Raw genomic sequence first — 144,179 nt, 5'->3', positions numbered from 1 at the left:
TGGGTTTATCTTGTGTGGGGCTCTCTGTGCTTCCTTTACCTGGATGTCTGTTTCCTTCCTTAGGTTAGGGAAGTTTTCATCTATTATTTCTTGAAATAGATTCTCTGCCCCCTTGTCTCGCTCTTCTCCTTCCGGGACACCTATAACACGGATGTTAGTGTGCTTGATGTTGTCCCAGAGGTCCCTTAGACTGTCCTCACTCTTTTTAATTCTTTTCTCTTTTACCTGTTCACCTTGGGTAATTTCTTCTAGTCTTTCATCCAGCTCACAGATCCATTCTTCTGTATCCTCTACTCTGCTTTTGAGTCCCTCTAATGAATTTTTCATTTCCAGTATTGTATTCTTCATTTCTGATTGGTTCTTTTTTATATCTTCCATTTCTTTGTTGACATTCTCACTGAGTTCATCTATTCTTCTCCCCAGATCAGTGAGCATCCTTAACACTCTTTGTTTGTACTCTCTGTTGGGTAGGTTGCTCATTTCTGTTTCATTTAGTTCCTTTTCTGGGGTTTTGCCCTGTTCCCTTACTTGGAATGTATTCTTTTGCCTCCTCATTTTGCCTCTTTCCCTGTGCTTGCGTCTACATATTAGGTAGGTCAGCTACGTCTCCTGCTCTTGGATAGGTGACCTTATGTAAGTGATGGCTTAGGAGGCTTCCAGTGTGCTTCCCTCAGTTCTCAGTGTTCCAGGGGTGCCCCCTATGTGGGCTATGTGTGTCCTTCTGTTGTGGCCTGTTTGCTCTCCCTGTAGGCACCCAGGGAGGCCGAGTTATGCTCCTGGCCAGCTGTTGTAATGCTCAGCTGCTTGTAGTTGTTGTGGGCCCTTCAGTCTCTTTATCAGGTGTGGGGAGCCCCAGCACAGTTGGCTGCAAGTTCTAATACCACATTTGTGTTGCAGTATTTCTTTTAACTGAGTAGGCCCCCAGCGTGGCAGGTTGTTAGGCTCAGGGCCTTACAATTGCTGTAAGCCTCTAGCCTATTAGGTCTCTTGTCAGCTCTCTGAGGATTGCAGCTGGGTGGGTCTGGCCTCAGGCACAGGAGCACCCAATTGTTTCAGGCTTTGGAAGGTGAGGCAAACCCCCATGTGGGTCTTTGAGAAGCACAAGTCTTCTGCAGCTGACAAGCCCTGCCGCCCACAGGTCCACACACACAGTCAATACAGTCCTGCACCGTGTGAGCGCCCCGACCTCCCCAGCAGACCCAGTCTCTCCACGGCGGGAGCCCCACACACTCCACCACCGCCCCACACTCTCCACCCGCTCCTTGTGCATTCCCTGCCCCACTGAAGTCGGCTCAGTTGCCTAGCTGCAGAGAATCCAGTCACCAATCTATGCAGGCCCACAAGTTGCCTGAGGGCTGGTTGTTGGGTGGGGCCAGTCTCTAGGGTGGGCTGCCTGCCCTGGCTGAGCTGGATTAAATCGGTTCTCTAGCGGGTGGGGCAGACCCTGGGCTAGCAGGCCTCAGGGAGAACTCCAATGGCGTCTGTGTCAGCACGCCCACACCAGGCCACAACAGTGGCCGCCGCCAATGTCCCAGTCCCTGGAGAGGTCTCACCCCTCACTGAGATGCACTCAGGGCCTATTAGGTGAGTCTCTTTTCACCACAGCACTGTCCACCTTTCTTTCTGGTGATTTTAGGTTGCTTTCCTAAACGGGTGAGTTTGCACGTGGGCCGTTTAAGAGCCGGTTTTAGTTTCTTTGTGAACCGGGTTTTCTGGGGGTACTCCCCAATGTTTTAGTAGCAGGCAAAGTCAGATATTATGCCACTCGTCTCGGTTCTGCTGGGTCCACAAAATGCCCACAGTGGGGGCGCTCCCCGGCTCAGGGCCCCGGGCCTCCAGGGAGGGCTGCGTACCTGTGAGCCGCTCCCGGGAGCCGTGAAGCTGGCGGCTTGCAAAGGCGGCGTCCTTCCTCTCCAGAAGGAAGTTTCTGCCTCTTCCACCTCAATTAGGATTGTCCGGTGTTGCAGGAGTTCCTCTTATCCAGTTTTCAGTTCTGTCTCAGGGGTAATTTTTCCACGAGTAGTTGTAAATTGGCTGTGTCCGCGGGAGGAGGTGAGTTCAGAGTCCGCTTACGCCGCCATCTTGACTTCTCTCCAAGCAATGTTTTTTTAATATCTTTTTTTTAATTGTGAAATTTTGTTGTACGTTATTGTTTGTCAGTCACCATATGAGGGCATCCCTCCACCCCTTGTGCCCATCCCCCACCCCGTAGCCCCTGGTAACCACTGAACGGTTCTATCTATCTGTGTGTTGGTTTATCTTCCACATATCAGTGAAATCGTGCACTGTTTGTCTTTCTCTTTCTGGCTTATTTCACTTAACGTAACACCCTTCAGGTCCACCCATGTTGTTGCAAATGGGACGATTTTGTCTTTTTTTATGGCTGAGTAGTATACCATTGTATATATACACCACATCTTCTTGATCCAGTCATCAGTCGAGGGACACTTGGGTGGCTTCCATGTCTTGGCTATAGTGAATAATGCTGTGATGAACATAGGGGTGCATAACCCTCTTAGGATTGTTGATTTCGGGTTTGTGGAGTAGATACCCAGTAGTGGGATAGCTGGATCATAAGGTATTTCTATTTTTAATTTTTTGAGGAATATCCATACTGATTTCCATAGAGGCTGCACCAGTTTGCATTCCTACCAGCAGTGAATTAGGGTTCCCATTTCTCCACAGCCTCTCCAGCATTTGTTGCTTTTCGTCTTGGTGATTATAGCCATTCTAACGAGTGTAAGATGATATCTTAGTGTAGTTTTGATTTGCATTTCCTTGATGATTAGTGATGTTGAGCATCTTTTCATGTGCCTATTGGCCATCTGTATATCTTCTTTGGAGAAGTGTCTGTTCATTTCCTCTGCCCATTTTTTTATCTGGTTGTTTTGTTTTTTTGTTATTCAGTTGTGTGAGTTCTTTATATATTATGGAGATTAATCCCTTGTCAGATATATGGTTTGCAAATATTTTTTCCCAGCTGGTGGGTTCCCTATTCATTTTGATCCGGTTTCATTTGCCTTGTAGAAGGTCTTGAATCTGATGAAGTCCCACTTGTGTATTTTTTCTTCTGTTTCCCTTGTCTGAGTAGACATGGAATTCAAAAAGATCCCTTTATGGCTGATGACGAGTAGGGTACTGCCTATATTTTCCTCCAGGAGTTTTATAGTTTCAGGTCTCACCTTCAGGTCTTTGATCCATTTTGAGTTAATTTTTGTGTATGGCGAGAGAAGATGGTCTACTTTCATTTTTTTGCAAGTGGCTGTCCAGTTTTTCCAGCACTATTTATTGAAGAGACTTTCCTTTCTCCAGTGTATGTCCTTAGCTCCTTTGTCAAAGATTAGCTGCTCGTAGATATAAGGTTTTATTTCTGGGCTTTCAATTCTGTTCCATTGATCTGTGTGTCTGTTTTTGTACCAGTACCAGGCTGTTTTGATTACTATCGCTTTGTAGTATGTTTTGAAGTCAGGGATTGTGATGCCTCCAGCCTTGTTCTTCTTTTTCAGTGTTGCTTTAGCTATGTGGAGTCTTTTGTTGCCCCATATGATGTTAGTATTCTTTGTTCTGTTTCTGTGAACAATGTCCTTGGGATTCTGATTGGGATGGTATTGAATCTGTAGATTGCTTTAGGTAGTATGGACATTTTAACTATGTTTATTCTTCCAATCCAAGTGCATGGAATATTTTTCCATTTCTTTATGTCATCACTGATTTCACTCAATAATGTCTTATAGTTTTCATTGTATAGGTCTTTCACTTCCTTGGTTAAATTTACTCCTAGATATTTTATTCTTTTTGTTGCAATTGTAAATGGGATTGTCTTCTTGAGTTCTCTTTCTGTTAGTTCATTGTTGGTATATAGAAATGCAACTTATTTCTGTAAGTTCATTTTGTACCCTGCCACTTGGCTGTAGTTGTTGATTATTTCTAATAGTTTTCCAATGGATTCTTTAGGGTTTTCTATTTATAAGTTCATGTCATCTGCAAACAGCAAGAGTTTCACTTCTTCGTTGCCTATTTGGATTCCTTTTATTCCTTTTTCTTGCCTAATTGCTCTGGCCAGAACCTCCAGTACTGTGTTGAATAAGAGTGGCGAGAGTGGGCACCCTTGTCCCTGTTTTCGGAGGGATGGCTTTCAGTTTTTCCCCATTGAGTATGATGTTGGCTGTGGGTTTGTCATATATGGCCTTTATTATGTTAAGGTGCTTTCCTTCTGTACCCATTTTGTTGAGAGTTTTTATCATAAATGATGCTGGATCTTGTCAAAAGCCTCCTTTGCATCTATTGAGATGTTCATATGGTTTTTATTCCTTGTTTTGTTAAGATGGTCTGTCACATTGATTGATTTGCTGATGTTGAACCATCCCTGTGTCCCTGGTATAAATCCCACTTGATCATGGTGTATGATCTTTTTAATATATTGCTGTATTCGGTTTGCTGATATTTTGTTGAGAATTTTTGCATCTATGTTCGTCAGAGTTATTGGTCTGTAGTTTTCCTTCTTGGTATTGTCTTTGTCTGGCTTTGGTATCAGGGTGATGTTGGCCTTGTAGTATGTGTTTAGAAGTGTTCCATCTTCCTCTATTTTTTGGAATAGTTTGAGAAGGATAGGTATTAAGTATTATTTGAATGTTTGGTAAAATTCTTCAGAGAAGCCATCTGGTCCTGGACTTTTATTTTTTGAGAGGTTTTTGATTACTGTTTCAATCTCTTTACTTGTGATTGGTCTATTCAGGTTCTCTATTTCATTTTGATTCTGTTTTGGGAGGTTGTATGAGTCTAGAAATTTATCCATTTCTTCTAGATTGTCCAATTTGTTAGCATATAGTTTTTCATAGTAGTCTCTTATAATCTTCTGTATTTCTGTGGTATCTGTTATAATTTCTCCTTTTTCATTTCTAATTTTATTTATTTGAGCCTTCTCTCTTTTTTTCTTGGTGAGTCTGGCTAAGGGTTTGTCAATTTTGTTTATCTTCTCAAAGAACCAGCTCTTTGTTTCGTTGATCCTTTCTACAATTTTTTGAATTTCAATTTCATTTATTTCTGCTCTGATTTTTATTATTTCTCTCCTTCTGCTGACTTTAGGCTTTGTTTTTTCTTCTTTTTCTAATTCTGTTAGGCATAGTTTGAGGTTGCTTATTTGGACTTTTTCTTGTTTGTTAAGGTGGGCCTGTATTGCTATGAGTTTCCCTCTCAGGACTGCTTTTGCTGCATCCCATATGAGTTGGTATGGTGTATTTTCATTTTCATTTGTCTCCAGATATGTTTTGATTTCTCCTTTAATTTCATAAATGATCCATTGGTTGTTGAGTAGGATGTTGTTGAGTCTCCACAGCTTTGTCACTTTCCCGGTTTTTTCCTTGTAGTTGATTTCTGACTTCATGGCATTATGGTCTGAAAAGATGCTTGTTATGATTTCAATCTTCTTAAATTTATATAAGCATGCCTTGTTTCCCAACATATGGTCTGTTCTTGAGAATGTTCCATGTGTGCTTGATAAGAATGTGTAATCTGCTATGTTTGGATGGAGTGCTCTGTATATGTCTGTTAATTCCATCTCATCTAGTTTTTCGTTTAGGTCCATTATTTCCTTATTTATTTTCTGTCTGGATGATCTGTCCATTGATGAGAGTGGGGTGTTAAGATCCCCTACTATTGTTGTTTTGTTGTTAATATTCCTTTTAAGTTTGTTAATAGTTGCTTTATGTACCTTGGTGCTCCTGTATTGGGTGCATATATATTTAAAAGTGATATGTCTTCTTGGTGAAGTGAGCCTTTTATCATTATATATTGCCTGTCTTTGTCTCTCATTACCTGTTTTATCTTGAAGTCAACTTTGTCTGATGTAAGTATGACAACACCTGCTTTCTTTTGTTTGCCATTAGCTTGGAGTATTGTCTTCCATCCTTTCACTCTGTTCTTGTGTTTGTCTTTAGAGCTGAGATGTGTTTCCTGGAGGCTGCATGTTGTTGGATCTTGTTTTTTAATCCATCCCACCACTCTGTGTCTTTTGATTGGAGAGTTCAGTCCATTTACATTTAGGGTAATTATTGATATATGGGGGCTTGTTGTTATTTTATTGCTCTTTTTCCGGTTCTTTTGCATTTCTTTTATTTCTCGTCCTGTGTGTTTCAGACTACCGATTAAGTTTGGTATTTCTGTAGGGGCTTCTCTTAGTTTTCTCTTTCTTTATCCTGTGTGATTCTGTTCTGATTATTTGTTTAGTGGTTACCATGAGGTTTGTATAAAAAATCTTGTGGATGTGATAGTCCATTTTTTGATGGCCTCTTATTCCCTTAGACTAAGTCGATTAGATCTCTTTCCTCTTCCCCTTCTAAGTTATTGTTGTCACATCTTATTCCTTCTTGTGTTGTGAGTTCGTGTTTAACATGATGAGGTTATATTTATGCTTAGTGCTTACCTTCCCTTGATCTTTGGTTTTATAATTAAGTGTTTGCTAATCTATTTTGATAGAGGACTGCAATTTTTCTGGTTTTGTTGACCTGTTTTCCTCCTTGTTCAACACTTTGAGTCCCCTTTGTCTTTTTTTTCTCAGAGATGAGGGCCTTCTTGAGCACTTCTTGTAGTGGGGGTCTTGTGGCAATGAACTCCCTTAGCTTTTGTGTATCTGGGATAGTTATTATTTCTCCATTATATCTGAAGGATATTTTTGCTAGATAGAGTATTCTTTGCTGAAAGTTTTTGTCCTTCAGAATTTTGAATACATTGTTCCACTCTCTCCTAGCCTGTAAGGTTTCTGTTGAGAAATCGGCTGAGAGCCTGATAGGAAATCCTTTGTATTTTTTTTTTTTTTTTGTCTAGCTGCCTTTAATATTTTTTCTTTGTCATTGACTTTTGCCAGCTTTACTATTATGTGTCTTGGACAGGGGCTTGTCGTGTTGGTATATTTAGGAGATCTGTTTATTTCATTCACTGGTATTTCCAGCTCCTTCCCCAGGTTTGGGAAGTTCTCAGATATTATTTCTTTGAACAAGTTCTCTGCTCCTTTTTCCCTCTCTTCTCCCTCTGGAATACCTATAATCCTTATGTTGGATTTCCTAATTGAGTTGGATATTTCTCAGAGGGTTTCTTCATTTCTTTTTAGTCTTAGTTCTCTTTCCTCCTCCATGTGGAGCATTTCTGCATTGCTGTCCTCAATATTGCTAATTCTTTCCTCCATATTGTCAGCTCTGATGCTTAAGGCTTCCAGATTTGTCTTTATCTCCTCTATTGTGTTTTTCATCTCTAAGATTTCTGATTGGTTTTTTTTTTTACAGTTTCAATCTCTTTTGTGAAGAAACTCCTGATTTCATTGAATTGTCTGTCTGTGTTTTCTTGTATTTCATTAAGCTTTTTTATAATGGCTATTTTGAATTCTCTGTCATTAAGGTTATACTTTTCTGTGCTTTCCGGGTTGACTTCTGGGTGCTTGTCATTTTCCTTTTGGTCTAGAGATTTAATATATTTTTGCACGGTGCCTGTCGGTGTTGGCTTACTTTTCCTCATAGTGAAAATATATGGTCACAGTTTCCTCTTGCTGCCACTGGGTGGGAGTCAGGGACTATGTATTCTGGCCCGCCTCAATCTGAGGGCACTCTCGTTGGCACCTGGCTGATCTGAAGTGTGGCTGAGTTGAGGCTGCTCGGGGGGAAGCGTGGGACCAGCTTGAGCTGGAGTGTGGGAACAGCTGGGACTGGAGCGCAGCTAGGCCAAAGAAGCTGGGGCTTGGGTGCTCGTGGGTTGAAGCAGCTGCAGGTGAAGTGCTGCTGGGCCAAAGAAACAGGAGCTGGAGCACTGCTGGGCTGAAGAAGCTGGAACTGGAGTGCACTGGGCCAAAGAAGGAAGAGCTGGAGCACTGCTAGGCCAAAGAAGCAGGAGCTGGAGCGCCATTGGGCCGAAGAAGCTGGAATTGGAGTGGGGTGAGCCAAAGAAGCTGGAACTGGAGTGCAGTGGGCCGGAGAAGCTGGAACTGGAGTGCAGTGGGCCGGGGAAGCTGGAACTGGAGTGCGGTGGGCTGACCTTGCTGGCGCCAAGTCAGCTTGAGCCTTAGCACAGGCCAAGCCGAAGCACCTGGAGCCAGGGGGAGGGGGACCGTCAGGCCGAAGGAGCTGGGGCCGTGGCATGGGGAAGCTGGGGCCATGGCTTGGTCCAGCTGGAGCAGCTGGGGCTGTGGTATGGTGGGGCCTGAGCTGCCGCTGCCTCTGATGCGGGGGTGCAGGCTCACTCTGCTGTTGGTTGGGCCTGGGCACCTGGGGGCCACTGCCTGTGGGGATGGGGCTGAGCTGAAGCACCACGGTGCTGAAGCACCAGTTGGTTGGGCCGGGTGGGGGAGGGGCGCTTACTTTCGCCTCCCTGATCTCAGAGGTTTCTCGCCTCGCTGTTGCTCTCCGCTCTCGTGAGGGGCTAGCTTGTTGAAGCTACCCTCGCAATAGTTCCACTCTCTCTGTAGGGGGATCCCCTTGGGCTGTGAGGCGTCTTGGAGAGTGCCGGTTTTCATGTGGCAGGCTGCCCCTCCCCCTCCTCTGAGAGCCGCGTGGTCTCAGTCTCTGGGTTGCAGTCCTTGGGGAAGGAAGGGAGCTCCTCTTAGCTCCTTCCACTTACTCTGGGGATTCCAACACCTCAACCCTCAGGTGTATGGCTGCCTGGCTGTCTGAGACATCCCCTGTGTTGTGTGAATAGCTTCTATTGGAATGTGAATGTCCTTTTTGTTCTCTTAGAGGGGGAGAGTTCAATGGGAGAAGCTCCCTCCGCCATGATGCTGACATCACTCTGATACAATTTAAATCTTGACACAACCTGTGTTAGTCTCTGAATAACTTTTCCTTAAAGTCAGAAGCAAAATTTAGGGCCAACTTTGGAACACTAATTTGAAGGTCCTATAAAATATAATTGTTAGTCATATCTATTTTCAATTTGAAATAACCACTATTTATAAGAAATAAATAAAAGTCCAAGAAAAATGAGTTTATTTTAATTCTCTAATATTAATTAGGCCCTTCATTGTGTGAGGCATTGTACTAGGCACCATTAATACCACAGTGAATGAAACAGACATATTCCCCGATCTTATGAGTGTGCATAATATATGCTGACAATTAGAGTACTTGGTGGAAGTGTTTTGATAAGAGAAGTACAGAATAAACTGTGGAACCTCTTTTAGGGCCCCAAACTCATACTTAATTTTCAGGGAAGACTTTGTATAGGAAATGATGTCTAAGTAATGATCTAAAAAATGAGTGAGAGTTAGATGAAAGTGAAGGGTAGGGGTTTGGAGAGGATTCCAGGTAGAGGGAAGAGAAAAGTCTAGAGGCAAGTGAAATCCTGGTAAGAGTCTAGACATGAAAATTGTTCAGCGTGGTTTGAGTTTAGATTGCAAAGAGATGGAAGAGGAGGAGGGAAGAGAACTAAAGAAAAGTCAAATTATTCAGCATCATATAAGCCAAGATAATATATTTGGACCGTATACTAAAACAGGGGTTCTAAAGCTGGGTTCCTTGGCCTTGAAGGGAGTCATGGATGAGCTTCAGGGAATTGCTTGTGAAAATTTTGTGCATAAACAAATTCTCAAAGGGTTTGGAAAAGTGACTCTCCTTAAGAACAAAAATCTGTTCTTTGATGTCCATCCTCCACCAACATACTATAACTGTTTGTGAAATGTTACAAGTTGAACCTTGGCAACTTTATTCATTCATAAATTCATATATTTAACAAATATTTATTGAATTTTTCATAAGCAAGGGATACAGTGGTGAATAGAGAAGACAGACTTCTAAAAGGGGAGGACAGAAAATAAATAAGCAACAAATGACTGAGATTTCATAGTAATAAGCACTATAAAGAAACTAAAGTAAGGGTCTTGATAGAGAGGAAGGCTTCCCTGAGGAAGTAACATTTGAGCTAAATCTTGAATTGGCAAGAAACTGAAATAGCTAGTGCAAAGGCCCTGAGACAGAATTGATTTGATGTATTTGTTAAATAGAAGGAAGGCCAGTGTGGCTGCAGTATAAATAGTTGGTGGGAGAGTAGAACAAATTAGGATGTGACATTGGAGAAATGGGCCAGGAATCAGGTCATGTAGGTCATGGTCAGGAATTTGGATTTTATTCTCAGTGTCATGGGAAATTGTTGAATGAATTTAGCAGTAACATTACACGATCTGATTTATGTTAAGGAAGAAAAAATTGTAGGGAAGGGAATTGTGAAATAGGGAGACTGGTTAGCAACCTGTTGCAGTAGTTCAAGTGAGAGATGATTTTGTCTTAAACTAGGATGGTAATAATGGAAATGGAGATTAGTATATAAATTTGAGATGTATTTTGGGGCAATATGCAGCTGCCTGTGTGTGTGGGCATGGAAAGATACTGATCTGCAGTGGATAAGATTCTCCAAATACAAATACCTCTAAAAGGAAAATACCAAAGATATTTCAACAGAATTACTTGAGGAATCTGTCTGGCAGACAAAACCAAGTCAGGATATGTGAGTTTAAACCTTAACCCTGTCATTTGTGAACTTGGGCCAACCTGTGATTCACCTTCTTTGGGTCAATTTTCTCATCTAAAACATGAAGTTAATAAAATGTGAAAGCAACTGACACTCCTGGTACCAAGTAAATTTTGTTTAGTTTTAAATGAACAGTAAATTCAGTAACAACCAAATGATCTTTGAGAATGGGTAGCTGAAAGGGGAGGTGAGAAGAGAATTTACAGGAAAAAATATCATTTTCACCAAAAGCAAAATTGCTACCTTTCTTATCATGGGTGCTCCACATTGAAAATTTGCTTTCAGGACCCCATTAAACATGGTCTTGACTGTTCCTTTTGTTTCTATATTCAGAACTGCACATACACAAGCTAGTCGGTGAGGAGATTTCCAATGCTGTGTAAACAATGTAGTCTGGCTTCTGAAAACTCATTCGGCATATATTACATGTATTGATATTCAAATATTCACGTGAACTTCCCAGCAAGCTCACAGTGATTATGACCTTCACAATCACCTTAATTGGCCCAGCCCCTCTCCAAGAGTGTGCCCAGGAGTCACTGAGGATGAGCTCAGACCTTTGTGGCTGTGTGTTTACAAATCCTCTCTTCTTCTCCCTTTTCTATTTGCTGTGAAGGCTTTCCAGTTAAAAGTAACTCTAAGAAGCAGGTTTGGGGCGGTTGTGTAGAACAGGGACTGAAAAAGCTTTAATTAGATACCTACTTTGTAAAAACTAGGGCCTAGCATTGTTTATGTATTTCTTTAAAAAATTATTTGAGTTATCTTTTGCTCTCTTATCTTAAGCAATTAGTCAGTGTTAAGTAAAATTGTGGCTTAGTTAATGTTTTAGAAATAGGGGTTCTTTGTCATACTGCCATACTGGTATAAAATCAAAGAAACACCACATGCCTTTGTTACTCCCTTGGTATAGAAACAAGGCTCTTGAATTGGATGAGAGGTGGCGTGGGTGGAGAGTGTGGGAGAAAGGTATTTGATGGCATACATAAACTTTCCCAGTTGGAAAGTCTGGTATTCTCAGCTTGCTCCCAGAATCCTGTAAATGGACTTAAAGCTGCATGGCCAAAGCTGATCTGGAAGGAACCTGCTAGAAATAAGCAAATGTTTCAAAAATCTTAAAGGAAAATAAATGCTTTTAAGATTTCAGAAACCTTAAAAGAAAACATGCTTTTAGCTTGTGCCTGTGAATATTACCTAACTAGTATTTGGATAAACTGGGCAGTGCTCCTGTGGACAAGGTTTTGAATCTTAATTTTGATCATTCTCCAGATTGCTGCTCAGATATCTCTCCCTTCATCCATGTTGATATATTTTAAGGAAAAAAACCCTTGAATCTGGTCACCTGAGCTTTCCACACTGCTGGAATATTCCTTTGAATAACAGGACAGGAAATCTTCCTATAAAGTAAGGTATTTGGATAAGTGAAGTTTGCCCTAACAGGGGTGTCTCTCATGCTCTTTTGACATATCCCCTTTCATTCTTTTACCCTACAGTGTGATAAAAGATAATTAAAAAAAAAAAAGTAAAATCATGCCTCTCATACAGATATAAAATGAACATGTGTTAAAGATTTTGTTTAAGTGGTTCAATGAGGAAACCAGGCAGATGTTATAACAGTCGAAAGAGAATCTGTAAAACAGATGGATTTATAGATCAGGAGTATTGAAACAAACATGCAAATGAAGGCAAAGCTGGTTTTTCCAGAGTTGGGGAGGGAAGTCCAATAAATCTCTATCTGACAGGACAGAATTTGCATCTTTATCAGTTACCTACGTTTTACAGAGTTGTAAAATAGCTTAAAGACACTGAAAGACTAAAATCAGATAACCCAAAGTGGTATCTTCTAGATAATGCATAGTTTTCCAGTGAAGGTCAAAATTTCTTCTACATTTTTTCTTTCATTTCTTCTTCAAATTTATTCATAATTTAGAGCAGAGTAAGTATTACCTAAGTATGGCAAGTATCGTCTGGAGTGCAATCTTTGATCAATTGACAATGGCTGCCTCAACCTTCTTTTGAGGTTTATAGGTTTAACAGGGAAGAGTGCCACAAAGATGAGCAATGTCTGTCAAGGGCAATGGTATAGTAAATAGTGTCATTTGTTTAGGTATTTGCCACTCTGTTATAGAAGAATGTCATCTGTAAACTAATTTACCCTGGAATATTATGGATTCATTGTGGTATTCCTCCCAGAGTATTTACATGTAAAAAGAAGAAAGGCAGTTTGGAGGAAAATATTTAATTCCTTTTTTCTTTTGCATATATGAAATTGCATACTTTGGAAAAGTTTAAATGGTAAAAAATTCAAGCATTACAAAGTGGAACCCAGTGAAAAGTTAAGTCTCCCACACCTGCTTACTGGTTCCTCTGTTTCTCTTAAAACAACTGCTGGTTGCCAGTTTCTTGTGTATCCTTCAAGAGATATTACATACAAAGGTTGGACACAAAATCCATTGCATATTAGTAGAAATTATTTTATTTAGATTTATGTTGTTTGTTTCTTTCTAGTCTGTATAGATTTTAACTTTTCTCCGTGTTCTGCTTGACAAGTTTTTCCATGTTGATTTAATTCTAAGTAATTAGAGTGGTCCCATAGTTGTTTTCAAGGTCTTCAACTGTTAAGTGGAATTCCTATGAATGAGACTGTGAAAGAGAAATTTCTTAAGTGTGCCTTTGTTTTTTCTTAAAGTGTTCTTTTTTTTTGAATCATGAAATATTCTAAATATATAGAAGTTCAGAAAATAATGTATAGACATTCAAGTACCCACCACAGATTATGGATTTAGAAATTTTAGCAGATCCCTCTTAAAAATAAATAAATCTTAGTGAGATAAAGTTTCACTCTCGTAGCACATCCTTTTCTCTCTTGCACCAAAGGAAACTACAGTAGTATTCTGGGGTGAAGATTTATCATTTCTATGCATATTTTTTACTGCATATGTATATATCCTGAAAATACATGCATATATTATGCATGCATATATATATATATACACACACAAGCACTGATATGTGCTCAGAATTTTATATTATCCAGCTCTATGTATCCTTTTGAAACTTTATTAATATTATTTTTTGAAATTTATCTGTAGTGATACACTAGATACAGTTAATTTATTTTAATTACTGTATAGTGTTAGAAGATAAACTGAGGTATATTAAAAATTGTAAGAATTTTTTTGAGCAAAAGTTGATTCAAATTGGGCAGTGCCAAACCAGAAGTAGTTAGGAGTGCTCTACCAACAGGAACTAGGGGAAAGACTTGTATAGAGAAGAGGCAGAAGCAAAGCAAGGAAATTATTTGATTGGCTATAGCTTAAGGAGTTGCCTTATTTGGAAAATAGTTGGCTGTTTGTGATTGATTGTCCTTAGGTTTTGAGGCATTTCAGGCTTAGGTTTTGGTTTGCTTACGCAGTCTGCTAAGGCATTAGAACCACCTCAGTCTAATGGCCTCCTTGCTTAATTAATTTAACAATAGATTTTATTGTATGAATAAACACAGTTTATTTTCTATCCCGAACTGGGGGACTATTAGGTTAATGTCACTTTTTTGTTGTCAAAAGTATTCCAATAAACATCTCTTTTCATGTCTCCTTGTATATATGTGCAGTTTCTTTTTTAGAAACCTAGAAGTGAAATTGCTGTGTTCTATAATATATACATCTTCACATATAGTACATATTGTTAAATTACCTCTTCAAAGTGGTTGTACCAGTATATACTTGAACAGCAACTTATAACTATACTTTCCCTAAATCCTCACTAATTCTTAGTGTTTTCGGATTTACTACGTTTTGCCAATCTGGAGACTATTGTTATTTAATTTTTATTTTCTAGTTTATTAATGAGGTTGATCATCTCATTGTCCATTATAGATTTTTCTTCCCTGAATTGTCTTTTTAACTATTGAGTTGCTTGACTTTTTCTTATTGATTTGAAGGAACTTGTAAAATATTCTGGATATGAATACTTTTGTGATTAAAAAGATTTCAAATTTCTGGGGTCGGCCCCGTGGTGCAAGCAGTTAAGTGCATGCGCTCTGCTTCAGCGGCCCGGGGTTCACAGGTTTGGATCCTGGGCGTGCACTGATGCACCGCTTGTTAAGCCATGCTGTGGCAGCATCCCATATAAAGTAGAGGAAGATGGGCACAGATGTTAGATCAGGGCCTATCTTCCTCAAGAAAAAAGGGGAGGATTGGCATCGGATGTTAGCTCAGGGTTAGTCCCCCCTCACAAAAAAAAAAAAAAAAAAGATTTAAAATTTCTTTTACCAGTGTGAGGACTATCTTTTAATTTTGTTTATTGTACTTTTTGACATACAGGAGCTTATAATTTTAATTTTGGTTTATCTTTTCTTCTATGATTTGTGCCCTGTTGGGGTGGTTATAAGAAATTCTTTCCTAATTATTGTGGCTTTATAATGTGTCAGTTTTGCTAGGCTGAACTGCATTTCCCAGAATTTCCTTCTGTGTGTTTCCAGGTAGGTAGGCCAAAAGAGAGATTCTTGTGTGAGATTTGGAGGGCTGAAGTTAAGCAATAGGCATTTTATATAGGTCATACACTTTTATCATATATTTGATAGACCACCTCAGCAGCAGGAAGCAGCAGTCAGGCTATATCTGCTTTATTTTTTCCTGGATCCTCCTTGAGCTTCTCTAACACCTCAGTCAGATGTGTGTGTTTTAGCTCCGTGAAGAAGAGCCTCAGTTTCTATAGGACACCTATACCATCAAGGTCAGAGGCAACAAGAACTGACAGAGATTTTAGCCTGTCCTCGTTGGTTCTAACTCATGCTTATAAGTTCCCCACTTCACATTTATTTTCCTTCTCGACTTTCTGCTCTGTGGACTTCAAGCTCCAACATAACCTGGGAAGACAATAGGCTTACAGAAACTGGTTAACCAGCTTCCACAATCACATAAGGTCAAATCCCTGTAACAAATCTTTGTATATATGTGTATGTATCTTCTACTGCTTCTCTGATTGAAACCCTGACTGATACAGTATTTTTATGTCATAAAGTCTTCTACAGTTTTTTTGTAATAGTTTTATTTTTCACACGTATTTAGTCCATCCAAAATTTACCTTTTTGTACAGTAAGTTACACATACAAAAATTTTCTCTTTTTTTAATATGGGTAGCTATTTGTCCATCCTTTTCCCACTGATTTGTAATGTCACCTCTGTCTTAAACAAAATACCCATATGTATGCACATGGACTTTTTAATTCATTCTGTTTCATTAGTCCACTTACCTGTACATAGCACATTGTCAGAATTATTTTGCCTTATAGGTAGTCTTGAAACCAGGTGGATAAGTCCTCATTTTATCCTTTCTCTGCAAAATTATAGTTATTTTTGGCTCTCTGTACTAACATAGGAATTTTAGTGTAAACTTGTCACGTTCCATGAAAAAATTGAATTTGTCTGTAGTAATGCTTACTATATAGATCAAATTAGGGAGAATTATGCTGTTAACTCCAAGACCTCCTTCTATATATTTTGTTAGATTTACGCCCAGGTATTTCTTCTTTTTTTTTTTTTTGGTTCTAAGGTAAATGGTACTGTGGTTTTTATTTTGTTTTGGTGAGGAAGATTGGCCCTGAGCTAACATCTGTTGCCAATCTTCCTCTTTTTGCTGAGGAAGATTAGCCCTGAGCTAACATCTGTGCCTATCTCCTCTATTTTGCATATGGGACACTACCACAGCATGGCTTAATGAGCAGTGCATAGGTCCACGCCTGGGATCCAAACCTGCCAACCCCGGGCTGCTGAAGCAGAGCGCACGAACTTAACCAGTATGCCACTGGGGCAGCCCCTGAGGGTATTGTGTTTTTAATGTCAAAATCCAATTGTTTATTGCTGGTATGAAAGAAAGCAATTCACTTTTTGAACCATTTTATATTAATCTTGCATCCTACAATCTTGCTATAATCGCATATTAGTTCCAGGAGTTTTTTTGTTGTTCATTTTTTAAGGTTTTTCTGTATAGACAGTTATGTCATCTGTGAACAAAGATAGTTTTATTTCTTCCTTCCCAATCTGTATACCTTTTATTTCCTGTTCTTATTACATTAGCTAGGACTTCCAGTATGATGTTGAAAGGAATGAGAAGAGTGAGAGGGGATATCCTCGCCTTGTTCCTGGTCTTAGTGAAAGCATCTAGTCCTTTCTAAGGACCTTTTTCATTTCCATAGCCAGACATGATGTACTAGGCCTATAAATAGGGCTGTAGGAATGTGCTGGTAAGGTGTGGGGGAGGGGCACATTCTTTAGTCCTGTGATATAGGTCTCAGTTTTTTAGTGAGTCTGTGCCTTTGGACTGTGAACTTCACATGTGCTCCTGAGTTTTTTTCCTACTCCCTTAAGTGGCATAGGATGGCTAGAGTGGGCTGCACTTGGGTATTTCCCTTCCCCCACATCAGTTAGGTTTTGATAATACCCCAGCAGGTTAGGCTCTAGTTAACTAGTTTCCCCTGAAGGCAGGCCTTGTTGAGAACAGAGTGCTCTGGTACATTTCAAAATACCCGAGAGTCTGATGCTTAAAGCAAACGCAGCTGGTGCTTATGTGGAGGGAAAGAGCGTCAGCTACCCGTGGAAGGCTTTTATTGATGTACCTATGGAATGAGCAAGCTTAAAATAAAACCACATTGCTTAAACCTCAAAAAAAAAAAAAAAAAAAATGCTTCCCTTTCCCATCCCTGTGCTGGAAGCCTGAGGGAATTTTTTTTTTGTGATATTAGCTATGGGAAACTGGTCTAGCTCCTAGAGGTAAATCTCACAATATCCTGAGGCCCCCTCTGTGACTGGGTCTCCCTGGAGTTTCTAACTCTCAGAGTTGTCTGCAGTGAGTCTCCAGGAATTCATTAATTATAGTTCAGGTTTTCATAACCTGGCACTGGTTGCCATAGTGGTTTCTGCTTGTGAGTTTCTGCTCTGGTAACTGTGACTGCCTCTATTTGCCTATCTGTCTCTCTAATCTTGGGGCACAGTGGTTTGTCCTATGTCCTCCCCTCTCTTAGAGATCCAAAAAGTGCTGTTGATTTTTGTTGTTCAGCTTTTACTTTTTGTTAGGATTGAGTGGCTACTTTCAAGCTCGTTACGTGTGGAAGCAAAAACCGAAAGTCTTATACCTCTCATTTTTATCCTCGTTTTTGAACAGGACTGTCTCTTGTGGTTGACCTCTCTCTGTCTCTCTATTGTATATGAGTGTATACATATATATAAGGAAACATATACATTTGTACATATAAGGAAACATATACATTTGTACAAGGGAAGATAATTTGTCTACTTAGTTCCTAGGTCTTCAGATTGAAAGAAGAATCGTATGTGAGACTCCTCATGCACACCTGGACCTTATTTAAGTGATGATATCCTGTACTTCAAACCAGAGCCTAATTCTGTAACAGGATGAGATTTTGGAGGTAATGGGAATGACTGAGTGTATTTTACTTATGGGAAGAACATGAATCATTAGGGAACAGAGGGTAAATTAGTAGTCTGTTATGTTGTTCATCGCCAATGGACCATGCCATCTGGTATTCACACTCTTGTGTAGCTCTTTCCCTTGACTATGGGCAGGCTTAAAGACTGCTTTGAACACTATAATGTAGGTTAGAGACCTAGGACTTCTGAATTCAGGCATTAAGAAAATTTGGCAGCCCCCATTTTTTACCTTTTGGGAGCCCTGAACTGCTACAGAAGAACTCCAGCTGCCGTGTTGGAGAGGTCACATGGAGAGGAAGAGGCCTTAAGACTATTTAGAGGAAAATTGAGGAACCTAGATGATTGTGAGAACCATGGCCCCAGACAAAAGATCTCACTTGAGTCTACTTACTCTACTTACTCTCCAGCTATTTGATCCATTCTAGCTGAGGTACTAGTTATGTGAGTGAAGAAGCCAACTTGGACATGCCAATACCAGCATTCATAAAGTAGGGTAGAAATGAGCCATTCTGGTTGTGCCCTATTCAAATTCCTGACTCACAAGCCTGAGGAATAATAAAGGATATGTATACCTATCTAACACAGATACTTCAAATACCACTGAATTTGTTGAGTCACAAAGTCCAAATGGCAGAGAAGCTTGCACTCAGCCTGGATTTGTTAAGGAATCCACTCAAAACTGGCAATCTTATGGGCTACTTAGTGACTGGTTAGAAAATCACAACAAATGTGGCACATATTACCTCCAAAACCTAAGAACACCCACCAAATGTTGTGCCTCTTCTTCACTGTGAGCAGTGTAAGGTTAAAAATTAATCCCATCTTGCGGGTTTATCTCCTGGACCTCTTGTTATTTCAGCTCTGTATCAGGCAGTGTCCAATCAGGAGACCAAAACCACATGGTAATTTGAACAGAAGTTTAATATAAGCAGTTATTAACTCTAATAGGCAATTGGAGTAATGACTAGAATTGGGTTAGAAGAACTCTAAAGAGTACTGAAATAGCAGGCATGGGGAGCAGCTACTATCCCTAGGGCTAAGATGGAGCATCCAAAGAAGAGCTTCTCTACCACTCTGGGCTGAGATCCAGATCTTCTTGGAGAGGATGCAGTTCACTGGATGGTGGAGGAGTTTCCTGAGGTGATGTGCCAGTAGGACTCACTGAGAATATGCTTTCTCGGAGCTGGAGAAAGCTGTCCATGGAGAGATGGTTCACCTCAGAACCTACTGCAAAGCTTCCCAAGGGCTGCTACAGGAAGTCTTCCAAAGGGAGGTGCCATATTTCAGAAACCATTGCAAAGACGTCCTAGGAGGAGCCATTCATGGATGGTGCCAGATGCTGTTAACTCCAGGTACTGCTGAGCCTCATGTCCTTCAGCAGCTGAGCACTGCAGAAGTCACCTTAGAGGGCACTGAGGGAAGCCATTCACAGGGGTGTGTCATACATTATTGGCCTATAGAAATATACTACATATAGTACTATACTATAGCAGCTGTTCACACTGCAGAGCCTTCCAAGAGGAGCATACTGGGACTAGGTACAGAGCCCCTTCCTCCTCTAGTGCCTTCTGCTGACAAAGTTTAACACAGTGCCAGCTTGCAAAGGAGAAATATTTACAGGTTGCATAGCAGGCAGTGAAGGGTGGATTTGTATCTAAGAGGCACTAAATTAGTAACTGGAGCACCAACCATTACATATTTATTTCTATTAATTCTATATAAAGGAAGTAACCTAAATTAGAACCTAAATTAGTAACCTAAATTAGTAACCAAAATTAGAAATTTTGTGGATATCTTGTTTCACATCTGCATACTGATTACAATAAATATTTTCATTTTAATATCATTTTTATCAATGATTCAGGGGTATATAAATCAAATTTATGTGTGACTCAAAGCTGGAAGAGCTAGCTAACAAACTGGGTAGTGGCACACAGTGGGTATTCCAATAAATATTTGTTAGATAAATGGTTAAGTGAATGGATAACTGTATTATCATTTAAAAAGATTTCAAAAGACTCAAAGCCAACTTGATATTTTAATAAGTGTTCAAAAATTAATTGCAAGTAATAGGATGGAGGACGAGTATAGGGGTCTATATGACAATCGTTGAAAAAGACAGAAGGGTTTTAGGTGACTATAAGCTCAAAATGAGCTAAATGAAAGAAAGGGAAAAAAAATCTAGGCGGATTCCAGATTCCAGATGTCAGGTTAGTTTCTCTTTTAGAGATTCCTCTGGTAAAATGGTAGTATCTGCCCATAGCTATCTTTTGAGAAGCGTGAATCTGCTTTGGGGCTCAGTGGAAAATAGTGATTGATTAGCATTATATGAGTGTGGGAGGGAGCAGTATCAAGTGAGATCATGGCTTTAATCTTGCCCACTGGTAGGTCAACTTCTGCAATATTGTGTTCTATGCTGGATATCACATTTAAGGGTTACATTGAAGCAAATGTTTTTACTATTTTTAGAATTTGATGAATGTTATGAACTTTGTCTCAGAAGAATGCACATTGCATACATATGTAAAATTTTGTATGCAATTGAAAAAGGTTCATGGAATCTAGATTAAGAATTCCTGAGTTGGAGGATATGGGAAAATATATCTTAAATAATAATTAATAGGAGCTACATTTAATGAACAGTTCTATGGGTCAGTGCCTCTACTAGGCAATATCATATATAGTATCTCCTGTAAGATGCAACAACAATCTTGCAAAATGGGTAGTATTACTTCCATTTTGCAATAGATACATTTTGTAATTCACTCAGAGTCACACAATGGCACATCTGGAATTCCAACTCAGCTGCCTCTCACTCAAAGCTCATTGTTTCCATTTTCTATAAAGGAACATATTTTGCATATAATGCTTAATAAATGTTTGAACAGTAAGTAAATGAAAAGCTGCCATGTGCAAGATATCTTATTTTGTATTGCTCTGGAAGGAATGCATGGGTAGAACTTATATGGAGTGATATTTGATATTTGAAATTTATTTTTTTAAAACCCTACAATACTAGTCCTTTGCATTTACCTATGGGTTTGTCTCTTTTAAGACCTTGCTTTCACATATAATCTCACATGACTTTCACCCTTACTCTGTGAGGCAGATAAGGCAGATATAATTACTACAGTTTTATGGATAATGACACTCAAAGGGATTAAGTGATTTGCCCAAGGTCGGACAGCAAATTATGATCAGTTCATTTCTTTGTTGTATTATTATTTTTATAATAGCTTTATTAAAAATAATTCACAACCTATAAAATTCACCCTCTTAAAGTGTACAATTCAGTGGTTTTTAGTATATTCCCAGAGTTGTATAACCATTTAATTTTAGAATATTTTCATCAGACCAAAAAGAAACCAGCGCCCATTAGCTGCCACTTCTCATACCCCTCCTCCAGTTCCTGGCAACCACTAATCTACTTTTGTCTTGATAGATTTACCTATTCTGGACATTTCATATAAATGGATTATATACTATGTAGTCTTTTGTGACTGGCTTCTTTCACTTGGCATAATATTTTCAAAGTTCATCCACGTTGTAGCATGCATGTTTCATGTTGTAACGTGTATGTTGTAGCATGTATTATAACATGTACTCATTTGTTTTTATTGCTAAATAATATTCTATTTTGTATGGGTATACCAAATTTTGTCTCTCCATTTATCAGTTGATGGCCATTTATGAATATTTTTACTGTGAACATTTATGTACAAGTTTTTGTGTGGACATATGTTTTTATTTCTCTTGGGTATATACCTAGAAGTAGAATTGCTGGGTCATATGCTAACTCTGTGTTTAACATTTTGAGGAATTGTCAATCTGTTTTTCAAAGACGCTGGACCATTTTACAATCCCACTAGCAATGCACAAGTGTTTCAGTTTCTCTACAATCATCCTAAGCACTTGTTGTATGTCTTTTTTATTTTTTATTTCAGTCATCCTAGTTGGTGTAAAGTGCTTTCTCATTGTGGTTTTGACTTTCATTTCCCTAATGACTAATGATGTTGAGCATCATTTCATGTGCTTCTGGGCATTTGCATGGCTTCGTTAGAGAAATGTCTATTCAAATCCTTTGTTCATTTTTTTTTTTTTTTTTTGGTGAGGAACATTGGTCCTGAGCTAACATCTGTGCCAATCCTCCTCTGTTTTATATGTGGGACACTGCTACAGCATGGCTTGATGAGCAGGTAATGTAGGTCCATGCGTGGGATCTGAACCTGTGAACCCTGGGCTGCCAAAGCAGAGTGTGGGAACTTAACCACTATGCCACCAGGCTGGCCCCTGTTTATTTTTGACTTGGGTGTTTATATTATTGGTTTGTAAGAGTTCTTTACATATTCTCAATACAATTACTTTATCAGATATGTGATTTGCAAATATTTTCTCCCAGTCTGTGGGTTATCTTTTTGTTTTCTTGGGAGTGTTCTTTGAAGAAAAGTGTTTGATTTTTTGTGAGTCTAGTTTATCTATGTTTTCTTGTTGAGAAACCATTGCCTAACAAAAAATCATGAAGAAACACTTCTATGTTTTCTTCCAAGAATTTTATAGTTTTAGCTCTTACATTTAGGTCTGTGATCCATCTTGAGTTAGTTTTTATATATGGTGTCTGGTAGGAGTTCAACTTTGTTCTTTGGTATGTAGATAACCAGTTGCCCCAGCACCATTTGTTGAAAAGACTATTCTTTCCCCACTGAATATTCTTAGCATCTTGTCGAAAATCAATTGGGTTTATTTCTGAACTCTCAATTCTATTCCACTGATTTATTTCTTGTCTTTTGCCAGTACTATGCTATCTTGATTTCTCTGGCTTGGTAATAAGTTTTGAAGTTAAGAAGTATAAATTTTCCAACTTGGTTCTTATTTAAGATTATTTTGGCTGTTTTGAGTCCCTTGCATTTCCATATGAATTTTAGGATCAGTTTGTTAATTTCTGCAAAAAGGGAACTGGGGTTGTGATAGAGATTGCTCTGAATTTGTAGATCAATTTTATGAGTCTTACCATCACGACATATTAAATCTTCAGATCCATGAACATAGATGACTTTCCGTTTATTTAGATTTTCTTTGATTTCTTTGAACAGGCTTTTACAGTTTTCAGTAAACAAGTCTTGCACTTCTTGTGTTAAATCTCTTCCTAAGTATTTAATTCTTTTTGATGCTATTGTAAATGGAATTGTTTTCTTAATTTCATTTTTGGATTCTTCATTGCTGGTGTCTAGAAATACAGTTGAGTTTTACATATTACTCTTGTATCTAGTACTTTATGGAAATTTTTTATTTGTTCTAATAGGTTTTTTTTTGGTGCATTCATGAGGATTTTTTAATATTAAAAATATGCAAATGGAGATAGTTTAAATTCTTCCTTTTCAATATGCATGCCTTTTATTTCTTTTTCTTGCCTAATTGCCCTGCCTAGAACCTCCAGTACAATGGTGAACAGAAGTGGCAACCGTACACATCCTTGTCTTATTCCTGATCTTTGATGGAAAGTATTCTGTTTTTCAGTATTAACTATGATGTTAGCTGTGGGTTTTTCATAGATGCCCTTTGACGTTGAAGAAGTTCCCATCTACTCCTAGTCTTTTGAGTATTTTACTGTGAGAAAGTGTTGGATTTTGATAAATATTTTTTCTGCATATATTGAGGTGATCATGCAATTTTTGTCCTTTATTCTGTTAATATGATACATTACCTTGATTGATTTTTAGATGTTAAACCAACACGCATTCCTGGAATAAATCTCACTTGGTCATGGTATATAATGCTTTTTATATGTCGCTGGATTTGGCTTGCTGGTATTTTGTTTACTCTTTATTCGTAAGGGATATTGGCCTATAGTTTTCTTTTCTTGTAATGTCTTTTGTCTGGTTTTGGTATCAAGGTAATACTGACTTCATAAAATGACTTGGAAACTGTTCCCTCTGCTTTGTTTTTTTGAAGAATTTTTGAAGGATTGGTACTAATTTTCCTTGAAATAGTTACTAGTAAATAGAATTTACTAGTAAAACCACCTGGGCATGGGCTTTATTTTATGGGAAATTTTTAATTTATGAATTCAATGTCTTTACTTGCTATAGGTTTACTCAGATTTTTCATTTATTCCTGAGTCAGTTTCAGCAGTTTGTGTCTTTCTAGGAAATTTTCCATTTTATCTAGGTTATCTGATTTTTTGGTATATAGTTTTTCCTGGTATTTCCTTTTAATCCTTCTTATTTCTCTAAGGTTGGAAGTAATATCTCCTTTTTCATTCCTAATTTTTATAATTTGATTCTTCTTTTTTTCTCGGTTAGTCTAGCTAAAGGTTTGTTAATTTTGTTTATCTTTCAAAGAACCAATTTTTGGTTTTGTTGATTTTTTTTGTTGCTTTTTCATTCTTTATTTCATTTGTTTTCCTCTGATCTTTATTATTTCCTTCTCCTTGCTTTGGGTTTAATATGCTCTCGTTTTCTAGTTTTTTAAAGAGGAACTGCAGGTTCCTGATTGTAGATCTTTCTTCCTTTTTAATATAGATGTTTACAGTTTTAAATCATCCTCTTAACCACTGCTTAGGTGCATTCCATAAGTTTGGTATATTCATTCACCTCAAAACATTTTCTAATTTGTCTTCTGATTTCTTCTTTGACTCATTGGATATTTAGAAAGGTGTGTTTAAATCCTACATATTTGTGAATTTCCCCAGTTTCCTTTAGTTAATGATTTCTAACTTCATTCTCTTGTCACTGGAGAACATGGTTTACTGTGGTGAATGTTCCACGTGCACTTGATAAAAATGTGTATTCTGCTGTTGTTGCATAGCATGTTCTATAGATGTCTTTTAGATCTAGTTGGTTTATCGTATTGTTTAGGTGTTCTATATCCTTGCCGATCTTCTGTCTAGTTGTTCTATTATTCTTTTTTTCCTTCTTCTTCTTCTTTTTTTTTTTTTGGCGAGGAAGATTGGCCCTGAGCTAACTTCTGTTGCCAATCTTCCTCTTTTTTCTTGAAGAAGATTCACCATGAGCTAACATCTGTGCCAGTCTTCCTCTGTTTTGTATGTGGGACACTGCCACAGCATGGCTTGATGAGCGGTGTGTGGGTCTGCGCCTGGGATCCAAACCCGCGAACTCCGGGCTGCCAAAGCAGAGCTCGCGAACTTAACCACTATGCCACGGGGCTGGCCCCAGTTCCATCTATTACTGAAAGTGGGATGTTGAAGTCCTTAACTGTTATTGTTGATGTGTCTATTTCTCCCACCAATTCTGTGAGTTTTGCTTCATATATTTTGAGGTTCTGTTGCTAGGTACATATGTGTTTTTAATTATTATGTCTTCCTGATGAATTGATCCTTTTATTATTATTAAATGCCCTTCTTTGTATCTAGCAAACATTTTTATCTTAAAGTTTGTTTTGTCTGATTTAGTTTAGTCATTCCAGCTCTGTTTTGGTTACTATTTGCATGGTATGTAATTTTCAGTCCTTTTATATGCAACTTGTGTCTGTGAATTTCAAGTGTCTCTTCTAAATGGCATATATTTGGATCATTTTTAGAAAACAATTATGCCATTCTCTGCCTTTTGATTGGAGTGTTTAATTCAATTATATTTAATGTAATTTATCGTAAGGTAGGATTTATGCCTGACATTTTGCTATTTGTGTTCTATATGTCTTGTGTCTTCTTTATTCCCATATTTTTCTGTTTTTCCTTCCTTTTGTGTTAGACATTTTCTAGTATACCAATTTAGTTTACTTGTTTCTTTGACTACATATTTTTTTGAGTTATTTTCTTAGTTGTTGCCCTGAGGATTACAATTCTCATTTTAACTTAAAACAATCTAGTTCAGATTAATACCAACTTAATTTCAATAGTATATAAAAAATTTGCTCTAATATTACTCCATTCCCTACTTCTCCTTTGTGCTATTATTATTGTACAGATTACATTTTATATATTCCAAGCTCATCAACACATAATTATTGCTTCATGCTGTTGTCTTTTTTTTTTTTTTTTGTGAGGAAGATCAGCCCTGAGCTAACATCCATGCTAATCCCCCTCTTTTTGCTGAGGGAGACTGGCTCTGAGCTAACATCTATTGCCAATCCTCCTCGTTTTTTTTTCCCCAAAGCCCCAGTAGATAGTTGTATGTCATAGTTGTACATCCTTCTAGTTGCTGTATGTGGGACGCAGCCTCAGCATGGCTGGAGAAGCGGTGTGTCGGTGCGCGCCCGGGATCCGAACCCAGGCCACAAGTAGCAGAGCGTGCGCACTTAACCGCTAAGCCATGGGGCCAGCCCCATGCTATTGTCTTTTAAATAAGAGAAGAAAAGAGTTACAAATAAAAATACATTTTTATGGTCTTTTATGTCTACTTATGTAGTTGCCTTTATTGATGCTCTTTATTTCTTTGTGTGGATCTGAGTTACTCTCTAGTGTCCATTTATTTTAGACTAGAGGACTCCTTTTAATATTTCTTGTCTGGCTAGTGACAAAAATATCTGTTTTTTTTGTTTTAATTTGAAATGTCATAATTTCTCCTTCATTTTTGAATGACAGTTTTGATGTTTATAGAATTTTGGGTTGGCATCCTTCTTCTTTCAGCACTTTGAATATGTCCTGCTGCTGCCTGCTGGGCTCCGTAGTTACTGCTGAGAAATCAGCTGTTAATTTTATTGAGGATCCCTTGAATGTGCTGAGTTGTTTTTTACTTAATGCTTTCATTAGTCTCTCTTTGTCTTTGATTTTTGACATTTTGACTATGATATGTTTAAGTGTGGATCTCTTTGAGTTTATCTTCTGGAGTTTGTCGATCTTCTTGGTTGTGTAGGTTAATGTTTTTCATCAAATTGGGAACCTTAGGCCATTTTTTCTTCAAATACTCTTTCTGTCACTTTCTATCTCCTTTCCCATATGCATATGTTGATATGCTTGATGCTGTGCTATAAGTCTTTGAGGCTCTGTACATTTTTCCTCATTCTTTTTCTTTCTGTTGTTCAGACTGGATAGTCTGCTCTTTCTTCTATTGAGACCCTCTAGTGGGTTTTTTAATTTCAGTTATTATGCTTTTCAACTCCAGCATTTCTGTTAGCTTTTTAAAAAATAATTTCTGTTTCTTTACTGATATTCTCTATTTGGTGAGGGATTGTTCTCATATTTTTCTTTAATTCTTTAGACACCATTCCTTTAGTTATTTGAACATATTTACGGTAGATTATTTAAAGTTTTGTTCAGTAAGTCTAACATCTGGACTTTCTCAGGCATAGTTTCTATTGATTGCCTTTTTTCCCCTCTGTGTATGGTCCATACTTTCCTGTTTCTTTGCATGTCTCATAATTTTTTGTTCAAAACTAGACATTTAAAATAATATAATGTGACAGCTCTTGAAATTAGATCTTTCCCTCTCATGGGTTTGTTGTTGTTTCTGTTTGTTTGTTAAGTGACTTTCTGAGATTAATTCTGTAAAACCTGTATTCTTTACTGTGTGTGGCCACTTAAGTCTCTGTTCAGTCGGTTGAGTGGTCAGTGAAAATCAGTCTTTTTTTTTTTTTTTTAATAAACTCTCCTTGGATTGTTGCAAACCTTCAGTTAATTTCCAGAGTTCTGAAAAAGTTGATTTTGGCAATTTATAGAGGAATGGATTTTCTGAGGTCTTTACTTCACCATACCAGAAGTGCTTGCTTTTGCATTAATCGCTATTCACTTTTACCATGGCTCATGGAAAAATGTACTCCCCTGAAGATGTGTAGCCCTACTTGCCTCACATTATTTTTTCTGCAATGCTGTTGAAGTATGTGAAGCTGAACATCAGATTGTCTTCTTTTGAGCATAAAATTTTATTTTGAATTCATTTTTATACGACATTATTCAAGAGTACTGACTGTATATCATTGGAAACAACATTAGGCCTGGTGACTAAATCCTATTTCTCCCATCAATTTTACTTCTCACTAATGTAAATATGCCTTCCTCAACCCTCCTGGGTCATCTTACAGTGATAGTAATAAAATCTAAATGTAGTCACTATTTACTACTTGTCACCAATTTTATTAAGTGCTTTACTTGCATTATCTCATTTGATGTTCACAATAACTTTACATGGTCAGTCCTTTATTTAGCCCCATTTTACAGCAGAGGAAACTGAAATTGGAAAGGTCAAGCAACTTGTCCAAGGTCACCTTGCTAGTAAGTAACAAAGCTGTTATTCAAATCCAGGAAGTCTCATTGCAGAGACAACATGTGCAGTGACTGCATTCTGCTGATCTCTACCTCACAGAGATATGAGGAAATAGGAGGGTCTGGAAAGCAGAGGAAGATCAATCACTAAATTGATCTCGAAGGACTCTCCTGGTGGAGACATTTTTGGCACTATAAATGTATATTCTTCTTCATCTTTGCAGATCTTTCTTTCAGTACCGCTATGAGAAACCTTTGGAGCTCCTTTGTTAATTAATCTGACCAGTTTCAGAGGGAAATCATAGACATTCTGGGCACATGGCTCGAATATCATAATTAAATTATTTTTGAGATTTAAATGTAAATATGGAAGTAAGGGATTTGTAGACTCAGAGTATTTCTGTTGGGTAGAATAATTATAATGAGTTTTGGATAAAGAGAATTAAAATACCAAGTATATACCTTTTACATAATAGATAATACACTAGATGAATGAATGAGAAATGTTTTATAGGGAATTTATAGGAAATATTTAAAGAAATCAATTAAGAAATCAGGGTAAGTATATTTATCTTGATTTTGTGATGTAATGGTTATAAAAAAATAGTTTATTTTTCCTAAGAAAATTATGATTTTCTTAGTGATGTTTATAATCACAAATTTCTCAACTTGGAATTATAGTATTAAATGTAACCATATTTAAATTTTTGAGGAAAAAATGCTACACTCTAGGAGCCATATAAAAATATTCATGTACCTGTGATATTCTTTTCATTCATTTTAAGGAAATAAGGGTAATTTATATAGTTCAGAGAATCAATGAATTGGAACCTATTTGCCAAGCTCAAGAAAGTAAAAAATATCTATGCAAATTTTATTTCTAATTATATAATATGCATACATTGATATTATTTAAACATACATATTTTATTCATTAATGAGTGCATTGATGTCATGTAGTAGTATTTAATGTTTCAAAGAGTGGCATTCTGATTTGAATTTTTTCTCCTATTGTTGTTCTTATTTTTCCTTCCACTTGAAGGAAAAATCACAGTCATTTTATAGCAATTTCAAGGTCACTTTCAGTTTACCATGGATGAATATATTAATAACATTTTATTTAAGGTATCTGTTGGGGTTTAGCTAAGAAGCTCCTAAATAACTAATGGAAAAGGACCACAGAGTGAAAGAAATGTTCTGAAATATTTCATCAGATTAGAGTCACTGAACATTTCACCTCTGGTAGCTGGTTTTTTGTTGGCAGCCATGCTCTTCTGCCCGGCCACCAGGCAGAGCAGAGGAAGGCAATCCTTGTAGTCTGGCTGTGTGCTAGCACATCTCTTTTGTTAGTCTGGTGGATGTGGTTCTTGCAAGCAACACGCTCCAGCTTTTAAGTGTATGCTCAAGTTGCTTAGTTTGCTCTCTTAGTCATGTATTCCCAGCCAGTTGGCCTGGAAGTGGCTAGAAAGGCCTGTGAGAACTGCTGCTGACCTTAGGGCAAGGGGCAGGTTACAACGTCCCTTCATAAAAGGGAAATAATAGAAATCTGGCTACCCAGAAGCAACCTTGCACAGCTGCCTCCCATCAGAGTTGCAGTCAGCTAATCCTGCTGGAAGATTAGCTGCTATACACAGTTAGGCAGGTTATTGGATCAACATTTTCTGGCTTGCAACCCTGCCACATGCTTCAGGCTTTGCCTCATTTGGCCAGATTTAACCAGAGATTTTTTCCTCTGGGTATTCCACCAGCCTTTGAACCCTGGGGCCATGGACTTTGGAACTACAAAGATCACTCCCTCAGCATTCTGTCAATTGCAGGTGTTTTTCTGCTGTGCATTTCAAACCATGATAATTGATATTCAGAGATACAGGTCCTTGAAGGGGGAAGGTTATAGTGTAGTAGTTAGGAGTATCAGCTGTGGAGTTAGGCTAATCTGGGTTTGAATCCTGATTTCAACACCTACAAGCCCTGTGACTAGTTTTCTCATCCGTAAAGTGGGATAATAATACCTTCCTCACAGATCATAAAAAGGTTTAAGCTAGTTAATACATATAAAGGGTTTAGCATAGTATCTGACAAATAAAATTCCGATTTGTTCTGGAAAGTTCTAAAATGTTCTAATAATTTGACAAATGGTACTAACTATATGGGATACATATCACTTTTTATCCAACCTGTTGATTAATCAGAATACTGCATTTCAGATGATATTAAGTCTAATATATATATATAAATTCCAGTTTCTGAAATCTTGCTTATGGTATCCTTTATTCAGCCAATAACTGTCTTAGTCCATTTGAGCTGCTATAACAAAATATCACAGACTAGGAAGTTTATAAACAACATAAATTTATCTCTTATAGTTTTGGAGCCTGGAAGTGTGAGATCTGGGTGCCAGCATGGTCAAATGAGGACCCCTCTTCTGGGTCCTAGACTTCTCATGGTATTTTCACATGGTGGAAGGGGTTAGAGAGCTCTGTGGGGTCTCTTTTATAATCCTGTTTATGAGGGCTCCACCCTCATGACCTAATTACCTCCCAAAGGCCCCACCTCCTAACACCATCTCATTAGGCATTAGGATTCCAATATGTGAGTTTTGGGGGGACACAAGCATTCAGACCACAACCATAACCATTTAGTAAATTTGTAATATATGTCCAGATTACGTATTAGGAGGTATACAAAAGAAACAGAAGACTGCTGCTGTTCCTAGAAGAGGTTGTAATCTCTTTTTAGCTTTGTAAGAAAAGCTAGTTAGCTTACTTCTAGCATTCCTTTTTTTTGTTTTTTCGGGGGGGGGAAAGGTTGGATCTGAGTTAACATCTGTTGTCAATCTTCCTCTTTTTCTTTTTCCTCCCCAAAGCCCCAGTACATAGTTGTATATCCTAGTTGTAGGTCCGTGTAGTTCTTCTACGTGGGATGCCGCCTCAGCATGGCTTGATGAGTGGTGAGTAGGTCCTAGCCCAGAATCCAAACTGGCGAATCCTGAGCTGCCAAAGCAGAATGCGTGAACTTAACTGCTATATCACCAGGCTGGCCACTCTAGCATTCTTTTAGCCTTAGAATTTGGAACAGTACTTTGATATTACACTGGGCTTGAGGCATCGTAGTTCTCTTGGGGTTTTAATCATATATAGAGGTTCCACTGAATATCTAGCAGTAATTTTATATACATACCTAATAATATGGGGCTATCACTGTGGTTTACTCTGCAGTGAAGAGCACTTAAGTACCTTCTGGGATATCAAAATGTTTCCCGTTTCTGATAAGATATTCTGGCCAGTTACAACCTCTTAATTTTCCTTCCTATTGTATTTCTTTCTTTCTTTTTTTTTTTTTTTTTGAGGAAGATCAGCCCTGAGCTAACATCCATACTAATCCTCCTCTTTTTGCTGAGGAAGACTGGCTCTGAGCTAACATCCATTGCCAATCCTCCTCCTTTTTTTTTCTTTTTCCCCAAAGCCCCAGTAGATAGTTGTATGTCACAGCTGCACATCCTTCCAGTTGCTGTACATGGGATGCGGCCTCAGCATGGCCGAAGAAGCAGTGCATCGGTGCGTGCCTGGGATCCGAACCCGGGCCGTCAGTAGCGGAGCACGCTCACTTAACCGCTAGGCCACGGGGCTGGCCCCCTATTGTATTTCTAAAGCCATAGCAGATGTTTTCTCTGCGGGGTAGGTTGGATGATGGAATATGACCAGACACTGAATCCTTTAAAAACTGGCTAGCACATGATATTAGGAATAAGAAGAAGAGGGGATGACATCTTCAGATATGTCTCTTCTGAGAAATTGCTCAGTTTATAAAAATTCTGACTTTCAGTTTTTTCTTTTCTTTTGACCTCAGTTTAGTTGGAAGGTGCTATGGTCTACATGTTTGCATCCTCCCCAAATTCATATGTTGAAATTCTAATGCCCTCTCTAATAGTATTAGGAAGTAGGGGCTTTGAGAAGTGATTAGGTCATGAGGGTGGAGCCCTCATGAATTGGGTTAGTGTTCTTATAAAAGAGACCCCACAGAGCTGTCTAGCTCCTTCCACCATGAGAGGACACAGAGAGAAGTCGGTAGTGTGCAACCTGGAAGAGGGCTTTCACTAGGACCTGACCATGCTGGCATTCTGATCTTGGACTTCCAGCCTCCAAAACTGTGAGAAATAAATTTTTGTTGTTTATAAGCCACTCAGTCTGTGGTATTTTGTTATAGCAGTTCAAATAGACTAAGACAATAGCCAAGTTTTTCAGTAATGAATGCGTCAAGGTGAGAATTACCAGAACAATGATGCCCAGGTTTCCTAAACTATTGGGACATTTGAAGCAATGATCAAGAAACTTCAGATTATAGAGAGGTTGTTAATTGACAGTGAGATTTTCTAGCCTGGCTTGAGTTGACCATCAAGAGATTTTCATGTACAAATGCTCCACCCTGCTTTGTGCTTCTCTTGGGGGTATAGAGTGGTATTGGAAGAGGCAAAGTCTGCAATTATCCATATGATTCTTTTTTTTCCCCCCACAAAGCCCCAGTAGATAGTTGGATGTCATAGCTGCACATCCTTCTAGTTGCTGTATGTGGGACGCGGCCTCAGCATGGCCGGAGAAGCGGTGAGTCGGTGCACGCCCGGGATCCGAACCTGGGCCGCCAGCAGCGGAGCGCGCGCACTTAACCGCTAAGCCACGGGGCCGGCCCCTATCCATATGATTCTAAACCCCAAACCCTAAATTGAGCAAATCATGGAATTGTCTATAAATATGTATATAGCCAATAGGTACAACACAAGCTAAGAATCCTTTTCTTGAAATGCCTGGATAATAACAATAGTAATTATCTGTGTTAATATGGAGCATCCAAATTTTCCAAATGCTCTCCACCTACCTTATTTGTAAATTAGCTTCATTTGATCATGAGAAAACATGGGAAATTGGGATGCACAGTTTAAGTGACTTGCTTTAGGCCACACAGCACATCAATGGAGAAGGACTCAAACCTAATTATTTTGTCTGCAGGACCAGCCCAATAAAGTCTAATAGCCGTGTCACTCTCTGTGAGTTAAACTCCATTTAGAATATGACTGATAAACACATGCATTGGTAGCAGACTTTTAAAAGTTGAACTATTCTCTCAATTAGTCTTTTGGTTGGCAGATGCAAAATTCACAGTGGAGTCAGCTTGCCTGTCATGTGGAATGTAATGGTGACAAATCACATTCCACATTGCTAGGGTTTTTACAGTATACTTAAACTTCATTGGCTGTAGATCTTTCTTTGAGAAATGGAAATGTGAACAATACACTGGCAGAACACAAAACATCTGTTAAATTTTCTTGTCCTAAACAAGCGATGTTTAGCAAGAATTTCAAGATAGGAAATAGCATGCCAGCAACAAGTTATGGAAGCTGGAGAAGTAGTAATTACATAAGTTAGCTTCTGAAGGATGGTTGTTTTTGTATACTTAAGCTTCTAGATGACCCTTGCATAAAGTATATCCCAACTTGATCTAACTTGACTGTGGCTTTTAATACCATGTACAAAGAAAAGTTTAGGCTAAAAATGAATGATTGTAACTTACAAACAGTGTAATGGGGAAACACACAGAGCCAACATACTAAAGTGTTTTCTATTATTTATACTAAACAGTTATAGAAATTATATAGATGTAGGATATAATGACTCTAAATTATATACCTTCTATAATAGTCTTATTCAGTAACCTTTATCCTCCACTATGAATAGACCCTTTTCCAGAAGTGGGACGGGAATAGGAAAAAGAACCAAAAAGTTCAGATAGCCCGGAATTAGATAGTACTGGGTATAGGTGACTACTTCCCATTATTTTGAGGAAATATTCATTTTTTTCCCTTTGTGCTAATAGAGGACGTTTGCATGCCTTATTTTCTCCCAGCCACCTTTCACCATTATTGATAATGCGGCTTGTATTTTAATAAGTAATTGAATACCAGATTTTTTTCCCCTCAGTTAATTCCTTTCTATGAATAACTGCCTGCCAAACTGGTGGGATGCTTGGAGACAATTGGGGTATGGTAAGCAGCTATCATTCCCTATAAAATAAACCAGGGGCACTTTATTATAACTCTTGAATACCATTTGATGTATGCAATTGTGAAAGAACATTTGAAAACATGCAACAGGAGAATAAAAATATTTTATGGTCCTTTGCATCCCTTTTGAAATATACAAATTTTCATATTCCTTGTACCAGGGTATTTGTAAATAGTTATTCTAAAATAATTCTTGAGATAAGTAAAAGGTAGATATTCAAGTTTTCAGGCCCTTCTTATAGAAAGATGGAAGGAGAACCATTGACCAATTTGAGCACAAGTTTTTCCTTTCTTTTTTTCCAATCATGAATCTACACTGTCCTTAAATAAATTTATCATGCAAAAATCAGCAGACTTATGTGTACGTTTTTAGCTAAATATTTATGACATGGAGTGAATTGTACAGTTAGCAAGTATCTATAAATTTGGGTTTTGCAGACAACCAAAATCAATGTAGGCCAAGATCCAAACAAAAAGAAAAACACTTGAGCATTCAAATAAGCAAAAAAGTACACACTTGATTTAGCCTTAACTAACTTAAAATTCTAGAGTTCTTTTACCTGATTTCCTCAGTTCTCTTTGCAAAATCAAAATAAGCCTTTTCTTATTTTCATTAAAGACTGTGCTTAAAGAAGTTAATTAAAGTAAGATTTTAAGAAAAATATTTTGCATATTCAGAAAGGAAAGTTTAAAGACAAAATAAAAAACATTCTTGGTTCATAATAATTCCCTAAGAGTACCATGGGTATGTTTTCACTCAGCCAATATGATCATCAAAGAAGCCTGGATTTTAATGAGATAGATATCTCAGAGATCAAATGATTGGCAGAAGCAGTCTTTCTTCCTTGTGTGTCAGGTTTCAAAATCCAGTGGCTCCTGCACTTTTCTGTGCTTTAAAACTGTACGAACATTGCATGGAAAATGCTTTCATTGCCCATTGTGTCATGTCAGTTACAGGTCAAGGCATTATTTGTGCCATTTGCTATACTGCCTAGACCATGTTTAGGATCTATAAAAAATGTAAAATAACTTGAAGACAGTACTTATCATCAGCATTAACAAAGATTGATAATTGGTAATTTCTTATCAGTATTATGTAACCTAATTTCTCAGGAAACCAAGGGATACGTGACAGAGGAAAGAAAGAGTTCAGAGTAGACAAGATGTCTCTGTGAGTGGACTATAACAAGATTATAGGAAGAGAAAGGCCTGGCCAACCCTTGGGAGAAAGGGGAGCAGTGCTGTCGCTGCTCTGAAGATAATTATCATTCTGTGCCAAAGACTTCTAGAGGGATTTTTTTGGTGCTTGGTTCTGGGTTTATGAAATGGGAATAAGAGATCTTAGTTTTGGCTCAGCTCTGTTAGCTGTGTGATCCTGGACAAATAGATCACTGAAGCTCTTTGGGCTTTGATTATCTCACCTATAAAATTAGAGATTTGGATTGGGATCTCTATGGCCCTTTCCATCCTTAAAATTCTAGGATTCTAGAAGAGAATAAAGACGAGAAAAGCATGTGAGGATTATAATCAGTTTTTAAGCAACTCTTTTCCTACCTCCCTGAAAGAACCTTTTGGAAGTAGTGGTCTTTAGGTTTTCAAGGTCCTGTCTATAAATATGTGTGTAAGGAGGAGGGAACACCTATTGAGCACTTGCAAATGTTAGATGTCACTTTCTCCACGAAGTTTTTCCTAAACACGTACCCTCCTGCACACCTTTTTTTTTTTTGAATTTTTATTTATTTATTTTTACATTTTCAAGTTTCCTGGTTATATTAAACAGTTTGTTGTATCTACTGGGAAGTAGGTTTTTTTTTTTTTAATTTTTTGTTTATTGCAGTAACATTGGTTTATAACATTGTAAAAATTTCAGGTGTACATTATTGTACTTCTATTTCTGCATAGATTACATCATGTTCACCACCAAAATACTAATTACAACCCATCACCACACACATGGACCAAATTATCCCTTTCACCCTCCTCCCTACCCCCTTCCCCTCTGGTAACCACCAATCCAATCTCTGTCCCTATGTGTTTGTTTATTGTTGTTATTATCTACTACTTAATGAAGGAAATCATATGGTATTTGACCTTCTCCCTCTGACTTATTTCACTTTGCATTATGCCCTCAATGTCCATCCATGTTGTCACAAATGGCTGGATTTCATCGTTTCTTATGGCTGAGTAGTATTCCATTGTGTATATATACCACAGCTTCTTTATCCATTCGTCCCTTGATGAGCACTTAGGTTGCTTCCAAGTCTTGCCTATTGTGAATAACGCTGCAATGAACACAGGGGTGCATGTACCTTTGCAAATTGGTGTTTTCAAGTTCTTTGGATAAATACCCAGCAGTGGAATAGCTGGATCATATGGTAGTTCTATCCTTGATTTTTTGAGGAATCTCCATACTGTTTTCCATAGAGGCTGGACCAGTTTGCACTCCCACCAGCAGTGTATGAGAGTTCCCTTCTCTCCACATCCTCTCCAACACATGTTGTTTCCTGTCTTGTTAATTATAGCCATTCTGACGGGCGTGAGGTGATATCTCATTGTAGTTTTGATTTGCATTTCCCTGATAGTTAGTGATTTTGAACATCTTTTCATGTGTCTGTTGGCCATCTGTATATTTTCTTTGGAGAAATGTCTGTTCAGATCTTTTGCCCATTTTTTAATTGGGTTGTTAGTTTTCTTGTTGTTGAGATGCATGAGTTCTTTATATATTTTGGAGATTAAGCCCTTATCAGATGTATGGTTTGCAAATATCTTCTCCCAATTGTTAGGTTGTCTTTTCGTTTTGTTGATGGTTTCCTTTGCTGTGCAGAAGCTTTTTAGTTTGATGTAGTCCCATTTGTTTATTTTTTCTATTGTTTCTCTTGCCCGGTCAGATGTGGTGTTTGAAAAGATGTTGCTAAGACCGATGTCGAAGAGCGTACTGCCTATGTTTTCTTCTAGAAGTTTCATAGTTTCAGGTCTTACATTCAAGTCTCTAATCCATTTGGAGTTAATTTTTGTGTATGGTGTAAGGTAAGGGTCTACTTTCATTTTTTTGCATGTGGCTATCCAGTTTTCCCAACACCATTTGTTGAAGAGACCTTCTTTTCCCCATTGGATGTTCTTGGCTCTTTTGTCAAAGATTAGCTGTCCATAGACGTGTGGGTTTATTTCTGGGCTTTCGATTCTATTCCATTGATCTGTGTGTCTGTTTTTGTGCCAGTACCATGCTGTTTTGGTTACTATAGCTTTGTAGTATATTTTGAAATCAGGGAGTGTGATACCTCCAGCTTTGTTCTTTTTTCTCAGGATTCCTTTAGCTATTCGGGGTCTTTTGTTGTTCCATATAAATTTTAGGATTCTTTGTTCTATTTCTGTGAAAAATGTTGTTGGAACTTTGATAGGGATTGCATTGAATCTATAGATGGCTTTAGGAAGTATGGACATCTTAACTATGTTAATTCTTCCAATCCAAGAGCACGGAATATCTTTCCATTTTTTTGTGTCTTCTTCAATTTCTTTCAGAAATGTTTTATAGTTTTCGGTGTACAGATCTTTCACCTCTTTGGTTAAGTTTATTCCTAGGTATTTTATTCTTTTTGTTGCAATTGTAAATGGGATGGTATTCTTAATTTCTCTTTCTGCTACTTCGTTGTTAGTGTACAGAAATGCAACTGATTTTTGTATGTTGATTTTGTATCCTGCAACTTTATTTGTTTATTACTTCTAAAAGTTTTCTGGTGGATTCTTTAGGGTTTTCTGTATATAAAATCATGTCATCTGCAAATAGTGACAGTTTCACTTCTTCCTTTCCAATTTGGATCCCTTTTATTTCTTTCTCTTGCCTGATTGCTCTGGCTAGGACTTCCAGTACTATGTTAAACAGGAGTGGTGACAGTGGGCATCCTTGTCTGGTTCCTGTTCTTAGAGGGATAGCTTTGAGTTTTTCACCATTGAGGATGATATTAGCTGTGGGTTTCTCATATATGGTCTTTATTATGTTGAGGTACTTTCCTTCTATACCCATTTTATTCAGAGTTTTTATCATAAATGGATGCTGTATCTTGTCAAATGCTTTCTCTGCATCTATTGAGATGATCGTGTGATTTTTGTTCTTCATTTTATTAATGTGGTGTATTATGTTGATTGATTTGCGAATGTTAAACCATCCCTGCATCCCTGGAATAAATACCACTTGATCATGGTGTATAATCTTTTTAACGTATTGTTGTATGCTATTTGCTAGTATTTTGTTGAGGATTTTCGCATTGATGTTCATCAGTGATATCGGCCTGTAATTTTCTTTTTTTTGTGTGTGTTGTCCTTGTCTGGTTTTGGTATCAGGGTAATGTCAGCTTCGTAGAATGAGTTAGGGAGCTTCCCCCCCTCCTCAATTTGTTGCAAGAGTTTGAGAAGGATAGGTATTAAGTCTTCTTTGAATGTTTGGTAGAATTCACCAGGGAAGCCGTCTGGTCCTGGACTTTTATTTTTGGGGAGGTTTGTGATTACTGTTTCGATCTCCTTACTGGTGATTGGTCTATTCAAATTCTCTACTTCTTCTTGATCCAGTTTTGGAAGGTTGTATGATTCTAAGAATTTATCCATTTCTTCCAGATTGTCGAATTGGTTGGCATATAGCTTTTCATAGTATTCTCTTATAATCTTTTGTATTTCTGAGGTGTCTGTTGTAACCTCTCCTCTTTCATTTCTGATTTTACTTATTTGTGCCTTCTCTCTTTTGTTCTTGGTGAGTCTAGCTAAAGGTTTGTCAATTTTGTTGATCTATTCAAAGAACCAGCTCTTGGTTTTATTAAATTTTTCTATTGTTTTTTTGGTCTCTATTTCATTTATTTCTGCTCTGATTTTTATTATTTCCCTTCTTCTACTGATTTTGGGCTTGGTTTGTTCTTCTTTTTCCAGTTCCTTCAGATGCATTGTTAGATTGTTTATTTGAGATTTTTCTTGTTTGTTGAGATAGGCCTGTATTGCTATAAACTTCCCTCTTAGAACCGCTTTTGCTGTATCCCATAAATTCTGGCATGTCGTATTTTCATTTTCATTTGTCTCCAGGTATTTTTTGATTTCTTCTTTGATTTCTTCGTTAACCCAGTCGTTGTTCAGTAGCATTTTGTTTAATCTCCACGTATTTGTGGCTTTTCTGATTTTCTTCCTATAGTTGATTTCTAGTTTCATACCGTTGTGGTCAGAAAAGATGCTTGGTATTATTTCAATCTTCTTAAATTTATGGAGACTTGTTTTGTGGCCTAATATGTGATCAATCCTGGAGAATGTTCCATGTGCATTTGAAAAGAACGTGTATTCTTCAGTTTTTGGATGGAATGCTCTGTATATATCTACTAGGTCCATCTGTTCTAGTGTGTCATTTAAGGCCAATGTTTCCTTATAGATCTTCTGTTTGGATGATCTATCCGTTGGTGTAAGTGGAGTTTTAAAGTCCCCTACTATTATTGTGTTACAGTCTATTTCTGTTTTTATGTCTGTTAATAATTGCTTTATATATTTAGGTGCACCTACATTGGGTGCGTAGATATTTACAAGTGTTACATCCTCTTGTTGGATTGTTCCCTTGATCATTATGTAATGCCCTTCTTTGTCTCTTTTTACAGTTTTTGTTTTAAAGTCTATTTTGTCTGATATGAGTACTGCTACCCCAGCTTTCTTTTCATTGCCATTTGCGTGGAGTATCTTTTTCCATCCCTTCACTTTCAGTTTGTGATTGTCTTTAGGTCTGAAGTGTGTCTCTTGTATGCAGCATATATATGGGTCTTGTTTTTTTATCCAATCAGCCACCCTATGCCTTTTAATGGGAGCATTTAGTCCATTGAGGTTTAAAGTAGCTATTGATAAGTATGTACTTACTGCCATTTTTTAACTTTTTTTTTTTTTTTCCCTCAGTGTTTTAGTAGTCCTTCTCTGTTCCTTACTGCTTCTATACAGAATTGATGGTCACTTTAGTTTGACCTCTGTCTGAAAGCTGTACTCTTTAACTCCCCTCCTCCCTCCTTTTATGTTTTTAATATCATATCTAACCTCTTTTTTGTGCATTTGTATCCATTACGTTCTAATCATGGAAATAGATAATTTTTCCTATTTGTGGTCTTCTCTTTTCCCCTTACATCAGTCCCTTTAACATTTCTTGTAGCACTGGTTTCTTGGTGACAAACTCCTTTAATTTTTGCTTATCTGGGAAAATTTTGATCTCTCCTTCCATTTTGAATGATAACCTTGCTGGGTAGAGTATTCTTGGCTGTAAGTTTTTTCCTTTTAGCACTTTAAATATATCGTGCCATTCTCTTCTAGCCTGTAAGGTTTCTGCTGAGAAGTCCGCTGATAGCCTTATGGGGTTTCCTTTATATGTAACTTGACATTCTCTTGTGGCTTTTAGGATTCTCTCTTTATCTTTAATTCTGGACATTTTGATTATGATGTGTCTTGGTGTGGGCCTCTTTGGGTTTATCTTGTTTGGGGCTCTCTGTGCTTCCTGTACCTGGATGTCTGTGTCCTTCCTCAGGTTAGGGAAGTTTTCATCTATTATTTCTTGAAATAGATTCTCTGCCCCCTTGTCTCGCTCTTCTCCTTCCGGGACACCTATAACACGGATGTTAGTGTGCTTGATGTTGTCCCAGAGGTCCCTTAGACTGTCCTCACTCTTTTTAATTCTTTTCTCTTTTACCTGTTCACCTTGGGTGATTTCTTCTAGTCTTTCTTCTAGCTCACAGATCCGTTCTTCTGTATCCTCTACTCTGCTTTTGAGTCCCTCTAATGAATTTTTCATTTCCAGTATTGTATTCTTCATTTCTGATTGGTTCTTTTTTATATCTTCCATTTCTTTGTTGACATTCTCACTGAGTTCATCTATTCTTCTCCCCAGATCAGTGAGCATCCTTAACACTCTTTGTTTGAACTCTCTGTCAGGTAGGTTGCTCATTTCTGTTTAACTTAGTTCCTTTTCTGGGGTTTTGTCCTGTTCCCTTACTTGGAATGTATTCCTTTGCCTCCTCATTTTGCCTCTTTCCCTGTGCTTGTGAGTACGTATTAGGTAGGTCAGCTACGTCTCCTGCTCTTGGATAGGTGACCTTATGTAAGTGATGGCTTAGGAGGCCTGCCGTGTGCTTCCCTAGTTCTCAATGTTCCAGGGGTGACCCCTATGTGGGCTACGTGTGTCCTTCTGTTGTGGCCTGTTTGCTCTCCCCGTAGGCGCCCAGGGAGGCCAAGTTATGCTCCTGGCCAGCTGTCGTAATGCTCAGCTGCTTGCAGTCGTTGTGGGCCCTTCAGTCTCTTTATCAGGTGTGGGGAGCCCCAGCACAGTTGGCTGCAAGTTCTAATACCACATTTGTGTTGCAGTATTTCTTTTAACTGAGTAGGCCCCCAGCGTGGCAGGTTGTTAGGCTCAGGGCCTTACAATTGCTATAAGCCTCTAGCATATTAGGTCTCTTGTCAGCTCTCTGAAGATTGCAGCTGGGTGGGGCTGGCCTCAGGCACAGGAGCACCCAATTGTTTCAGGCTTTGGAAGGTGGGGCAAACCTCCTATGTGGGTCTTTGAGAAGCACAAGTCTTCTGCAGCTGACAAGCCCTGCCGCCCACAGGTCCACACACACAGTCAACACAGTCCTGCCCCGTGTGAGCGCCCCGACCTCCCCAAGCGGACCCAGTCTCTCCACGGCGGGAGCCCCACACACTCTGCCACCACCCCACACTCTCCACCTACTCCTTGTCCACACCCTGCCCCGCTCAAGTCGGCTCAGTTGCCAGGCTGCAGAGAATCCAGTCACCAATCTATGCAGGCCCACACGTTGCCTGAGGGCTTGTTGTTGGGTGTGGCCAGTCTCTAGGGTGGGCTGCCTGCCCTGGCTGAGCTGGATTAAATCGGTTCTCTAGCGGGTGGGGCAGACCCTGGGCTAGCAGGCCTCAGGGAGAACTCCAATGGCGTCTGTGTCAGCACGCTCGCACCAGGCCACAACAATGGCCGCCGCCAATGTCCCAGTCCCTGGAGAGGTCTCACCCCTCACCGAGATGCACTCAGGGCCTATTAGGTGAGTCTCTTGTCACCAAAGCACTGTGCACCTTTCTTTCTGGTGATTTTAGGATGCTTTCTGAAACGGGTGAGTTTGCGTGCGGGCCCTTTAAGAGCCAGTTTTAGTTTCTTTGTGAACCGGGTTTTCTGGAGGTGCTCCTCAATGCTTTAGTAGCAGGCAAAGTCAGATATTCTGCCCCTGGTGTCGATTGTGCTGGGTCCACCAAATGCCCACAGTGGGGGCGCTCCCCGGCTCAGGGCCCCGCGCATCCAGGGAGGGTGCTACCTGTGAGCTGCTCCCGGCGCCCGTGAAGCTGGCGTCTTGTGAAGGTGGCGTTTTTCCTCTCCAGAAGGGAGTGTCTGCCTCTTCTACCCCAGTTAGGATTGTCCGTTGTTGCAGGAGTTCCTCTTATCCAGTTTTCAGTTCTGTCTCAGGGGTAATTTTTCCACGAGTAGTTGTAAATTGGCTGTGTCCATGGGAGGAGGTGAGTTCAGAGTCTGCCTACGCCGCCATCTTGACTCCGCCTCCACACCTTTTAAAATAGATATTCACTCCCACCTCTGTGTTCCATCTGCATCTTCTGCGTTCTGTCATTATTATTGCATTGTACTTATTTAAATGTCTGTTATTTCTACTAGACTGTTAGTTCCTTGGGTATGGAACTGCTTTTTAGTGTTTTATTCAACTTTTTAATCCCAGTTTCTCACATAGACCCTGGCATATTTAAGGCACTTAACTATCTTTGGAATAAATAAATATTTTTTGATTTACATATGCTATCTCACTGAACCCACATAATAATCCTATCTCTAAGAAAATGAACTCAGAGTGGAAACATAACTTCCTCATGTCACACTGCTGATAAATGATAAAGCAAAGATTCTATTTTGGATCGCTCTGATTCCAAATTTGAGTTCTTTCTACGTGATCAAACTGTTTTCCATACAGAGTAATGAGAAGACCAGTAGAACTTACAGAAAGTCAGAATTTGGCTCATAGCTTAGAGGGGAAATTTGTTCAAATTCAGCATTGTTGAACAATGTACATATACTTATGTCTTTCAGTGTGGCTGATGTACCTGTTTTCCCTAGGGAAACAAAGTTGGTTTGGATGCTTATTTTGAATTTTTAAATTTTGAGTACTATTGATCTTTGCATTTAAAAAAATCATTTCAGCCACAATTGGGATTGTCAGAGACAATGGGGAAAGCAGAAATCACTTGCTCTCTTCTCTGTCTGGGCTCCCTGATTGGTTCCACAACCCTCTATTCTCCTTTCCCCTCAACTTATTATTTCACTGCCTGTTTCGTTATGTTCATAGGCTATCATTGTTCCTAGAGAAAGTCACAATATTCTTCTCTCTGACTCCTCCAGAAATCCTTGCTCTGATCTTAGCTGGACCTCATTGCTGCTTTTGACAATACTTTCATTCCTGTCAGATTGATTCCTTGTTGCTTTCCCCACAACATCTTTTCCAACTCTTCGGCATTTTTCTCAATCTCCTTATTCCACTCGCATCTTCCTTCATTCCCTTCATCTTCATCTCCAACTTTGTGGATAGATTTGAGGTTATTATATAACGGGAATTTGAGCTTTGCTATCCTCCACCTTAATCTTTCTTTTCACTTTTTCTCTGCTTCACTGGCATGCCTTCTTCCTCTTGCCTCCTAAATGGTGGTGTTTCCCAAGGTTGTACCTTCTGCTGTCTTCTCTTAGTTTGCTCTTTTGTCATCCTGTGTTTCCCATGACTTAAACTATCATCTCTGTAGGTATGACTTTCAAATCTACATCTAGCTCTAACCTCTTAAATCAATTCCATCCTTACCTTTAAAATTGCTATTTGGAAATCTCCACTTAGCTGTGTTTTACTCACTTCAAACTCAGCATGTCGTTATCCTGATCCTAAATCATCTTTTCCTCATTTCTGATAATAAATGAGATTCTTCCTAATGTTTACTAGACTCATCTCCTGGAACATAGTTATGATCATGTCGTTCCCATTGCTGATTCTGTGTTTAACCTTTCTAAGCCTCAATTTTCGCATCTTAGTGTGTTGTGAATGTTTGGATTGTGGTGATTAAAGTATAAACTTGTATGTAATAGGCCAGACTTGGTGCCTGGCATATAGTAGGCATTCAGTGTTAGACTTCCCCTTATTTAAACGCCTCTGCTGGGTCTGTATTGTTTACAAAATAGAGCCAGTGCTTCTCAGCCTGACATGCAAACTCTCATCAAGTTGTCTCCTGAAAATGCTTCACTTTTTCTTATTTTTCTCATGTTTTTTTCTCTTCATCTGAAAGTTGGCCCTTTATCATCTGTACCAGTTGAAATCCTAACCACCTTTCAAGGTCCAATTTAAGTATTTTCTCTCCCATGAAAGTCTCCCTAATGCTCACAATTAGATATGAGTCTCTCCTTTCCCTTCTTGACTCTTTCTGTACAAATTACAAATTCTGCCTGGAATTATAACTATATTATAGTTATAGGTAAGGATGACATCTTTCTGTTAGGGTTTTACATTCATTTTGAGAGTTAGTCTTATTCTTAACAATTTTTATAACATTCGCAGGCTAATAGAGGGCTTTCTCCATAATAGACCCTCAAAAATATTTATCGAATAAATGTGTTTTGTTTATACTTTCAGATTTCCAGATGCTTCAGTGGGAAGAACTGATTGTGAAATATGATAGAGTTATGGGTCATGACATTGTCCAAGTGGGCTAAAACTACATTTGATTAGATCATGGAATAGTCTGTTAGAGAAGATGTATATGGTTTGTTCACTTTATGTTGCATTAGGAGAATGGGACCAGGCCTAGACTAAACATTTTCATAATCTTTCCTTGTTCTTCCTGAAGAGAGTCTGCTCAGTCTTTGCCGTCTCTAATTATTGTAATTTTGTACTTAGAACACATGTGTTATATGGAAATCTCCCTTGCCTGCACTGCCTCCCCATGCCTTGGTGGCAAGCACTGTAGGTAGTTGTTGAAGTTCCATTTTGCAAAGGCTGCAGTTAAACTCAAAGCCATTTTGAAGAGAATTCATGGGCACGGTTCAGTCAAAGTGAAGGGGGAATTAAAGCAATGAAAATATCTTATTCATGAAAACAGATTTTAAAAACCAATTAAACCTATAATATAACACCATCATTATTGAGGAGAAGAAGAGGACAATGTAGGGAAATGAAACATGTGAAGAAATGAAGCACTTCCTACCGGAAGAACTCTCTACCCTGATTATAATTTCCCAACTCTTAATCTGCCTTTCTCTCTGTAGATATGGCCTTATGATTCCTGGAGTCCTTTGTACAAAATTGGAATGTTCTTCGTTAGGAGGAAACTTTGGTATAATGGAAAGAATGTTGGCTTTGGCATCAGAGGAACTGGGTGCAAGTTTTGGCTCTTGTGTTACTATATGACCTTAGACTACTCACTTAACATTCTCGTGCCATGGTTTCCATCTGTAAAATGAAGCTGTTAATATCTGCCTTGTGTGGTTGTTATGATGATTAATTGAGAATAATTTTGTACAACACTTTCCAAATTATAAAGTGTTCTGTGAGTAATCGCTCAATGAAGGGGCTATGATGGCTTCTGAAACCAGAAGATGTTTGAAGCTTTTAATTCTCACCTCAGGGGCTCTTGCTTTTTCCTCTCTCTGGAACTCTTCTATTTCATTCCGCAAGTTCTCTCTCTCTCTCTTTTTTCAATTTGTGTGTTTTTTTTTTTTTCTGGGAAGGCTTCGCCCTGAGCTAACATCTGTTGCCAATCTTCCTCTCTCTCTCTCTCTCGTGTTTTTCCTCCCCAAAGTCCCAGTACGTAGTTGTATATTCTAGTTGTAGGTCCTTCTAGTTCTTCCATGTGAGCTGCCACCACAGCATGGCTACTGACGGACGAGTGCTGTGGTTCCACACCAGGGAACCAAACCTGGGCTGCCAAAGCAGAGCGCTCCGAACTTTTAACCACTAGGCCACCAGAGCTGGCTCTGCAAGTTCTAATTTTAAATTTGCTCACTTCAAAGAGAGGCCTCCTTTGACCATTGTATTAGTTTTCTCGGGCTGCTATAACCAAGTACTACAGATTGGTTGACTTAAACAACAGAAATTTATTATCTCACAGTTCTGGAGCTGGAAGTCGGAGATCAAGGTGTCAGTAGGGTTGTTTTCTGTTAAAGTCCTCTCTCCTTGGTTTGTAGATGGCTGTCTTCTTCAGGCATCTTCACATGGTCTTCTCTTGGTGTCTGATTGTGTCCTAATCTCTTTCCTTATGAGGACACCAGTCATATAGGATACAGCCCCACCCATATGACCTCATGTTACCTTAAGTTACTTCTTTAAAGGCCATATCTCCAAATACAGTCACGTTTGGAAGTACTGGGGGTTAGAACTCCAACGTATGAAGTTTGGGGCCCAAAACAACAATCTTACCAAAAGTAATTCCCCCAATATTCTGTATCTCATTTTCTATTCCTTTTATAGTGCTATTTGAAATTATTTGTTTATTCTTTTTGTCTGACTTTTTCACTTGAATGTAAACTTCCTGAAGACAGGGACTAGATATTATTATTTTTGTATCCTCAGCCTCTGGCAAAGTACCTTCTTGCAAATGATACCTTCTGGTTTCGTCACTTACTAGCCATGTGATTTTGGGCAAATTCTTTAACCCCCCTGTGCCTCAGTTTACTTAGTAAGGTGGAGATCTTACAATTATCCACTTCTTTTGAGGATTATCATTTTTCAGTGGTTAGAACAGTATCTGGCACATAGAAAATGCTCAATAAATGTTAGCCATTATTCTTACTTCTCCACACACTTATTGAAAAAGTGAATGAATGAATCAAGTGCCTTTTTAAAAATTTTTAGGACTTAAATATTTCTGAATTGATTTTCATGGAGTGATCTATTCACAAAGCAGACTTTTTTCATTTCAGAATGTCATATCCTTCACTGAACACAGGAACAACTTATAAAACCCCTTTGGTGCTGGAAGTGTTGTGATTCTAACTGCATCTTTAGTGACTTCTCTCCAGTTGCTTTGACTGCATGCATTGGGTCTCTTTGGTGTGTCTTTGTGTCCTTGTGTTGAATGAGGGTTTTTGTGTGTCTGTAGTTTTTTATTCAGAGTTAACTGGAAATAGGAAAACAAGCATGTCTACAAGATAAAATGACTCTGGATTCCAGGAGAACTAAAGATGGAACAGACATGGGTTCATGGAAATTGGGATCCAGAGAGCTGTTGAGCAAAGAGCCAAAGGAACTGGCCTAGCTGGGACCAAGAGTACAAAGAGGGCCAGATAAGAGCTACTTCTCCTTTGGATGTCTAGTCTGTTCCAGGGGCAGGCACAGCTGGAAACTTAGAAAGCCTGTGGGCTTCTCAATAGGACTTGGAACAGGAATGTCTGTGTACATCCATGTCAGGATGGATGTATCTGGACTGAGAGATCTTAAAATGATCTAATCAGGTCAGAGATGCTTCCTACTTACTTTAGGGCTCTATAATTCTCTACTTATATATTGAGGATCCCATGTCAGTCTCCATTCTTACAGGAAAATAAATGAACTTATTTCTCAGAAGATTTTCCTGAAAGTATGCTAAAATATGTTATTTACACATGCATTCAAGAAGTAATGAATTAATAATAATGGCTAATGTATAAACATGTCAGGCACTGTGGTAAGCACTGTAAATGTATTATCACATTTAACTATCACACATCTATGAGATAGGTAATATATCGTTACAGTTTAAAGAGAAAGAAACAGAGGCTCGGAGAACTTAAGCTGACCAAGGTTATATAGTTTGTAAGTGGTAGAGCAGGATGGAAATTAGGTTGTTTGCTTGCAAACCTCTGTACTCTAGTTCCCTTTCAATTAGCACTTATTGATTATGTCCCCTGTGCTGTATGTGCTAAATGGTATATGAAGGTTATAGCTTTAAATCTTGGCAACATTTTTTTTTTGGTGGTGGTGGTAGATATTGTAATTCCTAATTTCCCAATCTGGATCCTGAGGCTTAGAGAGGTTTGCCCAAGGGGTTCACTTTGTGAGACAGAATCTAGGCCTTTGAGTGAAAGTAGTAATGGCAAGGATTTTGTCTTATTGTCACCACTCTACTTATAACTAATGTATTTTTTATATTTGCAGTCCAGATGTAGTTAAAAAAAAACAACACAGTGCAGTTACCATAAATAGAAGGAGGAGGGGTCTCTGGATTAAGTGGTGGTAAATTATACAGTTTTATTCAGTGTAAAGCACAGAGGCTTCCACACAGAAATTCTTCCAACACTAATATAGCATCTGTGCCTCTGAAGCCGGTTCTTTCTTACACTGAATAGCCTCTTATTTGGACAGTGCTGGCACTAGACACCGTGACAGGAATGACTCTTGACAACATGTTTTTGAGAGGAATAAGATGGCAAAAAAAGTGCATATGTAAAACAGAGATTTGGCAAATGGACTATCCAATTCTTGACATCCCTGCAAATTCACCCTCATTGAAAATAAAGTTGAGAAGTATAATTTTCCCCTTCATTTTTCCTAGGATAATGTCTGAATTCCCATGTTGAATAGAAAATACTAAAATATCAACATCCCTATGAATCACTCCCTTACCCCAATAAATCCTGAAATTCAACCTCAGAATTCTGTAGTTACAGGCCCACTGCAAGTGTGTTTCTTTTAACAGATGATAGTATCCATGCACACTAATGCTGCATGTTCATTATCTCCAGAGGTTGTAAATAATCCTACACAATGTATGTGGCTTTTTTTCTTTTGTGTAACTGCAGAAATAGACCAAAAACTCGGGAAAAAAAAGGTATCTGCTTTTCCCCCACTTAATGAACTCTTTAGTCTGATTGTTGGACCCAAGATAAGTAAAACCCAAGTGTGTTTGCTCTTAATTAAAGCTCTTTTCATGGTGTACCCAGAGGCACCACTTATGAGTGTGCAAACCAGATGAGATGAATAGTAAGTACTCTGGTTTACTCCCCCCAAAGATTATCTATACCTTTTTGTTTTGAGAAATTGATGTTAGGAATTTAAACAAGAATCCTTAACACTTAGGGGAAAAGTATGTATGTTTGTCCACCATTCTTATGTATTTGTGTTTCCATAGCAAGTGCTTTACAAAGAAACTGCTATATGGGTTGAGAGTAAAGAGAAGGAACAGGAGAGTGTTCTCACCTACAAAGAAATAAAGGTATGACTCTCGCCCCTGAATTTCCTCAGCACTCTTTCAGTTCTCCTAATTTTCTTGTAATTAAAACACTTGGCTTCTTTTCCAAGGATGATGATAAATTCCTAGTTATGTGTTTGTTGTGTGAATAAATGAAAATAGAAAAATGATAGTACTCATTCCAGAAAACTGGACATCTCAATAGGATCTCATAAAACTTGAAAACAAGGCTTTACTTTGCTTTTTAGATATAGGAACAAAAGGAGGGAGGAAAGCTGCTTGTCTAGATTTAGTTTCAAGAACTATCCGTCAAATACAAATAAATTGTCCAGCATTTGAGGTCTAGATTCTGTATCCATCCTACCCTCCATTTCTATGACCTGTCTGTTTGACTTTGGGTTTTTAACGTTTCTGATTCTTAGTTTTCTTATCTGTATTAATGTTAAGCAACTTCTAGGCATTGTGCAAAGCTCTTTTGTGCATTAGCCCTTTTAATCTTTACAATAATACCATGAAATAGATATTTCCTATTATATACAGATGAGGAAACAGATCTAGAGAGGGTAAGTAACTTGTCCAACTTGATACAACTAGTAGAAGAGTTAGTATCAGGCTCAAGACATTCTGACACCAACGCCCAAGTGTTTAACCCCAGGTGGTTGTAGGATTGACTAAGATAGTGGTTACATAGTAGGGACTTAACAAATGGTTTATCAATTTGACAAATAGTTATGAATGCTTCCACTATGTGCCATGTACTATTCTATGCAGTTAGGCTATAGTAACTAATAATAACGACAAAATTAGTGGACTTATGAAACTTACATTATAATGAAGAAGACAGATAATAAAAAATTTTTAATATTTCAGGTAGTGATGAATGCTATGAAGAAAAATGAGGCAAGGTAAGGAATAGAGAGTGATGGAGATGGGATGACTATTTCAAGGTTTCTCTGATAAAGTGACATTTGAACAGACCCTTGAATAAAGTGAGGGAGCAAGGTACTTATAAATAAGTGGGAAGAATGTTTAAATTAGAGGGACAAGTAAGTGCAAAGCCTTGAAGTATTCAAGGAAGACTAAGGAGTTCTGTCTGGCTAGAGTGGAGTGAGCTAGGGGAAAAATACTGGGCGATGAAATCAGAGAACTGGGGGCAACATCATGAAGTGCCTTGTAGACCATATTAAGACCTTTGGATTTCATTCTGAGTGAGAGGGGAAGTTTATTATAGAATTTCTAATCAGAGGAGTGACACTATCTGGTATAAATTTTAAAATGTGTTAAAAAACAAAATTCAGTCAAGTAAATTTGAAGATCTAGTTGGCTTTACTAAACGATTCATGAATCCAGCAGCATCCCATCCAGCAAATAGAAGGGTGCTCCAAGGAATTGTACAAAACGGTAGGTTTTTATAGGCAGAAGGAGGATGGGGTAAGGATACTATCAAAAGAAAAGAAAGTATTGGGCCAGGACATCTTCTCTTTGGGAGGAAGGGCACAAGCAAGTGTTTTATCATGCAGATTGCCTCTTCTTTCTCTGGGAGATAGAGAGGACCCAGGTGACAGATTACCTCATTGGTACTGACCAGAAGATTCCAGACTGATTGATTAAGATTATATTTCTGGGGAAGGTCCAAACTGCTATTAGGTTAGGTATTAAATTTAGGTTTGGTATCATGGGCTTTAGCATAAGTGACGCCATTTTGAGTTTTGTGGTTTTTCTCTTTAACATAAGGAATACCTTGGCTGCTTATTAGATTGTAGGGTAAGTTATTAGACCAAAGCCAGATTGAAGGTAGAGCTAATAGGACTTGCTTATGGATTGGATGCAGCTGGGAGCGGTGGGGGAGGGTGTCAAAGAAGTTATTCACCTGAGCAACTGAAAAAAATGGAGTTGCCATGTATAGAGTTAAGGAAGGGTGGAGGCTAGAAATAAGAAAACAGGAGTTCAGGTTGGGAAATGTTATATATGAGATATCTACTAGGCATCTAAATGGAGATGTCTAGTGGGAAATTGGATATACAATCTGGAATTCAAGGGAGAGGTTGGAGCTGGAGATATCCATTTAGGAGCTGTTAGTCTGTATATGGTATTTAATGCATGGAATTGGATAAGATCACTCACTAGAGTGGGGTTAGCTAAAGGACAGAGAGATTTGAGGCCCAGGGCATTCTAGTAAAAGTTCTGGAGGATGAGTAGGAACCAGTGGAGGAGATAGAAAAGGAGAACTGAGAGAGTGCGGAGAGAACTGAGAGAACAGGAGGAAAGCTGAGAGAGTAAGTGCTGTTATGGTTGCCAAGTGAAGAAATGATTCAAAAAGGAAAAGATGATTAACTGTGTCAAATGATGCTTACAGGACAAGTAAGCTGAAGATTGGATTTGGCAATGAGGTGGTCATTGGTCATCTTGACAAAAGCGGTTTTCAAAGATGTGTTGGGAAGAAAACTTCATTAGTGTGGTTTCAAGAGAGAATGGGAGGAGAGGAAGTTTGGACGGTGAGTATAAACAGGATTTTGAAGATTTTTGTTTTAGTGGGGAGAATAAAAATTGGATGACAGCTAGAGGGAAACGTGCACAGGAGAGTTGTTTTTTAAGATGAAGCATATTATCCTGATGCTGATGGGATCATTTCTGTAGAGGGAACAATAGATGATTAGGAAAGAGAAGGAACAGTTATTATTGTTATTTGACTGATTGATTATTATTGCTACTAATTTTTACTGCTACTGTACAATGAGAACTGATATTGAAAATTTATATCCACCAACTTTAAAATTCTCTCAATTATACTAAGCCAATATTTATTGAGTGCTTACTGTATGACTGGGACTATTGTAAACACTTCCAGTTGTCATTATCTCGCTTAATCCTCTCAATGCCTCTGTTATCACCCGCATTTAATGTATAAGAACACATAAACCTCGTAGGGTTAAGAATTTGCCCAAGGTGACACAGCTGGGTTCAAAGCCAAACCCAGGTGTGACTGCCCTCAGAGTAGGCTATTAATCTTTGCTACACTGCCTCTGGTCAGCTGCTTACTATTCTCCACTCAGGAAGCATTTGAGACATTCTGTGGAGATTTCAACAAATAACTTTCTGCTTATTCCAAAGTCAACCAGAAATTTTATATCTTAGTGAAGGTGTGTTCTTTACCCAGATTACCCACTCCATATAGTTTACTTTTCACTTAAACATAACTATGAATCTGAAATCTCTGAATGAGACTGAACATTACATAAGTGAAAGGGTCATTTTAGGACAGCAAGATAACTGGTCCCCTATTTTTATAGGTGTCTTCGAGACCAGCATATGGGGGGAAATACTAAAAGATCTCTTACCAAATTTTGTGGCCTTGGGCAGATTATGTAATATTTATTAGTCTCAGTTTTCTCATCAGTAAAATGGAGATACTGTGTACTTTGCAGGATTATGGCAAGGATTGCATACACATGAGGGACAATGTGTGTAAATTGCTTAGCACTGTGCCTGGCACAAAGTAAGCACTTAATAATGCTCACTACTGTTTTTCTTCTCTCAGTAGCTTGGAAAAGGCAATTCTTTATTTCCAACTGAATTCCAAGGAGCTTTGAAACTTACAGGGCCAAGAGAATTGCTTAATTGGAAGAAAATATTTGGGGGATTGAACAGGCAACTATATTTAGAATGCTGAGTTGTAAAGAAACTATCTCATGCTCCAGTTCTACTCAACCCAGTTTCAGCTGGGCACCACATGAAGCACGTCCTTCTCATTACAGAGGTAACTCACCTAGACAGCTGGTTCAGTTTATCTTATAAAATCAACATCTCAATGAAGCAAACATTTTGAAATTGTGCTATATTGTCAGTGACCTAATCCCAGTGTTTTTTAAGCTTCGTGTAACAGTAGAAAGCCTTCTTATAAATAAAATTTTACACAAGATCTCAAAATATAAAATAGATAAAGGCAAACTGCTTTGATTGAAGCTAGGCTAGAAGTGGGGGCCCAACTCATCCTTTTCTTCAGCAGTTTCCCCTCCCCACCTCAAGTGGTCCCTAAGGCACCGCAATGGCACTTTAAGATTCTGTAGGATCTAGTTTGAAAATCCCTGGCCTAAACTATTTGGGCACTAAGAGCAGCAATAACTATGTCTTTTAATAGTATTTATCATATATATACTATACTCCAGGCACTGTGCTGAGTGGTGATAGGGAGACTATGGTGAATAAATCAGGCCCAGCCTCGAATTATGTAGGCTTTAATCATAGGGAAATTTATTGTATCAAATGACTATGAGTCCAGAACTAGAGTGGCTGTGAAAGGTAGTATAATGGCTCCCCAAAGGGGTCCATGTCCTCATTCCTGAAACCTGTGAATATGTTATATTACATGTGTTGATGCAAATAATCCATAATCAATATATAAATCAAAATTGGGGTGAGTTTATTATGAGCAAAATTTGAGAACCATATAGCCCAGGGCCCTCCTTCCCCAAGGAAGGAAGGGCACCAAAGAAGTGGGGTGTACAGAGTGGTTATATACCATCAAAGAGCATGTATCACATATGATTGCAATGTCCCTTTTACAACAGTCACGAGATTGCCTAGACTGCCTAGCTGGCACAGTGATTAACACTGCAGTTGATGAACACAGCAGGTAGCAGGTCTATGATGTCCAGCTGGGTGGTCACAGCAGGTCAGCAATCAATCCCTATCCTAGAGAGAGAGAGATGCTTATCCTTAAGGAAATGCTGAGGTGGGGGAAGTTACTTTATCTTAAGGGCATTTTTTCCTGTCTTTTTGACATAGTAAATGCTTAAAGCAGATATACAATGCATGTTCAAAGGCCACATCTGGCCCTTTTGGAAAAACAAGGTCAGGCTGAATTAGTTTTACACCAAATTGCTTCCTCATATACTCCAATATGTCCTATTGCTTGCCATTTATTTATCACATGACAAGGGGGAATTAAAGTTGCTAATCAGTTGACCTGAAAATAGGGAGATTATCCTGGGTTATCTGGATGAATCCAATGTAATCACAAGAGTCTTCAAAAGTAGAAGAGGGAGGCAAAAGAGAGGTCAGAGTCAGAGAAAGAGACATGATGATGGAGTGAAAGTCAGTGTGAATCAATGTGAGAAGGACTCCACCTACCATTGCTGGTTTTGAGGATGGAAGAAGACCATAAGCCAAGGAATGTGGGTGGCCTCTAGAATCTGGAAAAGATAAAGAAATAGATTCTGGGGGCTGGCCCGGTGGCGCAAGCGGTTAAGTGCGCGCGCTCCGCTGCGGCGGCCCGGGGTTCGCTGGTTCGGATCCCGGGCGCGCACCGACGCACTGCTTGGTAAGCCATGCTGTGGCGGCGTCCCATATAAAGTGGAGGAAGATAGGCACAGATGTTAGCCCAGGGCCGTCTTCCTCAGCAAAAAAAGAGGAGGATTGGCGGATGTTAGCTCAGGGCTGATCTCCTCACAAAAAAAAAAAAAAAAAAAAAAAGAAATAGATTCTTTCCTAGAGTTGCCAGAAAGGGATGCAGCCCTGCTGACACCTTGGTTTTTCCTCAGTGAAACCCATTTTGGACTTCTGTCCTCTAGAACTGTAAGATAATAAATTTGTTTTTGTTTAAGCCACCAAGTTTGTAGTAATTTGTTATAGCAGCAATAGAAAATGAATACGGTAGCCTTCAGGATTTGTTAATTCAGCAACTCAAAAAGTCATCAAGGGCAAAAAGATAGACATATAGACCAATAAAATGGAATTGAGATTCCAGAAGTAAACCCATATATTTATGGCCAATTGATTTCTGACATGGATGCCAAGTCCATTCAATGGAGAAAGAATACTCTCTTCAACAGAGGTGCTGGGACAACTGGATTTCCACATGCAAAGGAATGTAATGGGACTGCCACCTCAAGCCATATACAAAAATTAACTTAAATTGGGTCAATAACCTAAATATAAGAGCTAAAGCCATAAAACTCATAGAAGAAAACATAGGGATAATCTTCATGGCCTTGGATTTGGCCTTAGAGTCTTAGATATGATACCAAAAGCAAGAGTAACAAAAGAAAAAATAGATAAATTAGACCTCATCAAAATTAAAAACTTTTGTACATCAAAGGACATTGTCAAGAAAGTGAAAAGACAACCTACAAAATATTTGTAAGTCATATCTGTGATAAAAGTCTATATCCAGAATATGTAAAGAACGCCTAGAACTCAATAACAAAAAGACAAACTATCTAGTTAAAATATGGGCAAGGCCTTGAATAGACATTTCTCTAAAGAAAAGATACAAGTAACCAATGAGCACATGCAAAGATGTTCAACATCATTAGGCATTAGGGAAGTATAAACCAAAATTACAATGAAATACCACTTCTCACCTACTAGGATGACTATAATAATGTTGTTGTTTTTTTTTTGAATGAAAATAATATTGACAAAGATGTGAAGAAATTGAAACCCTCATATGTTGCTGGTGGAGTGTAAAATGCAGCTGCTGTGGAAAACAGTTTGGTGGTTCCTCAAAAAGCTAGACATAGAATTAATGTGAGCCAGCAATTCCACTCCTAGTTGTATCATCAAAGGAACGGAAATCAGGGACTCAGATACTTGTACATCAATGTTTGTTGCAGCATTATTCACAAAAGCCAAAATGTGCAAATAATCCAAGTATGTATTAACAGATGAATGGATAAACAAATGTTTACACGTATGTATACTTGTACAATGGAATATTATTCAGCAATAAAAGAATGAAATTCTAAAGTTTCTTTTACAATGAACATTTATTAAGCTGTAATTTTCACAATATTTTAATTCTGTTCTGAAATAGATCTACAAATATTTCTACATAATACCAAAACCAGTGATTTAATAAATAAGAGGAATGTATGTGTCACTTTGCCAAAAATATAAGCCCTATACATTTATGTTTATATATGTTATTTGTAGAATCAGTTTCGCAAGGCTCATGGAACTAAAGTGTACACACATCACACACACACACACCCCCAATATATTCAAATCAAGTGGATTTATATTGTGTCAAATAAAATGCTATATAAAATTTATAACCAGATACACAAAATATGAATTGAATCACTGTTGATAATGGTTACCATACCTCAGAAACCTTGAACCTTGAAAACATTATGCTAAGTGAAATAAGCCAGACACAAAAGGACAAATATTGTTTGATTCCACTATATGAAATATCTAGAATAGGCAAATTTATAGAGACAGAAAGTAGATTAGAGGTCACTAGGGACTGGGGAGAAGGGGGAATGGGAGCTGTTGCTGAATGGTTACAATGTTTCTGTTTGAGGTGATGAAAAAGTTTTGGAAATAGATAGTCGTAATGGTGGCACAACATTATGAATGCAATTAATGCAACTGAGTTGTCTCCTTAAAAATGGTTAAAACGTCAAATTTTGTGTTATATGTATTTTACAACAATAAAAGAAAAGTCATCAAGGACCCAGGTTTCTTCCTTTTCTCTTTGCCGCCTACAGTATCAACTTATCCTAAGGCTAGTTCTTTCTTCCTCATCCTCCTCCCTCAGACAACAAAAACTGTAACTGAGTTATGAGATCATTAGAACCATAGGAGAGCAAGATGAATGATATTAACATGCAGATCACAGGAATGATGAAGGCAAAAACAGTGATGTCAAGAAAAGTAAGTGATGTCTGTGGATTTCAATCTCCAAAGACGTATCAACATCAGCCTAGTTCCATTTGGAAAGACAGCAGGGCTACAGTGGCAGGAAAACTCAGGCTTTCCTGGGTCCTACAGAGTAGTGCAAGACTAAGTTGTAATATGCATTCCATGAATGTCATTCATCATCTCTAGAAAACTCTTAGTTTGTTAAAGGGTCCTGGAAAAATCTTGTAGAAATTTTAGATCCTGATCCTAAATAAAATAAATGATTCTGAGTCCTAAAGAAGAGAGTCAGTTTAAAGACAATACAGAAACCAAATGTGGAATTTCTGGGAGAATCAGGAGAGATGTTGTGGGTGAGGCAAGATGTGCAGACAGTAAAGAGGAGATTGGGTTGATTTTAGGAGTCAACTAAGGGAGGAAGAGGATTCAGCAACAGGACCAGCCTTAGGAAAACCTGATGACTAAAGAATTAGTCTGCTGTCCTGATCCCAATAGGTACCTTGAATCCTAGGCCTGCTCTCTCAGCCTAGGCTTGCTGCCCTCCTGCAGTTCCTCTGGCATGCTGGTTATGGCCAGAATCTCCCCCAATGAGAGCTGTTCTGGATGTGATACAATATTTATGGGGCAATGTTCAAGGATAGGGCCTGGGTTTCACGAGTTTTTGTTCTCTAGAACTTAGCTCTACGGATTTCAAAGGGTGGATATTTGTTATTGTTTTTATTGTTGTTAATAAAGATGAGGAGGAGGCTGCTGGGAAGATGGCGGCATGGGAGGATTCTGAATTTACCTTGTTCTATGGACACAACCAATTTACAACTACCCTTGGGAAAATTAACCCTGAGAGAGAACCAGAAACTGGATAAAAAGAACCCCCACGACAAGGGACAGTGCTGACTAAGGTGGAAGAGGGAGAAATTCCTTTTTGGAGGGGAAAAAGCCACCTTCTAGCTGCGGCACATCATAGCTGGGAGCAATCTTAAGGTACGAAGCTTTCCCCGGAGGAGTGGGGGATCTAAGTGGGAATGCTTTGCCATAATAAGCAGCTTTTGAACTCATCACAACTGAGACAAGTGTCATAATATCTGGCTTTGCTGGCTATTAAATACAATGGGAAGTACCCCCAGAAAAGCTATTGAAAATAAGAGAAAGAAAAGCCTGTTCTTAAAGGACCCATACACAAATTCACATGTTTCGGAAAGCAACGTAAAGTCACTAGAAAGAAAGGTACACAGTCCTTTGGTGAAAAGAGACTCACTTGATAGGGTCTGGGCGCATCTTGGTGAGGCAAGAGGCAGCTGGGACCACCTCCCCAGGGACCGAGACATTGGCAGCAGCCATTATTGTGACCTAGTACAAGCGTGCTGACACAGACACTAGCAATCGCTATGGGAGTTCTTCCCCTGGCCTGTTAGCGTGGTGTCTGCCCCATCCACTAGAGCACTGATTTAATCCAGCTTAGCCAGGGTGGGCAGCCCACCCTAGGGACTGGTTCTACCCAACAGCTAGCCCTCTGGCAACTTGTGGGCCCGTGTAGGCAGGGTACGTGGGACCTCTGCAGCTGGGTGAGTGGGTCCACCTCTGTGGGGCAGGGCATGCATGAGGGGTGGGCCTGCATTGGCAGAGTGTATGGGGCCTCTGCAGCAGGTAGTCTGGGTTTGCTTCAGTGGGTGCGATGTGCACACAGGGCAGGACTGTGTTGATGGTGTGTGTGGCCCTGTGGGTGGTGGGGCTTGTCAACTGTAGCAGACTTGTGCTTCTGAAACAGCCACATAGGACATTGGCCCCACCTTCCAATGCTTGAAAGAATTGCATGCGGCCATGCCTGGGGCTGGCCCCACCCATTTGCATTCCTGAGAGAGCTGACAACAGCTTTGAAGGCTGGAGGCCTACAGCAATTGTAAGCCCCTGAGCCTAGAAACCAGCCACTCTCAGGGCCTACTCAGTTAACAGAAAAACTACAGCAAGAATGTGCCATTAGATCTTAGATTAGCCAACTGAGCTGAGGCTCCTCCAACCCGATAAAGTGACTGAAGGGACCATAGCAGCTGCATGTAGCTAAGCATTACAACCAGCTGGCCAGGGGAACAGCCTACCCTCCCTATGCACCTGCAAGTGCAACCCTGCCACAACAGAAGGACACACGTAGCCCACACAGGGGACACTCCTGGAACATTTGGAACTAGTGACGAGAGGGAAGCACACTGCTGGGCCTAATAAGGCATCTCTTACATAAGGCCACTTTTCCAAGATCAGGAGACGTAGCTGATTTACCTAATACACAGATATGAACACAGAGAAAGAGGCAAAATGACAAGACAAAGGAATATGTTCCAAATAAGACAACAGGACAAATCTTCAGAAAAAGAACTAAATGAAACAGAGAAAAACAATGCACCTGATAAAGAGTACAAACTAATAGTCTAAAGGATGCTCACTGATCTTGGAAGAATGGATGAATACAGTGAGAACTTCAACAAAGAATTGGAAAATATAAAAAAGAACCAATCAGAACTGAAGAATACAATAGTGCAAATGAAAAATTCACTAGAGGGACTCAGTAGCAGAGTAGATGATACAGAAGAATGGATCATTGAGCTGGATGAAAGACTAGAGGAAATCATCCAAGCTGAACAGAAAAAAGAAAAAAGAATTAAAAAGAATGAGGATGGTCTAAGGGACCTCTGGGACAACATCAAGCACACTAACATCTGTGTTATAGGTGTCCCAGAAGGAGAAGAGAGAGACAAAGGGGGAGAGAATCTGTTTGAAGAAATAATATCTGAAAACTTTCCTAACCTAAGGAAGGAAACAGACATCCAGGTACAGGAAGCACAGAGAGACCAAATAAGATGAACCCAAAGAGGCCCACACCAAGACACATTATAATGAAGATGTCAAGAATTAAAGATAAAGAGAGAATCCTAAAAGCTGCAAAAGAAAGGCAACAAGTTACTTACAACGAAATCCCATAAGGTTATCAGCTGACTTCTCAGCAAAAACCTTACAGGCTAGAAGAGAGTGGCACGATATATTTAAAGTGCTGAAAGGGAAAAAACTACAGCCAACAATACTCTACCCAGCAAGGTTATCATTCAGAATAGAAGGAGAGATAAAGAGTTTCCCAGACAAGCAAAAACTAAAGGAGTTTATCACCAAGAAACCAACCTTACAAGAAATGCTAAAGAGACTTATTTAAGTGGAAAAGAAAAGGCCACAAATAGGAATAAGAAAATTATCAAAAAAACAAAAAACAAAACAATAAAATCACTGGTACAGGCAAATATGCAGTAAAGGTAGCACATCAGCCACCTATGAAGCTACTATGAAGGTCAAAAGACAAAAGCACTAGGATTATGTATTTCCATGATAAGAGGGTAATGGATACACATGCACAAAAAAGAGGTTAAATAAGATATCAAAAACATAAACTGTGGGAAGAGGGAAGTAAAAGAGTAGAGTTTTTAGCAAGAGGTCAAACAAGAGACCATCAACTTCGTATAGACTGCTATACACATAGGTTATTATATATGAACCTAATGGTAATCACAAACTAGAAACCTGTAATAAATATACAAAAAAGTAAGAGAAAGAAACCCAAACATAATACTAAAGAAAGTCACCAAACCACAAGGAAAGAGAGCAAGGGAAGAAGAAAGGAACACAGAAGAACTACTAAAAGACCCAGGTAAAAAGTAACAAAATGGCAATAAGTACATACTTATCAATAGCTACTTTAAATGTCAATGGACTAAATGCTCCAATTAAAAGGCATAGGGTGGCTGATTGGATAAAAAAACAAGACCAATATATATGCTGCCTACAAGAGACAAGCTTCAGACCTAAAGAGGCTCACAAAGTGAAAGTGAAGGGGTAGAAAAAGATACTCCATGCAAATGGCAATGAAAAGAAAGCTGGGATAGCAATACTTATATCAGACAAAATAGTCTTTAAAACAAAAACTATAACAAGAGACAAAGAAGGGCACTACATAATGATAAAGGAACAATCCAACACTTGTAAATATCTATGCACCCAACATAGGAGCACCTAAACATATAAAGCAATTATTAATAGACATAAAGGGAGAAATAGTAACACAATAGTAGGGGACTTTAACAATCCACTTATATCAATGGATAGATCATCCAAAGATCCAGAAGATCAATAAGGAAACATTGGCCTTAAATGACACATGAGACCAGTTGGACTTAGTAGATATATACAGAACATTCCATCTAAAAACTGCAGAATACACATTCTTTTCGAATGCACATAGAACATTCTCCAGGATAGATCAGATATTAGGCCACAAAACAAGTCTCAATAAATTTAAGAAGATTGAAATAATATCATGCATCTTTTCTGACCACAACAGTATGAAACTAGAGATCAACAACAGGAAGAAAACCGGAAAAGCCACAAATACATGGAGTTCAAACAAAATGCTACTGAACAATGATTGGGTCAATGAAGAAATCAAAGGAGAAATCAAAAAATATCTGGAGACAAATGAAAATGAAAATACGACATGCCAGAATTTGTAGGATACAGCAAAAGCTGTTCTAAGTGGGAAGTTTATAGCAATACAGGCCTACCTCAACAAACAAGAAAAATCTCGAATAAACAATCTAACAGTGCACCTAAAGGAACTGGAAAAAGAACAAACAAAGCCCAAAATCAGTAGAAGGAAGGAAATAATAAAAATTAGAGCAGAAATATGAAATAGAGACTAAAAAAAAAAAAAAAAAAAAGAAAAAAACCAATGAAACTAAGAGCTGGTTCTTTGAAAAGATAAACAAAATTGACAAACCTTTAGCCAGACTCACCAAGAAAAAAAGAGAGAAAGCTCAAATAAATAAAATCAGAAATGAAAGAGGAGAAATTACAATGGACACCTCAGGAATACAAAAGATTAGAAGAGAATACTATGAAAAGCTATATGCCAACAATTGGATAATCTAGAAGAAATGAATAAATTCTTAGAATCATACAGAGAGAGAAGTCTGGTGTAAGCAGACTCTGAACTCACCTCCTCCCGCAGACACAGCCAATTTACAACTACTCGTGGAAAAATTACCCCGAGACAGAACCGAAAACTGGATAAGAAGAACTCCTGCAACAAATGACAATATTAACCGAGGTGGAAGAGGCAGAAATTCCCTTCTGGAGAGGAAAAACACCTCCTTCACAAGCTGCAGCGCCTGACAGCCGCCCGGGAGCAGCCCACAGGTACACAGCCCTGCCTGGAGGCGTGGGGCCCTGAGCCAGGGAGCACCCCCACTGGGGGCATTTTGTGGACCCAGCACAATCGAGACAAGTAGCATAATATCTGACTTTGCCTGCTACTAAAACATTGGGGAGTACCCCCAGAAAAGCTGGTTCACAAAGAAATTAAAACCGGCTCTTAAAGGGCCCATGCTCAAACTCACCTGTTACGGAAAGCAACCTAAAATCACCAGAAAGAAAGGTGCACAGTGCTTTGGTGAAAAGAGACTCACCTGATAGGCCCTGAGTGCATCTTGGTGAGAGGTGAGACCTCTCCAGGGACTGGGACATTGGCGGCGGCCATTGTTGTGGCCTGGTGTGGGCGTGCTGACACAGACGCCATTGGAGTTCTCCCTGGGGCCTGCTAGCCCACGTCTGCCCAACCCACTAGAGCACTGATTTAATCCAGCTCAGCCAGGGCAGGCAGCCCACCCTAGAGACTGGCCACACCCAACAACAAGCCCTCAGGCAACTTGTGGGCCTGCATAGATTGGTGACTGGATTCTCTGCAGCCAGGCAACTGAGCCCACTTCAGTGGGGCAGGGCGTGCACAAGGAGCAGGTGGAGAGTGTGGGGTGGTGGTGGAGTGTGTGGGGCTCCTGCCATGGAGATACTGGGTCCACTTCAGGAGGTCGGGGTGCACACACGGGGCAGGACTGTGTTGACTCTGTGTGTGGGCCTGTGGGTGGCGGGACTTGTCAGCTGCAGAAGACTTGTGCTTCTCAAAGACCCACATAGGGGTTTGCCCCACCTTCCAAAGCCTGAAACAATTGGGTGCTCCCGTGCCTGAGGTCAGCCCCACCCAGCTGTAATCCTCAGAGAGCTGACAAGAGACCTAAAGGCTGGAGGCTTATAGCAATTGTAAGCCCCTGAGCCTCACAACCTGCCACGCTGGGGGCCTACTCACTTAAAAGACATACTGCAACACAAATGTGGTATTAGAACTTGCAGCCAACTGTGCTGGGGCTCCCCACACCTGATAAAGAGACTGAAGGGCCCACAACAACTACAAGCAGCTGAGCATTACAACAGCTGCCCAGGAGCATAATGCGGCCTCCCTGGGTGCCTACGGGGAGAGCAAACAGGCCACAACAGAAGGACACACATAGCCCACATAGGGGTCACCCCTGGAACATTGAGAACTGAGGGAAGCACACTGCAGGGCTCCTAAGGCATCACTTATATAAGGTCACCTATCCAAGAGCAGGAGACGTAGCTGACCTATCTAATATGTAGACACAAGCACAGGGAAAGAGGCAAAATGAGGAGGCAAAGGAATACATCCAAATAAGGGAACAGGACAAAACCCCAGAAAAGGAACCAAGTGAAACAGAAATGAGCAACCAACCAACAGAGAGTTCAAACAAAGAGTGTTAAGAATGCTCACTGATCTGGAGAGAAGAATAGATGAACTCAGTGAGAATGTCAACAAAGAAATGGAAGATATAAAAAAGAACCAATCAGAAATGAAGAATACAATACTGGAAATGAAAAATGAACTAGAGGGACTCAAAAGCAGAGTAGAGGATACAGAAGAATGGATGTGCGAGCTGGACGAAAGACTAGAAGAAATTACCCAAGGTGAACAGGTAAAAGAGAAAAGAATTAAAAAGAGTGAGGACAGTCTAAGGGACCTCTGGGGCAACATCTAGTGCACTAACATCCGTGTTATATGTGTCCCGGAAGGAGAAGAGCGAGACAAAGGGGCAGAGAATCTATTTCAGGAAATAATAGATGAAAACTTCCCTAACCTAAGGAAGGAAGCAGACATCCAGGTACAGGAAGCACAGAGAGCCCCAAACAAGATAAACCCAAAGAGGCCCACACCAACACACATCATAATCAAACTGTCCAGAATTAAAGATAAAGAGAGAATCCTAAAAGCCGCAAGAGAAAGAGAAGTTACATACAAAGGAAACCCCATAAGGCTATCAGCTGACTTCTCAGCAGAAACCTTACAGGCTAGAAGAGAATGGCACGATATATTCAAAGTGCTAAAAGGAAAACACTTACAGCCAAGAATACTCTACCCAGCAAGGTTATCATTCAAAATGGAAGGAGACATTCTGACAAAATTTCCCAGACAAGCAAAAATTAAAGGAGTTTGTCACCAAGAAACCAGTGCTACAAGAAATGTTAAAGGAACTGATGTAAGGGGAAAAGAGAAGACCACAAATAGGAAAAATTATCTATTTCTATGATAAGAGAGTAATGGATACAAATGCACAAAAAAGAGGTTAGATATGATACCAAAAACATAAAATGAGGGAGGAAGGGAATTAAAGAGTAGAGCTTTCAGAAAGAGGTCAAACTAAAGAGACCATTAATTCTGTATAGAAGGAGAAAGGAACAGAGAAGGACTACTAAAACACTGAGGAAAAAAAAAGTTAAAAAATGGCAGTAAGTACATACTTATCAATAGCTACTTTAAACCTCAATGGACTAAATGCTCCAATTAAAAGGCATAGGGTGGCTGATTGGATAAAACATCAAAACCCATATATATGCTGCATACAAGAGAGACACTTCAGACCTAAAGACACAAACTGAAAGTGAAGGGATGGAAAAAGATACTACATGCAAATGGCAATGAAAAGAAAGCTGGGGTAGCAGTCCTCATATCAGACAAAATAGACTTTAAAACAAAAACTGTAAAAAGAGACAAAGAAGGGCATTACATAATGATCAAGGGAACAATCCAACAGGAGGATATAACACTTGTAAATATCTACGCACCCAATGTAGGTGCACCTAAATATATAAAGCAATTATTAACAGACATAAAAACAGAAATAGACAGTAACACCATAATAGTAGGGGACTTTAACACTCCCCTTACACCAACGGATAGATCATCCAAACAGAAGATCAATAAGGAAACATTGGCCTTAAACGACACACTAGAACAGATGGACCTAGTAGATATATACAGAGCATTCCATCCAAAAACCGAAGAATACACGTTCTTTTCAAATGCACATGGAACATTCTCCAGGATTGATCACACATTAGGCCACAAAACAAGTCTCCATAAATTTAAGAAGATTGAAATAATACCAAGCATCTTTTCTGACCACAATGGTATGAAACTAGAAATCAACTATAGGAAGAAAATCAGAAAAGCCACAAATACATGGAGATTAAACAAAATGCTACTGAACAATGATTGGGTCAACGAAGAAATCAAAGGAGAAATCAAAAAATATCTGGAGACAAATGAAAATGAAAATACGACATGCCAGAATTTATAGGATACAGCAAAAGCGGTTCTAAGAGGGGAGTTTATAGCGATACAGGCCTATCTCAACAAACAAGAAAAATCTCAAATAAACAATCTAACAATGCACCTAAAGGAACTGGAAGAAGAAGAACAAACAAAGCTCAAAGTCAGTACAAGAAGGGAAATAATAAAAATCAGAGCAGAAATAAATGAAATAGAGACTAAAAAAACAATACAAAAAATTAATAAAACCAAGAGCTGGTTCTTTGAAAAGATCAACAAAATTGACAAACCTTTAGCTAGACTCACCAAGAAAAAAAGAGAGAAGGCACAAATAAGTAAAATCAGAAATGAAAGAGGAGAAATTACAACAGACACCTCAGAAATACAAAAGATTATAAGAGAATACTATGAAAAGCTATATGCCAACCAATTCTACAACCTGGAAGAAATGGATAAATTCTTAGAATCATACAACCTTCCAAAACTGGATCAAGAAGAAGTAGAGAATTTGAATAGACCAATCACCAGTAAGGAGATCGAAACAGTAATCACAAACCTCCCCAAAAATAAAAGTCCAGGACCAGACAGCTTCCATGGTGAATTCTAACAAACATTCAAAGAAGACTTAATACCTATCCTTCTCAAACTCTTCCAAAAAATTGAGGGGGGGAGAAGCTCCCTAACTCATTCTACGAAGCCAACATTACCCTGATACCAAAACCAGACAAGGACAACAGAAAAAAAAGAAAATTACAGGCCAATATCACTGATGAACATCGATGCAAAAATCCTCAACAAAATACTAGCAAATTGCATATAACAATACGTTAAAAAGATTATACACCATGATCAACTGGGATTTATTCCAGGTATGCAGGGATGGTTCAACATTCGCAAATCAATCAACGTAATACACCACATTAATAAAATGAAGAGTAAAAATCACATGATCATCTCAATAGATGCAGAGAAAGCATTTGACAAGATACAGCATCCATTTATGATAAAAACTCTGAATAAAATGGGTATAGAAGGAAAGTACCTCAACATAATAAAGGCCGTATATGACAAACCCACAGCTAATATCATCCTCAGCGTTGAAAAACTGAAAGCTGTCCCTCTAAGAAAGGGGAACCAGACGAGGATGCCCACTGTCACCACTCCTATTTAACATAGTACTGGAAGTCCTAGCCAGAGCAATCAGGCAAGAAAAAGAAATAAAAGGGATCCAAATTGGAAAGGAAGAAGTGAAACTGTCACTATTTGCAGATGACATGATTTTATATATAGAAAACCCTAAAGAATCCACCAGAAAACTTTTAGAAGTAATAAACAAATATGGTAAAGTTGCAGGATACAAAATCAACATACAAAAATCAGTTGCATTTCTATACAGTAACAACGAAGTAGCAGAAAGAGAAATTAAGAATACAATCCCATTTACAATTGCAACAAAAAGAATAAAATACCTAGGAATAAACTTAACCAAAGAGGTGAAAGATCTGTACACCGAAAACGATAAAACATTGCTGAAAGAAATTGAAGAAGACACAAAGAAATGGAAAGATCTTCCGTTCTCTTGGATTGGAAGAATTAACATAGTTAAGATGTCCATACTTCCTAAAGCAATCTATAGATTCAATGCAATCCCTATCAAAGTTCCAACATTTTTCACAGAAATAGAACAAAGAATCCTAAAATTTATATGGAACAACAAAAGACCTCGAATAGCTAAAGGAATCCTGGGAAAACAGAACAAAGCTGGAGGTATCACAGTCCCTGATTTCAAAATATACTACAAAGCTATAGTAACCAAAACAGCATGGTACTGGCACAAAAACAGACACACAGATCAATGGAATAGAATCAAAAGCTCGGAAATAAACCCACACGTCTATGGACAGCTAATCTTCGACAAAGGAGCCAAGAACATGCAATGGAGAAAAGAAAGTCTCTTCAACTAATGGTGTTGGGAAAACTGGATAGCCACATGCAAAAAAATGAAAGTAGACCCTTACCTTACACCACACACAAAAATTAACTCCAAATAGATTAAAGACTTGAATGTAAGACCTGAAACTATGAAACTTCTAGAATAAAACATAGGCAGTACGCTCTTTGACATCAGTCTTAGCAACATATTTTCAAGCACCATGTCTGACCGGGCAAGAGAAACAATAGAAAAAATGAACAAATGGGACTACATCAAACTAAAAAGCTTCTGCACAGCAAAGGAAACCATCAACAAAACGAAAAGACAACCTAACAATTGAGAGAAGATATTTGCAAACCATACATCTGATAAGGGGTTAATCTCCAAAATATATAATGAACTCATGCATCTCAACAACAAAAAAACTACCAACCCAATTAAAAAATGGGCAAAAGATCTGAACAGACATTTCTCCAAAGAAGATATACAGATGGCCAACAGACACATGAAAAGATGTTCCAAATCATTAGCTATCAGGGAAATGCAAATCAAAACTACAATGAGATATCACCTCACGCCTGTCAGAATGGCTGTAATTAACAAGACAGGACACAACAAGTGTTGGAGAGGATGTGGAGAGAAGGGAACTCTCATACACTGCTGGTGGGAGTGCAAACTGGTGCAGCCACTATGGAAAACAGTATGGAGATTCCTCAAAAAATCAAGGATAGCACTCCATATGATCCAGCTATTCCACTGCTGGGTTTTATCCAAAGAACTTGAAAACACCAATGCATAAAGATACATGCACCCCTGTGTTCAGTGCAGCATTATTCACAATAGCCAAGACTTGGAAGCAACCTAAGTGCCCATCAAGGGACGAATGGATAAAGAAGATGTGGTATATATACACAATGGAATACTACTCAGCCATAAGAAACGATGAAATCCAGCCATTTGTGACAACATGGATGGACCTTGAGTGTATTATACTAAGCCAAATAAGTCAGAGGGAGAAAGTGAAATACCGTATGATTTCCTTCATTAAGTAGTAGATAATAAGAACAATAAACAAACACGTGGAGACAGAGATTGGATTAGTGGTTACCAGAGGGGAAGTGGGGAGGGAGGAGGGCGAAAGGGATAATTCGGCACATGTGTGTGGTGATGGGTTGTAATTAGTATTTGGGTGGTGAACATGATGTAATCTATGCAGACATAGAAGTATAATGATGTACACCTGAAATTTATACAATGTTATAAAGCAATGTTACTGTAATAAACAAAAAATTAAAAAAAAAATCATACAACCTTCCAAAACTGAATCAAGAAGAAATAAAGAATTTGAATACACCAATCACCAGTAAGGAGATCAAAATAGTAATCAAAAACCTCCCCAAAAATAAAAGTCGAGGGGCCCGCCTGGTTAAGTGTGTGCGCTCCGCTTCAGCGGCCTGGGGTTTGCAGGTTTGGATCCCCGGCGCGGACCAACACACTGCTTATCAAGCCACGCTGTGGCGGCATCCCATATAAAGTAGAGGAAGATGGGCACAGATGTTAGCTGAGGGCCAATCTTCCTCAGCAAAAAGAGGAGGATTGGCAACGGATGTTAGCTCAGGGCTGATCTTCATCACAAAAAAGAAATAAAAATAAAAGTCCAGGACCAGACAGCTTTCCTGGTGAATTATACCAAACATTCAAAGAAGACTTAATACTATCCTTCTCAAACTCTGCCAAAAAATTGAACAGGAGAAGAAGCTTCCTAACTCATTCTACAAGGCCGCCATTACCCTGATACCAAAACCAGACAAAGACAATGCAGATAACGAAAATTACAGGCCAATATCACTGGTGAATATTGATGCAAAAATCCTCAACAAAATACTAGCAAATAAAATACAATACATTAAAAAGATCATACACCATGATCAAGCGGGATTTATTCCAGGGATGCAGGGGTGGCTCAACATCTGCAAATCAATCAACGTGTTATGCCACATTAACAAAATGAAGAATAAAAATCACATGATCATCTCAATAGATGCAGAGAAAACATTTGACAAGATACAGCATCCATTTGTGATAAAAACTCTGAAAAAAGTGGGTATAGAAGGAAAGTACCTCAACATAATAAAGAGACCATATATGACAAACCCATAGCTAATATCATACTCAATGGAGAAAAACTGAAAACTATCCCTCTAAGAACAGGAACCAGATAAGGATGACCACTGTCACTACTCCTATTGGGAGTCCTAGCCAGAGAAATCAGGCAAGAAAAAGAAATAAAAGGGATCTAAATTGGAAAGGAAGAAGTGAAACTGTCACTATTTGCAGATGACATGATTTTATATATAGAAAACCCTAAAGAATCCACCAAATAGAAATAATAAATTATTTTTAGAAGTAATTAATGAATACAGTATAGTTGCAGGATACAAAATCAATATACAAAAATTGGTTGCATTTCTATACCCTTACAACAAAGTAGCAGAAAGAGAAATTGAGAATATAATCCCGTTTACAATGGCAACAAAAAAAAATAAAATACCTAGGAATAAATTTAACCAAAGAGGTGAAAGATCTGTACAGTGAAAACTATACAACATTGTTGAAAGAAATTGAAGAAGACACAAAGAAATGGAAAGATATTCCATGCTCCCAGATTAGAAGAATTAACATAGTTAAAATGTCCATACTTCCTAAAGCAATCCACAGATTCAATGCAATCCCTATCAAAGTTCCATGACATTTTTCACAGAAATAGAACAAAGAATCCTAAAATTTATATGGAACAACAAAAGACCCTGAATAGCCAAAGGACCCTTGAGAAAAAAGAATAAAGCTGGAGGCATCACATTCTCTGATTTCAAAATATACTACAGTTATAGTAACCAAAACAGCATGGTACTGGCACAAAAACAGACACACAGATTAATGGAACAGAATTGAGAGCCCAGAAATAAACCCACACATCTATGGATGGCTAATTTTTGACAAGGGAGCCAAGAATATACAATGGAGAAAGGAAAGTGTCTTCAATAAACGGGGCCGGGAAAACTGGACAGCCATATGCAAAAGAATGAAAGTAGACCATTATTTTACACCATACACAAAAATTAACTCAAAATGGAGTAAAGGCTTGAATGTAAGACCTGAAACCATGAAACTTCCTGAAGAAAATAGGCAATATACTCTTCGACATCAGTCTTAGCAGCATATTTTCAAATACCATGTTTGACCAGACAAGGGAAACAATAGAAAAGATAAACAAATGGGACTACATCAAAGTAAAAAGCTTCTGCACAGCAAAAGCAACCATCGACAAAACGAAAAAACAACCTAACAATTGGGAGAAAATATTTGCAAACCGTATATTTGATAAGGGGTTAATATCCAAAATTACATATAAAGAACTCATATATCTCAACAACAAAAAACGAACACCTCAATTAAAATTGGGCAAATATCTGAACAGATATATTTCCAAAGAAAATCTACCGATGGCCAAGAGGCTCATGAAAAGATGTTCAACATCACTAATTATTAGAGAAATGCAAATAAAAACTACAATGAGATATCGCCTCACACCCATCAGAATGGCTATAATTGACAAGACAAGAAATAACAAGTGTTGGAGAGCATGTGGAGAAAAAGGGAACTCTCATACATTGCGGTGGGAATGCAAACTGGTACAGCCTCTATGGAAAAGAGTATGGACATTCCTCAAAAAATTAAGAATAGAACTACCATAGGATCCAGCTATTCCGCTTCTTGGTATTTATCCAAAGAACATGAAAACACAAATGCGTAAAGTTATATGCACCCTTATGTTCATTGTGGCATTATTCACAATAGCCAAGACTTGGAAACAACCTAAGTACCCATCAAGGGATGAATGGATAAAGAAGATGTGGTATATATACACAATGGAATACTACTCAACCATAAAAAAAGATGACATCTTGCCATTTGTGACAACATGGATGGACCTTGAGGGTATTATGCTAAGCGAAATAAGTCAGAGATAGAAAATAAAATACCGTATGATCTCACTCATAAGTAGAAGATCAGAATAACAACAACTACTACAAACAACCACATAGATACAGAGAGTAGATTGGTGGTTACCAGAGGGGAAGCGGGGAGGGAGGAGGGTGAAAGGCGTAACTGGCCACATATGGCGATGAATGATAATTAGTCTTTGGGTGGTGAACATGATGTAGTCTACACAGAAATCAAAATATAATGATGTACACCCAAAATTTATATAACGTTATAAACCAATGTTACCTCAGTAGGAAAATAAATAAATAAAAAATAAAGTTAAGGATATGATGAGTCCTTTTGGTCTCACTGAATGAGATTTTTATGACATTAGTTAAGACAATGAAATAATGTGTAGAAACAAAGACACTTTTGTGAAGTTTGGTATTTTGAAGCTGGTAATATATACCATATTGTCAGCCTCATCACTTGGGCCACATCAGACCTTTCTGTATATTCAGGCTGAATGTTTGGCCTGGGGTCTCATTTATCACTAATGGAAAGGGTGGTCAGCCTCAGAGGGGAGTATGATTTAAAGGGCTGAGGTGTGAGACTGAAACCAAACCCAGGAAGTCAGTCAGATGGCTGATATCTAGGGGGCTGAAACCCAGGAAAGATGGGTTTCCCAGAAAGTTGAGATATGGTACTACCAGCCAAAGACGCAAGTGTGTTCAAAGAACTTGGAATCAAGCAGGTCTGAAATATAAACAGAAGGCTAGATTTTGCTTACTCTCTAGCCTCAAGCTGACTTTTATAGCCTTTGTTGTTTGTTCTGTATGGTTTAAAGGTCTGGCAGTTTCCACTGTAAGCAAAGGTTCTGATGGGCAGAGGAATGGATTCATTTAATGGTTCAGGCTCAAAGTCATGATGATTAGAGGGCAGAATGGTATATCCTCAGATTGATGAGGGCCTGTGGGATCTCTGGAACATATAATCCAGAAGTTTGATCTTCTAGGGTTGCTTGAGAGCTGTCACAGTGTCTGAGTCTTAACCCTTTCAAGCAGGATCCCTACTATTCAAATAGTACCTTTGTGTGGATTAGAAAAAGGTGTCCTGTCCACTGTGTGATGCAAGCCCCAAGCCAGGGCACAAAGCTTGTTGAGCAGAGTTCAGGCTGGATTTCGGCTCCCAGTCATTGTTTTGTGTGAATATCTTTATGTAGTGAGCAACCTGCACAATCATACAGGATAGCTGCCCAGCCTTTACAGAAAGTCCATGAAGTTGACCACAATTAGCAGATGTTGGCAAATCTCAATGTATGAGAGAGTATTGAGTACATCAAACAGAAAGTGTTTTGATTAGCTAATGAATGAAAACAGAACTAGGAAGCCTTACTTTCTGACCAGTCTTAGATGTAACATTACTGTACCCTGAGGATCCTTGCTTTTTTCTTACATTATCATGTAAAATTGCTGTTTTATTTCAACTTGTTCTTGTTCGATTTCAACTTCTTCAGTTTTATATGTAAAACGGATGTGCAAGAAGGTTTGATTTCATTTTAGCAAACTGACATCTTGATATAAAGGTTAGGTTTTGGTTTTTCTTATGCCTTGGATAGCCTCAATTTGGGGTAGGTGGGATTTATGTGTATGTGGGGAAAGTCAAGGAGAATTTATTGTCAGCTTGGAGCAAATCCATGTAGACTCAGTATTAGAATGAGTGACAGAAGGAGTTCTCTGAAAAATAGAAATCTCCAAAAGAAGTGTCTAAACAGATTATAGCATGTAATGTTCAGTTTGAAATATCATTACTGTTTCCTGCCACCATAGAAAGTTAAAGGAGCTCTGTTTGGATGAGGAGATATTACCTCTGCCTGGTGTTTTGTTTTTGTTTTTATATTGTTTTATTTTGTTTTTTTCCTTTGCCTACTTCAGTTGTTTACTCCCGGTTCACAGAAATACCCATCTAGCCCTTTTCCAAACCTGATAGAAGACTCTTCTCCTCATTGGGGTAAAGTCACACTCTTCAGATTCAGAATCCGGAGGCAGAGCCACAATTCTTGGGATCTAGTATGTCCCATAACTCTTTTTTAAATTTCAAAAATTTTCCCCAGCTTTATTGAGATGTAATTGGCATATAACATTGTGTAACTTTAAGGTGTGCAATGTGATGATTTGATACAGGTATATATCGCAAAATGATTATCACAATAAGGTTAGTTAACACATCCATCATCTCACATAATTATCATTTTGTTGTGTGTGTGGTGAGAACATTTAAGATTTACTCTTTAGACACTTTCAAATATATAATACTCTGTTGTTAACTATAGTCACTATACTGTACACTAGGTTCCCAGAACTTATTTATCTTATTGCTGGAAATTTGTATCCTTTGACCAACGTTTCCCCATTTCCCCCCACCCCCAACCTTTGTCAACCACTATTCTACTCTATGTTTTTATGAGTTCATTTTTTTTTAGATTCCACATATAAGTGTTATCATACAGCATTTGTCTTTCTCTGTCTGACTTATTTCACTTAGCATAATGCCTTTAAGGTCTATCCATGTTGTCACAGATGTCAGGATTTCCCCCGTTTTATGTCTGAATAATATTTCATTGTATGTGTATATATATATGTATATATATATATATATATATACACATCATGTTTTCTTTATTTATTCATCTGTTAATAACACTTAGGTTATTTCTATGTCTTGGCTATTGTGAATACTGCAGTGAACGTGGGAATGCAGATATCTCTGTGAGATAGTGACTTTATTTCCTTCAGATATATACCCAGAAGTGAGATTGCTAGATCATATGGGAGTTCTATTTTTAATTCTTTGTCTAATTCTTCTTTTAAAATATCATCTAGGGGCCGGCCCCCGTGGCGCAGCGGTTAAGTGAGCACGCTCCGCTGCTGGTGGCCTGGGTTCAGATCCCCGGCGCCCACTGACGCACCACTTCTTAGGCCAAGCTGTGGCGGCGTCCCACATAAATTAGAGGAAGATCAGCACGGATGTTAGCCCAGGGCCAGTCTTCCTCAGCAAAAAGAGGAGGATTGGCATGGATGTTAGTTCAGGGCTGATCTTCCTCACACACACACAAAAAATCATCTAGATTCAGAATCTGGTATGTCAGGAGTATAGCCCCCAAGTCACAGAATCCAGTAAACTAATTAAATATTCGCTGATGGCTTTCTGTCTTCTAGGCAGCGTGCTAAGAGCTGGGAGTACAAAGTTGATCAAAGAGACAAAAGCAAGCCGAGGTGGCTGCAGTGTGATATTCACAGCCCTTATTATAGGGTCTGCAGTATTACAGGGGTAGAGCAGTGAGCCCAGTCTTGGGAAGCCCTCTTTGAGGAAGTGAAGGCATAAGATTTAGCCAAGTGGAGAGGTGCAAACCCCAGAAGCAAGAAGGAGCGTGGCACACACAGGGAGCTGTAGGTAACTAGAAAGGGCTCGAGCACAGACCGCAAGGGATGTAGTGGTAAGAAATGAGGATTTGTAGGAAGGAAGGAAGAATAGTTAGGAGGCTACTGGAGTAATCCAGGTGAAAGATGGTGGTGTCCTGAACTAAAGTAATAACAGTGGGGATGGAAAAAAGTGACAAATTCAAAAGACATTAAGGATGTAGAACAAAAGGATCGGTGTTTGATTAGATATGAGGGAGTGAGAGAGGAAGGTGTCATGTATGGTACCTAGGTTTCTGACTTGGGCATTTGAGTGGGATCTTGGGGCTAGTGACAAGAGAGTGAAATATGAGAAAGATAGGAGTTTGGGGAGCTTCACTTCCTACTTGGTAGCCTGCTTGGTTACCCTTCCTAGAATTCCAGTCAGGTCTCCTAGAAATCTAGCATCCTCCCTGAACTCAGGCTGTTTCAAGGTCCTGACAATCTCATTTGTCTCCTTGAGGGCTAGAACTGTGCCCCTGTAAATAAGCCCATAGTCACCACATCTATTGGCTTGAGACCTCTCAAATATGGACAGAATTCCTTGGATCACAGTTACAATACTCCAGGACACCACTGTAAATTCCTGCCTAGATCCTCCCCTGCAACGTTCAATCTGACAAATGAACCCCCAGTACTGACAATCTTATGCCTAAAGTTGCTCTAACCTTTGGCATGACCTTGACCTATGTGAAGACTCAGTCATCTATTACCAGGCTAGCAGCTCCAATAATGATTTTTTCTCCTTCCTTGGTGACCCAATCTTGCCAAGGACCTTGCAGCCTTATCCCAAACTGGCCTGAGTGATAACACTGTGGATAATGGGGTGTGAAAGCTTAAACAGCACCCAGAATTCTACTTTGCCAGCTCATCTGCCTTTGAAAGATGAACTAAAATTGAATATCGCTGGAGCTGTGGGAAGAGCATACTTTCCCATTATTTCTCTCAGAGAGCACATAGCTGAAGGGTAGGGCCTCTGCTACGTACTAGTCACTTTTACCTTCCTAGCTATGATTTGAAGCTAGTTCCTGGTCCTGCAAACTTAAAACAAAGAGCAACCCAACCAAAAGAAGACCTAATAAGAACGAGAAGGCTCTCAAGCCATTAGGTTGCCTCTTAAAATTCTTACCTGTGGTGAGTACACAACATTCAATACCTTCGCTCCATGTGCAGTCTCTCACTAGGCATTTATAACCAATTACCTTATGTACGGATTTGTCAGAGTGCTTGAGTTAATGTGACTCATTAAAACCTCATGGAGATAAGTGACTCACAGATCCCTGCTGGCCAGAATACCTCTTCTGGTCAAGTTTTCACTGCTGACACCAATGGAAAGTTGACTAACCAACAAATTTGACAAGGTTTGAAATGATTCAGAAGTTTAAAACCTGCATAGGAGGTGGCCTAGTGGTTCCGTGCGCTCTGCTTTGGCTGCCTGGGTTCAGTTCCCGGGTGCGCACCTACACCACTTGTCGGTGGCCATGCCGTGGTGGCGACCCACATACAAAATAGAGGAAGACTGGCACAGTTGTTAGCTTAGGGCAAATCTTCCTTAAGCAAAAAGAGGAGGATTGGCAACAGATGTTAGCCCTGGGTGACTCTTCCTCAGTGAAAAAAAAATCCTCACAGGAACTTTATGAAAACCTCATGGGCTGCCATGCTGGGGAATCAGACCTTTTCCCAAGAAGAAGGACATGCAGGAAGGTGTTGGGGGGAGCCATCAAAGAAAAATATCCTGTGGTCATTTTCCTGTATAGAATTGTGGTATGGTTCTGGGAACTCTCCCCAGCCACCCCATTTCCATCTCTCTCCTTGATCAAAAGTTGGAGGTCACAGAGAGGCAGAGTCATGGCACTCAGATAAGAAAGCATGAGTAATTGGTGGCGAGGGGGCTGTCTATGTCTTCTCTTTTCTCAGCAATAATGGATCTGAGCATTAGAGCTACCTGAATATGCCTGCACATGGGGCTGTGCTAGCTCCCACAGTCATAGCAGAGTGGATGAGCAGAGTGCTGGAGCTGAGGTGTACCTGAGAAAGTGCTATGACTTATTGGAGGCCAGTAAACTCCCTAAACTGGTAGTAGAGGAGCCAGCTGAATTTTGATGGGAAAAGAGAGGCTCCTGTAACAGTAGTGCTATGCTTCAGTTAGCAGGGAGCTGGGTTATGGCAGCCCCTGCTGTTTGACACAAGTAACTTCTGACTTGACAAGTGCTAGAATAAACTCAGTCTTCAAGTCGCCAGCATGGCATCCCACAGGGCACACACCATGAGGTGGAGAGTTGTAACTTGTGATAGAAATGGTTCCAAGCAACCTCGTCCAGATGTATGGGGCCATTCATTATCTACTGTGTGCTTGGTGAAGTGTTCATCAAGAGAGTCGGAGAGAGATCAGAGGGACTCATTTTGGGAAGGGCTTTATGCAGTGACACAGTCTGGCTCTGACTGATTGTTGGAGAAAATAAGCTTTGAGCACATCAATATACACATATTCCTTATGTAATAGTTATCATTTATTGAGCACTTCCTCTCAGGCACGTTACATACAACTTCCCTCTCTATATTCACAATGATCTTGAAAGGTAAGTATTATTACCCCAGTTATACAGAGGACATACAAAAAACTGAGGTACAAAAAGACTAATTAATTTGCTCTCCAAAAATGTGCTCTTACTCACTTTTTATGCTGTCTCCCAGTTCTATATAGTTCTACTAATAACTAAGGACTTCATTTCTTAATTTTATCAGCTTAATTTGATGAGGAAAATGTAATAGGTTTTTCAGTTGACCTATTAGACTCAGGCTGTGTATTGTAAACAGGCTGACAGCTCAAAGTGAAAAGAATAAAATTGAGTGACATACAAATGCCTTCTCTCCTCTGCACATAACGGGGACCTAGAGCTGTTGTTTGGTGGGATTGAATAAAGGAGTAATGCGTGTGCAAGTGCCAAGCACAGTGCATGGCACCTAGTGGAAGCTCAAAAAAATATTAGTTTACTTTATTCTCCATCCTAGAGTTATATAAATTAAATCTTTAATTAGAAAGAGGCTCAGAAGAAAACTGTAGCAATTCTAAAGAATATTTCAGATTTTCTTTAAAATTGAAAGATTTTCCCTTTAAACACAGGTTTTAAAAAGATCTTAAGAATTTCTTCTCTCTCTCTTTTTGTAATCACCTCTAAATTTGGGTCTAAACATTTTACCTGTAAGCTATTTATATACCTACACTCTTCCTTATATTAAGACTAGAAACATAGGCTAGGGATGAATTAGGGATGGGTGAATCTAGCTGTACTCTTGAGTTCACTGAACATCTCTGATGCTTTTTCAAATCTTTTGGGCTCACTGAAATCCAAAACAAGTTTCCCCCATGCTTATACTCTTCAGTTTGGAGCATGTGGAATTTAAGGGAAATTTAATCCATATGTTTCTGATTCGTTTACACTTAAATAGTCAAAATATTGTTTTTAATAGTTATTTGATGCTCAAGTAGCATTTTGAACCTTTTAAATAAGCTTCTAGAAGCCTGCATTTCTCTTGAAAACAGGAAATCATGTCTTTCCAAGGAGGTAAACTAATTTATAGATCTGAAAATTCAGGTTCAGTTAAAAACACCTCAAAGCACAGGTTTTTAATGGCCTATCTGCTTGGCAAATGCACACTCAGCTTTAGACTAAATGCTGTTTGAATGCATCTACTTATTGCTGTATATTGGAACTGGACATCCATTTCAGTTGGTGTTGGGCTGTTTTGAGCAGTGGATTTAGGGTCTTGAAGCTTGGAATTTACCTAGGCTTTATTTTTGTACAAGTATTTTCAGTTTTAATTCATCCCAGCTCTCCTAGTTAGTAGACTAATGTGGATACTTATTTTTCAAAGCATTTCATGCACAATGAACTCTTTTTGTGGGTTTCTTTTTTCTTCCTGATTATCCTATATTTTTTTAAATAAATGAATGTATCTGATTTCCAGTAAAACTGCTCATGACTTCAATTGAGATATGAACACTATCTTTTATCTGCATGCCTAGAGATTGAGTAAAATCATTGTAGTCCAAAGGAAATTAGGCAACACACCTTGCCAAAAAGAAAATAATAAGAAATCGTAAGAGTTAGTGGGAAAAAAGGGGGTTAATTATTTTTACTTATTTTATGAATTTGTTTTAAAGGTATAAGGCACTTGCTTAGAGAAACTGAAGTATAGTTGCATGACCCCCATCTCCTACCCATCTTTCCTCATTAAATATTTGTTGGGTTAATGAATGAATATAGTTTTTAGCTTACACATATGTTTTCTCATACAGTCATTCTTCAAATAACTTACAAATGTTTATTATTATTAATGTGGATATAGATTTCTGACACATGCTTAGTCATTAGCTGTGTGAACTTGGATATGTCACTAAACCTCTACAAGTGCACTTCCCTCATTTATAAAATGAAGATTAATAATAGTACTTAATTCATAGAGTTTTTTGAAGATTAAAAAAAAGTGCACAGAAAGCCCTTATTGCAGAGCCTAGGAAATAGTAAGTCCCCAGTCAATAGTGGCAAAAAAAACATTAAACAGACTTTGGGGAGGGGGTACTTACTGTGTATGAAGCATACAGCTATTCTGGGGACACAGAGTTGTACTGTCTTCCCCTAAGGGAACTATTCTTCCCCTGATGCTAACTATTACTATATAGTTTTAGAAATGCTTCAACAGAAGTTCATCTAGAGTAATACTGAAATCCAACTGAAGGGCATTTAGACTTGGTAGGTCAGGAAAGGCTTGAACTGTGTTGTCTAGGACAAATAGAACTTATCAGTAAAGGGGAAAGAGTAGAACAAAATGATTTACCCAGGCAGGGGAACAGCATGCAGAAAGGCATGGAAGCATGAAATAGTGTGACATGGGTAGTTTGGTGTGGTAAACTCTGGGTGGTTTACTATAGCCAGATCATAGGGTAAGACTAAGATGTTCACATTTTTTCTAATGCTGGTAGAATATCATTGAAAAACTCTAAAAAGAGGGATGATATTATCAGATTTGTGTTATAACTCACCAGTCAGCAAGGTACAAGGACATTTGAGAGTCAAACGAAGTTTGCTTGAAGTTCAAACCACAAGTGAAGGAAGTCCGGGGTCCCTCCCAATCTCTCTAGGGCTTTGGTTGAAGAGCAGGGAGGAGAGGGCAGTTGTTGGATTTCCTATGCCCTCTGGTTCAAAGTGTCTGCTCCTGCTGAGTTAGTTCAATGTATAGATCCTCTCTTTTCCTGCACATATCCTTAATCTTTATCTTGTACAACCAGATGTAGAATTTAGCTCCTTTCTTCCTCTTTGTTTCTCTCCTTCTCTTTCAGGAAACAAGCTCTTCAAGTTTATTCTATTTTACAATGCAGGCTACTTGTGTGAAGAGAGGAGAATGCTTTTTGCCTCCTGCCAAAACAAAGTCCCTCTCGTGGAAGTGTAGGTACGTAAAGAATTGCAGACGATCAAGACAAGCAGCAAGTAGACCAGGTAGGAGGCTACTATCAAAGAGCAAAATGCTGAGGACCTGAAATAAGGCAGTAGCATTGGCAGTAGGAATGGTGAGGGAAGAATATATTTAAGATATATTTACGAGATAGAATCCACAGAACTGGACCCAGTGACTAAATCAACCTTGGGTAGTGGTACAGTAGAACATGATAGAGGAAAGGTATGAAAGGGATTGGTAGCGGATGTAATGTTCTGTTTGTAAATTCAGGATTTTGTTTGGAGTAAGTGAACAATTAGAGGTGACATTCACTGTTGTTTGAGATACAGAAAGAAGTGCATATTTTGGGAGAAATTTATGAGTCCAGTTTTGGGCAAGTTGGGTGTGAGGTACTAAATGGAGATGTTACTAAAGTACTTAGATGTATGTATCTGAAATTTAGAAGAGTGATCTGGACTGGAAAAGCTAGGTTTGAGAGTGGATCATTTGGAGACTATGTTCAAGTCCAAGTCTAAGAAACCCAGCTACAGGAGCGTCAGCAAATAGTGAGCTGTTTTTCTTACATAACAAGAAACTCAGAGTTAAGTAGTGCAGGAGTAGTGTTGTGGTTCCAAGATTTCAGGTGTTTCAAGCTCTTTTGTGTCTTTCTGCTCTATCATCCTTAATGCCTTCAGTCAGATTTCCTAGAAGGTGAGTCTGAGATGACAGTTCAGGTCATGAGATTCATTAAGGGAATGCTCTTCAGGAAAAACCCATAAGGGAAAGTGTGAGGCAAGATAGAGAAGGAGAGAGAGCAGGTAGTCTGACCAGCTAACCAAATTATTAAAAGTGGGCCATGCATGAACCAATGATGAGTGTGTCATGAACCAAGGGTTATGATTAATTCCATTTTGTGAACATGTGGTCCAAGGAGAAATCAAAAGAATGGATGAAGAGAGGAAGAAACTCAGGTAATATAAGGCTCTTCTTTCAAGTAGCTTGACTTTGAAAGAAAGAAGAGTAGGGGCTTGTTGGGGGAGGACGTGGGTTAAAAGAGAATTCTAAATAATTGAGCTGTTTAAGGGAAAATGATAAAGGGTAAGAGCCAGCAGAGAAGGGAAGATTGAAAATTTAGAAATGTGAGGCATTGGTTGGTGGAGTGATAGCATAGAGTTGGAAGGCAGTCCAGAGTACAGATGAAAAGATTAAGCTTTGGATACAAGGAAGGACGAATTTTTACTGATCCAGGAGGAAAAGACATAAAAATAAGTGTATTTACAGATAAATTCATGATGGTGGCAAGTGAGGAGCTGAGGAATTCCTGTGATTGCATTTAGATTTATTTTCTCAGCAAAATACAGAAAAAGTCATCTGTTGAGCATGTGTGTGTGGAGTAGGAGGTGTTGGTGATGGTAGGATGGGGAAGAGGTGTAGAAGGCTTAAGAGTGGTGAAAGTTTGGAATAGCCACTGAGGAGAATAGGAGAGATATCTGACTCGAACTGCCTGGCAGCATTTGAGGTTGAAGATCATGAATTTGTAGTAGCGGCAACCCTGGTTGTGTGATTTTCTCCAGCGATGCTTTATAGTTGGGGCTAGCATCTGGGGGGATGTGTTGGGCTGTTAAATCAAGAGGCATTACACATGTGATTCATTTTCTAGTTGTTAAATACCTTTCAGTTGTAGATGACAAAAAGACTATGGATATACATGAATTTGTCTGCACCTACATTTAGGCAGTGGAATGTAACACTACTGTTTGGCTTGGGTGGATCTAGGAATCAGCCAATAGAAGTCTCAACTTTTCTTTTGGTTATTTGATGCTGAAGTTATTATTGATTACAGTTTAGAGACCAAATGGGGTTACATAGATGGATGAATCTTTAAGGGTGAGTTTGTAGGACAAAAAGAAGTGGCCTACTCTCCGCCAGTTCATTTGGGATATGTTTGTATCTACTTGATACTCCTGTGGCCCAAAGATTTCTAATCCTTCCAGAATTCTGTGGCCAGGTAAATCTCTCTAAAACACATCACTGCCCAGAAACCTTCAGTGGCTTTTCACTGCCTATAGTATATGATCTAATTGTATTAGCCTGATGATTTCAAGGCCCTCAATAATTTGGCCTCAATCTACTTTTCTTTATTTTCCCACTGCTTCCTATACTTAGAAAGTGTGGCTTAGTGGTTATGAGCACAGGCTTTGCATTTGTTTTTGAATCCTAACTTTTTAAATTACCAGCTGTGTAATCTTAAGAAATTTTACTCCCGTAGTTCTAGTTTTCTCACCAGTAACACAGAGATAATAATATGTACCTTATAGGAAGATGAAGATTAAATGAAATAATATAATGTGCTTAGTCTAGTGCCTGGAGTACAGTATATTTACAATGCTTTCAGTACTTTATTTAGTTAACTTACATAGTGCTTGGATACTGCTCTAAATACTTTGTAAACTCACTTAATCCGTATAACAACCCTCTGAAATAGGTAATATCATTATCCTAATTTTACAGATGAGAAAACTGAGGTATAGTGAAATTAATTCACTTACCATTTTAACAGCTAATAAGTGGTAGAATTATGTTTCAAACCCAGGGAGTCTGTCTTCAGAGACCATGCTTTTAACCACTAAGCCATGTTGCCTTTCAATGAATGGCAACTATTATAAATACTCTACTTACTGTTCCTTAAACATGTCATGCACATTTCTACCTCTTTGTTACTATTCCTATCATCCACTATGCCAGGAGAGCCCTTCCTCCTTTTCTATCCAAATCTTCTTAATCTTTTAAGGCCATCTCAATGTCTGTCCCTTCTGTGAAGCTTTCCAGGATTCCTCACTGACCAGTGATCCTTCTCCTCTCTAAATCCTTGGCACTTATTACCTACATAATTTAGTTGGCACTTAAAATACAGTGTTTTGTAGTGCCTATATTGCTGTATGTTGTTTAATCTGTCCTTGGTTTTTGACTAGGTGAAATTTGTGACAGTAGGAACGATATATTATTATCTTCTTTGTGTCCTTAGTGCTGTTTAATGGGAAGTTCACTGAACTTTGTATCAGAGGACTCAAATTTAAGTCACAGCACTGACGCTTAATAAGCCTAGTGACCTAAGACATAGTAACTTGATCTCTTTGAAACTTAACTACATCGTCTTTAAAATGAGGTTAAAAACTCATCTGTCTTAGAGAGTTATTGTGGAGATTAAATGAAAAGTATATGTGAAAAAGTTATGAGGTTCTATGCAGAAGTTAGATGTTTTGTGCGTAGCATACTCTCTGTAAATATTTGTTAAAGAAATGGATAAATGAATTAATGGATGCATGAAGGATGAAAGAAGTCAAAATACCTGAAAATAAACTCTACAACTTTTAATCTGTATTATCTTGAGGTAATCACTTAACCACTGTGAGCATTCTTTTTCACTTGAAAAGCAGAGTTAAGAAGTTGGGTGTATAAAACACTTTGAAAGAATGCAGGCCTTTACAGAATTAAGCTTTGGACTGAAGTAGGAAGGGCCTGGGTCTCCAGGATAGAGAAGAAAGGTAATGGTAGATAGAGTACAGACATACGATAAATGGGAAGTTATAAAACACAAACTCTTACCTTTTTGCTCAAGCTAAGCTCTGTGCATTTAGCATGTGAAGGCAGGCTAAAATTCCTTAGATTCATATTTTTCACAAATACGTCACTGACTAGCGTATCTGAAGTTCCTCTCTTGGCTCCAGTGTAAAGAATTCCAGCCAATTTCTCCTCGAGAAAGTTCAGCTTGAACTTAAATTCCCTACCCCCAGGAAAAATCTATCCAAAATTTCACATGATTTACATGTAGCATTTTAAGATTTCTCTAACCACATAACCATGGATTTCTAAATAGTGAAAGTTCTTGACTCTTATTAGGCTTACTGGTATAAGTCCAGCCAACTTTCACATTTTTTCCCCTTCTTGATAATTCTTCCAAAATAAACCACCACTTGCTAAGTTCTTAGAGCTTATGATGTGCACTTATATCTCAGGTATCTGTCACCTTTCCATAGTCAAGGTTTCCACAACCTAATCGCCCTGTGGTCACTTGCTATTTTGCTTTCTATCTTATGCTGATGGCTAATTACTCTTTGTTTATCTCTGAGGTCTGTATGCTTATGCTTAGAATCTGCTCAGGTCTCTTTTTTCTCCTTTCTCAGTCTTAACACAGACAAATTCTGTGGCCTACATGTTGTGGGAATGAAGTGAAAAAGGAAGAGAAAAGACCTCAGCTGCCAGTAGAAGAGTTGGGGATGAGGTGGTTAAGAAAAACTTTTGAAAATAAGAGACATGAAACCACCTTGGAAGAAAAGAATTTCAATTTGTGGGGAGAGAGTCTTCCAGGTAGCACTTAGCTCAGAAGAAAGTCTACTTTTGTCGGAACCCGCCTGCCCTACTTCCACCCATGGTCTATCATTATGTATGTCATTTACAGGCTCATCACAGTCCATCACAGTCTAGTGAGATTTAGAGTCTCTCTTCTCTCTCTCCTTATAAATAGGACCTGAAAAGAGACTATTGCAGCCTTTCCATAGTTGTATAAGGCCCTAGAGAGTGATTAATACATTAGAGGCCACTGTCTTGTGCTTCAGTACCCTACATAACCTCCATCAGGCTCTGGCACTTGGATATTCTACCCACTTTCCCTTTGCTTATTCTCCCATGGAATATGAAGTCTAACCTTAAGTCCTAGCCAGGAGGCTGGAGATTCTGACTTCCACATTGGGTTTTAGTTAGCTGCTTTCTCTAGAACTGAGGCCTACTTCCCTTAAATTGTTTAATCCCTAAGAGTGATGTCAGCAAGATAGTGGTATAGGAGTTTCTAGCGCTTATTCTTGCCTAGAAACATCAACTCAAACAACTACCCATGCACAAAAATACCTTCGTAAGAGCTAAGGATTTGAGGTAAGGGATAACAGCACCTGGGGGGGGGCATAGAAATAAGAAAAGATGCATTGAAGAGTGTAGGAAAGACAGTTTCACATTACCCCATCACCCCTCCTCCAAGCCTGGGCAGCCCAGCATGGAGAGAGACACCTTTCTGTGGGGGAGGGAGAGTAAAGTGAGTGACTTCATCATGGACCCCAGCATTGGCCTACACCGGCACCTGGCCACCTCCCATGGTCCTAGGCAGCTCTTGGCCCCATGCTCCTGGCCCACTACAGTGCCAGGCTGGCCCCCATGGATCTAGACTCCAAATCAGCTACTGTGGGCTCCTGACCCTCCTCAGCACTAGGTTGGTTATCATAGTCCCAGGCTTTTAGAGAGCCCCAGCACCAGGCTGGTCCCACAGACCTAGACTCCAGGCCAGCTCCCATGGCCCCAGGCCACGAAGATCATGAATAATCAAAGAAACAAGACATCATAAAGCTTCATTGATAGACCCTCAAGAAATGGAGATCTATGAACTGTCTGACAAAGAATTCAGAATATTTCTCTTAAAGAAATTCAGTGAACTACAAGAAAACACAGATAGAAAACCAAATGAAATTAGGAAAGCAATGCATAAACAAATGAGAAGTTCAACAAAGAAATAGAAACTATTATAAAAACCAAACAGAAATCCTAGAGTTGAAGAATGTAGTGACTGCACTGAAGAATGCAGTAGAGAGCTTCAACAACAGACTTTGCCAAACAGAAGAAGGAATTAGTGAACTAGAAGACAGGTCACTTGACATTATCCAGTTACATGAGCAAAATGAAAATGAGTGAAGAAAACCTATGTGAATTATGGTATACCATAGAGAGAAATAATCTACGTATTATTGGAGTCCTAGAAGAGAGGGATAAAGGGGCAGGAAGCTTATTTAAAGAAATAATGGCTGAGAACGTCCCAAATCTGGGGAGGGGTTTGGACATCCAAGTTTATGAAGCTCACTGTTCCCCTAAAATTTCAACCCAAAACGATCTTCTCTAAGACACCTTACAATAAAACTGTCTAAAATCAAAGACAAAGAAAGAATTCTAAAAGAAGCAGGAGAAAAAAAACCTCCTTACATACAAGGGCACCCCTGTACGGCTATCAGTGGATTTTTCAGCAGAAACCTTGGAGGCCAGGAGAAAGAGGGATGATATATTCGAAGTGCTGAAAGAAGAAAACTGCCAACCAGAATACTTTATGCAGCAAAGTAGTCCTTCATAAATGAAGGAGAGATAAAGATTTTTCCCAAACAAACAAAAGTTGAGGGAATTCATCACCACTAGACCTGCTTTACAAGAAATGATGAAAGAAGTTCTTTAACCTGAAATGAAAGCATGCTAATTAGTAACATAGGAACATGTGAAAATATAAAACACACTGGTAGAGGTATTTTATATTTTCAAATTATTTATATCAAATATATCAAATATATTTCAAATATAGTCAAATTCAGAGTACTACTGTAATATGGTGGGTGCTAATCACTTAACTCTAGTATAAATGACAAAAATATTAAAAATAAGTATAGCTACAATAATTTGTTAAAGGATACACAATATAAAAAGAGGTAAATTGTGATTTCAAAAACATAAAATATAGGAGGGGAGTAAAAGGGTAGAGTTTTGTATATGATCAAAGTTAAGTTGTTATCAGCTTAAAATAGACTCTTATAAGATGTTTTATCTAAGCATCATAGTAACCACAAAGCAAAAGCCTACAGTAGATACACAAAAGATAAAGAGAAGGGAACCAAAACATACCACTATGGAAAATCATCAATTCATAAATGAATACAGTAAGAAAGGAGAAAGAACAAGAAACTACAAAACAGCTGGAAAACAATTAATGATGTTTTAAAAGATGATGTTTTAAAGATGACATTACTAAGTCCTTACCTATCAATAATTATTTAAATGTAAGTGGCCTAAATTGTCAAATCAAAAGGCACAGAGTGGCTGAATGGATAACATAAAACCCAGTTGTATGATACCTGTAAGAGACTCACTTCAGGTTTAAGGACACACATAGGCTCAAAATGAAGGAATAGAGAAAGATATTCCATATAAATGGAAACCAAAAGAGAGCAGGGGTAGCTATATAGTCATGTGTCACTCAACAATGGGGATATGTTCTGAGAAATGCATTGTTAGGTGATTTCGTCATTGTGTGAACTTCATAGAGTATATTTACACAAACCTAGGTGGTATAGCCTACTATACACTTAGGCTATATGGTGCTAATCTTTTGGGACCACTATCAGATATGTGGTCCCTTGTTGAACATAACGTCGTTATGTGGCTTATGACTGTACTTATATCAGACAAAATAGACTTTAAGTCAAAAACTAACGAGACAAAGAAAGTCTTTGTATAATGATAAAGGAGTCAATACATTAAGAGGATATAACAATTGTAAATATATATGCACCCAACATCGGAGCACCTAAATATATTAAGCAAATATTAACTGACCTGAAGGGAGAAATAGACAACAATACAATAATTGTAGGAGGCTTCAATACTCCACTTTCAACAATGGATAGATCTTCTAGACAGAAAATCAATAAGGAAACATTGGACTTGAGCTATGTTTTAGACCAAATGGATGTAACATACATAGACAGAACATTCTATCCAACAGCAGCAGAATACACATTCTTCTCAATTGTACACAGAAAATTCACCAGAGTAGATCATATGTTAGGCCACAAAACAAGCCTTAGGCAATTTAAGAAGATTGAAATCACACCAAGTATTTTTTATGACCACAGTGGTATGAAACTTTAGAAATCAATAACAGAGAAAAATTGGAAAAATCACAAAAACGTGGAAATTAAACAATATGCTCCTGAAAAACCAAGGGGTCAGAGAAGAAATCAAAAGAGAAATAAGAAAATATATTGAAACAAATGAAAATGGAAACACAACATACCAAAATTTATGGGATGCAGCAAAAGCAGTTCTAAAAGGAAAATTTACAGCAATAAATGCCTACATTAAGAAAAAAGAAAGATCACAAATAACCTAACTTTACACCACAAGGAACTAGAAAAAAGAACAAACGAAGCCCAAAGTTAGTAGAAGGGAAGAAATAACAAAGATCAGAGTGGAAATAAATGAAATAGAGAGCAGAAGAGCAATAGAAATACTCAATAAAGCAGGGATAGTCTCCTCAATAAATGGTGGTGGGAAAATGTTATTCACCTGCAGAAGAATGAAATTGGACCCTGTCTTATAGCACTCACAAAAATTAACTCAAAATGGATTAATGACTAAAATATAAGATCTGAAACTATAAAACTCATAGAAGAAAACAGGGGAAAATGTCCTTGACATTGATCTTGGAAATGATGTTTTGGATATGACACCAAAAGCACAAACAACAAAAGCAGAAATAAACAAGTGAGACTATATCAAACTAAAAAGCTTCTGCACAGCAAAAGAAACAATCAACAAATGAAAAGGCAATCTATAAAATGGGAGAAAATATTTGCAAACCCTATATCTGATAAAGAGTTAATATCCCCAATATATAAAGAACTCATACAACTCAATAACAAAACAACAACAATGAATAATATGATTAAAAAATGGGCAGAGGACCTGAATAGACATTTTCCAAAGAAGACATATAAATGGCCAACAGGTACATGAAAAGTGCTCAACATCACTAACCATCAGGGAAAGGCAAATCAAAACCACAATAGTATATCACCTTACACCTGATGGAATGGCTATTATCAAAAAAATGAGAAATGTGTTGGTGAGGATGTGGAGAAAAAGGAATCCTTGTGTACTGTTGGTGGGAATGTAAATTGGTATAGTCGCTATGGAAAACAGTATGGAGGTTCCTCAAAAATTTTAAAGTAGAATTATCATATGATACAGCTGTCCTACTTCTGGGTATATATTTGAAGGAAATGAAATTACTGTCTTGAAGAGATGTCTGTACTCCCATGATCATTATAGTATTATTCATAATAGCCAAGACATGGAAACAACCTAAGTGTCCATCAATGGATAAATAGATACAGAAAATGTGGTATACAATAAAATATTAATCAGCCATAAAAAGGAAATCCTGCTATTTGTGACAACATGAATGGACCTTGAGGCATTATGCTAACTGAAATAAGCCGGAGAAAGACAAATACTGTATGATCTCACTAAAAATCCAAACTCATAGAAACAGAGGGTAGAATGGTGGTTGCCAGGTGCTGGGGTTTGGGGGAAATGGGGGGATGTTTTACAAGAGGTGCAAACTTCTGGATATAAGATGAATACATTCTGGGGATTTAATGTACAGCATGGTGACTATAGTTAACAATATAGTATTATATACTTGAAAGTTGGGAAAAAACATATGGAAAAAATTATTTAATCCTCAAATTTAATCTTAATCTCCTACTTGACATGAGAACCACTGCTGCTTAGAAGTCTTAATATTAGTCAAATGTAGGTAGAAGTTACATATACTACTTCCATGCCTGGCCCATAAAACTTTCTGAGCATGTCTCCCTTCTCTCTCTTATATGGATTTGTCTATTTCTGCATATTTCTTTTGTTTGTTTTGCTATAAATATATTTTGAGGCTGTGTTCTTAGGTGCATACAAATTTAGAATTTTAAACTCTAAGAGGAAGGATTGACCCTTTTATCATTGTCCTTTTTCTCTAAAAATTTTTCTTAATGTCTAATTTTTCTAATATTAGTATAGGTATACCAGCTTTGTTTTGGTTAGTGTTTGCATGGTGTATTTCTCTCATATTTTTAATTTCAACCTTTCCATATGCTTATACTTAAATTGTTTCTTGTAAGCAGTATATAGTTGTTATATTCTTTTGCCTTCTTTTGGAATAATTTTATTTCATTTTTCACTTCTGTTATTTTATCATATGCTCTTTCTTTTTTTAGTGGTATTTTTTCCTCACCACTTTGAAGATATTATCTATAGCCTTCTAGCTTCCATTATTTCTATTTAAAAATTCTATTGTAAATATTATTGTTGCTCTGTTTAAAATAATAACTATTTCTTCCTGTCTGCCTTTAAGATTTTCTCTTAATATTTGGTTTTTAGCAATTGTAGTGAGATAAAATTAAGTGGATGTGGCTTTCCTTATTTATTCTGGATGGAGTTTGTATTGCTTCTTAAATTTGTAGCTTGATGTCTTTAATCAATTTTGAAAAATTCTTAAATATTATGTCTAAAAATGTTGCTTTTGTCTATTCTCTCTCTCTCTTTCCCCTTTCTCTCTCACTTGCTCTCACTCTCTCCCTTTGTCTTCTTCTGAGACTCTAGTCACATGTATATTAAACTTTTATACTGATTTCATATCTCTTTTTTTTTTTCTCCATGTTTCAGTCTGGATATTTCTTATGCCATGTCATGTCACTTACTAATATTTCAGCTATGTTGAAGCCCATCATTGAGTTTTTCAATAACTTTATTTTTTATTCTGGAATTTTCTTGTGATTCTTTTTTCATAATTTCCATTTGTCTCTTGGAATTCTCCACCGTGTCAATAAATTATTTGACCATATTAATCGTAGTGATTTTACAGTATGTATTTAAAATTTCAATACCTAGATATCCTGTCAGTGTTTTTCTATTTTCTGTTTATTTGTTCTTTTTCTTTTTAGTCAAATCTTGTTTTATTGTATGCCAGGTTATTTTTATTTCAGTGCTGGGCATTTGCGCATGAAAAATTACAGACATCGTTTAAGCTCTAGATGATATCTTCTTCCAGAGAGGATTTAATTTTGCTTCTGGCAGGCAATCAAATTCAGAGAAGATCACTATAATCCAGTAAAGATTGAAATGATTCAAAGCTGGGCTTCACTTCTTTTGAGAACTGATCTACTTCTTACTCTTTACGATTCCTAATTAAATGCTGGAGGTTTTTAACATGGCCTACTTCTTTGAAACTCCTTCAACTATTATTTGGCCTCCTGACTCATGAGACTGCTGAAAGATTTGCTTAGCCTGCCGGTCACCGTCCTGTTGTTTGATATTAGTATTCACCTCCAGGCAAAAGCAGCTCTAAATTTTGGGTTCCCTTTTCTTGGCTTCTCTCTTCTTTATTTTGTCCCATAAATTCTCATGGCCTTGGTCTCTAATAATGTCTAATTGATATTTAATTGAGAATTTTATATGGTTCCATTTTCTCTTCTTTCTTAGCATATCAGTTATAGAGTTATAGTTCTTTTCTTTCTTTCTTTTTTTTTTTTTACTTTTTTTAATGGTTGCCCTAGAGTTTGCAATACACATTTACAACTAATGCAGTTCCCATTTTGAGTAACATTATACTGCTTAATAGGTAGTGTGAATACCTTCTTTTTTTTTTCTTTTTTGAAGAAGATTGGCCCTGCACTGACATCTGTTGACAATCTTTCTCTTTTTTCTCCCCAAAGCCTCAGTACACAGTTGTGTATCATAGTTGTAGAGTTGTAGCTCTTCTATATGGGATGCCACCTCAGCATGACTTGATGAATAGTGAGTAGGTCTGCACCTAGGATCCTAACCAGTGAACCCCAGGCTGCCAAAGCAGAACACGTGAACTTAATCGCTACACCAATGGGCCGGCCCCCAGTGTGAATACCTTTTTAACAGAATAATCCTAACTCCTCCCTCCTGTCACTTGTATCATTGCTGTCATTTATTTCATTGATATAAATGTAAAAAAATATATTTATATACACATTCATAAAGATATATATAAGCATATATAATTGAGTACATTGTTACTATTATTTTGAACAAATTATCTGTTAGATCAATTAAGAATAAGGAAAATAAAAGTTTTTATTTTACCTTCACTTATTTCTTCGTCAGTGCTTTTTCTTTCTTTAAGTAAATCTGAGTTTCTGACCTATATCATTTTCCTTCTCTCTAAAGAACTTCTTTTAAGATTTCTTGAAAGGCAGATCTACTAGCAAAAAATTCCCTAAATTTTTATCTGTCTGAGAAAGTCTTTATTTTTCTTTCATTTTGAAGTATAATTTCTCAGAGTAAAGATTTCTAGGTTGGTGGCTTTTTTCTCTCAACACTTTAAACATTTCACTCTGCTTTCTTCTTGCTTGCATGGTTTCTGAGAGACTGAATGTAGTTTTTATCTTTGTTCCTCCATAGGTAAAGAGTTTTTTTTCCTCTGGCTTCTTTCAGGATTTTTTCTTTATCTTTGATTTTCTATAGTTTGAAAATTATATTCCCAGAGTAGTTTTTTTTTGACATTATCCTGCTTGGTGTTCTCTTTGCTTCCTGAATGTATGTTTTGGTCTCTGACATTAATTTGGGGGAAATTCTCAGTCATTATTGTTTCAAATATTCCTTCTGTTCCTTTTTCTCTTTACTCTCCTTTTTGGTATTCCCATTATGCATATGTTACACCTTTTGTAACTGTCCCACGGTCCTTGGATATTCTGTTCTGTTTTTTTCAACCTTTGTTCTCTTTGCTTTTCAGTTTTGGAGGTTTCTACTGATGGTCTACTAATAAGCCCATCAAAGGCATTCTTCATTTCTGTTACAGTGTTTTTGATCTTTAGCATTTCTTTTTGGTTCTTAGGATTTCCATCTCTCTGCTTATATTACCCATTCTGTTCTTGCGTGCTGTCTACTTTATCCATTAGAGCCTTTAGCATATTTTTTTTTAAACATTGACTTTTTGTTTTTGAGGAAGATTGGCCCTGAGCTAGCATCTGTTGCCAATCTTCCTCCTTTTTTTCTCCCCAAAGCCCCAGCAGATAGTTGTACCTCCTTCTAGTTCCTCTATGTGGGACGCTGCCTCAGCATGGCTTGATGAGCAGTGGTTAGATCCGTGCCCAGGATCTGAATGGTGAACCCGGAGCTGCCAAAGCGGAGCGTGAACCCCACCACTATGCCAGCCACCGGGCCAGCCCCTAGAGCCTTTAGCATATTAATCATGGATGTTTAAATTCTTGGTCTGATAATTCCAACATTCTTGCCATGTCTGGTTCTGATGCTTGCTCTGTCCCTTCAAACTGTGGTTTTTACCTTTTGGTATGCCTTGTAATTTTTCTTGATAGCCAGACATGATGTACCAAGTAAGAGGAACTGTTGTAAATAGCCCTCTAGTAATGTGGTCGTGAGGTGTTGGGGAGGGGAAGAGTTCTATAGTCCTGTGATTAAGCCTAAGCCTTTTAGTGAGTCTATGCCTCTGGACTGTGAACTTTACATGTGCTTCTGTTTTTTCTCCCCCCTTAAGTGGGACAGAATGGCTAGAGGGGGCTGCACTTGGGTATTTCCCTTCTTCCATGTGGAAGGCTAGAGCTGACTGGAGTGTGTATTTCCCTCCTCCCCGCCCTGAGGTCAGTTATGGTCTGATAATAGCCCAGCAGGATAGGCTCTGGTTAACTAGTCTCCCCTGGGGGCAGGCCATGTTGAGGAGAACAGAGTGCTCTGGTGTTTTTCAAAATGGTTCCTTTCCCCCTCCCCCTGCCAGAAGCCCCAGGGTTTTTTCTTTAGCATTTATTATGGGAATCTGGTCCAGCTCCTGGAGGTAAATCTCACGATATTGTGTCCCCCACTCCCCCTCTGCATGACTGGGTTCCCCTGGAGTTTTTACTTCTCAGAGTTGTCCACATTCAGCCTTCAGCAATTTGTCAATTACAGTTCAGATTTCCCACCCCAGCACTGGTTCCCAAGGCAGTATTTGCTTGTGAGTTCTATTCTGGTGAGCTGTGATGCCTGTTATTTGCCTGTCTCTTCAGTCTTGGGGGCAGCAGTTTGCCCTGTGTCCTCCCCTCTCTGTGGATCCAAGGTTTGTTGGCTTTTCAGTCTGTGCAGCTTTTTACTTGTTGTTAGGGCAGAGTGGCAACTTCCAAGCTCATTACATCTGGAACTGGAAACTGGAAGTCTCCTCCTTCTCTAATTGACATTTAAAAAAAACATTTTCCTGAGACTGGCCAGCTGGCATAGTGGTTAAGTTCCCACGCTCTGCTTTGGTGGCTCAGGGTTTGCGGATTCAGATCCCAGGCTCGGACCTACACACCACTTATCAAGCCATGCTGTGGCGGTGTACCATATAAAGTAGAGGAAGATGGGCATGGATGTTAGCCCAGGGCCAATCTTCCTCTGCAAAAAAGAGGAGGAATGGCAACAGATGTTAGCTTAGGGCTAATCTTCCTCAAAAAAAAAAGTTTTCCTCTTTTCTAGTTGTTCTTGGTGTTAAGATTGGCTTAAATAGCTTCCTCAGCTATTGCCACAAATACCTCAACTCTACTCAGTCATAATCCTACTTTTTATCTCCCATTTTCAGCCCTAAACTTGTGCTTTAATCTTGTCTACTTACCTTGGTTTTCCTGGTTAGATCTTCACACTTTCTAAAATCTTTGGCTTGGATTCACATCTCTGTGCTTCCTATTCCTTACTGCCTTTAATAGTAATCCTAATTATCAGAGGCATTTCTAGAACCCAAACACCACAACAGGCTGATGCTCTTGACTGAGGCTCTACTTGTCCAACCAAAGCTCTTTTGTTTATAAAGAATATCCAAGTACAGGACAGTTTTTGTGAGGATACAGCAGATGATCTTATGAACATTTAATAAGGAATGTTCATAAGGAAAAACACGGTTTTCAAGGAAATGAAAAACAGCCTGCTTTCATATGTCTTAGCATTGGAAAAGGTATTCTTTTTATTTCTGTGCATATACATTTTCTCTCTCTCTCTGTGTTTTTTTTTTTTTTTTTCGTGGTTTCTCAGTTTACCTAGGGCAGAAAATTCAGTTCTACACTTTTCCTCTTTCTCATACCATTCATAGACTTTTTAATTTAGGAGGGTTTTAGTTTTGTGCATACCAATTTTTAAATCCCTTAAAGGTAAGGGGCCATGACTACTAATTATTTAAGGATTCAGTTACTTGAAGCCTATCACTCATTTCTTCTTCCTTCTAAATGAATTATACAAAATTAGTAACAGTTAAATGAGGAATAAAATATAAATATATTAATTTCTCTGTAAGTACCATATGTCCCTAAATACATGTTGAACCAGGTTGGGGCACATGGCTGAGGCTAAAGACCAAAATGAGGCTTCTTGCTTCCTTTTCCTAAATCCTTATCAATTTCCTAAATCCTTATCTATTCCTCCTCCTTCCCTCTCCCCAAACTGAAGGTGAAATCTTTCTTTCTAGAGCAATGACCCACGAGTTCTTCAAGATTCACTTCTTTTGCTTCTTTGAAGGTGTCATTAATTATTTCCTCTCTTTAGCAATGAGCTTTTTCTCTTACTGATTTTTCATGTGGCCTCACATGGCTGTCCTGGCCCTGATCATCCAATTCAACGCCTTTCACTAATTACTGTACTCTCTATTTCTTCTTCTTTCAAATTATTCATTTGTTTGTGGCTAAGCAAAGAGTTGGTCTTGGACCTGGTATCCATTCTTTTCTAATAAGCTGTGGCCATGGTGGTAGGCATATGGGATTAGGAATTCCTCTTCCAGGCTGTCTGAGAGGGAAATGAAATCCAGGAAAATGAATTAGATGTGTGGGAAAATTGACATCTTCAGAACACCTACCTAGATTGGGTTATTCACTAGGATTAAGACATATGTGGACAGAGTAGAATGTTAAAAGAATAAAATGGGTGAGAGATAATCAGATTGACCAAACAAAAGGATATGTTATGAAATCCAGGACTAGGACGATAGCATAGTTTGTTCTCACTACCAAATATTACTTGTAAATTGCTACATGTTTATGTATGATTAAATTAATAGTTATTGAATAGTTACATCCAACTATACTTGAGTAATAATCTTTAAGAGTAGGTAAATATGAAGATATATCCCTATAAATATTTATTGATAAAGGCATAGATATGCAGATAAAAACAATTTGATAAATATATTGATCATAAATTTCATGTTCTTATAAAGAAGATCATTTATTTTGATCTTATTTAATTTTAATAGAGAAAAACTAAACTGAAGCTCCAGAGCCACCACATTCAGTTGTTAAGACTAGAACATGAATCGTGCTCCCTGGAGTTGGGCAGTGAAAAATCTGCACAACCGTATGTTGCAGCCCCTCAACTTCAAATATATATTTCTACTTTGTAAGAAGTATTATTTCACAAAAATTCCTCTAAAGTTAGTATAAAGATTGTGGAAAGTAAATTTTAAATGATGTTTTAATATTACATATTATACTTTCTTACACTTCCTCTCCTCATAATTTGCCTGTTATATTATTGTTTGTTCATTGTCAAGGTTAACAATGTTTAAATCAACCTTCAGTCTTTTAGCATGGCTTCTTCATTCCTGCATTTTTTATTGACTTATCTGCTAATAATCTAGATTTTGAGTGGCTTTTAAGAAGAAACTCATGGCTACTGTATTCTCTGAGTTTTTCATTTTTGAAAATATGTGAAAATATCTACCTTTTTTTTTTATTGATGTTTTAATAGTTTATAACACTGTGAAATTTTGGGCTGTACATTTTTGTTTGTCCATCACCATATATATGTCTCCCTTAACCCCTTGTGCCCACCCCCTACCCCCACTGCCCCTGGTAACCACAATATAGTTTTCTCTGTCCATGTGTTGGTTTATATTCCACGTATGAGTGAGATCATATAGTGTTTGTCTTTCTCTTTCTGGATTATTTCACTTAACATAATACCCTCCAGGCTCATCCATGTTGTTGCAAATGGGATGATTTTGTCTTTTTTTATGGCTGAGTAGTATTCCATTGTGTGTGTGTGTGTGTGTATATATATATATATATATATATATATATATATATATATATACATATATATACCACATCTTCTTGATCCAATCATCTGTCGAGGGAGGCTTAGGTTGCTTCCACTTCTTAGCTATAGTGAATAATGCTGCAATAAACATGGGGTGCATAAGCCTCTTTGGATTGTTGATTTCAGGTTCGTTGGATAGATTCCCAGTAGTGGGATAGCTAGATCATAGGGTATTTCTATTTTTAATTCTTTGAGGAATCTCTATACCATTTTCCATAGAGGCTGCACCAGTTTGCATTCCCACCAGCTGTGTATGAGGGTTCCTGTTTCTCCACATCCTCTCCAACATTTATTGGTTTTTTGTCTTGGTGATTATAGCCATTCTAACAGGCGTGAGGTGATATCTTAGTGTTGTTTTGATTTGCATTTCCCTGATGATTAGTGATGTTTAACATCTTTTCATGTGCCTATTGGCCATCTGTATATCTTCTTTGGAGAAATGTCTGTTCATTTCCTCTGCCGATTTTTTGATCTGGTTGTTTGTTTTTTTGTTGTTCAGTTGTGTGAGTTCTTTATATATTATGGAGATTAACCCCTTGTCAGATATATGTTTTGCAAATATTTTCTCCCAGCTGGTGGGTTGTCTGTTCATCTTGATTCTGGTTTCATTTGTCTTGTAGAAGCTCTTTAATCAGATCAAGTCCCACTTGCTTATTTTTTCTTTAGTTTCGCTAGTCTGGGTAGGCATGTCATCTGAAAAGATTCCTTTATGACCAATGTCAAATAGTGTGTTGCCTATATTTTCTTCTATGAATTTTATAGTTTCAGGTCTCACCTTCAGGTCTTTGATCCATTTTGAGTTAATTTTTGTGAATGACAATAGCAGAAGGTCCACTTTCATTCTTTTGCATGTGGCTGTCCAGTTTTCCCAACACCATTTGTTGAAGAGACTTTCCTTTCTCCATTGTGTGTTCTTAGCTTCTTTGTCGAAAATTAGCTGTCCATATATGTGTGGTTTTATTGCTGGGCTTTCAATTCTGTTCCATTGATCTGTGTGTCTGTTTTTGTACCAATACCATGCTGTTTTGATTACTATTACTTTGTAGTATGTTTTGAAGTCAGGGATTGTGATGCCTCTAGCTTTGTTCTTTTTTCTTAGGATTGCTTTAGCTATTCAGGGTCTTTTGTTGCCCCATATGAATTTTAGTATTCTTTCTTCTGAAAATATCTACCCTTTTTAATTTTTGAAAGATACCTTAGCTGGATACAGTATTCTTAGGCCATACTTTCTTTCTCTCAGAACTTTATAGATATTGCTCCAAAGTTCTTTGGAAATCGTTGTTGTGGGGAAGTCTGAAGCCAATGTGACAATGTGACATTTTTTTTCTGCAAGGAATTCCTGAAGAATTTTTTTCTTTATTCTTGAAATTCGATAACAAACAGGGTATATCTTTTTGCTGATCATTGTATTTGGGTTTTTTCCTGGAACAGAGTGTCTTTTTGATATGCAAATTTATGTTTTCCTTCATATCTGGGTAGTTGTCTTGTATTATATCTTTGGATATATTTTGTTCTTCACTTTTAGGGTTATATAATTCAAAGTCATTTGTTATATCTTTATTGTCTAGGCTTGTCCTTCATATATATTATCTCTTCTCTTATTGCTTTTTTTTGTCTTTTTCCTCTGCATTTGCTATGATTCCCTCAAGCTTTTCCTCTATGTCAGGAATTCTATTTTGTTTCTTGCTTTCTCTAATTTATTTAGTAGTTCTTTAAAAATGCTATATTTTCCTTATGCTGTAGTCTCCCATTTCATCTCATCTTATTGCTTTTTCATCTCATCTCTTAGCTGACGAAGACCCTATTTTATTAAATTAATCTTTTCTATTATGTTCTTCTATAGCAACACACTCACAGTGGATTTTTTTCCATACTTTGCATTTTTGTTCCAGAAAAGACTATTGAACTCCATTTTGTACACCCTTATTATTTCTTGACTATTTTATTTCTGTAGTGGAATATCTATAGTTGCTATGCCATTTCCCCCCACTAAAATGTTGCTTATGTTTAACATAGGTATCACTTTTCCAAACATTCTATTGGCTTTGACATAATATGGATGAATTTGATTTGGGTTCATTTTTTCCTCTAAGCTAAATTTTTGGGCAGAGTAATTTGTGTTCCATCTACTTTTCTGTAGCTTGATGGTATGGGAAGGTTTCTGGAATTGGTTAGAGTTCAAAACTGTGTGAAGTTTTACTGTAATACCCTGAGCTTTGCTCTCCTGAGATTTTGTAAAATATAGCATATCAAAATTCACTTTACCTTATCATGAACATATTCCATTCCCATGGTTAGGAGATACCCTAGGGCTTTAAGTAACACTCTTAATTCAGTATAGAGCCCCAGAGCCTTTGTTTCTAATATATAGCCCTAAAAACTTCTCTAATTTCACCAGTCTCTAATCCATCTCTCTTCACATCTACCTCCTACCCTTTCTCCCAAGCTAATCAGGAGAGAGAGAGGAAAAACGGATATCGTCTCATCTTCGTTTTCTTAATCTCCAAATTTGGGTTGATTAGTGAGAATTCTCAGAATTTTTTAAGTCACCAGAACTTCTTTTGCAGCATTAGAAGCCACCTGGTGCTGGAAATTCACAGCCTTTATAAATGCTCTATGAAGACCTCCACTAAAGAAATCTACTTGATTTTGCTAAATTCAGCATTTCCCATATTTATATAAATTCTTTTCGCTAGGATAGTGCTTAATATTAGTTTGGGAACCCTGATTTCTGAAGTCCCCTGAGTTCACATATCCTAAATAGAGATTTGACAGCCAACCAGTAGAGGGAAAGTCAGTCCCAGTGTGTGGTTGACCTCAAAGTGTGTGGGTTGCAGAGGAGGGAGAAGCCTACATGGGGCACGGGTCAGTGGGACATCACGGCTAGTGCCCCATGGCTGGAGCTTCACTGAAATGATTTTTTAGTATTGGCTGAGAGTAGGAAAAGTCAGAGAATCAGTCTAAGTTGTATTCTAGAGAGGATGGAGAGTTGAAACTAGAAAAATCAAATTCCAAGGACTAAATGTTCAGTCAGGAACAGAAGATTAAAGCAAGAAGATTTAAGAGTTGGATAAATGTAGGAACAGAGTGAGGAATGAAGAGCAAAGATGGGAGGGAGGAGGTATCAAAAGTATAAAAGATAATTGCCTGGCATTGAGCTGGGGTGCCCGAATCTGGTGTCTCTGGTAAGGTCAGTCTATGTTAGAGGCTCTGGAGTGTAGGAGTCTTGACTGTCAATGAAGTCTGTTTCAAGTTCTGTCTCTGATGAAGAGGATTATTTCGGTTAATACTTGGGTATTCAAACAATATGAGGTTTTCTAGTTACTAGCTTACCCTGCAAGTAACTGTCAATTGCATAAAAAAATATTTTCAATGGCCTGGCATTAATGCAATGAATATATACATGAAATAATTGGCACACTGCTTTGCCAATACCTGTAGTAGATTTTTCAGTAAGTTTTTCATGAATTCAAGATATTTGATGTTCTTGGAAATTGTGGTATATTCAGCTCTTACTCAAAATCACACAACAGTAGGTTGGGGTGCTCATTCTATAAGGCAGTTACCAGTCTACGTCTTATGCCACACATTATACCAGGTTGTTGGTATACAGAATTGAACAAGATATAGGTCCTGCCCTCAGAGAACTATTTTAAAACCCTAAGGGAGTCCTCCATATGGATTAATGCCATCAGAGTTAATGCCAAACTCTCTTTAACAATACTTGAAAGAGTTTGTTTAAAATGACGTCTTAGAGCAACAGTTCTCAAGTTTGGTTTCACATAAGAATCACCTGAGTAGCTGATGCCTGGGTCCTATTCTAAGCCAATTAAATCAGAATACTTGCGTTTGGGCTTATGCGTCAGTATTCTTTAAAAACATCCTAGGTTCAGTCTATGTTGAGAACCTGTGTGTTAGAGGGGGAATATAGTCAGTTGGGGAAAACTAAAATGACACAATGAGTGAACTGTGTACTGAGTTTTAAATAGTTAAGCATATCTATAAATATGTATTCAACAAATTACAAATATAACACATAGTTATGTAGATCATCAGTTTTGTTCTGGTATTAACTTCCAATCCCCCTTCATTAGGGTATTGGTAAAAACCCATAGCTAGTTTTGACTGAGTTAGTGTCTTTGTTCTGGCTTTGTTATTGACTTTGATCCAATACTTTTCTCTCTTCTATTTCTGTTTTCTATTTTATCTTACCCTTCATTATTTACACTTGAATGAAATTACTCATTCTCAAACTGCTATAATTCAATCATTGGAATATAAAGCAGTCATTCTTAAATCTGGCTTAATTTTAATTATCTGGAGAACTTTTAAAAAATGCTGATGACCGGGCTTCACTCCAGAATCTCTAGGAGTGAGACCCCAGTCATTGATATTTGTTTAAAAGTGTCCCAGGTTATTCTGTGTACAGCTGGGTTTAAAAACCCTAGTGTGATTGAGTGTTATAATAATGGACCCCAAAGAATTATGCCTCCCCGTGTCCATAAACTTTTGTGGTGTGACCTCTCCCATCAACAGGTGGAGTCTATTTCCCCACCTTGACTATAGGCTCTTAGCTGACTCTCCAGGTGAATACAGCACATGTGGGATCAGAAGAGGAACCACCCAGCCAAACCCTCAGAATAGTGAGAAGTAATAAAATGTTTTTTTAATTCATTTAGTTTAGGGACAGTTTGTTACCCAGCAAAGTCTAACTGAAATACACTACTATGGAGGCTTTCTATCATAAGCTACGACAAAGAAGAGCTACTCCTGATTTTTTCTTTATCTCTATTTTTAATGCTGTTGCAAGAACCACCTAACAGTTGCCTCTGAAGTTCTTTCTATTCTCCCAGGATTCTGCTTCAGACTCTTTTACTGCTGGTAGAATGAGATGTAGGCAGAAAAAGAAGAATTTTATGTCGTTGCACAAATGCCTTCCTGTTTTTCTCTGGGGTACTTTTTCAGTCTGACTACCAAATGTTTCTTTACAACTATAAAGATCAAAGAAACCACCTGCCCCTGGGGCCATGGCTCAGGCGGACTTTCATAACACTACATGTGGATTGCATCAACACATATGAGACTCAGCACAGGTTAAGGTCTTTCACAAGTTAAGGTCCAGAATAAAGAGATCCCCTTGCATTAGCAAGGTGGCCACACTTAGGTTGATCCAGGAACAATGTGAAGTCTCTAATCAATTTGCTTAGTGTGGGTCATGTAAAAGAGTTGTAGTTTGTCTCTTCACTATGCTATCAGTGATGAAAATTACTGTAATTTTGTCTTAATAATAAGATCAACTATTTTAACAGCTCTGATTAGAATGTCTTCCTTGTGAAATTAGCAGTGAATGAAAACAAAAGTTGTCTATATCATTAATTGGTAGGTAAATCTAGGCTGATGGGAGGAAATGTCATGGACCTAGAGTCCAAAGACATGGGTTTGACACTCAGTTCTACTTCTTACCTATTGTATAACCTTGAATTAATTGCTAAAATATTTTTTTCTTAGTTGCCTTATCTGTAAAATCGAGATAAAAATAAATATTTCCAGAATACATCTAAGGATCAAAAAAGATAGCATATATAATATCCCTTTGTAATCTTTAAAGCTTAATTTAAATGTAAGATGTTATTTCTCTTGGTATAGATAGCTATTGGTATAGATAGCACCAGGAAAGAATAAATATGGAAAAAATTCTTGACAACAGCTGAGAAAAGTCACTCATATTCTCAATGTGTCAGGGAAAGTGAATACTTTATGTGGCTTCACAGTTTTCTTTAATCTCTGAATCTCAAAGCACCTTGCAGAATACTTTCATTAATTTATAAAACCCCATGAAATACATTTGTTCCCCCTTAAACTTCCTTTTCAACAAGGTACCTTTTGAGGAGATGTAAATTTAAGCCTAACCCACTAAGGGCCATCAGATTTGTGAACGAATAAAGAGGGGTTCTGATCCTTTTTTATGTTGTAATTTTTGTGTCTTATTTAAAATACGCAGCTCTCTTGATCTTGTCTGCTTTCCCTCAAAGCCTGTCCCTTGATGCTTTGATGTAGCGAACATGGCTATGAAACTCAAATCCTGGACAGGTGGCAGTCTTTTCATTCCTTACATGTTAGGGATAGGGTTTGGAGGTAATTTATTAATCTCTGTCTCCCTTAAGTATCTGAAAGGTGCCCATTAAAAAATATGTGAACCAGATTCTTATTCTGCCCAGGTTGAATTCTGGTTGGAATCAGGGTCTGGGTGCAGGCTGTGTTTTACTCTTTGGTCCTTGACTAGCATGTAGGAGTTTTTCATTTGGCTTCCTAAATTGTAGTCTACTGATATGAAAGAGCTAATAGGACTTTCAGTCAACATGTGTTTAGGGACTAGGAGATGTAGCTATAATTATTCTCTGTATTTCTATCGTTTCTTTTTCAAGGAGATCAGAGAGCTCTGCATACATTATTTAATCTTCCTAAGTAAGGTGAGCTAGATGAATTATGTTATTATATTAGAAAAATTTACCTTGACCCCAACTTTCTGTTGTCATATCTACTGGCATCTTTACTTATCTTACTGGTATTTAGTGATATGATTTTTTCTGTGGATGTTCCAAATTGTTCTCTTTTCTCTACTGAAATAAACCTGATTTCTGTGTATTCCCTCAAACTCTGCTCTTAAAGGAAAGGGTATGTATGTGTATAGATAATTAACATATATTACATCCTAGTCCAAAGAAGTGCCATCACTGGTGAATTTCTTAATTTGAGACGAGTAGTGTGTGACAAAGGATGATACATTTTGGGGACACGTGGACCTTTTGCTATCCTTGAAAATAAACCACATAGATATTTGCGTGTTCATAGAACTGATGCTTTTTATAATATCTTCTTTTAGACAGGAATTACTTGTTACAAACTCTATTTTAGGGTGAGGGAGACTGAGGTACATGCAGATTGGTAACACAAAAAAGAAAACATAAGCAAATTTTTGGTATGTTATGATTCTGATTAATAACGTTTATGACCTAATATCTGCATTTGACAGGGTCTTACTTCAGAGATTTCCAATACCCATACTGAAACTTCGATCAGATAATCAGAGCACTTTGAATTTGAGGCTGCCAGAGGTTTATCAAACTGGTTTTTCTTTATAAATTTTGCTGAATGATTTCCTCTTTAACTCAATGCATGTTTTTGGCAGGGAGTTTTCCATATTAGGCTAGTTGACAAATGAGCCATTTTTTTTTCCTGAGGATTTTTTTTTTCTCTCCTAGAGAGACACACACAGACATACTCAGACAGAAGTCTTTAGTTTTGAACTCCAGTAATTATTAATTCAGTGGTATGTGCAATATACATGTGCAGGTGGTATGAGTGGTTAAAACACCAATAATGTTTACTTCTCTTACCAACATAGGACCCTTTCCCCTAAGACTCAAATTCACCATCAATCTAATTGCCACAGGATTGTTCAATTTCATATAGGATTACATTTCCATGGACATCTTCCAGAGCTTATTCACAGGAGACTTAAGCAGAGGTCAAGCTGGCTTTTCTAAGTAACTTTCTGGAAGAGAAGAGCATAATTGCCCCCTTCCAGGAAACTGGTATTCATCAAGAAAGGTTTGCTTTTCGTGTCATCCCTGGTGGACATCAGTGGATTCATCAGGATGCTGCTCAGGATCTCTCCAATTCTGTGTTTTTCGCTTCCATCTGTGACTTTCTTTGAATTGCGTTTTTCCTGATTGATCTGACTAAAGGTAAGTCAAACTAAAACAGAAGAAGGAAATAAGCATTTATAACGAAATGACCCCTTAGAAAGAAGAATAATTTCTTAGTGCATTATTATAAAATAAAATCCCTAAATAAAATATATTTTGGTGTTCGGACTCAACTGGCACTTTTCTCTTTTGCTGGAATTGTTTATCATAATGAAAACACACACATGCTAGCACAGGTATACCCTAAACTTGAGAAGCTTCTTTATCTTTTGACAGATAGATGATTGCTTTTGCAGTTTGAATATGTTTTCCTTTGGCAGTTTGATATAATAGAAAGAAAGAGCATGAAATTTGAAGTTAAAGGGGTCTGGGTTTGAATCTATGTTCTGCAGCTTATTGGTTGTAGAACCTTAGGCAGGTTAGTTAACCTCTTTAAGCCTATGCTTCTTTCTCTGTTAAAGGAGATTAATAATGTCTACTTTATCAGAGTACCTTAAGAAATAAATGAGACAGTGCAAAGGAAGCCATGTGGAACCTGCCAATCTTAGTGAGTCCTCCAAAAGTATTAGTTTCTTTTCTTTCCTGCTGTATGTTGGCCAGAGAGTAATGTGGCATTTTTGCTTAATAAGATAAAATAATATATAAAAATAAATAACGAGGCATACAAATATAATGAATTTGAAGAGTCATTTTGCACTTTCTAGGTTACCTAATTAACGCAGGAAACCCAATAGGTATATATAAAATGCTACCATATTCTTGTGAGATAGAAAAATAATATTAATAAATTCATTCATTTGCACTTTTTTGTCAAATATTTACTGAGTACTATTATTTGTTAAGTAGTGGCTAGCTTCTAGAGATACAATAGTGAAGAATAGAGACATGGTTTCTAGATCTGGCCTGCTAGGATATTGTCAGTTTAGAAATAGGAAAAAATTAAGAATGAACCCACTTAAAGAGCACTGACTTCGATCTCAGTTAAATATAATCCCTGGTATCATATCTCAAATGGGATTTATTATTACCTTGTAGTCAATTTACTTTTCTTAGTTCCAGTCAGTAATTGGGAATTTTTCCTTAGGCTGTGCCTGGAAACTCCACGGATGTGAAGGTATTCTGGGTTTTTCAACTATTACAAGGAACTTTGAGTGAAGTTTAGATCAATTATAACCCTGGGGCCACTTAACTAATATTAAAAGAACGATTCCATTTTTTCCCTCTTAAGAAAGCAGTATTGACCAAAGCCAGTTAGTACTCCACTTAAAACGTTTTAAGTGGAATTTGCGAGAGAGAAAATTCACCATTTTTGTGCTCAAGAGCTCTGCCTCGTCCTTACCCCTAGGAAGAAAGCTTGGCATGAGGGTGGGATTATGTTTCCTGTGTTACTGCACTTTTTGCTCCCACTGGAGCAACTTGCCCCATCCCCTGGAATGAGGAGAATGAGACACACATCCAAACTGCTGCTTAATCACTTTGTTTAGTGCCTGTGGGTGATTGTTGTAAGCAAAAAGATGGTTAAGAATAATCACCAAAGAGATTCTCTTATGTGTTGTCTCTCTCTTTCCTTCTCTCTCCTCTTTCATTTCCTTTGTTACTCTCAACCTTTCTCTTTTCACATTTACTTTCTCTTCACCTCTGATGCCCAGCAACTCAGTTTGTTGGAGTTTTGCTGTTGTGTGAGATTTAATCATGTCCCCAGGAAGAGGGATAATTATTAAACCACTGGAAATTTAATGATGGGTATTTATTCCCCAACCTTAGTCATTTTGGTGTCTGGGGTTTGGCATGCCAGTCAGTGGAAACCAAAGTGAATAAATGTCATCAAACTGCACGTGATTTTCCAGTGATTTACGTGTGTTTATTGTACTCCAGATGGGCAATTACTGATGCCCTGCTCTGCCCTTTATTTGCAAGCCTCTCATGATCAAAATAACAAAGACTTAAAACAAGTTCACCTCTCCACAGTGGTGGAAAACAGGTGTCAGTTTCTCCAATATGAAGGCACTTCTTTCTAACACTGTGTTCTGTGTAACATTTCCTCTTTAGTGTGCTTAAGCTCAGGTCCCCGGGCTCCTTTTTTTTTTATTTTAAAATTGTCTTTCCCACTCACTTAAGAATTCAAATTGTTATGCAAAAAGTTGGACTTTATATTTTTTCCAATGAATTAATGTTAACCTTCTAACATATTACATATTTGCTTATTTATGTTTATTTTTACTGTCTGTCTCCTTCCACTAAGATTTAAGCTCCCCAAGGGAAGTGATCTTTACCTCTTTGGTTATTAATTATTTTATATATATATATATATATAAATTAATTAATATATCTCATGTGTTTAAAACAGTGCCTGGCACATATTAGGCATTCTTTTAATATCTGTTGAATAAATGCTGAATGAATGAATGAGTGAATGCCACTAAGTTCTCAGTAGAAATCTTGCCTGGAATTACTATTCTTACAGGTGGGAGAGACCTGTATTAAATTTGCTGCTTTTTATCCGTGTAACCTTTAGCAAGTTACTTAACCATTCTAGGTATTCATTTCTTTATCTGTATAGTGAGGATTTTTTGAAGATTTAGACTAAAAGGGATTAATTAAATGGGATAATGCATGACAAAGCATTCAACACAGTACCTGGCATATATGGTCAGTGCTCAAGAAATTGTAACTGTTACAAAGTTGTTAACCTTCAATTTAATCTTGTGCCATTGTGAGAAATATAGGACTATGTTCAGGAAAGAAAGAAGTTTTTTTGATGTTGATCTTTGTTTTATTTTAGCTGAAGCTCCACTGGAATGTAAATTCAATGAGGATAGGAACTTTGTGTGTTTGTTTGTTCCTTAATTTATCTTGACAACTAGAATGGTGTCAGACATATAGTAGGTACTTAATAAATATTTGTCTAGTGAATTATTGAGTGTTTAAAATGGTGATTAACTCCACAAGCCTAACCTTGTGAGCCCCAGTGGTAATCAGTTGAATTAATGGCAGAGATCACAAAATACTGTTCTAAAAATGGCTCAATTTTTTCATTGTGTGGAATCAAGACCACAGAGGAAGGTTTTGAGAACTAAAAGTGAAGGGGAGGAGGAGCTGGAAATTACCTAGAAGTTCAGGCCATGCAGAGTTATTTTGGGCAATTCAGAATCAAATGGACATTTTATTTTCTTATTATCCCATTTGACTTTCTAAAATACCTGGATCCACAATACTTAATTTCACTTTATATCCTATAGCTTTTGTCCAAAACAGAGCATTTCATTTAATTTAACTTCTTCTAGGTAAATGTCTTGGTGGTAGGCATGTAGGTTTCAGGAGAAAAGATACTATAGACTCACTGGTGAATATGCCTTTCTGGTCCCTGCTGCAAGCCTGGGCTCTGAAAATACCACAGTCCAAAGGGCATACTGAAATGTAGGTCTTTTTTGAAGTTAAAACAGAACAAAACAAACAAACAAACAAATCCTTGGTCTGTTTCCCACCCTGCTGACTCAAGTTGTTCTGCTTAGTCACTAATTTGACTGATCCTCTGCTGTACTTTCAAATGATTGAGGGGGTCTTCAATGTTCTATTTGTAACCAAACATTTACTGGTGACCCACTATGGCTACTTATAAAAGCTGCTTTTTGTTAAAATAACATTTGATAGGATCATCAACTAAGTTTTTCTCAAAAGAATCTACATCAGGCAATTCACAGCTATATGATTTTGACATTTCCATATGTTTTTTTAAGGCTCAGGTTTTGGTTTTGTTGTTTGTATGCTAACAAATACAATTCCTTTTCATTAAATTAAATTTTAGCAGTCAGAAGTATTACTATTGCTATCCTTAATGATAAGTATTTTAAATGCATGCTATTATTTTATTTTTATTATATATTATTTTAGAGGATAAAACGTTTTGAGTGGATTTTGCAACTGCTGAGATCAAGTCTGAAACTTTTCCAAAAATAAAGATTCTGAATAGTTTAGGTTTTAAAATATGTTCACAACTGCAACTCAAGACAATGAGAGTTGCAGATAACTTTAAGAATACCATGTCCATATCATGTGGGTAAATTTAAATAAAAGAGATTTATATTGCCTTTGGATGACCAGTATTTTAAGTAAAATTATGAAAATCCAACTTCTTTTGCAATTGTAGAAGGAACAATTTCACCAATACCTAACTGTTAATTCAGTTTGAACAAACTCCTAAAAAATTGAGCCCCCAAATATTTTCCTACACTTAACATTTTGAGGGTTTTTTTCCCTTGCAAAATATATTTGCTTTTAAAAAGTATAAGAAAGCAGGGAGTGTCTTTTAGAAATTTTCAAGAAAAAGAACTGGAATGGGCACAGAAGTGTAGAAATGACAGAATTACACTACAGACATATGATGGTGTGTGTAGTTTTGAGGAATAGTAATTTTGGGGACTCAGATGCAGTGTGAGCGTAGCTCGTGACTCCACCAAATCCATAGTCATTATTAGGAAGGGCAGTTGCCTGGAAGTCAGCTTCCTTATCTTGTTATCTTTTGCGTTGACGGAAAAAGCAGACGCAGTCTGGTGGCAAGAAAAATAGATTTGTACTTATAAAGTTTGAAAGTTGTTTTTCAAGAAGGAGAACATATCAGCTTTTCTCCCCCCTTGCTCTATAAATAGCTGCTGGCAGGCAGAAACAACCCTGATTGCACTAGATGAAGGAGAGCAAGCCGCAGGCTGTAGTGCAGAATCAATGGCACGGTGCCAAGAGCTTCATCAAATGAATAATAGCTTCCACTTGACAATCAGTAAAGTGCCTCTTCTCCTACGGATTTAGTTTTTAATGATGATTAGAGAGGATGGGCCCCTAAAATTTCTCTGGTAGAAATGACCTCCTATTAATTTCTATTCCTTGAAATGCTGAATTTCAAAGCTATTTTACAGCTGCAAAACCAAAGGCACTGACATAAAGGAACTATTATCTTTGTAATTGTAGCAACAAGTACTAAATTTGTCATTGATTAACAGAGACTTTTTAACTTCATGATCCTTTGTTGGTTGAGTCCCCTATTTGGAGCTCTGCTGATTTACTTGCTTTCAAAGACCCAACAGCTATCAGAATAATGTCCTTTGTTTTAATATAATGAATACTTCCTTATAGCATCTTACATCGATTATTATGCATTGAAAGGTGAGGGTCAAGTTAGAGTTTATTAATTCTATACAGTGTTTTGTTTTCTGTGCAGGTTACAAAAAATTCTAAATAGCCTTGCTTAAAATACATGTGGGAAAGCAACATTTATTAAGCAAAGAACATCATCAGAATTTTTTAAATTCTTAACACATTTTCATCTATGAATATATAAAGTATATTTTCCAAGAGGAATTAAAGATAGAACAGAGCCTTTTAAAGAGTGATGTTTGTATTGATATCAAGTGATTAGACAATAGGCCTACTTTGTCAAATTAGACTATTAGTTACAAAGTAATGTCACAGGTATTCCAAATAACCCGTGGTATATCTCAATCATATAATGTGTGCCATTCTATTGTTTTATAAATGAAAGTTTTTAATGTAAAGAGCAATTCAAGAGAAGACAATGGCACTTTACAGTGCTTTCTGTTTGGTGTTCTTAGTAGTTACAAAAAAGCATAATGAAATGCTCACTTTAAAGCTTTTTAAATTTCGGATGGCTTTGAAAAGCCAGAGAGTCCATACTGTTGAATCTCATGTATTGTCATATATGAGTTCATAAAACTTACAGAAAAAATAATTGAAAAGTTTGGAGGGAAATATTTATTAAGAATTAAAAAATTTTGCTAACCTCTGATTCAGGAGGCTGCCGGGTAATGATCTCTGATGTTCTTTTTCAGTGTTCCCCAGAGAAATGAGAGGGTAGTGAGTTCATTGCTTAATTTGTTCAGTTAAAGGGCTTCCTTCAGAATTAAAATGTCATTTCTTTTGTGAAATAATATTATTAGTGTGTCTTACTTTTAAATGTCTTTACTTGATAAAATAAAAAGTTGACAATCATTTGTGGGTTCCATCTTCGCTTTAAAAATAGTTACCATCCTGTGAAATCCAAAAGTTATGCACCTACTAGCCTAAGAGACTTAGAAGTTAGTTGGCAGAGCTTTGCTTTTTTATTATATAAGCTGGTACAAAAAGTCTGTCATAGCCACAGGTCAACCAATTGCATGAGGAAGAAATATGAAAAAAAAATTAGCAAGCTATGACACCCAAAAGAAAAATAAAATCATCAAATACTCTTACAATTAGGTCATACATTTTAGAAAAAATCAATTGGGAATTAAAACAATAGGATAAAACTTTTAGGAACAGTTGAATGTCAGGGCTCTAGAGAAAAGTTTGAACGTGTTACTTTCTTTGCATTGCCACTAATATACATGTTACTTTTTTAGTGGAACCTATAGAACACATCATTGTTTGAATGTAGAAGATTTAAAATTAAAACAAAAATATCCAACATTAGGGAACGTTGTCTTTGCTACTATATCACTTATTTCCCCTATAGGACTGAAATAATTTTATATTTTATTAAGATGTGGCTATCCTGGTAGGCCTACGAAGCTAAAAACTACATTTTTTTTTTTTTTGAGGAGGCAGTATTTCCTTTGAAGTATGACTTAATTCCTGGTATTAGTCATCCAGGGAAGAGATAGGTCTCTCTGAGAGGAAACTAGGACTCTGAAAGAATTAAAAACTACTTAAAGGGAAAGTTTGTGGGGTGGTAAGGGAAATAGAATGGGCTGTTTTGTGGAGTGGTTGAGTCGTTGCCTTCCTAAGAACAAGCCTGCTGTCCTAGGGCCACAACCTTTACTCTGTCAGGTGGACTGTTTCTATTCCTTGTGCATTCTATGTTTATTGTTCCTTTTGTTTTCTTTACTATTTAACGAATCCTATCTGAAATTTCTGGCTTGGTTCAGCTTGCTTCAGTGGTATAAAGAGGATTTCTTGAATCCACAGGGTAGTTAAGGGAGGAAGGCACTCCAGAAGCCAGTGTGATGGTGGCACTAGTACCAGAGTGAGAGACCCTCAAGAAGAAGATCAAATTCAGAGGAACAGAGTCAGATGACTTGGTAAGCTTCTTTTTCCTACCAGGAAAGTTTTCTTTCAGCACTGATCCTAGAAGGATTTAGGCAGAGCTGGTTATATAATTTGCAGGGTCCAAGGAAAAATGAAAATGTGGGGCCCCAGCCAGAGGTAGAGAAGTCAATCTCCCCTTTGCACAGACCTGCTGCTGCCCAGTTTACTGCAGACGGGGTCCAGCACCAGTTCTCACTTGATACCCAGGTGGGACTGGGAGAGATCCCATGGAGTCACCCACTGAGTGCACTGCTGCCCTGCTGGCCTGAGACACAATGGGGTGCACATCTGACCCAGACCTTCCCTGAACCAAGCTCCCTGAGAGGGACCAGGGAGGGTGCTTGGAGGTGGGGGATGTGGCCTCTTCCAGCCAGCTCAAAGTGTACTACAGAGAGAGGGTGGCAGTGGTGGTGAACCAGAGCTGAGAGACTTTCAAGATGGCCACCCCAAGCACAGAGCATTAACTCCTAAGCAGGGCCCTTCTGAACATGAGACCCTGTGAGACTGCACTGATTGCACATCCATGATGGCCCTGGATGTAGGATATATTTTATTAAAGAAGATACTGGGCCTTTATAGCCACACCGTGGCTTTGACCCTCTTTCCCCAAACATTTTTTTGTTGCTATAGTTGTTTACTTTTTTATCCATTTGCTCTCATAGAGTGAAAACATTAAACACAGATTGCCTGGAGGTTCTCTAGGCTACAGGGCTTGGAGGGTTCACTGGAGCAAGCCAAAGCTCAGTTTTTTATAGTCAGGGATTGTTAAAGTGAGATGCAAATAACAAGGCCAAATCTATTTTTGAAAACGCAAATGTGGATTCATTTCTTTTTTTTTTTTAAAGATTTTATTTATTTAATTATTTCCCCCCCAAAGCCCCAGTAGATAGTTGTATGTCATAGCTGCACATCCTTCTAGTTGCTGTATGTGGGACGCAGCCTCAGCATGGCCGGAGAAGCGGTGCATCAGTGCGCACCCGGGATCCGAACCCGGGCCACCAGCAGCAGAGCGCGCGCTTAACTGCTAAGCCACGGGGCCGGCCCTGTGGATTCATTTCTGATAGGAAATAAGCATAGGCATCCATAGTGCTGTTGAACATGGAAGAATTCAACCAATTTTTGGCTTGTAGCCATTGAGAACTTTATAGAGCAGAAGAGTTAGCTGGCCAAGGAGATTAACACGAAAGGATTCTGATAAATTGTTGGGTGTCTCATTGATATGAAGACTGAGCTCCACGTTCAGTTCTTTCCTTTTAGTCTCCTAACCCTAAGGACCTGTAGACTCTGTCTAGACAAGCCAGGTACTTATTTTACTAGTCGTATTTCTTTTTTACCTTTCTCCTAGTTCTCTTCTGATTCTCTTCCCAACCTCCTTTTTATTTCTTTTTTGGTGTGGTAATTATGAATAGAGAGAGGTTCACTAGGAACATAGATTTCTATTATTGGGCCTAGAGTGATGAAGGAAGATAATACTAGGATCTAGTATTAGAATAATTCACATTTTCAGAGTTAATATAGATAACATTTAAAGTTTCTTCCTCTATATCCCCCATATTCCTACTACCCCTGCCCTCTAGTCAGCTTCCTAGATTACAGACCTGTGAAAATTAATTTTCATCAGATTCCCAGGATTGCTCATTATATTAGGAAAATACCTCAAGGAGTATACAAAGGAAGCAACATTATATATAATAAAGAAAGGCAGACAATTTTGTAGCAACTTATATCTGTAAATTTTTTATTGTTTTTCTTGGACTTGGAGTACAGAAGACTGAGTTAGTTATATTTAGTGCATGGTACACTGTCATCACTAGTCTATACAATGATCTTGTTTTATTTATTTTCCCTTTTATCCTTATTCTTCAACCATTCTAATGTGGTTTATTTTTTTGTGTTTTTGTAAAATATATATTTATTTTATAATCTATTATAAATGTATATTATTTTTGTGCACATGCATTTTTATTTATATAATGATCTAGTGCTATAAATCTTATTTTGTTTCTTGCTTGTTTTATTGAACCCTCTGCTTTTAATATCTATGTGCCATACGTATTAGATATCCCTTGTTTCTAATGGTTTTATAGTATTCACATTTTACTTACCCATTCATTCAATGATAGAGACCTCCAGTGTCTCCATTTCCCTACTCCCAGAAACAGCCTGTAATGAACAGTCTTTTATGTATCTCCTTTCGGATCTGCATAAGGATTTCTTGAGATATCAACCCAGGGGCAGGATTCCTGGGCCAAAGGTCATATGTATACCTAATTTAACTAGGCTCTGTCAGACTGCTTTCCAGAACGTACCTACATTCAGGTCAAAAGTGCAAGAATATCCCTGTATCCTTACATTATATCCCTATATCGTTATTCCTTGGCATTACTCAATATTGGCCAATTTGATGGGTGTAAGTGATATATCATCATTTAAATTTTTATTTTTCTAGTTACTAATAAAATTTAGCATCTCCTAATATGCTTTTTAGTCTTTTGGATTTCCTCTTGTGTAAATTACATGCTAATAGGATTTTCATTTTTTTGTTTATTTGCTTACATGAGGGTTTTTTTCCATATTTTAGGTATTACCCCTTTTTAATTTTAATTTTTACTTTTTTTTTAAATTTTTTTTTTTGTGTGTGAGGAAGATCAGCCCTGAGCTAACATCCATGCTAATCCTCCTCTTTTTTTTTTTTTGCTGAGGAAGACCGGCTCTGAGCTAACATCTATTGCCAATCCTCCTCTTTTTTTCCCCCAAAGCCCCAATAGATAGTTGTATGTCATAGTTGCACACCCTTCTAGTTGCTGTATGTGGGACACGGCCTCAGCATGGCTGGAGACGCGGTGCGTTGGTGCGTGCCCGGGATCCGAACCCTGGGCTGCCAGCAGTGGAGCGTGCACACTTAACCGCTAAGCCACCAGGCCGGCCCCACCCCTTTTTAATTTTAGACATTGCCAATATATTTTCCCAGTTCGTTATCTGTCCACTAACTTTGTCTGTGGTGTTTATATTATTTAGGAGGTAACTTTGGTATTTGTAATAGAGCCCCATGTTAACAATGGCTCAAAGAAGAAAGAGATGTATTTCTCTCTTAAGTAACAGTCTGGAGGAGGTGATCCTTCTGTTTTACTATTCCACCATTTCTAGGGTATTGCCTTTCTCAATACCATGCAAGGTGGCTCTCACTAGCCATTGGGAAGGGGAAAAGAGGGAGAAGAGGATGGTAATGATACCGAGCATTGGGCTCACTCTGCTCCCTGTGATCTGAGCCAATTAATCACAATGAATTAGGGATCAAAAAAGGAAGTTTTAATTCAATTAGCTGGCATAATGGGGAAGATGGCAGACTAATGTCTTAAAAAACCGTCTTCAAAAATTACAGAATCTTGAAGTAGTTATATAGGGAAAATGGGCAGTAAGGAGGGGGTTTCCATCAGGCATGACAGACTCCAGGGTCTTTTATTGTTTCATTATTCTGTCAGCTGTGATGGATACTTTGTAGGTGTGTTTCCCACCTGTGGTCAGCCTGCTCCTGAAGAGAAACTCAGGGAGTACATATGTAAGTGGAGGGCATAAATCCAGAGAGCATGTGAATTTTTTTAGAGTACGTGCAGAGCAGCAAATAGTCACACAGGAGGTGGGGCTGGGCCCATTTAGTGTAACAAGATGGCCTCACTTATGCTCACTTACAGTAAGTCCCTTGGTTTTAAGGGCACAGCATAGAAGCTACACACATTTGTTGGAAGTTTGCTCACAATTCATTGGCTAGAAAGTAGTCACAGGGCCATATCTAGCTACAAGGAAGGCTGAGCAATATAGTCTTTTACCCAGGTGGCCATGTTTCCACCTAAAATTAAGGAATTTTGTTAGATTTACAGACAGGGGAGAATGAATTTGGGGGACAATTAGCATTCTATGCCACATTGTCCTTCACTGAACAGAAATCCTTAATTTTGAGGTTCTCAAATTAATACTTTTGCCTTATTTGTGCTTTTGGAGTTTTGTTTAAGGACTCTTTCACTACCACTGGATGATTATCTTCTTTTTTAACTTTTTAGTTATACTTTTCTTATTTAATTTTTAATCTATCTAGAATTCACCTGCAATTATGGTATGAGAGAGAGATGGGATTATATTTTTAGTTATACAGGAGGCAATTTTTCCAGTAACATCTATTCAACAATCTATCCTTTCATCATTTTTTGTATGTTAGTTCACGTCCTTTTAGAAGCAGATGCCAAAATGGATTTAGACATGCAAGAGATTAATTGAGGGAAACACCTGTGAAGGATAAAGGGGGGAGTGGGGGGGTTAGAAGACCACTGTTATATTTCTGACACCTGTGAAGGAGAGGCGGAAAGAAGGTGGATTGAAGAGGAGGAGTCTCAAACCACAGCATAGTTCTAAGAAAGTTTTGGCCAGGCCAATGGGGAGTCCTCAAACCAAAGTTACCTGTCACAAGAGTATCACATCTTGTGGGAATAGGCCTGAATTAGTTCCTCCGCTGTGCTCGGTCGTTGGCTGGGAACACCCTCCAAGAAGTGGCCCTTGCATGAATGCAGTCATGGATGCAGAGGGAGAGCATTTGGGGCCATCAATCAACTATGTTTCTGCAACAGGATCTCTGAGCTGTGCATGTTCATGACGACACTTTGTAGGGCCAACTTTATCATATATAATATTCTCATATTTGCATGTATCTATCTTGAGTTCTTTATTATATTCCATTGATCTATTTGTCTCATACTGTGCCATATTGTCTTTTTTATTTACTCTTCTTTTTCCAAGTTGCCTTAAACTAATCATAACGTTTTATTCCTTGGAACCAATTTTATAATAAGTTTTACCTTAAAAAATCTACTGGGAATTTTGATTGGAATTATGTTGAATTTATAAATTAATATGAAGAAGAACTGGATCTTTAAACTATTAGCATCTCTTCCAAGTGTATAGAATATCTCTATTCTTTTATGATTTTCAGTAGAGTTTAAAATTTATCTCTATAAAACTTTGGGTACTTTGTAATTGATAGAAGTTTTTTACTTTTTGTTACTTTTATGAATGGTATCTTAATTTTATTATATTTTCTAGTTGCTTATTGCTGCTGTAGAGAAATGCTAATGATTTTGTATAGATTGAATTTGAATCTGGCAACCTTGCTGAAATCTCTTAATAGTTAATATTGTTTATATGTTGACTTTGTTGTTTTTACTACGTAGAAGATCTTCAAATAATAAGAGTTTTCTCTCCTCCCTTTTAATACTTTACTATATTAAACAATAGCAAAGACAGTGGGTATCTTAGTCTTGTTTCTAAACTTAAAGGGAAGGTATTGAAAGTTGAAGGGTTTGTGTACATAACTTTTACCTGGTTAAGGAAGTTTCTACTAATTCCTAGTTTGATAAAAGGTTATATTATAAGGTGTTGAACTTCATCATTTTTTATGTATTTATTTAAAAATCTCTGATTTTGTTGTTTAGTCTATTAATGTGGGTATATCACTGATAGACTTTTCTCATGTTAAACATTATTGCATTCTTGGAATAAACTCTACCTGATAATGCTGTATTTAAAATGCAATGTTGGATTCATGTAGCTAATACTTTATTTTGAATTTTTACATCTATACTTATACGTGAAATGATACATAATTTTCTTTTCTTGTGTTATCCTTACCCAGTTTTTGAATAAAGATTACACTAGACTCATAAAATGAACTGGTCAGTCTTCTTTCCCTTTCTATTTACAGGATTAACTAATCTTTGAAAGTTTGGTAAACCTCAACTGTAAAACAGTCCATATTGTTGGGGCCTGAGGCTTTTTTGAAAAGTCTTTGCTCCTCACTTAAATTTCTTTAATGCCAATTTGTCTATTCACATTGTCTTTCTTTTCTCGTATATAATTTTGTATCTTATATTTTTGCAGAAATTTATCCATTTCATTGAGGTTTTCAAATTTACTTGAATATAATTTTTCATAATGCTATTTCATTATTATTAAAAATCTATGTCGAGTTTATAGTTATTTCTCCTTTTTACACTATATATAATTTGCATCTCATCTTTTTTCTTGCAATTAGTGCTGCCCAAGATTTATTTAACTCATTAATCTTTTAAAATAATGAGCTTTTGGTATTATGATCCTATTTTCTTTTAAATTTTCTATTTAGTTGAATTCTGCTCTTTTCTTTTATTGTTTCCTTCCTTTTGTAGGATATTTTCTCTTCGACATTTTTTTCACCTTCTTGCTTTGCTATATTTTTCTTCAGCCCTAATAAATGTATTCAAAGTTATAAATTTCTCCATAAATACTGCTTCTGATGTGCCCCACACATTTTGACATGTACTATGAATTTCATTGTTCAGTTCTAAATACTTTCTCATTTCTTTTATGGTTTCCAAAGGCTATCTTAGTACATATTTTGTAGATTTAACACATAGGGGATTGAGAATTTTATTAACTTCTCATTTTATTGCAATACAATTAAGAAGCTAGAATTTAATCTTATTTTCTAGATCTATCAGTTTCTGAGGGTGTGTGTTCAGGTCTCCAGCTACAGTTTTTGATTGATTTATTTTTTCCCACTGTGTTATCTATATTATGCATTTATGTTCATGATGACTAAATTTTCTTGCTCTATTGTTCCCTTTATCAAGGTATAATATCTCTCTTTGTCCTTTATGATTTTTTTCCCATGAATTTTTATCTTGTCAGATGTTGAGTGCAATTCTAGCTTTTGTTTGAATTTTGAATAATTGCAAGATTATCTTTTCCCATCCTTTCTGTATCCTCTCGTTTGAATGGCACTTCCTGTAAATAACATGTTATTAAATCTTTTTTTATTTAAAAACTAGTATGAGACGGCAGGCCCCATGGCTTAGCAGTTAAGTGCGCACGCTCCGCTGCTGGCGGCCCGGGGTTCGGATCCTGGGTGCGCACCAATGCACCGCTTCTCCAGCCATGCTGAGGCCACGTCCCACATACAGCAACTAGAAGGATGTGCAGCTATGACATACAACTATCTACTGGGGCTTTGGGGGGAAATAAATAAATAAATAAAATCTTTAAAAAAAAAAACTAGTATGAGAATCTCTGTCTTTTAAGTAATATTAAACTCGTTTAAATTTATTGTAATCACTATTATATTAGGACTTTTTTTTTTTTTTTTTTAGGTGAGGAAGATTGCCCTGAGCTAACATCCGTTGCCAATCTTCCTCTTTTTATGCTTGAGGAAGATTAGTCCTGAGCTAACCTCGGTGCCATCTCCCTCTGCCTTGCACGTGGGATGTCTCCACATCATGGCTGATGAGTGGCGAAAGTCCACGCCTGGGATCCGGGCCTGTGAACCTGGGCTGCCGAAGCAGAATGCAGGAACTTGTACCACTCGGCCACGGGGTCGGCCTCTATTAGGACCTATTTTTACAGTACATCTTGGATAACTGGCCCTCCGTCATGCATCTCTTTTATATTCCTGGGCAAAGGCACTCCACTTAGGTTATAATCCACCAGCTCTGGGAGTTTAAATAGGGAAGAAGTATAGGAGTGACTGATGGCATATGGTTGGTGGGAATATAATTTCACTCTAGCAGGACATTTTTCTGCCTTGATGATACCTGAACTCTTGTGGATTTTTTGGTGATGGGGCAGAGGATGACTAACAGAAGAACAGAATGCTAAAGCTCTCCCCAAACCAATCCTTAATGCTGAGACATAGTAGCCTTTGCCCCAGACTGCTGCCACCCTATACACTGGCTTCCACAGCCTTCTCACCAGGAGGTTCCTCATTGTTTTTATGTTAGTTATTCACACCCATGGTTCTCTCTCAAGTCTGTAGTTTCTCCAAGGTTGATTTTGGGGAAAGGAGCTCACACTCTGTGCTTGATATGTCATCTTGTTATGAAGCCACAGACATATTTTATGAATATATTCATAAGAATGGTAGTACAGAGATATTTTGAAAAGAATTACCCATTAAAAACTACTTGAGGGCCGGCCCCGTGGCTTAGCGGTTAAGTGCACGCACTCCGCTGCTAGCGGCCCGGGTTCGGATCCCAGGCGCGCACCAACGCACCACTTCGCTGGCCACGCTGAGGCCGCGTCCCACATACAGCAACTAGAAGGATGTGCAGCTATGACATACAACTATCTACTGGGGCTTTGGGGGAAAAAATAAATAAATAAAATTAAAACAAACAAACAAAACACTACTTGAAACTCCCAAACAAGGTGACCTTGGAAAATCATATAATAGGATTGTTAGAAAAGCCAAAATGTTTCACACCTGCACCCAATACTTTCTTCACAACCAAATCAACCACCCCACAGTACTCCTACATCTTGGAAGATAGTTTCCCATGTTAATTTGGTTAGTTTTCCCATGTTTTCTTTCTCCCTTTAAGGATTTCTGTGCATCCCTTTCTTTATGATACCCCTGTGGCTCAGTATTTTTTTGAAGCTCATTCTCGATACCATGCCAGTCTCTGCTCACTATGGGCGGTTCAGCTTCCCAGGTGGTGGGCTGTTTAGCGGGTTGAGATTGCTTTCTCCTACTATCAGCAGGCAGCAGTATTAACAGCATTAATCCCCAAACCCCGTTCATTTACCTTAATGACACCCTCCTGCACTCATGCACTCACATGTGTTAATGGATGGCATAAGGGGACATCTAGGCTGTCCTTACCTCCTCCATTAAGTGACCCACTTAACTGAAGACCAGAGTCTTTGTTTCTTTACTGCTTTTCAGAGGAATGACTCTTGCCAGTATTTCTAGAATAAACTCTTGCGGCCCCTCCTCTCCTGTGATTAAAGGATGGCATTGCCAGCCACAAATGAGCAGCGATGCAAACCAATTCAATTAAATAAGTTGTGGGGTATAAAGGTTTGTTTTAGAAAGAAAATTACCAGAGGATTGGTCATATTATGTTTTGTATCAGAGCCTAAATTCCCCATCTTACTATTCATTTGGATTAAGGGATTAGAAAGCCTATGTCTAAATGAAAATATTTTCTTGGAAGGCTGAAACATTAAGCAGCAAGGGGCCATGGATAAAAACAATGGAATGGGAACTGAGAAATATAGATGTTAGTCCCAGCTGAATTATTAAGTAGCTGAGTGAAATTAGACAACTTCTCTGGGAATTTGCCTTCTGTGTCTGTAAAATAACCTTCCTCAAAAATCCAAGATTTTTATAAGATCCTATGGCATTTTCAGCCAGGATCATTTTTGTCCCTACACAGAAATGTTAACAATTTATCTAGTAGAGTCGTAAGCGAATGCACGTACATTTTCATAAGAGATCGTGGAGAATGGATGTATCCTAAATTGAAGGTGGTTCTGCTGGGGAGAACATACCTGGGCAAGTTGCTGCCAACTAGAATCTAAAGACCTGAAGATCAAGGAGGCACAGGGAGTGAAAGGGAGGGGCAGGGCTATAGGAAAGTGAGGCCATTGTAAAGACACTCTGCCCCTAACAAAATCATGCCTGAGGCCATTCCTGAGTCCCTGAGATAGAGGAGGACCTTTTGCATGCTCTTTAATTGTAGGCAGTGCATAAAACTCCCTACCACAGACTGATGAAGGGCAAACACATGTGATATACAATGTCAGTTTTTTAACTGTAACTCAGCTTTGTTACAGATTGATGGGTTCTTTTCAGAAAAGGCTTTTCATATAGAATGCTCATTTGTTACCCTCGTCTTACCCATCTATCTCCACCCCACCCCCCCACTTCACCTAAGAATCACATAGGAGTAAAACAAAGTGGTCTAGACATATTTTCAAGATTGGAGCATTTTTTCCAGACTGTGATAGGACAGCTCCAAATGTGATGCAGATGGGTTTTCCTTGGGTGGCCTGTGGTGCCTCAAACCCGACCCTGGCTCTCTAAGTAACCTAAAATTCGTGTTTTTCAGGTCTTTAATTAAGAAGGATAGAGACAATTTTATAACCTTGCTTACAGGATGGAGAAGTAGTCTGACTCTGTATAGAAATACTAAGAGGACTTATCTAATGCTTTTGGCTTTTCAGGACCAAAAATCAGATTTCTGAGTTCTCCTATCTTTTGACCTTTCTCATAGCTTAGCTAGGAATAACTTAGAGCAGAACAAGTTAGCTCTCAGCCTTCCTCAGATTGTACCAGTTGGCTGTGTAGAGCCATAAATATCACCTTGAAATAAATATATAAAAATGTAAACAAAAATGTAAGCCCATTCATCATCCAGTAATGACTTACATTAAACAATAATTTGGAGGTACAGAATAACGTTAGGGAAATATATTAGAGTTGTAAAAAAAGGAAGATGCTTTAAAAAATAATTATACTCTATCTGGCACAACAGAAAGTCTTGTCAGTCGTATTTTAAATGGTATAATTAGGTGTCTACAAGAAGATAACTATACACCCCTTTGGCTACCTGAGCCTCTAGCACAATTGTGAACGGACAAAAACCAACAGCAAATGTACCAGAGTTCTTTTTCAATGGAATTTATTTATTTAATTTAGATTCCACTAAGTGAAAATAATATTTTAAAATTCCAATCAGTCCCTGAAGGCAGCAGGAGATCTGCGGCCTCCTGCCTAATGATGTAATTAAGCTTAGCTCATCATTATCCAGCCAGACACCACACACACACACACACACACACACACACACACACACAGCTATGAAATGCAACTGGGTTTGAAAGATTAAGGGGTCAGTAAATGATTGGGAGCGTGAGAGGGTTGGAGAACAAAAAGTCTTAAGGGATTTTTAGTTTTTGCACTAGGTATGTGTTGACGTGTTTTTATAGTAGCTAGACCAAAGACAGGGATGTTTTGGTGTGACAGAACTGGAAATCATTATACGAGACACAGTAAAATATGCAACACTTGTTATCCACTACAAACATACTTAAATAAAAATGCAGATTTTATGTACTTAAAGAGCATGTATTTTATTATATTTCAAATTTTAGTGTTTATCTTATAGATTAATGCAGAAAACACTGAGTTTCTTTGGCAAGTAGAGATTTTAGTTGTATCATAGCCATTTTAAAATCACTCTCAGCCACGATGAGGGAGTGTTTCTTTCAAATACTGTTTTAGTCTATCTTGTAAAGAGTGCAGGACATGAGAGTGAGTGTTGTGTAAGATATTGAATACCTATCCTGGATATGCTTTTGTACAAGAGGATCGTTTATCAAATATAATTTATCCTTCCAAATAGAAGTACAATTAAAGAAATCATTTGGAAAATAAGGTTTATGCTACATAAAAAACAGTGTCACTAAGTACCTTTAAACACATGCACAAGAATGCTTAAACACTAGTCGATCTCTGCTCTGCACAGTTTAGTTTGGCTTCTCTCATCACAGTAGAGATTTTTTTTTTAAAAGCCATAATTACCTGATGGGAATTTTCACAGTGGGTATTAAGGACACAGTGGTTAATTTTTAAGGGAGTAGGACATATGGAAAAAGAATTTCTTGCCCAGCTATTAAAAACAGTCCTCATCTATATGAATAAAACTGTGTTTTGTTTTATTGTTAGATGATTTCATGTCCTAAGGAGCCAATCTATTTAGAGTAAATAAACTCAATACTCTCAAATCTGTTGCTTTCGGGAGCCTCTAAAATCATTTCTCAGCACTCCTGAGACATCTCGCTGGCACCAGAGCTGCAAATGAAATGAGTTTGGGGAAGTTTTATGGCTTTGCCAATGGCTAACAAGAGCTACATAGAAGTAACAAATAGATTACATCACAGGGTGCATTAAATTCTAGCTTGCGTAAAGCACAGGCCAAAGAGTAAACCTCAGATTCTCTGGACAATTAAGGATGGCATGGGGACTCTAGCTTTTGCAGTAAAAGCTTTGAAGAAAAAGGAGTCAAACTAGATGTTGGTAGGAGAAGCAGGGCCTTAAAAACCGACTAAGAACTACAGGAACATTTATTCTGTGTGACTAGGGTAACAAGATGCGACATGGAATAAAAAGACAGAAAACTTGAACGTAGCATGGATGGCACAGGCCATGCTGATTCCATTCTTCCACTGTTTCATTTATTCCATGAGTAAGAATTTATTGAGTGTTCAAATGAGACCCAGAGGCTGAGAAAGAGGCAGTCAAGTGGAGAACTAGATAAAAAGCACTCCAAGCAGAGGGGCAATATGTGTAAAAGCCTGGAGTGGGGAAGGGCTGGTGCATTTGAGAAATCAAAAGGAGGCCTATGGTAGAGCATGGTCTGCCAGAGGAAGGGTGATACCCGAAAAGGTTAGGGAGTCGGCAGGAGCCAGATCATGCAGGGCCTTTGTCATTGTGGCAAGGAGTTCGGATTCTTTTGCAAAAGCAGTGGAAAGGATTTAAGCAGGGGAATCACAGGTAAATCCAATTTACATTTAAAAGATATAACTTTAGCATGCTTTCATTTTGATAATAAAGAAAGGATTGTTTATGGGAACTGAACCAACACCTTATACAGAAATAAGTCCACATTATTGAAATCTTAAGAATCATTTGAAAGAGAAATGTAAATGTGACGAAATCAGACAAGGAATTGTCTTGCTGCCTTCAGATTCTGCCACGTGTGGATTTACTATCCGGAGCTTTTATAAACCTTCCTGAAATAATATTTCAGCCAAAACACAAATCTTTTCACTCTTTGGCAGAAAAATTGATGGAAGTTCACAAGATAAAAACATGTTCTGGTGATAAATCTGTTGGAAATTTTAAAAATGGCAGGACCATTTTTTTGTGTATCATCAGCAGGGCCTTGCCTGGTCAGGAAAAGCCCACTTTGTTGTAGGAGAAGAACAAGACAGGGGAATGATGACCTGATCCAGTCTTCCCATTCTCAGGAGGATATACATCCATAGTCTTTCTAGGCCTTAATAGAACCTCTTGATGCTCCATGTATAGACTTACCCGTGTAACACTCTGCACTCTGTGGCCAGCCCTGAGTGGAAACATTTCTTGACTTCTTTTTCATTAGTGTTTGTCTAACGTTCATTAGACATGTTTACAACAGTACCTGGGACAGATGTCATTGACTGGGATTTTCAGAATCAAAGCAATTATTCAAAAAAATTTAAAATATGCAGTTAAAGTATAAATAAATTTACTCCATTATTTGTGTAGAAATGTTTACCTAACTACAAGTATTCTATGTTGATAGCATTCTGAAAGAAGAGCGTGGAGAGGGTAAAGAGTTAGGCTGACATGCACTCAAACCTTGGCTTAGCCACTTGCTAGCTTTGTAATATTGATCATTTCACGTCTCTGACTCCAGTTTTTCTCATTTATAACATGGAGATAGTAATACCTGCCATACAGGGTTATTATAAAGTTTAGAGCTAATTTATATACGGTGCTTGGCATACAATAGATTTGGTTATGTTTTTATAGTTATATTTGACCAATCTCTCTCCAGAGAGTTAAAAATCTCTTTCTAGTCTCAGAGTTCCAATCCCTTTTTTTCCTCTCTCATCTATTTATTCTATTGTTCATTTCAGTCTGTTTGATCACTCTTTTTTCGCTCTTCCCCAAGGGATATGTCAGAACTCAACTTCCAGGTTTCCCCTGACTTAAGTTACCTTTGACTTAGGCCCTTGAGTGGGATGCTGTAAATGGAGCTTCCAGTTTTGCTGGTGCAGGTGGTAGGAGCTGTAATGATGATAATTGTCCAGTATTTGCAGTATTTGTTTCTGAGGCATCAGTAGCACTGGTGATGGTGATGTCAGTGGTTGCAGTAAAGTCAAGTTCCTGGTATTGGTGGAGTTTGGTGGAGAAACTGGGGGGCTTTATTCCTTAGCCTTGAGAATCCATCACCTAAAATCCTATATTAAGTCCCCCTTTCAGCTTTTTCTAGTCAGAGTATATTCTAGTGGATTCTGTGCTTTGTTTGTTTATTTTGTTTTGTGTCATTTTTAATAAGAACTCTGACTTTGGTACAGATAGATTAGTTTCTATCCTATTTTTAATGCTTAGTATCTTCATTATCTGGTTCCTTTCAATTCCTACCCCCCTCTATATCATGTAGGGGGCTTGTAGATTCCCTTCTGCATAGACCTAATTATAAGCCTTTTCTACTTGCTTGTTACAAAAGCATGTAAACATAATGTATTGAAAATTAAAGTCATTCATTGTCTTTCCCCAAACTTTTTCTTTCTCCAATATTTCCTACTTTGGTGAATGACCCCATATACCACCAGTTGTCCACACCTGTATTTGCAGTACATTTGCACCTGAAATCTGAAAGTTGTTTAGATTCCCTCACTCCGCTTTACACATATATACTATGAATTCTGTTGCCTAAAACTTTTCCTTCTTTCCATTCTCATCCTTCTGCTGTATTTGGTTCAGACTCTTAACATCCCTATACTATTGTTATAGCCTCCTTGTCGGCCTCCTTGTCCTCCCCTTCTTTATATCCACTTACCAGAATGACATTTCTCCCATGAAAATCTGATCTTATTACTCCTCTGCTAAAAAATTTTAGTTATTTCTAGATACTGATAGAATAAAATCTAAACTCTTTGCATGCCATTCAAGGCTCTTCAAATTGTAGCCCTTATGTATTAGTCTAGCTTTATTATCTGCTATAGCTGCTCTTGAATGTCATATTCTAGCCATTCTGTACCAATTTAAGTTCCCCAAATACTGATTAGTTTTTCACATCTGAAAATATGAACATATTGGCCTTTTTCACTAGAACCCACCTCTCTTTTGGCTGCCTAGAAAGCTCCTTATCCATCTACTTTCAGTAAAAATACATTGTCCCAGACAGACTAGGATTCCTTCCTTCTAACACCCACTAAACATGTCTTTCTCCTCATTCACTTCTTGTAGGCAAGGATTGTCTTTTCATCTTTGTAGCCTTATCTATCTAACATCTGGTTTGTGCTCAGTACATGTTTGTTGAATGAATGATAGTTTTCTTCCCTTGGGGCCACCATTTCTCTGAATCTTTTCTGTTTGTGCAACTCTTGTGGTGGCTGCTAATCTTTCTGGCCTGCATTCACTATGCTTTCCTCCTTTTTCTCTGTATCTACACATTTATGCACCATGTTTACAGGGCCCTTTTCATTCTCTTCCACTCTCAAGGCTATACCTTTTTTAGATACATACCCGATAAATAGGTCTCAGGTCACCTCTAAGGGAACCTCTGCCTGGTCACAGGGACAATCAGTTAACTCTACGTTTTCTTCTGCTCATGTTGACCACTCTGGCTAAGGTGTTCATACTTGTCAGTTTGATTCCAAGGCTATGCTAGCCACCCACTGGCTTTCACATACCTTGGGTCTTACTAGTTTGAATAATTACAGTTTTCTCTGAGTCTGACCGTAAGTGTTAATTTCATCCATCTACAGATGGAAAAGGCTACTTATATACCACCCTCATTTTGGGTAATAAAGTGTTAGCTTTCTGACAGAAAGTTATAATAAATAGTATTTCCACAGGAAAAAACACTGTATTTATGAACATTTCTTTTCCGCTAGTTCACAAGTCTCTTCTAGTATAATGACAGGACAATTAAATCCCAGTTCAGAAAGAACTACTTCCCATTGAAAAACCATTTTAGAAGTTTTATTTCCTTATCCATTTCCCTTCCATTATACTTGAGGTAAACTTATAGCAAAAAGGAACAGGTGAAATTTGACCAAACTCATTTGAAGGCCTGACATTCTGCAATTTGCTTATAATGAAAAAGCAAATAAGAAAACAATCTATAACAACAGTAGCCAAAAAGAAAAAAAAAAAAGGTGTTTGTGACTATTCCTTTTATTCCTTCAACTTATTGTAGGTGTGATTTTTAACTGTTGGCTGAGGTGATCAAAATGCACCCCTGGGACTGTGATCCTCCAGAATAATATGTAATTCAGTCATAGTTACGACTAAAGTGACTTTTTGTGGCTCTTCGAATTTAAAAAGGTACAATATGAAAAACTGACTTTGGCTATAGACTATATGGAGTTACTTGGTTCAAGAATGGTTTATTTTATTTGGTGTTTCCTGCCTTCCCTGATTCTAGGTAAGAGGAAGGGAAATGACATTCATTGAATGATTACTTGGCCAAGCACTGTAGTAAGTTCTTTAAACTTCTCAGCTACCTTGTGAAGAAGACATTGTTACCTCATTTGACAGATGAGGAAACTGAACCTCATATAGCTTAATAAATTTTCCAGAATTGCACAGCTAGTAAATAGAAAGCCAAGGAAGAAATCCTGTTCTGTCTGACTTCAAAGCCCATACTTTTTCTACCATTTGGTGATATCTTTTAGCAGTTATAATTATGGACTGCAGATATAGTTGAGTTTTCTGGATATTTCTGCTTCCCTGGCAACTTGTGCCAGATCACGCATTCTTTTTCCCACCACCATCCAAAAAGACTTCATACTTCAAGAGACTCTCAAAAAGAGAGGATCCTCACCACTGGAGACCTGCGTGATTTGCAGAGGACAAATATATAAGAAATATTTTTGCATGGAGGCTCTACATATATTATTTGACCATTCTGTTTTTCCTTTCCTAATATAAGGCAGGCTATGAAAGGCTAATCGGGAATTATTGCTATCCAGCAGTCACCATTTTGCAAGATACCACGTAGATTATAAAGGCATGGAACCACTAGGTGCCAAACTTATAGATGTTAAATGTTATAGGAGTTCACAGGCAAGATCAAGAATGGTTTCATGGAGGAGGTTGGAATAAATGTTTGTGAAACTGAAAGGCACTTGAAGGATGAGTAGGTTTTGATAGGTTGAGGTAAAGAGGTAAAAAGTAGGCATTTCAAGATAGGAAAAATATGAACAAAGGGACAGAAACATAAATAAATATGCCTGATGCAATTGGGTCACCTCCACCACATGACTTAACTGTCTGAAGCTATGCATTGGTATCCTCAAAATATAACAAGTAAAATTTATTGAGTGTGTACCTTATGTCATGCACTACTTAAAACTCATATTATGTGCTTTAACCTATTGAATTCTCACAGTAATCCTTTGTGGTGGGCAATGTGATCATCCCTATGTTACAGATGAGGAAACTCATGAACAAAGAAGCTAAGTCATTGTCGCACATCTAGGAAGTGATAGATCTAGAGCAGTCTGGCTCCAAAGGCCATGCTCTTAAGCCCTAACCCAGGCAGAGGTGTGGAGGCATTACCTTGAGAGTAGCTGAGGAGGAAAGAGGGTTGAAAAATTCTCCTGTACTTGGAGAATTCACCTGAATTTTCAGACTTTTTGTTTTTTTTGCTATTTTCTTACCCCTTCTCTGTTTGTCCAATTTAAAAACCCTAATTTTTAGGTACTCAGTCTTCATTCTCAGATCTGTCCTTGCATGCTCCTTTATCCACCCCAGTTGATCCTTTTTCTTTTGATTTTTCTCCACTTTTTTTCTTTTTCCTTTTCTTCCTCCCTCCTTTTTTTTTTTTTCTTTTTCCTTCTCTTCCTTCCTCCCATTTCTAGGTTATTTGAGTCTGTAATATCTCTTCCTGTTTGTAGGACTATGGTTCAGAAACTGCACCATTCCCATAGGAATCTCCAGGGCAAGAGTGGAAAAGGTTACCAAATTGCAGAAGTTGGGGCCAGCTGGAAACAGCTCAATCAAGGGTCAGTGAGCTTAACTCTCCTCTCCCTCCACCTGCCACCCGCCTCGTCCTGTCAGTCTAGCAAGGCCCACATGTCGGAACAATGAGAGTCCTTAATGGAAGGAGTCAGCCTCAGAGCCCATGGCAGGATGGGTTTTGCCTCCTCTGCAGGCCCTTAGGGGACAATTCTTTTTGTCATCTCGCCAAGCACAGCAGTGGATGTATTTATTGTACAAGAGGGAGCGCCAAGAGAATCTGGGCATAGTATTCCAGAAGCTCTATCTTAGTGTTCTGAAACTTGAAATCCATACCTGTCTAGAATTTTTTACTAGGTATCGGAATGGTTGTCTTTGGTTCTAAAAATGGAAGAAAAGAAACAAACGAAAAAGCAATTTCTGATGGAAATGGAACCACTAATTTCAATCCAGAGACTCTGAGTTGGTTGGAATTGCCCAGGTGGTTTTTATTATGTCTCTTTCTGACTGCTAGTTGCCTCCTACAGAAAGAAGGGCAGAGAAGTTTTAATACTGTAGACATTGGTGGAGCGCCCATCGTGTGTCTTCATTTTACATAGTACTGAGGAGAAGTGTAGAGGGAGATCTGAGACTAAAAGCAAACAGTCCTAAAATGATATATAAAAATAAGTAAAGCCTACAACAATGTCAAAACAATAGGAGGCTGAAAGTTACTACATTTGAAAAATTTGAGGAGCTCCTTTTTCAGGAATTATATTCGTAACTATTTGAGCTACAAAACAGTCACTCCTGAACACTACCGTGTTTACTCATTTACCTTAGTACTAGATTTGGTGACAAATAACTACTGATTGTCTTACAAAAGAAATTTCATCTTCAAAGAAAGAAAATTCATTATTACTGGGGCTACAAAGAAGAATGTACTATAGGCTTCATAGTACTAAGAATGGCAGCAGTATAGAACAGGGACTGAATCCCAGAGCGACTACTTTGAAGAGAATAACTTTCATCTGAGAGTATTAAGTTTTTGAATGCTTCTTTAAAAATAAAGTTGCATTGTTTTATGATTATGCTATGAACACCAAGTCGCTGACATTAGATGGATTAAAATTTTGTGAGACCTATACATATAAGACTTTTAAAGAATAACTTAAGGCAGAAGGCAGAATAAAAACAATTGTCAATGTGGTACACATACACACACATGGTGGGATGTTATTCAGCCTTACAAAAGAAGGAAATCCTGCCATTTGTGACAACATGGATGAATCTGCAGGGCATTATGCTAAGTGAAATAAACTAGACAGAGAAAGACAAATATGCATGGTATCACTTATATGTGGAACCTAAAAAAAAATCAAATTCATAGAAACAGAGTAAAATAGGGGTTGCCAGGGGCTGGGGAGTGGGAGAAATTGGGAGAGGTTGGTAAAAGGGCACAAACTTTCAGTTATAAGATGAGTAAGTTCTGAGGATCCAATGGATAGCATAGTGACTATAGTTAATACTGTTTTGTATAATTGAAATCTGTTAAGAAAGTAGATCTTAAGAGTCTGCACTAAAAAAAAAAAAGTAACTATGTGAAGTGATGTATGTGTTAATTAACTTGATTGTGGAAATCCTTTCACAATGTATATGTATATCAAATCATCATGTTGTACACTTTAAATATATTATAATTTTATTTGTCAATTATACCTCAGTAAAGCTGGAAAGAAATTTACAAAAGAATGTATTATACAAATGAAAACAAAAACAAAACCCAATTGTCAAAATAGTTGAGGAAGGGAGGTCATATAGACTGGAATTCTTGCAACAGACGATGGGGAAAGTGAAAATTCAAATGAGTAAAATTTGGGAATCTGGAACATAAAAAATTCAGATGTCAGGTTTAAAGCACAGGAGCAGCCTAATTAAACATTATCTTTAAATTGAACAATTTATTGAAATAATAACCATAAGGATATTGGGCGATGTTATATGAGTTCTCTAATCAATGTTACAAAAGTGAGCTACTTAATCCTTATTTGACCTATAAAATCATGCTAGCTCTTGATAGGAGTCTTATAAAATACTGTTGGAAACATTGCCTAGTACATTTAGATGCATTTTCTTGAGGCTGTTCACATGTCTGACTAACCCAGAGACTATAGATCCCTTACACTGCTGTATTCCCAGAATCCCATAGAATGTAGTGACTAAGAATACCTTGCAACAAGAAATAACAAGTGTTGGAGAGGATGTGGAGAAAAGGGAACCCTCATACACTGCTGGTGGGAGTGCAAACTATTGCAGCCACTGTAGAAAACAGCATGGAGATTTCTCAAAAAGTTAAAAATAGAAATACCATATGATCCAGCTATCCCACTACTGGGTATTTATCCAAAGAACATAAAATCAACAATTCAAATAGATTGATGCATCTCTGTGTTCATCACAGCATTATTCACAATAGCCAAGACATGGAAGCAACCCAAGTGCCCATCAACAGATGAGTGGATAAAGAAGACGTGGTATATATATTTACATATAAAATGGAATACTACTCAGCCATAAAAAAAGACAAAATTGTGTCATTTGCAACAAGATGGATGGACCTTGAGGGTATTATGCTAAGCAAAATAAGCCAGACAGAGAAAGACAGATACTGTATGATTTCACTCATGTGGAAGATAAACACATGGATAAAGAGAATAGATTAGTGGTTACCAGAGGGGAAGCAGGTAGGGGGAGGATGAAAGGGGTAAAGGGGCACATGTGTATGGTGACACATAAAAACCAGACTATTGGTGGGGCTGCCCTCTGGCATAGCGGTTAAGTGCGCGTGCTCCGCTGCTTGCGGCCCCGATTTGGATCCTGGGCGCGCACCAACGCACCGCTTGTCAAGCCATGCTGTGGCAGCATCCCACATAAAGTGGAGGAAGATCGGCACTTATGTTAGCTCAGGGCCAGTCTTCCTCAGCAAAAAAAGAGGAGGACTGACAAATGTTAGCTCAGGGCTGATCTTCCTCACCAAAACAAACAAAAGAAAACAGCTAGACTATTGGTGGTGAACACGATGCAGTATGTATAGAAATTGATATGTAATAGTGTACACCTGAAATTTACACAGTGTTATAAGTCAATATGACATCAATAAAATAATTAAAAAAAAAAAAGTGTTGCAGTCCCAGCTAGTAAAGTCAGCCAGGCTCCTACAATAGCTAGTAATCTATGATTATACATGGTTATTTGTTCAGAAAGTACTCCCAAGTAGTAAATGAAGATTAATAGACAAATATACCAGGAAAAATAAGATCTGAAAACAACCGACATATTTATTTCTCTAATTGTGAGCTGAAGATTAAAAAAATATCTAAATGAACTACATGACTGTAGTTTTACTGGCTCTTTACTTTGTAATCAAAAGTTCCAAATTTGGCCTTTATTCAGTCATGCAGAGAGCCTATTCAACATGTTCCATAGATTTAAGAAAAAGGAATGTAACTAAACTTGTTACTAATTTCCAATTATAACATTAAAGGCTTAGATGAAAATCCACTATGTGGAAATAGATTCATTCTGAATCAACTTAAATTCCATAGGCATTTAATACAATAATAGGTTATATTTACTGAGCATCAGTTAAATGCAAAACATGGTGCAAAGTGGTCTATTTAATCCTTACAACAAACCTATGAGATGGGAACAGTTATAATCCTTATTTTGTAGATGTGAAAAAAAGGGGGCATAGAGAAGATAAGGAACCAGCCCCAAATCACAAAGTATTGAGGCAAAAATAGGAAAGAAACCCAGTTATTTCAACTCCAGAGCCCCACTTAAAAAAAACACTTTCATTTATAGCAGTAATAAATGTGCATCGTTGAGAGGTAAAATAACTACAAATCCTATAATTGGGTTGAACATTTAATTTGTTGTGTACTTTTGAGAGTGAAAGGGGGTTGCTAACTGGATAGGGCACTAGGAAAACAGGCATAAAACAGGACATTTCTGAGAAAAGTGGATGTATGGTCACCTGATTTATAATGAAAAATCGCAGTTCCTGTCTACAGTGTCCCTTGCTCCCCAATTCCTGCTCCTCAGAGGCAACTATTTAAACTCTTTTTGCTGCTTTTTTTGGTTTTGGTTTTTATTTTACATTTGGGAGTTCTTTTTTCAGGAATTGTATAGAGAACTATTTATCCAAATAGCATGCTATATTATAAATTCTTGATTTTTCGATTGTAGATAACTATGTATTGATTTCTACTATGGAACACAAGGCTTTAGCTTTCTTACGCTTTCTAGCTAAACAAACTTTTCCTACCTTCATTCTCCTCTATTTTTTTTGTTAAATAATTTTGTGTTTACATTATTAAGACTATATAAATTTGGTCACAGTTGATCCACATATAATAATAATGTTTTACATTTTTAAAATCTACTTACTATTTTTTCTGGAGTTAACTATCTTTTGTGTTCATTTTTGCTTAGTTTTCTATGTACCTGTTGCTCATTCAGCCCCAAAGAAAGCTTTAGAGCTTTCTTTCTAATCTCGAAAGCTCCTCGTGTAATATCAAACCTTATAGGTAATAGATCTAAGTTCCACTTTTTCCCTTAGCAACATCCCTCTTGTATTCTCCATCTTTTTTGATTCAACATGACTGATTGCCTTCTAAATCTACTATTCCATAGTTTTCTTGGGATCTGTCATCATCATTAACCTGGGGATAGTTTGTCTTTCTTTTGTTTTAGATTTTCTGTATCCTGGATTGCATGTCTTTCTCTTAGTGTCTCCCAAACCAGAGCCTCTCTGAGTCAGTGTCTACCTAGAGTAATGTCCTGTTTTCTCTTGGCAGGGAGGGGAATAGTTTACTGGTGGTGTAGGGTGGGAGAGGGCATCTAAACTCTGAATGCTCACATTACAGACTGAAAAAGGAATCCTCACCCTACCTTGCCCCTTAGTCTTCAAAGTCACCTGGTACCTCCAATTCCTGAATCTGTCTAGAGTTTAGCAGCGTGAACGTGCTTGTGCTTTCCAGGCAGTTGGGTCACTTTTCTCTTACTGAGTCACTTGCTACTCATTTCTTCTTTTTCTCCATCTTCCTTTGTTTTCTTTTCTGTTCTCTGTGTCCTGAGGAATTTATTTATTTATTTTTTAAAGGCTATATTTTTTAGAGCAGTTTTAGGTTCACAGCAAAATTGAACAGAAAGTACAGAGTTCTCACGTACTGTCTTCCCCAAAACATTCACAGCCTCCCTCACACTCAACACCTTTCACCAGAGTGGTGCATTTGTTGTAATTGGTGAACCTACATTGACAGATTATCACCCAAAGTCCATAGTTTACACTAGGGTTCATTCTTGGATTGTACATTTTTGGATTTTGACAAATGTATAATGACATCTATCCGCCATTGTAGTATCATACAGACTAGTTTCACTGCCCTGAAAATCTCCTGTGCCTTGCCGGTTCCACCCACCCTGCCCGCTAATCCCTGGCAACCACTGATCTTCGTAATCTCCATTTTTTTGCCTTTTCTAGAATGTTATATAATTAGGATCATGCAGATTGGTTTCTTTCATTTATTAATATGTATTTAATATTCTTTCATGTCTTTTCATGGCTTAATATCTCATTTCTTTTCAGTGCTGAATAATATTCCATTGTATGGATGTACTAGTTTATCCATTCACCTACTGAAGGGAATTTTGGTTGCTTTCAAATTTTGGCAATTATGAATAATGCTGCTATAAATATCTGTGTGCAGGCTTTTGTGTAGCACATAAGTTTTCAACTCATTTGGGTAAATACCAAGGAGCACAATTGCTGGATTGTATGGTAAGAGAGTATGTTTAATTTTGTAAGAAAATACCAAACTGTCTTCCAAAATGGCTGTACTATTTTGCATTCCCACCAGCAATGAATGAGGGTTCCTGTTGCTATACATTCTTACCAGCATTTGGTGTTGTCAGTGTTCTGGATTTGGCCCATTCTAATAAGTGTGTGTAGTGGTATCTCATTGTTTTAATTTGCATTTACCTGATGACATATGATGTGGAGCACCTTTTCAAATCTTATTTGCCATCTGTTTTTCTGTTTTGGTAGGGATCTGTTAAGGTCTTTGGCCCATTTTTAAGTAGGATTTTTTTTTTCTTATTGTTGAGTTTTAAGAGTTTTTTGGATACCAGTTCTTTATCAGATATATATTTTGCAAATATTTTATCCCAGTCTGTGGCTTGTCTTTTCATTCTCTTAACAGTGTCTTTCACAGAACAGAAGTTTTTAATTTTAATGAAGTCCATCTTATCAATTATTTCTTTCATGGATCTTGCCTTTCATGTTGTATCTAAAAAGTCATCACCAAATCCAAGGTCATCTAGATTTTTTCCTGTGTTATTTTCTAGGAGTTTAATAGTTCTGCATGTTACATTTAAGTCTATCATACATTTTGAGTTAATTTTTGTGAAAGGAGTAAGGTCTGTGTATAGATTCAGTTTTTTGCATGTGCTTGCCCAGTTATTCCAGCACCGTTTGTTAAAAAGACTATCTTTGCTCCTTTGTGTTGGCTTTGCTCCTTTGTCAAGGATCAGTTGACTATATGTGTTTGGGTCTATTTCTGGGCTCTCTATTCTGTTTCACAGAGTTTTTTTTTTGTCTACTCTTTCACCAATACCACACTGTCTTGTTTACTGTAGCTTTATAATAAGTCTTGAAGTTGATGGTGTCTGTCCTCTGTATTTTTTTTTTCTCCTTCAACATTTTGTTGGTTATTCTGGGTGGTTTGCCTCTCCAAATAAACTTTAAAATCAGATATCCACAAAATAATTTGCTGGTATTTTTATTGGAGTTGCATTAAACTATTTATCAAGTTAGGAAGAACTGACATCTTGACAATAGTGAGGCTTCCTATCCATGAACATGGAATATCTCTCAAATTCTTCATTCTTCTTTGATTTCTTTCATCAGAGTTACGTAGTTTTCCTCATATAGATCTTGTATATATTTTGTTAGGTTTATACCTAAGTATTTCATCTTGGGGGCTGCTAATATAAATGGTATCATGTTTTTAATTTCAAATTCCAATTGCTCATTGCTGGTATACAGGAAGGTGAGTGACTTTTGTATGTTAACTTTATGTCTTGCTACCTTGCTATAATCACTTATTAGTCTCAGGAGTTTTTTTGGCGATTCTTTGGGATTTTCTACATTGACAATCATGTCATCTATGAATGAAGACAGTTTTATTTCTTCTTTCTCAATTTGTATACCTTTTCTTTTCTTTTATTCTCTAATTGCATTAGCTAGGACTTCCAGTACTTCTAGTACTGTTGAAAAGCAGAGGTGAGAGCAGACATCATTGCCTTGTTCTTGATCTTAGTGGGAAAGCTTATAGTTTAGGTTTTCTTTGTAGATTTTTTTAATGAAGTTGAAGAAGTTTTCCTCTGCTCCTAGTTTGCTGAGAGTTTTTATCATGAATGGGTATTGGATTTTTTTAAATGCTTTTTTTTTTTTGCATCTATTGCTATGAGCACGTGATTTTTCTTCTTTAGCCTGTTAAGGTAATGGATTACATTAATTTTTGAATGATGACCCAGATTTACATGCCTGGAATAAATCCCACTTGATCATGGTGTATAATTCTTTTTAAACATTATTGAATTCAATTTACCAATATTTTGCTGAGGATTTTTGCATCTATCTTCATGGGAGATATTGGTCTGTAGTTTTTATTTTTTTATAATGTCTTTATCTGGCTTTGGTTTTAGGATAATGCTGGCATAGGGCTGACTTTTTCCACTTTGTTTTTGTTGAGAAAAAGTGTTGTTTTCTTCTTGTGCCTGGCGGTATTCACCTCAACTTCTGCAGAAAGAGATGTATGGTGGAGAAGGAATTAACCTGGGCTTTGAAGGAGCAAAAGGGAAGAAGTACAGTGTGGTGGCCAAGAATCAGGTGTAGGATTCAAATGAGACCCAGATATGAGTCCTGGCTCTACAACTTACCAGCTCTCTGACCTTGAGTAAACTACTGAAGCTCTCTAAGCCTCGATCTCCTCATTTGTGTAGTGAAGACAGTAACATTGCCTGTCTCATAAAGTTGTCAGGAGGATTATTGAGATAAAGAGAGTAAAACACATAGAATGAGTGCCCAGCCCTCAGTAAGCATTTAATAAATGTTAGTTATTAATATTTTTAAGGCAAAGGGCAATGGTAAACTCTTTTAGGTGGATGAAGAACATTGAAGTAATCACCAGAATATGAAGGGTTTAAAGCAGAATGTGCCACGAAGGAATTTAATGAAGCCAAAGGAATATGTGAAGAGTCTTTTAGTAACTGATAAGATTTTGCAAGAGTATAGGAGACAAGTTAGAAGTTAACTTTCACCTGACTGCTACATAGCTGAAGCTCAGCCTCCAGGTCTCAGCCTTCAGGGAGCCTGCCTTGACTGTCCACCTTACACTCCATCAATTGGGTGTTCCCGTTATGTGCTCCCATAATAGTCTGCACTTCCTGTATCCTAGCATTTACCATATTATATTGAAACTTGTCAGAATACCCTGCTAGCCTCTAGGCTCTTCAAGGTCAGAATTCATGGATGTCTTATTACAGTGCCTGTACTTGGCACATAAGAGGCACTCAATAAATCCTGGTCTAAATGAGTGAGTAAATGAGAATACAGTAGGGAAGTAGCAGGTAGGAGGCTTTGAGCTGATAGTGCATTTATGGTACATATATGGTATAAAGTATACCATGTTTGGGAACCTGAAATACAGTTCTACAACATTATACATCCTAATACTCAGTGATATGATAATAAAATAGGACATATAAGAATGGGCCTAGCCTGATGTCTAGCACACATGCAGTAAATGGGTGTTAGATTTGGACAATATTGATAGAGCTAGGGCCTACTCAACAAATGTTCTCAAAGTTCATAGTGTTTGGGGTTAGGAGCTGGCACGGGGGGGATGGAGGCAGCAGTGGATGTTTTGTTTACAGTCCAGTAGAATTTTGAAAATAGTCTTTAAATTTGGGGAGATTGACTTGGAATGATCGGCTTCTCTTTGACAAACTTATTTTTAATTAAATGGCATTTTCTTTGATCATGTATTTGTTATAGTAGTCTAACTTTAAAAAAAACAGTGAATATATAGTAATTTTTCAAAAAATATACAATGACTAGTTAGTTCAATATGAATTAGTGATTTCCAATCTTGCTGTTAAAAAGAAAATTGTGCAGCTAGTGTGGGAGAGCTCTAATTTTGAAACATTGCTTAGAATAACCAAGTTCCATTATTCTCTTGCTTGTTCATAGTCTTATTGTATGTTTAAGTTAAACTATTTGATTATGTTTTAGACACACCTGAGTGAAATATGTGCTGAGCTGTGGACTGCTCTTACATATGAACATAATTTCTTCCTTTCTCAGCCTCGTTGCCTTCTAGGTCTTTTGTTTTTTCCTCTACTCTTTCCTACAGTGTTTCCTTCCCTTTTCAATATGCTACATACTACTATTTCTTTCACCTAAATTTAACTCACATTAGTTTTATAAAAAGAAAAAAGAAACTGTTACCCACTTAAAAAATGCATTTTTTTCTCTTTTCTCTGTGTTAATGCCTTGTCTAATTCCATCACATTTGGCTAACGTGTTGGGAGGTTGCTTACTTAGCCAGTGTCTTTCCTTTTTGACTATAAATCCCAAATGGATAGTTATTTTTTTAGACTACTTTTGCATGGCCCAGCTTTTCTTAATGTGGTATTTAATTAATACCACTCCAACTATATTCTACATTTCTAGTCTCAATAAATGTTTAAGTTATAACCACAGCTTATAATTCAGTACTGAGAAAACTAGAAAACTGTGTGTGGGGGGGGACGGTGCACATATATAAGGCAATGATATGTAATATATCTGTTGCTCATTTAAAACTTTGGCGTGGCCTTCATTACCTACATGTCCTGTATATCTGTAAAAGATCACATTGAGCCTGTGTGTAATATTTACCATTGATACTGCCAAAGTCCTGAATTGAATTCTTTCCAGAAATGTTAAGGTTTGAGTTTATTGTTTCAAGTTAATGAGTGTGCCTTTAACTCAAGGCAAAGACAAGAGTTGAAACCAGATTATGTGGCCTTAAACCACACAACAATTTCCCTTGTGAAATTTTTTGCTGTTTGAGTTTAGTTTGTATAAAATAATCAAAACACTCTGTAGGAATTATAAGCTTCTAAAGTGTTTTATCCCCACAGAGTAGTTTAGATCATGTGTGGCAGTCCGGAACTTAGAAAGTGGTTGACTTAATTTATTGTAAGCATTAGAAATCAAAGTTAGCATTAAAAATCAACCCCTTGTGACTTTCCCGCTCTTGAGTGGAGCTTACATAAAACGATTGAATACACTATAGGATTCATCAGCTTTTGGTGAACTTTTAATTTGATTGTATAATGGTGTAAATTGGTTTTAAAAGTTTTGGAATCAAACTTGAATCACTTCTACTTAGCTCTGAAAGTCATTAAAACATAGAGACCTGCAGACTTTTATTGATAAACATTTTGATTACAATTTTATTTTAAAGGACAATTCTTATTTCCATGTTTGCGTACTTGGCTTCCAGGAAGATCTTATTGGTCATCTTTTCTTCAGAGTTATTCAGGACTAAACATAGATTGTAAAGGTTTTTTTTTAGTTTTATGTTGAGAAATGGATGTGTTCTTTGTCTTTTCCAGTATAAACTTAATATATAAGAAACTTGTATGTTATGTGATCATTTACATATGCTTTGTATATGCATAGAATAATTTATTTAAAACTAAAGTAAGCATAGGACAGTGGAAGCTTAACAACCCTGTTTCCTAATGACTTTAGCTTGTTCAAGAGAGCATTACTTCAAAAGCAAAACCAAAACAGACAAATAAAAAACTGACTTTTATTTCTTAGGGTTTTAAAATACATCAAATTCTCTATAGTTAATGGATTATATTGTTAGTTAATAAATCATATACTATCAATGGCATATAAGTTTCTACAAATGAAATTTGTGTATCCATATAAATGTTTTGATATTCTTTTTTACACATTACCGTTTCTCCAAGAAGAATAAAGAAAAACCCCCAACTTTTCTAAAATAAATACCAAAAAAAGGAGGGGGGTATTGGTAACTGTAAAGTCAATGGAATATAACATGAGATTAAAGTGTCTTTACTTAATAGTCATCGCTTTTGAGAAACAACTGGATATTTTAAGGTGACAACTCTGTAATTATTTTTGGAATACTGTGTTTGCGTTATGAAATCCACAACCATTTCTATTTTCCTCTTAGTACAGCAATTTGGTGAACTGTAATTTACTGCAATTTGTGTGGACAAGGATTATAGATTATATTCTACTATTAATATTCCCAAATACAAATTTGTGTCAACAAATCCAGAGGTGGCATATGACCAAATTCAATGACTTATGCTTAAGAAAACAATAGTTAATTATAGTTTTAAAAGGTAGTATATTTTTCAGCCATTCAAAAACACAAAACAGTCTTCCAGCAGTAATCTGGGGTTTGTATCAAATGAAGGCATCTTGCTGTGACATCTATGGGACCTCTCGGAGGCTTGGTGTTCATTAGGATGTACATATAGAACAATTTACTGTTCAGAGGGCTGATTAGGACAGTACAAAACCAAAGCAGTCACAAATAGCCTACCCCCTTGCACCTCCCAGGAATTCAGTCTCTGTAATTGCTAATATATTTGAGGGTAGAAGTTCATTATGGTAGATACATATACTTTAAATTGTGCACCTGAGTACTATATGGAGTTATGTGTGAAGAAGAGACACCTGGTTTTGATGTTTGGACACAGGAAGATCATCTCAGCCCCCAAACTGACTCCTGTATCAGTTACCTGAATCACCTGACACTCATAAAAATTCGTCCTATGGGCTAAGACATTATCTCAAGAAATAAGACTCCCTTAAAGAGTTTTTGACTCATGTCAATAATTTTATGTATATTTTATCAGTATTTTATAATTTACAAATATACAGAATTTACAAATAAATTCTTCGTGACAATTCTGTGGTTCATTGTCATTCTCCTATTAGCAAGGAAGAGCTGAGGCTCAGAGAAGTTATATAACTTGCCCAGGGACATATAGCAAATGGCACACGGAAGCTTCTGACTCTAAATCTAATGTTTTTATTATTACATTACAGCAAGGATATAGGAGACTCCTGGCTCACTGGTTAATACACAGGAGAGTTTAGCAGATTAGTGGGTCAGAGATGGGAGAGGGTTGGAAAGGTGCTTTAGGTCAAAGTGGAGAGGGAAGCAGTCAAGGACACTGGGCACCCAGGGTTGGGTAGGGGGTGGAGTTGAGGTGAGAGATGGAGTTGATCAAAAAGAATCAAGATGGCAAAGACAGAAATAGAAATCATATGACCAACCTCACTCTTTATGATTGCTCATGGCTATAAGAGCAGTAACTCTTTCTCCTCTTGCCACAGTTCCTAAGAGTTTCCATGGTATCTTTTCACCACCATCCTTCTATGTTGGGAAATAGATGGTTTGTTGAGAAAGGGAATTTAGACTTTTACCTTTTTGAGAAATTCTTTATGGGGCTTATTTAGTCAAGAAAAGGTATGTGGCACTCTATAAGTACTCTTTCTGTGAATGGCTTCGATGATATATAGGAGAAACTCTGCAAACTAGATATTTCCTACAGTTACAATTTTTTCGTTATTGTCGTTAACAAGCACTCTATTAGAGCTGGAGGATCTGAAGCCAGAGTGCCTGAGTTAGACTCTGTGTCTTACTAGCTATGTGACTCTGGGCAATTTCTCCATCTGTTAAATAGTCTTAATAATAGTAGCTACCTCATAGGTTGTTGTAAGAATTACATAAATAAATACACGTAAAGATCTTAGAATAGTGCCTGGCTCAGAGTAAGCTGTCAATGGATTTAGCTGTTATTACAATTCACAGAAAGTTATAATCAGGGCATGCCACAAGAACTGTGGATATACAGTAGTCCCCCATTATCCACAGGTGATACATTCCAAGCCCCCCAGTGGATGCCTGAGACCACGGATAGTACCAAACCCTATATACTATGTTTTTTTCTATACATGCATATTTGAGGTGCAACAGCAAAACTATCACAAATTTCTTTTTCATTCTTCACGATTTCACACAGAGAAGATTCGTTCTTACCATAGATCTTAGCAACCTCAGCGTACAATTTTTTCTTTACTTATTAAATTGAGAACTTTCACTTTTTCACTGAAACGAAGCACTTTATGGCTTCTCTGGCATATCTGAATTGCCAGCGTCATGACTCTTGCACTTTGTGGCCATTATTAAGTAAAATAAGTGTTACTTGAAAACAAGCACTGCAATAGTGTGACAGTCGATCTGATATGCGAGAAGGCTACTAAGTGACTAATGGGCAGGTAGTGTATACAGCGTGGATATGCTGGACAAAGGGATGATTCATGTCCCAGGAGGGATGGAGTGGGATGGTGCAAGATTTCATCACACTACTCAGAACAGCACGGAATTTATAACTTATGAATTGTTTATTTCTGGAATTTTCCATTTCATGTTTTCAGACCACGGTTGACTGGGGGTAACTGAAACTGCAGAAAGTGAAATTGCAGATAAGCGGGACTGTTGTAATTGAAAAGACTACCCAAAAACTTCTGAAGTTTTAATTTATAGTAATTATAGTATTTTTCTTAACATTTTTTCTTTTATTATTAATTTATAGCCTTTTGATGAGACTGCTTTTCTAGACTGGGACACATGATATAAATTAGTAATTTTTATTCTATAAATATGTTCCCTAATGAAGTATCAGTTTCTTCTTTCATTTCTTTCTCATTCTTGAGGAAGTACAAGTCTTTTTCCTTAAAATGTACAGAATACCAAGAAAAATATTTATGTAACAAGCAGCTAGAAAGACCAGATACCACAAGATGTAAGAAGTGAAACATAGGGAGACTGGACAGAAGTTGAGAGAACAGAGTTGGAAAAGGGGACCTATGGCCTAAACAGAAGGTTCTGGGAAACTCAGACATGGGGAGGAAAATTACCATATTCTTTTGTTTGTTTGTTCAAGTCAATTATTTTATTTCTCATCAATATTATATGAAGATGATAGAAGCTATTTAGGGTCAGCTAAAAGAAAATGCAGTTTCTTGGTGCTTATTTATCTGAATTTTCATTCTTTGTTTCCTTCATAGTTCTTTCTGTTTCTTGAACATTCCATACTATCTTATCTTTTGAAGGGTGGAACTTTGCACATGCTGTACCCATCTTGCACAATACTCCAAAACAAACTCATCCTTTGCCACATTGCCTTCTCCTCATCTCTGAAGCCTCTGTTTAAATGTCTCATCCTTGAGATACTTTACCTTCTCCTAAATCAGGTTAATTCCCATTAGATGCTCTCATACAACCTTCAGAACTTCCCCATTGTCTTACTGTATTGTACTTCTCTAATGTTTATCTTCTCCTCTAGATTGTAAAGTCCATGAGAGCACAGCCCTTATCTCTGGGGTTGTGGACAATGTACTCTATCTTGATTTGAATGGTGGTTCACATACATTAATTGATTTGTATATCTAAGATCAGTGCACTTCATTCTATGCAGGTTATGCCTCAATAAATAAGAATGAAAAATCAGGCACTTATCTGGATATTTAATCTGCACAATACCGAACCTTGAGGTTAAGTTGAACACTTTGGATTATTAGGAAAGTTCTTCCTTTACTGAGTTGAAATATGCATTTTTATAATTTTCCTCTGTTGGCCATATATCTATTCTTTGAGCCAACATTAAATAATTCTTTTTCTC

General features: G+C 37.8%; 2 long non-coding RNA genes across 2 annotated transcripts; one reads left to right on the top strand and one right to left on the bottom strand.

Annotated features, from left to right (window-relative positions):
* The first annotated feature begins 41,909 nt into the window (after window positions 1-41,909).
* LOC131404073 (uncharacterized) lies at window positions 41,910-120,600 on the top strand. The gene is made up of 5 exons (XR_009219719.1): window positions 41,910-42,204; window positions 51,717-51,855; window positions 104,499-104,773; window positions 111,689-111,801; window positions 118,981-120,600. It is a non-coding gene; the product is annotated as an uncharacterized LOC131404073 (long non-coding RNA).
* LOC131404074 (uncharacterized) lies at window positions 53,596-62,592 on the bottom strand. Its single transcript, XR_009219720.1, has 3 exons — window positions 62,503-62,592; window positions 54,491-54,552; window positions 53,596-54,052 (listed from the first exon to the last, which is right to left on the bottom strand). It is a non-coding gene; the product is annotated as an uncharacterized LOC131404074 (long non-coding RNA).
* Window positions 120,601-144,179: the final 23,579 nt, after the last annotated feature.

This window comes from Diceros bicornis, chromosome 4 (genome assembly GCF_020826845.1).
Source record: "Diceros bicornis minor isolate mBicDic1 chromosome 4, mDicBic1.mat.cur, whole genome shotgun sequence".
Taxonomy (NCBI): Eukaryota; Metazoa; Chordata; class Mammalia; order Perissodactyla; family Rhinocerotidae; genus Diceros; species Diceros bicornis.
This window is presented reverse-complemented; position numbering and strand designations above follow the sequence as displayed.